The 139,898-nt window shown below is 34.0% G+C and overlaps 4 protein-coding genes and 1 long non-coding RNA gene across 13 annotated transcripts; 2 read left to right on the top strand and 3 right to left on the bottom strand.

Annotated features, from left to right (window-relative positions):
* The first annotated feature begins 30,827 nt into the window (after nt 1-30,827).
* LOC105318030 (kinesin-II 95 kDa subunit) lies at nt 30,828-46,495 on the top strand. The gene is made up of 24 exons (XM_034480212.2): nt 30,828-30,916; nt 31,413-31,457; nt 32,288-32,382; nt 32,583-32,690; nt 33,155-33,279; nt 33,366-33,490; nt 33,891-33,974; nt 35,088-35,167; nt 35,336-35,405; nt 35,623-35,715; nt 36,098-36,230; nt 36,494-36,581; nt 36,767-36,862; nt 37,099-37,184; nt 38,886-39,034; nt 40,037-40,129; nt 40,235-40,339; nt 40,489-40,608; nt 40,787-40,905; nt 44,031-44,144; nt 44,469-44,574; nt 44,710-44,849; nt 44,973-45,029; nt 45,151-46,495. The coding sequence occupies exons 2-24, from the start codon at nt 31,455-31,457 to the stop codon at nt 45,215-45,217; spliced, it is 2,256 nt and encodes a 751-aa protein (XP_034336103.2). The 5' UTR covers nt 30,828-30,916; nt 31,413-31,454; the 3' UTR covers nt 45,218-46,495.
* An 11,375-nt stretch (nt 46,496-57,870) lies between these two features.
* LOC105318038 (uncharacterized) lies at nt 57,871-62,306 on the bottom strand. 4 transcript variants are annotated; one of them, XM_034480191.2, is made up of 5 exons: nt 62,160-62,178; nt 61,673-61,711; nt 59,424-59,551; nt 59,037-59,171; nt 57,871-58,938 (listed from the first exon to the last, which is right to left on the bottom strand). In XM_034480191.2, the coding sequence occupies exons 3-5, from the start codon at nt 59,470-59,472 to the stop codon at nt 58,550-58,552; spliced, it is 573 nt and encodes a 190-aa protein (XP_034336082.2). In that variant the 5' UTR covers nt 59,473-59,551; nt 61,673-61,711; nt 62,160-62,178; the 3' UTR covers nt 57,871-58,549. The 4 variants fall into 4 exon arrangements, with proteins under 4 accessions (XP_034336082.2, XP_034336078.2, XP_034336087.2 ...); XM_034480187.2 differs by lacking the exon at nt 61,673-61,711 and having other exon boundaries at nt 62,160-62,306; XM_034480196.2 differs by lacking the exon at nt 62,160-62,178 and having other exon boundaries at nt 61,596-61,859.
* Nucleotides 62,307-77,983: 15,677 nt separating this feature from the next.
* LOC117692417 (A disintegrin and metalloproteinase with thrombospondin motifs adt-1-like) lies at nt 77,984-124,017 on the bottom strand. 3 transcript variants are annotated; one of them, XM_066083509.1, is made up of 11 exons: nt 123,924-124,017; nt 123,279-123,434; nt 123,092-123,190; nt 121,851-122,006; nt 121,664-121,762; nt 120,423-120,587; nt 120,236-120,334; nt 118,995-119,150; nt 118,808-118,906; nt 78,473-78,631; nt 77,984-78,244 (listed from the first exon to the last, which is right to left on the bottom strand). In XM_066083509.1, exons 1-11 carry the CDS (start codon nt 123,973-123,975, stop codon nt 78,204-78,206), a joined length of 1,281 nt encoding a protein of 426 aa, XP_065939581.1. In that variant the 5' UTR covers nt 123,976-124,017; the 3' UTR covers nt 77,984-78,203. The 3 variants fall into 3 exon arrangements, 2 of the variants coding, with proteins under 2 accessions (XP_065939581.1, XP_065939582.1); XM_066083510.1 differs by having other exon boundaries at nt 120,423-120,578; XR_010713752.1 differs by lacking the exons at nt 78,473-78,631; nt 118,808-118,906; nt 118,995-119,150; ... (5 more) ...; nt 123,279-123,434; nt 123,924-124,017 and adding exons at nt 79,061-79,159; nt 79,253-79,408; nt 79,833-79,989.
* Nucleotides 82,066-96,518, bottom strand: LOC136275236 (uncharacterized). Of its 4 annotated transcripts, none has more exons than XR_010713755.1 (6): nt 95,761-96,518; nt 95,515-95,542; nt 95,087-95,201; nt 88,210-88,372; nt 87,508-87,963; nt 82,066-83,119 (listed from the first exon to the last, which is right to left on the bottom strand). It is a non-coding gene; the product is annotated as an uncharacterized lncRNA (long non-coding RNA). The 4 variants fall into 4 exon arrangements; XR_010713756.1 differs by having other exon boundaries at nt 87,508-87,691; nt 87,809-87,963; nt 95,515-96,517; XR_010713753.1 differs by having other exon boundaries at nt 95,515-96,518.
* Nucleotides 113,544-116,577, top strand: LOC105341568 (uncharacterized). Its single transcript, XM_066086405.1, has 4 exons — nt 113,544-114,958; nt 115,267-115,446; nt 115,607-115,792; nt 115,950-116,577. Exons 1-4 carry the CDS (start codon nt 114,551-114,553, stop codon nt 116,289-116,291), a joined length of 1,116 nt encoding a protein of 371 aa, XP_065942477.1. The 5' UTR covers nt 113,544-114,550; the 3' UTR covers nt 116,292-116,577.
* Nucleotides 124,018-139,898: the final 15,881 nt, after the last annotated feature.

Below are 139,898 nucleotides of genomic sequence, written 5' to 3'. Positions count from 1 at the left end.
GGATCCCCGTGTCTCGATTTGCTGACAGCGGGGGTAGTGCTGACAACATAGGCCAGTAGTTCTGACGGGTGCGGGTCGATGAACCTCCATCACAAACTAACTAGCTTCTAATTGCATTTTAATGTAAACCTCTTTGTTTACACAGTTGTGTCATCTCTATTTATTTAAGTTATTGAAATTTGCAGAAGATTAAAATGAAATATTAGACTTGTAAATCAATTTCGCAGTTTACTTTACCGGTAACTTTTTATAATTTCTGTTTGAAAGAGATCCTTTTTGCTGAGGATTAACGAGATAGTAAAGTGTTTTTCCCTTACCTTGTAAACAGTTAATCTCTCCGGGTATACAACATAATACTTTTCAAAAAGAAATGTGTGTCAGACATAACCAAGTCATCTCTGGAAGAAATCTAAAAGTATCCCAAAACTTTCATAAGGCTCGAAAAATCACCAATACTTATTGAAGTCATCTGATAAACTGTGTATTAAAATCACATTTGCCGGTATTTTATAAAGATAAATGATTGTAAGTTCAATTTGAAATTGACGCATGCGTGATTGTTGAATTTCCTTTTTTCTCTTACTTGTGGGTGTGTCCTCAGGCAAATAGAAGCTGAGCGTTATTTTGGGAGCTGACAAATATAAAATCAATAAACAGTATATGAGTAAATGATAATTTTTTCTTTCTTCATCTCCGGAGAGAAGATATGAGAATATTTTTTTCTCGATTTGTCGGCGCTAAATTTCTTTCCTGCCCGCGGATCCCTTTATTTGGTATAATATCACTAGAGCTGCTTTCCGGGCCCCGAAGCTGATTCTACGAAACTGCATATCAGAAAGCTCGCGTTAGTAAAACTAGATATCCGAGGGTTTAAAATTTTTTGTAGAATTAAGGTTTAATTATCGTAGTCTAAGAGCCCTACAACCAGACGCATTGCTCATAATATGCAGAGAGAGAGAGAGAGAGAGAGAGAGAGAGAGCACTGATCCCCGTGCCGTGTTTGGGATTAATGGTGGGAAATAAATGGTTTTTATTCCCTGCAAACTGATAACAAGCAGACTCACTATCATCGTTCAAATCAAGCGGTGTTTGTCTCGCGGGATTCAAATAAAGAGTTGCTACTTTATTATATTCTTTATTGATATAGATTTTTTAAGTTGATGGTATTTTCATAATGAGTATTAAGCCAATTATCTTTTGCAAAGTAAGCCATTTAGCCATCTTTTACATCCGGAGAGGTTATTTGCATAAGGAATGGGGATTTTTTATTTGCATAAATTACGAAAATTTCCCCCAATCGTCTAATCTTGCAATAACCCACTGAATTAAACGTTTACATACTACTTTCATCTTCAAATGTACTTGACCTTCACAACAAATTAAACTTAAGTTTTTAAACTTTATTTTATCAATTAAAACCTAAACGTTCTCAGTTCTAATACAAGGATATGAAAATGATGTCTTCTAAAATCATTCACTTTTTGAAGTGTATTCAATGTATTCGAAAAAATCAATTTTGAAAACTAATCCTTTAAAGAGGTTTTATGCGATATAAATTTAGATTTTGTTTTAATGAAAAGTCAATATTTTGGGTTTTACATGTCTGGGTGTGCCTGTACACTCCATTTTTTGGCGAGTTGTGGGCGGATTTTAGTGTCGTGCAGTGATTCTTGTTTGGAGACTGTAGTTGACAAAGGTCCAAAAGCATTAACCGAATCCAAAAAGCAACCCCAGTACCTAACTGATGTACGAAAATATCAAACGACTGGCGAAGTCAGGGATAGGCAATCGAGAAAATTCAATGATACAGAGGCAGCTGAAAGTCAACGTATAACGGCATGGTGTAAATATTGCATGATCTGTTTATCATCACGTATAAAAATCACATCAGAGGCGACTTTTGATCGCAGTAACCGTATCGTAACAGGATAAAGGTGAAGGAGGAAGGGTGATGGCTCCACATAACCATCAGGAATAATCTCACTGTTTGAATCCCCCAAATTCGTCATCAGCCATTCATAACTGTCCCACGGCCTTCTTGTGAGTCACATATTAGTAGTGTTCGTGTACTTTATCCTTGGGTATAACAAAAACGAGGGGAACTTAACCCACTAATTTTAATAACATCGTGGTCACCAGACGGCCAGAGAAGTGATAGGCTGGGCCACTTACGCTCTTACAGGATTCAACTGTTCCTGGTCACTCAGTCGTTGCGAATCTACAGGCCGCTTACCACACCCGTTACCCACTATAAGCCCCTTAGATCAATCAAACTGCTGTGAACATCCACTTGTGTCTCCTGATCCCCGGAAGCTTGATTAATAATGATAGCCAAAAACTATATAGGCCCTCTACTAAGTACAAAGAATAGGGATAATCTTGTTAGGGGCCTAGTTTGTTTGAATGGACCCCGTAAGCTAATCAGCCTTTCTCCGCCCCATGTCTGCTGTCATTTGCCACGGCGCAGTGTAGGTGATTCAGGGAAGCACTGCGACAGGAATTAGACCACGGTTCATTCAACAGTGCTCAATTTTGTTTAAAAAAGGTTTTATTATAATTCGACGAAAATGGTGAAACATAGAGTACTTCAATTAATGTTGTAAGGCGTATTTGGATCAGCTCATTGATAAATCCGCGAGGGCTGGGAAAAGAGATTAAAAGAATTTGTTCGTCTTGGTCTGATAAGTTTACAATAGATCTCAGAGCGCGCCTCCATTGATAAACATCATACAGGAAATGTTATATACATTATACATGTTAATTATGACTGAATCTTAATTAAATATCTCAGTTGAAAGGCTACGAGATTGTGGAATGTAGTGATGGGAGAGAATAAAAATCCATTAATCAAATTAAATTGAGACTACACATTTCACAATATTGGGGTTTCCTAAAGGACCGCAGATCAGTGATCGAAGGCTACTCACTCTTCTGTTGTTGATTTAACTAGTCATAAATGGCATCGTTAGAAAGAACCAGCGAACCATGAAATTCCCGAACTGGAAACCCTATTCTAGATTTACTATTTTGGTAACATACAGGGTGACTTCATTTATATTACATTAATTTTATTACAACAACTTTAATCAAAATCAAAATATTTTATTTAAGAAATTTAACGCTTTTTGAACAAACAGAGTTAACACATATTTCGATATGTTTGGTGAAACGTTTTATATTCACCATTTTCCGGGTCTTTTTGATTCATAAAAAAGAAATGAAGAGGAAAATAACTGCAACTTCCCATCTCCTCAAAAAGAAGACACCCACAACCTAACAAATGAACCATAATGTCATTTCTCAATTCATGACTTTCAAAGCATTGGAAAGAATAAACTTATCTATCATACAAGACTAAATATAGATATCACGTGACATATTGTCCCAATACGTCATTCTGTTCCAGATAAGAGAGTGTTCATAATAATTTTCCTTGCGTTTTAGATGAAAAAATTTCAATTGATAACATTTCAATGAACAATTAAGAAAAAAAAATGATAAGCTCAGCTTTATGTAGTGAAGTCGATATATACTATGTGTTATAATAGTTAAGTCGATACAGATTCACGAAAACTTGTTTTAACACATCTTTAAAATTCTGGCCGGGAAAAAACATGTTAGGAGACGAAATATCAAATTTATGAATTCCTCTAGTTACATTATTTCTGATTTATCTTTGTATTAAAGCATTCTTTACGTACATGTATAATGTCATTATTCTAAACGTACAATATTAAGAAGGAGATCAAAACAAATAAATCAATGTCGAGATATTATAAGAATTCAGCTAATGTGATTCGAAATATTCCAACCAGGGATTTGATAATGTGAACTCGGTTCTAGTGTCAGACTGAAAAAAATTACAAGTTACATGTGTAAATGATATATTCATATTTAACGGAAATGACGACACGCGACGTTTACAAAACTGATGTTAATGACAATAAGTGATCTAAAGAGTGACAGAGGAGAGCGATGTAAAGGGTGACAGAGGAGAGCGATGTAAAGGGTGGCGGAGGAGAGCGATATAAAGGGTGGCGGAGGAGAGTGATGTAAAGGATGACAGAGGAGAGCAATGTAAAAGGTGACGGAGGAGAGCGATGTAAAAGGTGGCAGAGGAGAGCGATGTAAAGGGTGGCGGAGGAGAGCAATGTAAAGGATGACAAAGGAGAGCGATGTAAAGGATGACAGAGGAGAGCGATGTAGAGGGTGGCGTAGGAGAGCGATGTAAAGGGTAGCGGAGGAGAGCGATGTAAAGGGTAGCGGAGGAGAGCGATGTAAAGGGTGGCGTAGAAGAGCGATGTTAAGGATGACAGAGGAGAGCGATGTAAAGGGTGGCGTAGAAGAGCGATGTTAAGGATAACAGAGGAGAGCGATGTAAAGGGTGGCGTAGAAGAGCGATGTTAAGGATGACAGAGGAGAGCGATGTAAAGGGTGGCGTAGGAGGGCGATGTTAATGATGACAGAGGAGAGCGATGTAAAGGGTAGCGGAGGAGAGCAATGTAAAGGGTGGCGGGGGAGAGCGATGTAAAGGATGACAGAGGAGAGCGAAGTAAAGGGTGAAAGAGGAGAGCGATGTTAAGGATGACAGAGGAGAGCGATGTAAAGGATGACAGAGGAGAGTGATGTTAAGGATGACAGAGGAGAGCGATGTAAAGGGTGGCGTAGGAGAGCGATGTTAGGGATGGCAGAGGAGAGCGATGTAAAGGGTGACAGATGAGAGCGATGTAAAGGGTGGCGAGCAGAACCTACTCTTGTAAGGTGAAGGACAAGACCAATAGCAGCATCATGCTCTAGCTGTGATGACTTTCAGTAACATCCCACTGTTTTTTTGTTTTTTTTGTTTTTTTGTTTTGTTTTTTTTTTATAAATTATGTCTTCTGCATAAAATGCAGTAATCCCTCATAATTGATAAACCGAACCGTTTGCGCATAAAAACACTCTCTTTTTTGTGTTCATTTTCTTGTTATGTTCATATACGAAAGTTGTTCCCTGTAATGCTGAAATCCCCTGAAGGTTTTCTTTCGCACATCATGCAAAAGCCAACCATTTATAAATAGACTTTACATTAAAATGCAATTTTAAGAGTTCTATATACAGCGGCAGATTTTACTAAATTCCATCAATATTCTGATTTGTAGTTTAAAGAATCATTCCATTTATATTTTTTGAATAATAACCGGCTTAAAATAGAACCATTCTATACTTATTCTGACCAGAGGCCTTTAGAGTCCGCGTTGTTACGTATAAATCATGCCTAACATAATTCTATATCAATTTTAAACTAAAGCAAGATGGTCGATTGGGAGAGGGGTAAATATTTGCTGACAAGAAGAAATTATTAAAAGGAACATTAATTTATTAATAAACCATTGGCACAGTTTAACACTTTCGGAAGCATGGCATAGTGTAAGTTCTGGATTTAGAAATATAAGGTAGTTTGTGAATGGTCGGTTAGCCTTGTCTTTTGCTGTGTGTTTGTTTGTTTTTTATTTGGGCTTGATTTGTTTGGTTTTGGATTTCTTTTTTGTCATCGTCACGTTCTTGTACACAAATAAAAGTTTAAAACCATTTCCTTATTCATGTTACGTTTAACTTTGAAAATATTAATGAAGGATTTGAAAGTTCGATTTTTAATTGTTAAAAATACTTAAACCATGTTAATAAACCATGAGGATTTTGTTTACAATGGAGTGTCTACAGAAAGACTCTTGTTTATTGTTATTTGGAATAATATCAATTCTTCATATTCAATGCTGTTTAAAGTAGCATCCGATTTCGCGAAAATATATGTGAAGCTTTTTTTAATAGCAAACGAAACCAAATTAAAAGACGACAGTCATTCAACAAGGTCTTTGTCTCTATTGATGTCCTGATTTGACACATGTAGATTATTGGCAATTTCTAACATTCATCAAGATTAAAAGATCCTAGTGGTCGGCTTTGCGGATAAATGACGTCATCACACGACCACATCAGCAGGATTTTATCTGGTTTATTTTCAATATCAATTAATGTGGAAATCCAAGCAAAACGGTTATTTTTCTGAACATTCGCGTACAGAATTTTTTTTTTTATTTCTTGTTGCTGAAATTTAATATGGATAGGAAGGTTTTGGCGATAAACCATCACTGTTTTCCTTTTTCATTGCATTGATGTTTTTTGCGTTAATAAACAGTTGCCATGAATAGGTCGCTATTCCCCTGGGCGACATGTATGCAGTACGAATGACGACTTAGACTGCCCCAAGCCTCGCGGTGAAACGCTCATCATCGGTACAAGCTGTATATATTTGTTAATACAAATAACGTGCCTATTGTGAATAAGTGAGGGAGGCTGAATAAAAGTATAAAGTGTAAATATTGACTTTGTATCAATCAGCGAACTCACTCAGGTTTTTTTTGGTAAAAAGTAATTATGGTCAATCCTCTTTTCTACATTTTATTTTGCATTGTGTTGGATAGAATCCCATGATAGGGGTTTTTGGCTCTTTCATTCAATGCTTAATGGTATTCAATGCGCAATGATATATAAAACAGAATCCTATAAAACAAACACAAACTTTATTCATGAGGAGCAAACACTATTCGTCTCACTGGGAGGATCGTTTAAAGTGACTGCTGTTGTTATTGACAACCTTTTGTTAAAAAATAAATATTGCGATGTATATGTAACAGATTTTTGCAAAAGAAGATGGGGGATAAGATGGCGCAACTGCCCATTTGGTTTAGTCGTAAAATACAATTTCAAATTTAACATTTTTTTAATTAGATATATTTGAAATGTTATAATACAAGTTTACAAAAGGGTAATTTTTTTTTACTATATTCACTTTGAAATATTTCAAAAAACGATAAGAAAAAAAATACATACTTAAGTTTTGGTGGTATCGATCCCACAACCTAAAAACCCAAGTTCTATAAATTTAGTTAATGTCTGGTGCTCTAACCACTGAGCCATTTCATTCACAACAAATTGCGGTGTTTAAATGCAATATGAGACATTGGCCACGAATTTACGGACTTGTATTATTTTTCTAAAACGTTCAATTGTTGGGCTACAAAATGACATTTTAAAAGTAAAGTGGGTCATCTCTCCACATTTTTGTTGATGGAAATCGGTTTAAATTCCATAAAACCGCATTTAGACTATGACAAAAATATGGAGTTTAGACCCACTCTATAAAAGAAAAGGCATTGAAGTTATAAAAATGACACTATTTGGAGATTTTGACACGCATACGTCAATTTAAATAAACCTATTACATGTATTTAAATCATTTAAGGGTTACAAACCGGTGTTACGTTATATATACACTGTTTTTAATTATTATTGAAAAAAATTATCAGATTTAGTGTTATTTTAATTTTGCAGTATCTAATCATTTCTCATATGGGCATTTTACACGCCTTATTCACCCATCTTCTTTTCAACAACAATTTAAATATTAATTTTCTTATAGACAATATTTTACCAAATAATTTCTAACCCTCAAAAATTTAAATATTAATTATCTTATATATCATTAAATGTTAAGTGCCGGAAAAATGTTGCAAAAAAGCCAAAATGCCAAGCGACAAAATGTTTGCCAACGAAATAAAAAACAAAGAAGCCAAAAAATTAAAAACTATATTAGTATATTCAGTAAATAAAAAAAAGCTGCAACAAACTTTGCAAAATGCAAATGCCATCAATTTGCTATCAATTTTTAAAATATATTTTAGTCAATATTACTGTAATCTGTTGTACGCGTGACTGCTTTTAATTTGTAAAAAAAGAAAACATTTTTGTAAAACCTTACCTTTAATCAAACACTGACCAATCAGTCTCAGACTGGGTTATAATGGGTTATAATGTTGCTGTTTCCCTCATCGTTCAATGGTGTTGGACTTGGTTTACAAGATAATTTCCCCTCTCTTCCTTTTTTTCCCCCGGAGATATATCAATTTGCACAATTTAAATGGTTATGTAACAGTGTTTATTTCAAAGCCCGCTTTTCTTGGCTTCCTAGAGTTGTTTCAGTTTTTTAAATGTTCACTGTGATATTATATGATATTTTTAGGACTTTAGAGTTGTGATAAACCTCATATATACTACTTGTAGTTTATGCAAAGATGAATGGAGTAGATTTGTTTGTAAATATAGTGGACCAGATGAGTCTAAGACCTCATTAAGAATTGGACCACGACATGTAAAATGAAAAGGTTAATCGGATAATGATATAAGGGGCCTATAGGTATTAGTGTCGTGCATTGTTGTTGGGCCACTTATACCACTGAAGATCTTACAAAGGAACATCACCAAACAAAACTATATTGTAGAAAATAGTGATCCTGAATCTCAGACCTCTTATACAGGACACGCTTTCTTGAGTCATCGCTCAGCTGGGCTCTCACAACGACCAGAAAACACCCCAATGTTGTGTCTGCCACAGTCTTATAGGTCATCCTGTAATTATCTGGGTTGTATTTCATGATTTGGGCTCCATGTCTTTGACCTTAAACAAATTATTGGTTCGTTATGTGCTAGAATTTGAACCTGATGCTGAAGAAATCCGAGAAAAATGACACAAACACAAACTGTATTTTTGTGAAGTTTTCCGATTTTTTTTCGGTGGGTTACTTTTGAATGTAAAAATAGGGAGGTTCTTATCCAAACAGCAATTAAAGATATGTACAAGTTGAGAAATATAGAAAAACAACACGATTGTCTTATTTGCAGTACTAGTAGAAAGAACGATTACCAAGTATCCCGAAGCCATTGTAAAGAGCAACTTAAGTATGGTTAGAGGGTTTTAATCAGAAGCATAGGATATATCTATATATTAGATTGAAACTAGTATTACCTATGCATTCAAAATGTGATTATAGCATTAATTGTCTTATATAAAATCCCATTAGTAGTTTAAATTTTCATTAAACCGATTACTTTAAGATTACTTGGAAGAACTGGAATTGTGTTTATGAAAGTGCAAAAATATCTTGCCTTTTTTTTCATTTTTTTTATCCATGTAAATATTTGATGAAAAAGAAATCAAAATTATTTGACACACATGAATAAGCTTCAAAAGTCAACGTAGGCAATACCGGCTAAATTGCCCAATCATCAAAACAGAATCAAAAGCACAAGGAATTCCCAGAACGCCAGGATGAACGGTTATGGGGAGTACCCATAATTCCTCTGTCTCCTGATGACACGCTTCCTGTCAGCGGCTGCCGTTTGATTCTGGGTGTTATAACTGCTGCGGTTGGTATGATAAATGGACCGATAGCATGCCATACTTCAGTGTGGTTTTCAGTCAGTTTTATTTCACTTTTCATTCATTTGTTGAACGCTATGATCTTTCCTGTTTGTTGTCATAAATAAACAAATGAGAATTTCAGTTACCTTTAAAAATTTCAAAGGTTAGGTTGCCAATGCATTTTTACCTTTTTCGGAATCAATGCATGTCTTTTTTTAAAGAAAAAAATTGACCTAATAGCGAGAAGTATTTAAGATGTTTAGAACATAAGCTCTTTTAAAAGAACATAATTATTTGTAATACATTTTCGTCCATTTAGCAATGTATAAATAATGCATAAAGCAATGCTCTTAATTTTTAAGAGATGATTATGATCACAATGACATAAAATTTTCGTCAAATTTTCAATCGATAGCTTTACAAACAAAAACAAAAGGCAAATTGCCAAAAAAAAAAATGACAGAAAGAAAAGAAAAACCATTTGATTGGCGTGTTTAAGGTTAGATTAGCCAATGAACAAGTGGGTTATGTTTTTCGTAGGTTTAGTCTTAGGAAAAATTTAAGTTTTTAAGAAGAGGTTCGGTCGCTTTGCCCCTCCGCGTTTAGATCTTAATCTTTTAGACTTTACTAGGTGTGATGTAACTATAATACTCTTTTATGGTGGCACGTGAGCGATATTTGAGATTATTTAAAGATTTTTTTATAATTCTTATCTGATTGCAATTTTCTTGCATGTCTACATAGTTAAGTTGCAAGTTGACATAATTATCTTGCATGTTAACATATTTATCTTGCATGTCGACATATTTGATAGAAAAATAACTTGCACACAAGGGGCAGAGATATACCACCATAATCCATCTTAAACGTAAAGATTTCGTATGGTAAAACAATCTCTTAATGCAGTATGCCTGATTTTATTGGTATAGTTGCATACACATTAATGACTTTCCTTCCTAATGTCTTTTGAATATTTCCGAATATTGCGCAGTCTGCAAAAGGAAGCATCAGTTCATGGACACCTCATTGTTAGCGAAGCAAGAGAGGCAGCTGATTAAAGTTAAATTCTTGAGGGAGAATTCTGTCTCTGTTTAATCATTCACCCCCTCTCTCCAAGACATACATGCGTTGCTGAGGCTGGTAATGAACTCCTTCAACTAATTATATAATATACCAACCAACTGTCGGGGACATGGAACATTTCAATTGTTACACAATTATCACAAAATTGCCTTAGACCAGTGGAATTCAATTGCATTCTGTAAACAGGCATAGAATGATTCAATACGTTCTTATCAATGAATCTAAATCAGCGTTTTGGCGAGAAGATTGCAGATATACCTTGCTTCGTCCTCGCGTCATCATATAATGCGTTCACCGAGATTGAAAGGAACGCGGGGTCCCTGGGAGGTATAGATCAGGGCATTGTCTTGGTTATAATAATCTCCCGCCAATATCGACGGTTGCTCAGATACATTGAAGTCTCTCGGCTGACACTGATGGTGCCTGATGTATATCAAATGCGGGGGAGTGAGGTTTGAAATGATTGTGATGAAATATTATTTATATCAGTGGTAATAATTTGTCTCGGGAATAGACTCGATTATCCTGTTGCCAATAAAATACTGAATTGCTGTTTTATGAAAGAAAAAAGAGAGTCTGTAAGCTTGCGATGACTCCAAGACGCTAGCGTATCGCTCTGTACAAGTGCATGTAAAATATCGCATGTAAATATATAGAAGGATGTACAGAAGAAGAAGTATCAGACTTCTATTACTTACAAAAGGAAAACGATGATTTAGAATTAAGATAATGCGTGTAGAAATATATATTGGTCGAATGAATAGAAATGCTTACAAATTAAACTACTTGTACTTGACCATTTCAACAAACTCAAAATTACCATTTGTAGTTATCGACAATGATTTATCACGTTTGATCATGTAGAATATAAAGTGGGTGTTTCATTACAGAACCAAAAAAGTCTAAGAAGACAATACAGTTATAGGAAGCAAGAATCGTGACTAGTTACATTTTGAGAGCATCAAGAAAATAGCCTTTTTATGACACTAGGTGGAAACCTGGAGAAAGAAGGATTCATAATTCGTTATCCATTAGCACGGCAAATTGTGCCTCACACAGGTTGAATTGAAAAGATTTAAATAAATTTCAAAGAAAAAATTAACGTAAATCGCAATTAAAATGGAATATTGTAGTTATTTGCTAAATATAAACATGTTTTGTTCTTGATACAATAAAACATTTTAAGACATAATGTAATTTTTCATTGTTTTGAAACATTCACCTTTTTAAATATACACACTTTTTCAGACGTAAAATCTCATCTTTAAATGTCCCAAGACACTGATAGATTGTGCATCCCACCGATTTCTTTTAAGTTTTAGCATAGCCTACTTCTTTAGATAATTGGATTTTAATTTTTATATCAAAAACAAAATAGCATGTGAAAGATCTAGAGAGTCAGAAGAATGACGAATAACAATCAAGATTGTTATTTTTTCTAAAAATATCGGCGACTTATCCGACAAAGACATTGACATGCAGTTAGACACAAACCTGTTTCTGTAACATTTTTGGGAGTTGATTTTAATCAACTCTCCTATGCAGTTATTCTGACAAACCGTAAGTGAAACAGTCTTTGGACCAAAGCAGAAATCATCGCCGCTGACAAGACTTAGTTCTTGAAAATAACTTATAAATTCGATAAAATGTATGCTAAAGCATTGTTTTTCAAGGAAACTTATTTATAAATACATGTACTTTGAAAATAGTCAGATTTTAAATGGTACAAACAATTTAGATATTTTTTGTAGTCGTATGTATTCTTACGCCAGAGTTCAATATAGTCTCGTTCAACTCGACGCTCGGCTGTTTCCGTAAATCTCCGACAAGCAGAGAGTCTCTCTTGCTTGTCGGAGATTGAACGAACTAGAGTTTAATATAACTTTGATCCATAAATTTTCCAGAAATATTTCTATCACTGATACATAGTTTGATTGAATTAATTCTACCTTTAGATATTACTTAACATGATTCATATGGGGTTTTATCATTCTTGTGTCGAAAAAGACCAAAAATTCATATTATAAAATGTGCATAATTCAAATACAGATTAAAAACTACCCGTACTTGTAATGCAAAATGACATATCATTGATTTTAAAACAAATAAACATCTATAAAATCAACTCCCGTCAGTCCTTCGGTACTTTGATTAAAATTGTAAGGCTTTCCAGTTGTGCATCTGATTTTCGGAGTAATGGACAAACGTAGTGAAACACAATTCCCGCCAGTGGCGTAGCGTACTATAAGGCAAAAAGGCAATTGTCTACACATAATTTTGTAAAGCAAAATTTAAAATTTGTGTACAATTTTAAATTTAAAACAAAGTTGACATTAACTTTGATTAGTTAAAAAATCATGAAACAAATCAAAAGCAGTAATTGTCATACTTGCACAGGGTCGGTTCTTTAATTAGCATTAGAATTATTCTTCCGATTTAATTTCTTTTAAACTCGAGGGAAAATGCAAAAAAATAACGATTTTTTTCATCCAAAAACTAAATCCTTGGTGAATGAAACTCAGAGTCAACCAGTTACCCAGAGTGCTGGGCCCTCCGAATCTATCAAGATTACAACCCCATACAAAGACCCGTACTCTCTGAAGCCGTTATCGATGACTGATACAGAGATAGTCGAGTTTCTAACAGCAAAAGAAGTTGATATAGAAATAGTACGGTTGTTGGTTTTGTTTACAAAAACATGCAGAGCATGGTTAATGATACGGTGTATATTTCAATAACGAAACATATGTTTGGTTTGCTTTTATTTCGAAATGAATGTAGTGACTGAGAATAGGAAATAAAATATTTTAAATTTACATAATGTTCCATAAAAACACCCATAACTAATTTGTTGAAACTAATAATTTTTTACTCTCAAAAGTGGTATTTTTGCGTCCTTTTTAAAAAAAATTCAAGGGGGACCCCCTCCCGCACCTACCCCCTTCCGCACTTCGCTCGTCAGTGAAGCCTTTGGCTTCAATTTTTGCCTACACTTATATTTGGGACTCGCTACGCCGCTGCCCGCACTATAAAGAAAACAGTTAATTTTACCATGCACTTTGAAAAAAAAGTTCAGGGTTTAGTGAAAATGGATGATAGTTTTATATACAATAAATGATTGTTTAATCTTGTTTAGCTTGATGTGATATATTTAAACAAGAACTCACTGCATTCTCAGCTAACTTGATAAACAGTTTCTAGATGAGATTTTATTTTCTTTTCTCAAAAGACAATATCGACAATTTAAACAGAAAAATTCGGGATGTTTGAATTATCCAGATATGACATAAACTTCATCGCTTAGCCACTGCATTTTCCTTTTTTGAGGATGCAGCAAATTTACTTCTTATCTAGTATATTGGGCTATGCCCGAACGAATATGATTTATAGATATGAATATTAATAACGGAGATCAATGTATAATATATTTCAACTGGCTTATTGCAAATATGATGTGAAAAAGGATACCTTAGTTCTGTTTATCAAAAACAATATGATCTTTAAGAAGATCAGTGCGAGAAAATTATTGTTCGACCAGCTCATTTTTTCAATATCACTGCATGTACTTATACAGAGCATATTTCTTTTTCCGATCTTAAATGTTTACCCAAAGTTGCTGAACATCATATGTTTTGGAAGGAAAAATGTAATCAATTAAATGATGCACTGGTATTTGACCTGTATCTTTGGTTAACCCATCCCCCCTCCCATTCCCGTACTAAATACGGTAAATTAGATTCACGAGTGTTAAAAAATCATCATACTATCAACAAATTAGAAATTCAGTTCCAGAATTTGTGATATAAAAATATTTTTTCAAAGTACGCTATTTGAAAAAATGTTTCAAAGTGGGTTAACTTGGTCAAAATTAAACGCACTTTGAAATTTTTTTTTTAAACTGCGTTGATTTTGTCCAAAATTTAACGCACTTTGATAAAAAAATTTCAAAGTCCTTTATTTTTTCAAAGTGCGTTGCCACAGTGGGTGTAAATACAAAATTTACAACATGAAAACTTGTCATGTTGTAAATTTTGTATTTACATCCACCCAGTACATTGTAAATTCAAAATTTACAACATGACATATTTATTTATTTATTGAAATTCCATGGGAAAATAGGGGAGATGAATTTCCTACAGGATATCAGATACTAGTACTTTAAAATCTTGTAGCATTTTAGAAACCTACAGGAATTATAATTCTTATATGGGATAAAAGTGATTGCTCTAGGACTTTAATTTAGACATGTAGTTCTCTCATAGGAAATAAAGTTTTTCTATCGAAATCATATGTCTTAGGAATTCTGTTCAAATCCTATTGAAATTGTTTTTTTCTGGCAGGAAATTCAATATATTCTGTCGGAAATTGCCTTTCATACGGGAAAAATATTTTCACGTATAAATTTATTTTTTAAGGTGGATATCTCATATGACAGGTGAAATACACAAAATAACAAAAGTGTACATACACTCTTTTAAGCAATATTCTTTCATATGGCATATTTGAAATTTTTGAAATGTGCGCCATAGACGGGTGCAAAAGTACCACCTTGGTATTGGTATTGTTTGTCATCATCTATATTTTATCATTAAGTTTCCTTTGCGCCGGAAAATATTCATCTCATGTGACTTAATCTGAAAAAAGAGCATTGTAGATCTTTACCTTTTTCAGTTTGTTCAATCTTTTTTTCAGGGCCTGAAACACAATGAGCTTTTTTGTTAATTCATTAAACGGGACGTCTGTGGAGCGCCATCATTCTATATACGTGTCGTCTGGGAAATTTTATGAAACGTTACGAATGCGCGAACAAGGTTTATATCACAGAGTACCTCTCCTGTTTTTCTTGATCAGCTGTGGCCGATCACAGTTGTGTTCAAATGAGGCATCCGGCAACTTTTACTATCTACGCACGCAATGCGCCTTGCACTATTTTATTAACTATGCAATGACAACCTCATTTAAGTCTTTAATTACATGTAGATTACTTAAAACGTTACTCTTATCCGTTTGACTTGAGAGTAAAACATTTTTACAGTTACAAGTATAATGGTTCAAATCACGTATATTCTTCACATATACGTAATAATAGTAATCGGAAGTATAATTTGCCTACTAAAAGTGAAGCTTATTCATGCCTTGCTATTTCAGAAATCAGCAAAACGGTGAGTTACATATTATTTATCATGTTTATTGCATCTAGCATGCATTAACAGAGCTGACCAATGGTATTACATGCCAATCATTCCTTTATTTTGCAGTAAGAATTTTGCTGCGCTGGTAGTTTCGAAATATCGTATTTTATATTATTATACTTTCATGTTAAATACTGAAATCTGAAATCCTCCGCTTCGCGTCGGTTGACAATGGTTTCCTCGGGGTGTCAATTTCAACTGTTACCCTCCCAAACAGGCACTATTTATATATTGTTCATCTTTAACTTATTCCCTACCATACGATGCTATTTTAAAACTAGAACTATTTTAACAAGAGCTTGGACTGCGTCGAACAGCAATGTGACGTAGGCCTGTCTATTTCATTGCTGGTCACTATTTATAACTCTTTGAAATCGACAAAATTAGTCTGGTTTGAGATAAGACTACGCAATCAGTACATATATTTTGTTCGAAATCAGCTACATGTACATTTTCAACTTGTTTCGACACGAGAAATAGATAATTGCGTCCTGCCGAAAGTCCAAGGTCTTGATAAAAGGTTCTATTAATACCTTGAAATAGTTTTATTGTGACGTTTTTTGTAGCGTATGTCCAACGCTTTGGATGCTTTTGTTAATTTGCTTAGCTAAATTGTTCATAAATTGATCATAAATGTTTAGTCTTTTCTCAGTTGGTCTCTGTCTTTTCAAGCCATGATCCGGAATTCGCATAGCTTTCTCCTACCGGCCAGGTGGTAGAGGATCGTACATATTGGCCGTCCCTGGTTTGCAACGATGGAACCTCAGTATGATAAAAGATTGTATTTCGGGTTACGTTATAAGGTTACCAATAGGGTCGAAGCATAATGTGTTATGGTAATTGTTTTGCATCTTTGCAAAGGACCCTAGTTTTGCCTTTGATTATCCACTCTATTTCATGACATGTTTGGTGTGCGTTTGATGGCTTTCATAATATCAACAACGGAATTTTAAAAATTACAAATGGAAGTTTTCAAGGAAGCAGTATGATAGATAATTCTAATGTTTAAAAGTTTATTATAAGCGGCGCGTGTTGTTTTTGGGTTGTTTTTTTTTTTTTTTTTGGTTTTTTTGGTTGTTTTTTGTTGTTGTTTTTTTTTTTGCTTTAAAATAAAAATTAGAGCAATTAAGTAACGGTTTCCGGCTTGTGGTTATAATTCACAAAATAAACTCTAGACCAACGTATGAATGATATAAAATAGTTGTTGTCAGTAATATTTCTAAAAGTTTGTCTATCTATCGAAATAAAAAAAAAAATAACACCTCGGTAAGAACGTTATCATGAAAATGTATTGCCAGCACACGGAGTGCTAATTCCAGACGAAAACTATAGAGGGAGTTCGAACGTTTGGATGTCTGCTTAGTGCTATCTAGAGTCTCTAGGGACCGAATTCCAAACAGAACTTGTAAATGCAGACAATATGTCTAAATTAAGAAATCATTCCGTTTCACAAATAATTCATTTGTACACTTTTTCATTCATAAATTTCTGTAACAACTCTAAGGAGTTGCAGAGTAACTTGAACAATAGTCCCGAGAGACGCTAAATGATGCGTCACTGTTAGATTACGATGAAAAAAGTACATCAAGTCCATAAAGCAGTCAACACGAGGAAGAAAAAGACTGTAAATAGAAACACAGAGCATGTGATTTATTGGCTAGTTTCACTCCTCTCAGCGAGAAAGAGCTTTTCCAAGATAGGATACAATTTCATAAGACAGAGGAATTTCTTATTTAGGAATAAGATCAAGTAAATTGGATTTGACTACTAATTTTTTTGCCTAAATATACATTGTCAAAATAGTGCACGATTTGATATTGTCTGTTAAAAATGCACCTATAACTGATGAGTCATCTTTTTGACACTTGTTGAACCTACTGAGTCCCTATATTTCATTCGAAGGGAGGCCAATATACTAGTGCCCTCTGTTGAGTAGACAGTCTGACTTTAGTTGAATGACACACCAGGGAGAATTCATAAGCTGGAGACAGCCCTGGGCTTACAACTCAGACCGCTATCTGCACACAAACAGAAATGATTTATAAATGTCACAATTTCCTAAATACTGAGCGCGGTCAGTCTGTGCACCACGTGACCTCCACCACTAGGCACCACAATGAACAGAGGGAACGGAGATACGTGCTCCAGCATCACTCAAACGTCAGGCACCAAGGCCATACGATGGCTCTAGATGCAATGATAAAACAGTAAGCTTCCATGTTTGTCGACATATGTAGTGAACATCAACCAAAACTTGCTCATTTCTTAAAAGAACTATTTTTATTGTCACATTTTTATAACTTAATTTACCGAAATAATAATATATTTAACTTTGCTATGTTGTCCTGAAGAAATATGACATACATATAATGATGTATGGTTACGAGTATAATTAAACTAAATGGTTCTCTCGAGGTGTTGTAGGTCAGGTATTTCTCTTTCAATGAAATTAATGGATAAGTGTATCTGTTGTAAAAGCTATTGTGCAATTCAATGAGAAGGATTTTTTATGATCCTTGAATAGCGATTTTGTTGTTTTATCCAACTCGTTATATGTGGGTTTTTTTATACCACGATTTCATGCGATAGTTTAATACTCAGTTTTAATTGAATATTTTATTTCAAAGATTTCATAATAAATATCATATTAAAAAATAAAGACATTCATGTGAGCAGGCTCAATACACATTGTATGAATGTCATTATATAAATAGTGCCTGTTTGGGAGGGTAACAGTTGAAATTGACACCCCGAGAAAACCATTGTCAACCGACGCGAAGCGGAGGTTGACAATGGTTTTCGAGGGGTGACAATTTCAACTGTTATCCTACCAAACAGGCACTATTTATTTTATAATACTGAATGTCTCGAGAATATTTTTACTGCTTTTATATAGAAATGACGTGAATTCTACGGCGAACCATACGCGCATAATTTACGCGCATGTAACAATTCGTTGTGTTACCCGTTGCTAAGTGTGTTGCTAACGCTGAGGGTAATAGAACGGATAATCAATTGCGTCTACGACAATCAGATTTCAGTATTTAACATGAAAGTATAATAATAATCTTCAATATATGTACGTTGGGTTTACATCCGGTTTGTTAATCAATCGGAATTTGTCTTACGAACTATAGGAAATCAAGGGTTTTTTAAAATATTCATCTCAATATTTTTTATCTCGAGCTTTTGCGAGCGAAATCAACAGAGGATAGAGTTAGATTAAGATGATGAATCATATTAAAATCTATTTTTATGTATTCAATATCATAATAAATTCTTAAGTTCGGAAAATTCAAGACGTACAACTATCATTGCAAACCACAGCCAATATAATATATTATACCATCCCCTCCCGTCTGTAAGAGCTATCCGGATTCCGGACCGTGCATGGATTGGGACTATGACTGGGGATCATGCATACATTGAATTTATCAAATACATGTACTCGTAGTTTTTCACCTGACTAAAATTGTTTTTATACCCATAACCAACTATGTATAAAACGTGCATTCTGCTTTAGAAGGATTGCCGAATTTCATGATTACACAGTGACAATCGAAAATTTCAACAATATACATGTAGGCACCCTGAAATTGCTCCCTCCGCATAACTTAAATTTGTGATGGAAAGTTGGGTGCTTTTATATTTGACTGTATATTATTAAAGCATATTTTACTTTGATTTTTCAACAAACTTTTCAAAAGATAAAAATGAAAAAATAAACAGAAGTAAAAAACCATATACTATATAAAGCTACAAAATGTTACATAAGTATTAATGGAGATTAGGATTTCCTATTACCCCGGTGTACTCGGGTCGTTTTGTTCCGTTTAAGGAATGCAGGTCATCCCTTTATCATTTTGCCTCATATCAAAGCGTTAATAAGGCAAATTTTGACAATAATCTGATCATCAATTTGTGAATGGCTTCATTAAGAGTACTCCACATGGATATATAATGGCTTTGATTCGTGTCCCTGTATCAAACAATGGGATCAACGAGGCGTCTACCAACAGTTGATGTCTTCACACACGCAACCAAGAAACTTGGTCAATGCAATATTCCAAAACCCTCGGTGCCAATACGAGGGAGGATCCGGTTGGTGTACGTACACTCATGGTTTTGAATGAATCAATGGGGCACAATGCAACGACGGGAGCGAGACGGTGACAGTGTATAATTGTACAGTGTTGGCGGATGAATGGTAGAACTGAACTCTTTTGAAACAGGTCCCAGGATCATGAAGCAATCTTAGACTTAAGTCAAAACTTGCACACCCTCTTATGTGATCACAAATTTCAAGCGTTATTTCATGATATATTATAACTTAATCAATTATTGAAATTTAAACTTAAGTGTGAAAATGCTTCATAATCCCGAGGCTTGATGTAGATAAGTATTTATTAGACATGGTTTAAAGGTTTATTTGTACAGACTCCCACCCAGAGATTCTGTATAAAAATCTGACGCGTATCAAAGAGATACATGTATACAGTATTTCAAGGCAAGTGAAATGGTATCATGATGTTTCACAACTAAATATTTTTCAAAAGTCTGAAATTTGCTTCTCATTTCCTTGTCTATCGCCGAATTTCTCCTTTGGGTAATTGTCCATATACAGATGACTTCTGTCGTAATAAAGAATGTACAATAATCTTATCTTCTGTTAGTGAATAGTATGATTGCAGCATCTGCTGTGAATGTGCTATATGATATCTAAAATTAGTGTCTTTAGTAGTTCTGTTATATGAATGCATCTAGTTTCAATGTACATATGATTGAAGTATCCGTTTTTAGTTCATAGTCTGATGGTTGCAGTCTCTGGCTGTCTCTTGGCAGTGTAAAAAAAACTCTATGATGACAATATATAATATTATTCGATAATATGCTTCAGTCTGCAGTATGAAAACATTGTTCGCTGACAGTACATGTATAAAGTATAATTAGAGAACCTGTTGTCAATATAAAACATTAAAACGTTGTTTGCTGACAATATAAAGTATGATTAGAGAACCTGCTGTGAATGTAAAACATTAAAACATTGTTTGCTAGCGAGTACATGATCAAGGGTAGGGATGCGCAGCAAATTTTCTAGAAGTATTGCCTATTATTGTGGCAGCGGTACGGGTTTTGTTCACACGGTACACAAAGTGAAATCTCAGACATTGCAGAAATTTTCTATATCGTTTATCTTTACGCATCTCTTCGAATGTCTTTTATATTTTTAATTAAAATGAAAGTACCTGCTAAAAAATTAAGTTTATATTTCTTACTTAAACAAATTTCCATATTTTTGTTTTGTTTTGTTTGTTTTTTATGTTTGATTGTTTTTTGGTTTGTTAGGTTTTGTTGTTGTTGTTGTTGTTGTTGTTTTGAGTATATATACACTTTGGAAGCTGCAAATCTGTTTATTGAACAAATTAAGCACTGCTAGGGCTTTCCCCATTTAGTTAAAAAAATCAATGTAATATAAAATATTAATCAAGTTCAATTCAATTTAATTAAGCTTATTGACATCATCATGTTGGCATACAATAAAAATGAAATCAAATGACAGACAAATGAATATCATAACATAAAGGCTATATCATGTATGACAAATTTATACAATTCTTAATAGTTCCTGGAACTGTTTTCTCTGTATGAAGCATTTATCTAAGTATATACTTAGACTTTTTGTAGTAATATAATCACATGGATTAACAATTTCTTTAATGGGATCAATTTTACAATATGATTTATTATTAAAAATATCACAATATTGAAATCGAAGATTGTCATACACAGGACAGTAAAGTGCAAACTGTTTTTCATTTTCGACTAATTTTTTACAAGCATAGCACATGCGTTTTCCGTTAGGGATAATTGGTTTACAATATCTTCATGTTTCAATATATAAATAGTGAATGCACACTTATTCTTAATCTTGTTAGCTAGGATCTTTCATGATTTTCAAGGGGAAATTTAAGTAATCTTGCAAATTATACTCGGTAGAATTTAATATTTTATTGTAGAAATAAAGTTTACCTGAGTTTCAAGATGACATTTTGTTCAATTGTTCAAAGATCATATCTACAGATTCGAAGTGTTATTAACTTAAACCTCAAATCGTTATGGAAGATGTCTAAAGATGTTAAAGTTTTTGTTGAATATTAAGAATATCCTGCTTTGCCATGAAGTATAACTTTTTCGAAGCTAACTCTTTGTCTTATTTGAAAGCTGATACTAAAAGTCCATTATTATGTGTGGCATTTAATGCCATATTTCTTAGTCAGATATAGTAATTAAACATGTTATCATAACATAAATAGTAAAGTGGATAAGAACTTAGTTCGGCATTGGCTGCTAAATAGGATGCTTTTCTATATAAACCTAGATTGTCTGTGAAAATATGATTTTGAATTTTTTTTCAAATGGAAAACATTCTGAGGATTTTATATCTATTTTCAAGTCTGTGATACATATTTCAGATCTATATGTTATAAATGGTACAATCATTGAATGGTATAGTTTAAGTTACACTTGAACTGAAAGGTTATTATTTCCATGTGAACTTGATTTTCGTGCATAATATGCCATTTTAGCTCGTTCTGAAAGTTGTTAAGAATGCTAGTATGCCTGTGACTCCAACTTCTCAATCTTTCAAACGTACATTACGGAACAATTCTGTTTCCTGCGAAAAAAAAGTGGGGGCTGAACCCTCTATTCTGCTATGTGCCTAATGGTTAGGTCTAACTTAGCAAAAAAAAGTGGGGGGCTAAGCCCCCCCCCCCCCCGGTTCCGACGCCTATGCGTATAATAAAAACCATACATATCTTTCACTGTTGTTTTTTTTTTTCTGGAGAAAATCATTGCATTGGTTTTAACCATATTAACTTGTGTTGGATGGTCACGTGACGAGAAGGTGGAAGGACGCTTTTCTTCTAGCTCCCGTCTTTTTGACAATTTTGGAAGTTTAATAACTTCAAAGGCGTGAAATTTTTCACGGAAGGTGTATATAGTGTGAATTATTGTGCATTATTTATGTGAATTTCAAATTGCAACTTTGTGTTTTGTGAGGGATTTGTTTACGTATTCATACGAACAACTCGGTGAGTATCTACTCACTACCCCTTGCAATTACTATAACAAACTTGAACTTGCAACTGTAATATATATCGATATTACTCTCTCACTGTGACATGGATAAAATGTCGAAACCAGTCTTTCTAAAAGACAGTGAGTTGCCCAAAGACAGTAGTAAAAGAATTACAAATTTTGATTTATTAGATGCTATAACTGTTGCTGTCGGGGACACGGTCAAATGCGTCCAGCTTGACCGTGACCTCTGGCGAATCTATCTGGACGAGAAACAAAGCAGAGATAAACTCATTATTGAAGGATTTGACTTAAACAATCAGCACGTACGAGTATACGACTCCAATCCATACTCAGCAGGCCTTACTGATCCAGAAGATCCGGTCCTTAAAGTAACTATATGCGGCGTTCCACTCTCTGTGGACGATTCGGCCATACATGACATGCTTAAAAAATTAGGAGTACATCCTAAGAGCGAGATCAAATACGAAAAAATTAGAAATCCTACATCCAATAAAATGACCAAGGTATTAATTGGCAACAGATTTCTGTATATAGAACCACTTGAACAAAACAAGGCCTTGCCTAGATTCAGTTACTGCGCAGGTCTCAAATGTAAGATCTTCCATCGCGGACAAAATGTCGAAAAACCACCTAGTACCTGTACCAACTGCTGGGAAACTGGGCACTCTTTCAGGCTATGCCAGAATATTCCGCGTTGTTCTGCTTGTAAGGAAACTGGACACAAGCCCGGCTCCAATCTATGTCCGCAATACATCGAAGATAACTCTAATGAAGTTGAAGCTTTTGATGGTAAAGAAAATGTGCTTTCAAATTTCTTCCCATGTGAGCTTATGGTCTTTGGCGAATATTTTGAATCAGCTGAACAAGCTTTTCAGCTTACGAAGGCTGTTCGAGCGGGAGACCTTTTGGCGGCGGAGAGGATTCGAGCAGCGAAATCTGCGTTGGAATGTAAACAAATCGGAAACTCCGTCCTACCATCCACTTCCTGGCATCAGGACGCGCCTAAGGTTATGGAAGAAATTGTGATAGAAAAAGTGAAACAAATATCTGAAATGAAAAAGAAAATTACGCAAGTGTTTACAGATGAAAAAGTGTTTGCGCACTCAGTATATGACCAGTTTTGGGGAACTGGTCTAAACTCGACGCAAACCGTGCACACAAATCCAAAAGCGTGGCCAGGGCAAAATGTTATGGGCAAACTGCTGCAACGTGTTGCAGAATCCTTTCATGCAAGCTCACAGCGTACAAGTTCCCGGAACAGGAAAACCACAGTTAACAACGCCAGCAAAGCCAACCAGAAAGACCTGGATGGGTATGTTAAAAAATCAAGTAAATCCAGCAAATAAACATGTAGACTATGGCTTGTATTAAGTTTTCATCTCTGAACTGTAGAGGGTTAAATAGTTATGATAAAAGGGTTATTCTATATGATTGGTTAAACAGTCAAAAATGTGATATAATTTTCTTACAAGAAACGCATTTTGTTGATAAAAAACAGAGTATTTATGATTTAAGATGGCATGGTTCTGCTGTTCATAATTTTTCTGAATCTTCACATAGTAAAGGTGTGTCAATATTTTTTCACAAAAATTTTGCCTTTAAAACTCTAAATTTACATAAATCTGCCGATAGTCGAATTTTATTAATGAATATTGAACATGACAACAATATTATTACTTTAGTAAATGTATACGCCCCAAACTTAGAAAATCTAAGAATTAACTTCTTTAAAAAGGTTGCTAAATGGATATCACTATATGCAATGAATGAAGAAAATTTAATATTTGTTGGTGACTTTAACTGTAGCGTACAAAATGAAAAAGATAAAAGTGGGAAAATAGTCAGAGAAATAATACAGAGATTTGATGTATATGATATGTGGTCGGAATTAAAATCCGACAAAAAAGGTCTAACGTGGTGTGATGGCAATGGGACACCAAAAAGTCGAATAGATTATGTAATAGCGAGCGAACACTTTTGTTATACTCCAGAGAACATATTTTTACGCAAGGCTCCCAATGTGAATGATTGCAGACTGAGTGATCACCTGTCAATAGTTTTTAAGTTTAGAATATCGGGTAACACAAGAGGAAAAGGCTTTTGGAAATTAAATGTTTCTGTTTTACACGATGCAAATTATGTTAAAACAATGAATGACTTTTTAAACAACCTACCAGATGAAATAGAAAATGAGATCAATCCGCATATCAAATGGGATTTAATTAAGATACAGATAAGAAATTTAAGTATAAATTTTTGTAAACAAAAAGGTAAAACAATAAGAAATAAAATTCAATCGATTGAAAAGGAAATTGAAAAAATTGAAAGTTCTGATTATGCACAAATTAATGTCAAAAAGAAGAGAGAATTAGAAAACGAGTTAGACGAATTATACAAACATAAAGCGAAAGGCGCACAGATCCGATCGAGAGCAAAGTGGATCGATGAAGGGGAAAGAAATACGTCCTACTTTCTTAGGCTTGAAAATAAACACCAATCTCATAATGTAATCAATAAGGTAGATAATAATGGACATATATACACTAAAACGGATGAAATCTTGAAACAACTTTACATATTTTATGATGATCTCTATTCGAGCAGACGCGTCCCAGATGCGCATATTGAAAACTACTTAAGTGAAATAACTCCTGAAAACAAAATATCAGATAAAGAAAAAGAAATAATTGAAATTTTTCCCACTTTAAAAGAATGTGCCGAGGCAGTTTACAATATGAAACAAAATAAATCTCCAGGCAATGACGGTATACCAGTAGAATTTTATAAAATGTTTTGGAAACACTTAAAAACATATTTTTACAATGCTCTGAAGCATTCTTTCGAAGAATGTGAACTTTCCACAACACAAAAATGCTCAATTTTATCACTTATATATAAAAAGGGTTCTCTAGAAAAAATAGAAAACTACAGACCGATCAGTTTAACTAATATAGACTACAAGATCATAGCTTGTGTCTTTGCTAAAAGACTACAAAAAGTAATGGATAATATAATAAATGAAAACCAAACAGGGTATATCAAAGGTAGATTTATAGGTAATAATTCTAGACTTATATTAGATATTCTAGAGTACTGTGAAAATAATAACAAAGATGGCATATTACTTTTCGCTGATTTTCAAAAAGCCTTCGATTCGGTTGAATGGAACTTCCTATTTAAAACACTACAAAAATTCAATTTCGGGTCGAACTTTATAAAATGGATACAAATACTTTATAAAAACCCATGTTTTTATGTAAAAAATAATGGCTGGCTGTCACGGAAATGTAGAATGGAACGTGGAATAAGACAGGGTTGTCCAGTATCAGCCTTATTATTTTTATTCGTAATGGAAATATTGAATCTAAAAATACAGAATTGTGGAGATATAAAAGGGTTCAAAATTAGTTCGTTAGAAAAAGAAATTAAATGTATACAACATGCTGATGATAGTACATTTACATTGGAAGATCAATTATCATTGGAAAATGCGCTAAACATTTTAAAAAAATTTGGCAAAATGTCGGGCACAAATTTAAATATGACTAAAACGGAATGCATCATTTTAGGACCTCTTAGAGAAAGATTAGATCGCCAAACACACGTATATCAAGTAAGAATAAATAAAGATACTTTAAAATGCTTAGGTATATATGTTGGACTAAACAAAAATATATGTAACGAAAAAAATTGGATATGTAAATTAAAGGAATTTGAAAAGATACTGGATTCGTGGAGATGTCGAAAGCTTACTATCTTCGGTAAATGTCAAATTGTAAACTCGATTATTCTATCAAAAATCATTTTCACTGCAACGGTTTTAGAAAATCCGGGAAATGATTACTTAAAAAAATTAAATAAACTAATTTTTTCATTTTTATGGGGCAATCGTGAACGCATCAAAAGGCACACATTAATTCGCGAGATAAAAGAGGGGGGTATAGGAATAATTGACCCAGAAATCAAAATTAAAGCTACTAAAGCAGCTTGGATTTCAAAACTTACACAAAATAAGAGTAATTTAAGTAAATTTTTAAATGCATGTTTAGCAAATCATAAGATGAAAATCGAATATATTCTAGAATCAAATGTAACAAACACTTCTGATTTTAATAGTCTGAAAGGACTTCCACAATTCTACAAAGAGGTATTTACTGCATTTAATGAATGCAAAACTCCAAAAAGCATTGATACTGTGGAGGAAATATTACGGCAGAATATTTGGTTTAATGTAAACTTTAAATACAAGGGAAAAGTTTTATATTTTCAGAACTGGTTCGAAAGCGGCTTTCGTTATGTGAAAGACCTTGTGAATGATAATGGTTTTAAATCGCTCAATGAAATAGCTACTATATTAAAATCGAAAAGAAATTATCTTTGTGAATATCTAACACTAAAAAACGTTTTTCACTCTAAAATACATAATGATACAAGCAGGAGGAGATATATAAATATCAAAAATGAATTTCATTTTAAATTACAAGGAGAAATAAAAGATATCGGTAAAACGAAATCTGGCTTCTTCTATAAAATACTACTTGATGACAAATCCAAAAAACCTATCATGGAGAGTAAATGGAAAAATGAATTTAGCGACATAAACTCATTGTGTTGGCGAAAAATATATGATGAAAAAATTGTAAAAATTAATGATAAAAGCATTGCTGAATTTAATTTTAAATTATTGCACAATCTGTTGCCAAATAATCTATACCTTAGCAAATGGAATAAAAATATTGATAAATTTTGTACGTATTGTCGAGAAATTGAAAATACAAAACATATGGTTTTCGACTGTATACTTGTAAAAAACATCTGGAAAAAGGTTTCTGCTATACTTAAAATTAATATTGCTTGGAAACATCTTGTTTTGGGTTTCATTTATAATGGAAACCAAAGCAATGTGGTTTTAAACAATGTAATATCCTTCATTGCATGTAAAAATTTTAAATACAAAATGAAATGTAAATTGATAGAAGACAATGTCACAAATGAAGGCCTAATTTTATTTTTAAGGTCATCGCTTGCAAGCTTTTTCCTTGTAAATCAGCAAGCACAAACTGTCAATTTTGATTACTGTATACTTAGAACTCTTTCTGAAATGCTGTAAATTGTAAAATATGAAATAGTAATAACAATAATGTTGTATTATTAGTAATAGAATATAATGAACTAGAGGGCGACCTGGCTCTCGTACTTTTATGCGGTATAGGACAAAAAGAACTGTGACTGTAGAAGCAAGTCCTACCGCATAGTAACGCATTTTATATTCTCTATATTCACAATTGTCAATTCCTATTACATGTTTATTCGTAAATTGTATTAAATTATGACTTAGAATTGTTTTCATATATATATATATATTTTGTTTTTTTCGATAAATCTTTACATAAGGAAAAAAAAATGATAAATTCGCACTATTAAGTTAGATATGTGTATGATCTACTATGATTATAATTATATTACTTCACTTTATTAACTTTACTTTGTAAAAATATAAATGTATAAGGTATCCTCATTTTTTTTTTTTGCTACATAGTTAACGATCCAGGGGGCCCCTGGCACCCCAGGTAAGGTATACAAAGAGGGCCTCTGCGGAGGTATTACCTCAAGCATTTTGTATGTAATTTCAAATAAAATCATTATTTAAAAAAAAACAAAAAAAAAAAAAAAAAAAAAAAAAAACTTGTGTTAAAAGAGTTTGTAAAAATTACCAAATACATGTAGCTAGCTATCGGTATTGTCAAACAGAGTCATTAACTCGTATTGTTACAAAATCAAGGTAGCCAATTAAATAGCGCTTCATAACTTGAACAAAAATATTAAAGTAACATAGTGACATCCAAAACGCTAGAAATTACAATCGCAAAATCATGTTAAAAATCATGTTATTATTTCCTTGCCAAGCACAAAAACAAGTGAATGCATGGAATTTAAAGCTGCATGAGGTGTGTAGAATATCTAAGGTATATCCCCGTAATTTACTTTATTGTATACATGTATCAAACAGTGAAAGGAAAGACAACTTTCTATAACAATACTAAATAGGAAATTGTGTGTCATTTCATACTTTCGGGGGATATATCTATTTGGAAATCAAAAGAAATACTCTAAAGCAGTACTGTACTAGACTAAGTACAATCGTATGTAATAGTTCATACTGTCTGTCTGTCCGTCCATCGATTTTTTAAGTCCTTTATTTTTCGATGTTTTTTTTTTATAAATCATTAATATATCCATTTCTATGTACTTTCCATTCTAAACATTTGTAAATTAACTTTATACTTGGTAAGAACCCTGTAAGTTGTTAGAACTTGTGTTCGAACCATTTAAGTATGTTTATGCAATAAGATATGTTCAAACCAAATCATGCGTATGTAATATTTCCTATACTGTCTGTCTGTCCGTCCATCTTTTTTTCGTCCTTGATTTTTCGATATTTTTTCTGTATGGTCCCTACTCGAGTGAAGTCATTGCTAATAGTTCAGTTTAGGTTTGAACATATTCTATTGTAAAGATGGTATATACAACAGTATCGGGAACAAGTTCTGTAAACTTAAACCATCCTCTACCTTGAAATTGTTGGCACAAAATTTACATTAAAACGGAAAATTCCAATATCAAAGGTCATAATAAAATACCATAATTAAAGGTGCATGTACTTAAGCAGATAAACAAAATTATAGTAAATTAAATCAAATAGACAATATTTAAGCCGTCCAGATCTCTTAAAAATGTTAAAAAATAAATTTTCATAGTTCTGTAAGCACTGTATTAAAAATACATTGTATGTTATTTTCATTACTGATTAGGCACAGAACTACTATATAGACCTTGAGTTAGAGAGTGCATTAGCAGCAGACCAATAGTATACTAGTATATAATTTATCTTTTTGCATAATCGGTATTTTTTTTTTTTATTAAACTCCTTTATATAGGCTTCGAAATACATGTATTGTATTTGTACTTGCATGGTATATATGTTCTAAAGTTGTAGAAGGACAATAAGCATGTACTATAATATTTTTAAATTTTTTTTTAGCTTTCCAAGTGGAACGGATATAAATCTAAAACCCCAAAGAAAAAATAATTAAGCTAGTTAGCCATCAAATTACAAAAATATGTATATAGATATTTCAATTTTTGCAATAATGTTTATTTTCTTAATTGTTTAAATTACTACTATTTGGCTTATTTGCTTTCTCTAAAAAAATGTTGTTTTTTTTACTTTGAAAAATGGAAATTTGGCTGGAAATAGAAATGGAATTAAGGGTTAACATATTGTGGGTATTCTGTAGCTGCAGGTCTGTAGCTCCCGGTCTGAAAAAAATCGGACGACCTCGGAGCTACAGTGCCTCCCGTTGTAAAAATCTGCAATTTACGGCGCCCCCCGCCCCCCCCCCCCCCCCAAAAAAAAATGCGCTAGTTCTGGACTAATTAACCTTATTAACACACGAATTCTGTGGAAAAAAATAGTACCAATAAACTCTTCAGTCAATTTCCTACTGTCTTATATCGGTACTTTACTGCCTGAAACTTTCTCTTAACCACGCTAACTGACCTCGGAAATTGAAGTATGTTAAATTCACGTCGAGATTTTACATGTAAACAAACTGCACCACTTCAATTTACAGGGCTGGTGATGGTGTTTAAAAGAACACCAGAGGGAAGTTTAGAGATGGTATCAACAGTGAAATGTCCTAGATTTTTTTTGGAATCAAATATTTGTATAAAATTTCTTCGAAAATAAAGTTAATCAATCCAAAACTAGCACATTTTTTGTGAGCCGTAAATTGCAGATTTTTACAATGGTAGACACTGTTGCTCTCAGGTCGTCCATCCGAATTTTTTCAGACATCCAAATTTTTGGGAGCTACAAACCTGCTGCTAGATATTCTGGTAAGAAAAATAATGAGTTTTTTAAAATTTTATTCTTTAATTACATAAGGTGTCAAACTACTAGATATTCTGGTAGGAAAAATAATGAGTTTTTTTAAATTTTATTCTTTAATTACATAAGGTGTCAAACTAATAATTTAAAGAGGGAAAAAACTTTGCTGAGTCTCTCTTTCTTTCTTTCTTTCTTTCGTATGGAATGGGAATTAAACAAGAAAACAACTATTACGATAAAAAAATGTGAGTGCTCCGTTGAGTCTCTTTTTTCCCATCGGGTATGATGATCAATTTTATAGATGGCGCTCTTTAATCAATGTGCGCATGCGTTACATATTTTGACAGCGATGGCGGACTGCTAACCAAACAGTGCATGATAAAACTAAACATTGCGTGAAAATAAGTATGTATTCATGATTAAGGATGAAGTGTTTACTTTCTACGTAATGAAATTACTTTTTAAAGCATTTTATGTTTTAAATGTTCTTAATCTACATTTTTTTAACTAGTAGAAACCTTTTTTAGATGAAAATTCCCAAATTTTGAATGATATTCTAGTAGTTGGAGCTATTTGGACCGTGGAGTTTGGTCTGGGTAGCTCAGTGATAGAGATCCTGACTTGAGTTGCAGGGGTCCTGTGTTTGATCCCGGTCCAGTGACAAGCTCATTCTTCCTTTCCTATTACAGCAATTCTATACATGTACTTGTTAAAAAGTAGATAGATCTTGATAATCAAATTTTTTGACACTTTGTTCTTTAAACACACTTTATTGACCGTGATATATGAAAGACTTCCTAGAAAGATGCACAATAAGCTGTTTTCATTGGCTGATATATATTTTGATAGATTTACTTTGTGGTCAGCTGTACATGTAATCCAGTTCTTGTCTTTTTTTCAGCCTGTATTTAAAAGACAGAAGAAAACTACATTATTAAGCAAAATGGTAGGCATTTTATCATTTATAACATAAAGAAAAATGTTATAATCATGTCCTGCTTAGGGATGGGACAATGCACCGGTGCATCACAGTATTTATTTTGACGATATTTGGATCGATACATTTACCATTAATACAACGATACCTAAGCGAACATTATTTCATTTTCCAAAACTATCCGAGCTTCATTAATCAGCTATTTTTAGTCTGTGTGCCTAATATGAAAGTACAAAGATGGTGGAATACCTCATAAAGTTGTCAAAACTGTTAGGAAGCTAAATCTGGAGTGTGGAAAACTTTTGGATTACTTGTTTATGAAAAAGTAGTGAATACGAGACTAAAGTAATTTGTGAATTGTGCAAAGCTCATTTTAGATAAAATAAAATAACTTTGGACATGCGGTAATAAATGGACCGATTGAATAAAATTAATTTTAAACTCTTATTCAAGTTTTCATTTAGTTGCAATGTATCGTGATATGTACTGAATCGGCTATGTATAGTATTGTCCCAGCCCTAGTTCTGCTATGGCCTTGTTTCCTCATTTAGCTGTTTCTGGCTTATGACTGTTTGATTTAGTAAAGCTTCTGAATAATAATTTTAGTATTAGTTTTGTTGTTATTGGACTTGAAACTCAATGGTCGATCACAAGCTATGATTTACTTCTATTAAACTGTGAGACATTCGCTTCTCATTCAACCATGTTTAGATGGAAAAGGATCATAGATATCTGTTGATATTTGTGACTTTTAATGTGACAGTTTTCATTTTCTGTGTTTTTATTGATTGAAAACAATCACAGGTTGTTTCTATCTATCAATTTTTTTTATTTTTAAGCCAAAATTGAAGCCAAGCACTAGTGCTGAGTGTGTGAAGGTTGTGGTTAGGTGTCGACCTCTAGATGAAAAGGAAATAAGAGATGGACATGAGAGGTATTGCTATTACTAACATGTTTGTCCATGCCTATAAAATGAATGTTCATATCACTAACCAAACATACTGTTGCATAGAATTTTAGAACGATATATATCAATGTGGTCCAAAATTAAAAACATTGTATTAATTGTACCATTCAAAATTTATTCATAATTTTTTAATTGATAATAATTGACAAACATTTTATTTTTATCAGAATTGTGGATATTGATGTTAACAAAGGGTGTATTACCATACATAATCCAAAAGGTTCCAACACTGAACCCCCTCGGAACTTTACATTTGATGCTGTTTATGACTGGAAGTAAGAAATTACATACAAAGCTTTTATCACACATATTTTTAATCCGGCATATAGTGTTTAAAAACATGTGAAGATGCTTGCCATCATCAAAAATCATTGTCAATGATGAGCATAAAGCTCTCTCTTGTATGTGGCTGCAGGATCATTCATTTCAAACTGTATGTTTATCGCATGCCACTAATGAGTGTATTCAGTAACAAACAAAATTACATGTACTCTGTGATCGGACATTCATGAGAGTTTTCATGAACAGTCAATCTCGAAATGGTTTACTTTTTTGGTCAACATTGTAATGAGCTATTCTTCTGATTCAGCCATGGCCAGATGGGAGAGGATTGGTACATATTGACAGTAGTTTTGACAGTTATATATAATTCAAACTGTACAGGCTACACTTAGATTTACTAAAATAATATGAAATAGTTTGTGTTGTTCATGCATCATGTGTTGACTTATTTTCACAGTTCCAAACAGAGAGATTTATACGATGAGACATTCCGAGATCTTGTTCAGTCAGTTATTGAGGGATTTAATGGGACGATCTTTGCTTATGGACAAACAGGCACAGGAAAAACGTTCACAATGCAAGGTATGAAAGTCAGATAAGATATTGTGGTGAGAGTGACAAACAACCTCAGATATTGGAAACTATACAGGGATATAAATACTTTCTAGGTCCCAAGAATGACCCTGAATTACGAGGTGTGATACCCAACTCTTTTGAGCACATATTTCAACACATAGCCAGGACAGAAAATCAACAGTACCTCATTCGAGCCTCGTATCTGGAGATTTACCAAGTAAGGCCCTTACTATAATACCTTTAATTTATGTTGAATGAATATTACTGGGGTTAGATTTCCCGCATAAAATAACTTGGGAAGTAATTGAATTGACTGTTGCTTTGATGTGTATGTGTTTAAAGAATAGGAATGGTTAAAGGGGAACCTAATGCATATTTCATTCTATGAATAAGGTTAAAAGCAAAACCAGTTTTTATGTACATGTACCTATTTGCATGATTTCCTAGTTTCAACCTTACTGATTTATTTTCGGACGTCTTCATTGATTTTACAACTTTTTGTAATAAGGGGCATAGAAATGAATGGGGCTTTTACATGTAATAGCTTATTAACTTCATGACATGTAAATTAGAAATTAGATAAGTGCAGTGCTTAGGACTGAGAACTATTTTTGTAGGAAGAGATCAGAGATTTGCTAGCCAAGGACCACACAAAACGCCTGGAACTCAAGGAGAGGCCAGACACAGGGGTATATGTGAAGGTCAGTGTTACTTGATTTAGGTTATTAGAGCCTTGCTCTGCGGGTGCCCTATTGGTTCAGTCTGTCTGTCAGTTCATCCTTCCATCAGTCTGTCCGAGATCTTTTGTCCAGGGCATATCTTCTCTCCCCTTGGCCCAGTCTGGCTCATACTTAACTACAGTGCCTTTGGGTTAAAGGTGTGCATTGACCTTTAACCAAGTTTTTAGGTCAATGGTTTTGGTCAAAGCAGAATAATCTTTATAAATCCTTGTTCCAGATAATATAGAACCATTTTAAGAAGACCTTGGACTTTCATTAGGGCATAGCTATCTATTCCTTGTGTCAAAACAAGTTAAAAATGACACGGTATCAAGCGAAATATGCACTGATTGCGTAGTCTTAGCTCAAAAGCCAAACAAATCTTGTTCATTTCAAAGAGCCATGGCTGAGTGGCTAAAAATGAAATAGCAGGCCTATGTCACATTGCTGTTTTACACAACTACCCAAAATACCAGGCTCTTGTTAAAATAGTTCTATTTTCTCCCCTTGGTCCAAACTGGCTCATACTTCACCTACAGAGTGCCTTTGGTCAAAGAGTGTGTAGTCACCTTGATTAATGTTTCTGGGTCAAGGTCATATCAGACCACACCAATCCCCCCCCCCCCCCCAAAAAAAAAAAATTGGAGCATGTTTACTCTCCCCTTTGCCCTATCTGTCTCATACTTTACATAAACAGGGCTTTTAGGTAAAGGGTGTGCAGCGACCTTAACAAAGTTTTAAGGTCAAATGTGAAGTTCATAGAAGATCTCTTTAAAATCCTGTATTAAACCATAAATTATTTCCCATTGACTTAATCTTGCTCATATTAATCCCCCAGAAAGCCTGTTGGTAAGGTGTAATCAGTTTGACTTGAAGTTCTATGCCAACCAAAAAATTTCTAAGTCATAGGTCAATGTCAAAGCAAAATCCTCTGAAATGCTTTTATCCTGTTTTTCATTATTTAAGTGGGGCACTTTGTGATGGTCACCATCTCAATGATGCCTGGTTGTAATTGGCGTGGAGTTTGCGGGCAAGTAGCTCAAGCATCGTACCACCTTAGAAAAGTTTTGATAATGTTTCTATTATCTTTGACAGGACTTGTCCTCATTTGTGACCAAGAGTGTGAAAGAAATAGAGCATGTTATGAATGTAGGAAACCAGAACCGAGCTGTTGGGTCAGTATATATAGTAAGCTGTCTGGAGTAACAGTGTAATATTAGCGGTATTTTATTTAAAAATGCAGCTTATATATATATAACTCTTATGTTTGTTTCAAAAATAATAATATTAAGGATTTTTATAGTGAGTTGAACATATCTTGAGTTCAGTCATTGTGATTACAGGGCCACTGACATGAATGAACACAGTTCTCGCTCACACGCTATCTTTATCATCACCATCGAGTGCAGCACGGTAAGGCAGCTTAACATTAAATCCTCATCATAGATAGCTATTTCAAGAACAGGTCTTCATTTAAAACTTGTGGCGGTGACCTTATAACTTGTACCTAAGAAACATCTATCAAAACTTTATTAAGAAATTCCTTGTTCAGTCAATCAGATTTGAACATCATCTTTCAGGTGTAAAAACAACATGTTCATTTTGATGTTTGATGAAATCTGTTTTCTAGGAGGATGATGAAGGAGAGAATCATATTCGTGTTGGACGACTGAATTTAGTTGATCTTGCAGGAAGTGAAAGACAGTCTAAAACCGGAGCAACAGTAAGTGAGGATTGTAAATGGGGTTTATGGTTGTTTATCTTTTTGTATGTGCATATTACTTATAACTCAACTTTGACTGATTGTGGACAGACTTCAGTGGTATTGTATTGCACGAAAATTATAAATACTGTAAACCAACTTTTGTTTGTGACGACTTTCTTTTTCAATATAATTTCGATTAACTGGTTCACGACAACTTATGTTCCAGACCCATGTTGTTATTTTAATCTTAAGACAATGATTGGTTTGCTGTGATAAATAGTCACACAATGAGGTGCTCGCTAATTTTGCAAAAATTGCTTGCTTGCGAATAAAAGTTGGTGTACAGTAGTTTTGTGTTGAGACAGAATGTGGTGCATTACTGATTTACTGTGTTGTACAGGGAACTCGTCTAAAGGAAGCTACCAAGATCAACCTTTCACTGTCCGCTTTATGCAATGTCATCTCAGCCCTAGTGGATGGTAAAAGTACCCACATTCCATACCGAGACGCCAAGCTGACTCGGCTTCTACAAGGTAGAAAACACAATGAACCCCATAGAAACTTCTCATGTATTTCATTAGGTGTATACAAGTAGTTTTGGTCTCATGAATTACTGTTGAATTTTGTCGTGCCAGTGATTTACGCAAAGTAATTTCTTAGTAAGAAAATCTTTGTATACAGATGTTAATGCAATATTAATGGGTGTAAAGATTGGTAGATTAATAGTATCAACAAAATTCCAGAGCGTTGAGCCACATTACATGATTGAGTGAAGAAACATTTGTACATTTTTCAGATTCCTTGGGCGGAAATGCTAAAACTGTTATGGTGGCCAACATAGGCCCAGCTAGCTATAATTATGATGAGTCCCTTAGTACTTTAAGGTAGGTCATTAACTGAGATGAAGAGAACACAATATGAAATGTTATAAGGTAATTGTAAAAGCCCGAAACTACAACCCCAATCTAGACTTTATGAATCAAATAATTTCTAGTAAAGTACTATAAATACAACAAATAAACTAGTGAAGAAATTTCAGTTTCACATGTACCTGTTTCTGATTCTTCAGATATGCAAATCGAGCGAAAGCCATTAAGAACAAGCCAAAGATTAATGAGGATCCTAAAGATGCTCTGCTACGTGAATTCCAGGAGGAGATCGCAAGGTAAGAAAGTTGATTTGAATACTTTCAGAAAGAGAGAGAGAATATGAGAGAGAGAGAGAGAGAGAGAGGAGAGAGAGAGAGAGAGGTGTCATGTATTTTCATTTGAGAAGAGGTAAATGTAAATACCACTCATTCTAAAATAGTGAAATTTAAAAAAAAGATTATAACAATATTATAATCTTTATTTTTTGTAAACAATTAGAACTTCTTTGTAAAAGCACATTTTTGTTATATAGGCTAAAGGCTCACTTACAAAAGAAAGGTGGTCCCAAGAAATCCAAGGGAGGTAAAAAGAAGCGACGACATCGACAGACAGCTGATGGTAATTGGATTTAAATTTAAAACCAGGTCTTAACTGTTTACCAACTTTTATTAGCATGCAAGGAATTTTAAAAAGTTTTGGGAGAGCTTCGTCGTCATGAGTTTTTCTCTCCTCAAACCGGTCCACAAAGGTCTCTAACTTGTATCCTATTATCCATATGATCCACATTTTGATTGCGAATATAAGTCACTATTAATAAAAGTTGATTTACTGTATATTGATAGACGTGTACAGGGTTCTCCTTTAGAGCCAGCACCCGGCGATTTCTCACCCCTACTTGTAGCGAATTCGCCGCCTACTACAACTATAACTAAAACAAAGTTTTTAACACTTAACATCATCTTTTAATAATTATTTAGTACATGAACAATATTCCACAGAATGTTGACAGATTCCATCTGTCGTAGTGTTACTTTTTTAAGAACATCGATTTCGATCCTGTGCTACATAACCAATAAACACATCAAAGAGGATAAACCAAGCAGAGTCTTTTCACGGGTTGGCTCTCTCTTGACTTATCATACGTTTTCGGAATATCTTAGAGATTATATGGAGAATTTACGTCACTCAAAGGTAAACTTCCGTTGCTTTCAATAAGTTTGGCGATCGAGTATCTTGTACATATCGACACATTTTGATGTGTTAATTATGCAGCTCACAGATTTAGTCTCATGGAAGAGATAAGTCATTTGATCATTTTTCAATCTAGATCTCGCCTAAAAACATTGGAGAAATATTGAAAAACTTGGGAGTCTTGGTTAAAATGGGTAGGAAAAACACAGGCCGGGGCAAAATAAAAGCTGGGTCAGATCTAGATTTTTCAATTTATGTCTATAATAATTAACCAATATCATTGAAATATTTAGGTTATGTTATGGACCGGTATTTTTGTATTTGCTGCAGATATTGCTGCACAACAATGCGTATTTGGGAATTCATTGACGATTGTTGATTTTCAAGTTGGTAAAATGGGTAGACAAACCTGGGTCGACATTTTATTTGTGGGCTTTTTTAAAGAGAAACTTTAATATTTCATATTTAATTCTGTTAAAATATATGGAATACTAGTCAGAAGTTGACATTAATTGAACATTTATTTAACAAATATCTTGAACCGAGGACCTCCTATAAATACAAGATGGGTTAAGTGATTGTTTTTATTGCAGTGAACAGAAAAATACATAAGAATACCAATTATACATGTAATCTGTTTTGTCTCCGGAAACAAATGATGAAGAATTAATATAGCTTCACTATCTGACAACCGACCCCATCATGTCCATGTTGCGTGAACTTTTGAAAAAAGAAATCAAAAACCTAATAAATACTCTGGAAGACTGAAGCAAGATTTTATTGAATTAATTCTTTGCACTGTGGAGTAAAAAGGGTTAAGATAATATCCCCGAGCCCTTTAGAAAAAATATTAGATTTTAAAGAAAAGTTCTTGTAGAATAAATCACATCAAGAGTTGTAACATCTTTGTATCCTGAGCAAAGAATGGACTTTGATTTGATACCTCCATTTATAGTTGACACACCATCATTTTATATAATTTATGCACCCATTTGAGGTTCATCCTACATAAATATGACATATATTTTCGTATATTTCTGGTCATATGTTGCATTTTAGTTTATGTTAAAACATTTTCTAAGTAGGGGACATTACATTAATTAGAGATAATTTGTTAATTTTATATAGGGGAGATAATCAGCGAATCTGAGGATGAGTCTGGGGATGATGATGAAGAAGGAGACGTAAACGATGAAGAGGCGTACATGAATGAACAGCAGCAGAAGCTGGAGCAACAGAAGGAGGCCATTCTGAGTAACCAGTCCATGCTGCAGGAGGTAGGTCTCAGTGAAGTCAGGAGTTTAAAAGTAACCAGTCCATGCTGCAGGAGGTAGGTGATGGTGAAGTCAGGAGTGTACAAGTAACCAGTCCATGCTGCAGGAGGTAGGTGATGGTGAAGTCAAGAGTGTACAAGTATCCAGTCCATGCTGCAGGAGGTAGGTGATGGTGAAGTCAGGAGTGTACAAGTAACCAGTCCATGCCGCAGGACGTAAGTCTCAGTGAAGTCAAGAGTGTACAAGTAACCAGTCCATGCTGCAGGAGGTAGGTGATGGTGAAGTCAAGAGTGTACAAGTAACTTGTCCATGCTGCAGGAGGTAGGTCTCAGTGAAGTCAGGAGTTTAAAAGTAACCAGTCCATGCCGCAGGACGTAAGTCTCAGTGAAGTCAAGAGTGTACAAGTAACCAGTCCATGCTGCAGGAGGTAGGTGATGGTGAAGTCAGGAGTATACAAGTAACCAGTCCATGCTGCAGGAGGTAGGTGATGGTGAAGTCAAGAGTGTACAAGTATCCAGTCCATGCTGCAGGAGGTAGGTGATGGTGAAGTCAGGAGTACTAGTATACAAGTAACCAGTCCATGCTGCAGGAGGTAGGTGATGGTGAAGTCAGGAGTGTACAAGTAACCAGTCCATGCTGCAGGAGGTAGGTGATTGTGAAGTCAGGAGTATACAAGTATCCAGTCCATGCTGCAGGAGGTAGGTGATGGTGAAGTCAGGTGTGTACTAGTATGTAATGTACCTATATTGTAGTAAATGTTTAGCCTATGTCCAAATTAAAGCCAATTATTTGTATGTATGACAAAACCAACATGTTTGTAATTGATATACATGTATCTTAGTACATTTTTAAATAAAAAAATGTTAAAATTTATGTTGAAAAATGTTTAACCTGTGCAATGAATCCACAAAGTATTAAACTTGATGTTGAATATCCTTTCCATGAACAATACCTTAGTGTATACGATTGTACAAGTATATCAATCAAATCTAATTTTAAATTTAGGAGAAGGATCGCTTGTTAGAAGAAGTTCGTGACAGAGAAAACAAACTTCAGAGTGAAAAAGAAGCAAAGGAAGCTCTTGCATCCAAAATCAAGGTCTGTAGACGCATTGGAATTCGTCAGTGGTGGATCTGGGAACTTTCCCAATTTTTCTCAGTTTATCAAAATGATATTGATGATTTTAATTTTTGTTCAATGCAGGCAATGGAAAGCAAACTGTTGGTTGGAGGAAAAAACATTGTTGACCACACTAATGAACAACAGAGAGCACTAGAACAGAGACGAAGGGAGATCTCGGACCAAAAGGTAGGGGGAAATCATTTTCTAAAACCTAAAACATTTCTTTCATTTGAACAGTAGATAGAATTCAGTTGTATTTGACTGAAATCGTTAACTTAGGATCACAACTTTATCCTTAACTTAGTATAACAGCATTTTGAATTGACTCATGATAGAGAAGAGAAAGAGAGATTCAACAGAAGTTAGAGGAGAAGGAAGAAAAAGCTGTTGAAATGGAGGAAGGGTTTCAGTCCCTGCAACAAGAAGTTGATATCAAAACCAAGAAGTTAAAAAAGGTAGGCAAAGGTAGACACATAGGAACCATTTTCTGGAAATGTGATTCTATGGTACTTTTATGTTAATACTTCTCTCAGAGCATGACTAAATTCCACCTTTTTTTTTTAAATTTCATTAAATTTTTGATGGTGCACATAAATGTTTGGTCATTCTTTTAAAATTTATTTTTTCTCCTAGTTGTTTGCAAAATTACAAGCCACAAAGCAAGAGATAGCAGATATACAGGAAGAGCACTCTAAAGAGAGACAAGAACTCGAGCAAACTCAGATGGAGCTAACCAGGGACCTCAAACTCAAGTAAGATAATTTTACCTACACACACTCACGTAAGAATATTGAAAACTCAGCTTCATGAACTTAAGTACAAACAACTGGAAACTTACCAATATACTCAAGTAAGAATTACAGGGGATCTCGTCCACACACACTCAAGTAAGAATAATAGAGAACTTAACTATACTCTGATGAAAGAACAAAGGGGAACTCATTTACAGAATCAAACTCGAGGAAGAATAACGGGGGACCTTACATTACCTACACAAACTCACTGCACACTAACAAAGGGAACTCGAGATAAAATAATGGGGGACCTTACATCATCTACACAAACTCATTACAAACTAACAAAGGGAACTCAAGATAAAATATAGTGAACTATGTAGAAGCATTTTATAGGTGTTAAAAGTTTCTACGTAATGTTTTGACTGACCTTTGTCCAATAAGATGGTAGCTGGGCAGAGTTAAGACATTGAATTGAATGAGAGAGAGAGAAATTGATTTGAGTAAATTATAGTTGATGCCGATGAAGAAATCAACATAAGTTATAAACTGGCAAACAAATTTAATTAAGATCTAATATACCCGGATATTACATGTGTATCCTTTATTGGTGTAACTTTAAAGCGTTTTTTAAAGAACGATTGTGAAAATTTCTTTGACCATTGACAACAGTGTCCTCATACATGTACATGTATAAGAAAGACGTAATTAACCAACTTAATTATATTACATATATTTAATTATATTAAATATTTTGAAATGCAAACGAATGATCAGTTATGAATAGAGGTATAGTGAAACGGAAAGGCAACACAGGCCTTATTCGTCCTTAGGTCAAAAATGTTTCACACTGAGTAATCATGAAGAAAGTTTTTATACAAAGTAATATTACAACCTATGTCTAATTTCAGGATGATTCAGCATACTTTGATTAGAATACTACCAGTAATACTTAACATGAAAAGCATTTTCTTAAATATTCGCACAATTTTCGATGTTTTACATCACTTCAGGTAGCTAAACACAGTTTCGTATAAAATCCAGGGGGTTTTTCTCTGGGGAAAAGCATGATGGGTAGGGATTTTCCTGCTATTTTTATGCGGTATACATGAAAATTAATTTTTTAAATTCTCAGTTGCACAATATAGTGGAGTATCTTTTGAATACATGACAAAAGTATGTAGAAAAATTGTAAAAAATAAATTTTGTGAGACTCTAAAATAAAGGGAGGTAACTCCAAAAACATCCGGATTTTACACAGGCAGAATTTCATGAATTTTTTAGCGGGTAACATAGCTCTTTAAAAAGCTGGCGAATGTACCCTGAAAATATTATGAAATCATGCCTAAGGACTTGTTCTTGAAAATGTTCAGAAATTAAAATGGCTGATTTGGTTGCATTCTGCTTTTAGGGGGAGCCTAATATGCATGGGTGTACTGCATTTAGAGGCATCCTTTTGTCTATTTTCTGCATGATTTGAGTGCAAAATAAATTCTAGCATTAAGTTACATGTGCATTATTTTTTAATATATAAAAAATTCACGATTTTATCTTTCTATTGATATATAGATATATACCGGTATGTAACATGTTTTTACAATTTATTTTTATAGGGGTCAGTTTTGCTTGCCCCTCATCTCAAAACGTCCTTATAACGTTACATATTAAACTGTGTTTTGCACCCTCATCCCAATATCAATATATAGACATCGTTGTTCCCCGATGAAAGAATTTCGAAACTCAAAACATAAATTTATAGGATATACTAGACTGTGATTTGTCACTTTATAACCATTGATAGATAGTTTGCTCATTTGCGTCATCTATAATTTACTCTATTAACTCTCTCTCTATCAAATTACAGCCTACTCCGGATATATTGAAAATTCGGGGGACCATGCAAATTATTTCAATATATCCGTATTTCAATATAAGGGAAATTGACTGACGTGAAGCCGCCATTTTTGAAAGTTCAATCCTGATGTAAGCATAGAAAACCAAACCCAAACAAATTATTTGGTCATCATTTATCTATTACATTGAACAGATTACATGGAACATTAGTCCTTGAAAGTTTGATTAAAATTATATCCGAAAGTTTTGTAAGTTTCATTTTGTTACTATCTTAAACCTCATCATAATCTCCGATCGCATTCTTTACCGTTTTAGAGAAAAATAACCCGACTCAAACGCTTCAAGTATCCTGAACGCTTCTTGTATACCATCGTAAGTGTACACGCGATAATCTCAAAATCCTTAGCTAGTTCCAATTTAGGCATTGTCCTTTCATCAATAGCCATAACTAGTTTGTATTTAGCGTCCGGAGATAAGATATTTCTTTTCTGTGGGGTTTCCATATTATGTCTAGCCTCAATACATCCGTATTCGTAAAAACAAAAAAATCAACAGTGAATAAAAACTTTTTAATAGAAGTATAAAAACACACATGATGAGAACTTTATTCACACCTTTGTATATCAACCGGTCAGTCTGGCATGATTACTGTCACCAACCGTGACGACAGCCGCCAGGGAGTACTTCAATATAACCGTTATAAAAACAACTAATTATCACCTTTAAGGACCGATCAGGGGCTTCAATATAAGCGATATTTCAAAATATCCGATTTCATTATATCCGTTAAATCAGTGCAAAGAATATGAGAGGCAAAAACTGGGGATTTATTTCTATTTCAAAAAAAGCGGAATTTCAAAATAAGCGATTTCAATATAAGTGGAGTAAGCTGTAAGTCACGAGCAGTAATGTCTAAACTTTGCCCTACTTTGATCTGATTGGACAAGAGTCAGTCAAAACATTACATAAAAACTTTTCTGGAGTTAACGCCTATTAAACACTTCTGTGTAGTTCGCTGTAACAGGGGACATTACATCGCCAACACAAACTCATAACAAATTAACAAAGAAAACTCAAGATAAAATAGGGGGGGGGGCTTTTCTTGGCAAACTCAAGTATAGAGGTAAAAAGAAAAAAGCTTTAGCAGAGATGTGTTGTAATTAAATACCTTATCTAAACATCCTTTGTGAAATAAACATCTGATATATTGTTTCTGTAATAGAGCACTTTATATTGATCATAACATATTGACATAATTTGTAATTTCATATATTTTTACTTTTATTTAGGATGCTGATTATTGAAAATTTCATCCCACCAGAGGAGAAAGTAAAGCTGCAGAACCGCGCCCGGTACAACGAGGATGAAGACCAGTGGGAACTGATACCTCTCGCTAACAAAAGGTGGGCAGCAGCAAAGAGCAGCGCCTAGCTACACTTATGTGTTTAAATATTCTTAAACTGATTTACTTTATTTAAACTCAAGATATTTTCTACTAATGGGCATTATACTATATTATTATAATTTTAAATACTAAAGGTGAACATCATTAACTACAATTTGAATGTTTAAGTAACAAGCAGTAGGTCTATGTCTTATTTTAGGTCAACGTTCCTATTTTTTGTTGTGCATAAAAATTACTGGTAATATTGCGATTAGCTATTAAAGCATTTATGTTCATATTACTTATGATAAAGTTTGTCATTCTGTTAACACTTGTCTTGCAGTGCTCAGACAATGGCCAAGCGTCCTGTGTCAGCCCTGGGTAACAAGCGCCCAGTGTCTGAATATGCCAGAGTGGCAGGAGCAATGGGAGGTCACCCAAGGTTCAAGGTCAGCGATAGAGTTTGAAGCTTATCATGCTTAGATTATCCTGCTGTCTAGATAATGCTAATGTTGTGCTGATACTGTGGAAAAAAGATAGGTGTTGAGCAGAATAGTTTTGTTGTATTACATGTGTACTTTTAGGGAGAGAACATCATCTTGATTGACCTTGACATGCCAAATCGCACAACCAGAGATTATGATGGTCCGCAGGTGGCACCCAAAATCCAGGCGGCTCTTGATGCAGCCCTGATGGATGAAGAGGATATCGATATAGAGGGAGGGTAAGCGTGTATATACACTGACATAACATATTTCTTTCTGAATGATTGTTTAAAATGTTTATTTTATTTTGAGTTTACATTCATGAGTATATCGCATTATACATATTGAATGTCTACTTTCAGAACACCATCTGTATTCAGTAATAAAAAGTCAAAGAAAAGAGAGTCAAGAATCGCAAAGTGAGTCTTTAGTAGGACCATCATAAGAATTAAAAACAATCAGTTATCTGCAGTATAATAAAATTCTTGTATTCAGGGTGTAATGTGATGATTTAACCTCACCTCTTTTTTGGAATGGCAGGTTAAAGCAAGGGAAGAGAGAACAGACCCAGATGTACCCCTCTGCCCGAGGTCTCGTCTCCAAGTGACCTGATGACTTGTGAACCTTGACCTACACGTCTTTCTTTTCCTTGAACTCTTGCAAACAGCTGTCTCCAATCGTAGTGAAACAGGACCAGCACTCTGATTGTGAATGACCTTGGAGCGGAAACACTGTCATCAGCAGGCTATGTTTATTGACCTTTGTAATCCCTGGGATGTCTTATCAATTCTATACATGCAAGGGATCAACTTTGTAAACAAGGCATTTATTTATTTTCACGCATGCCACAATTGATTATTTATTGAACTATGGAACATTTGATTCATTGCAATTTATTGTCAACCAGCAGAATGGAAGGTTCCAGAACTCGTATTGTGGTCAGGTATGGTTGTGTCTGACGTTGTACAAAATCAATGGCTTGAGGGCAGCTCATTCTGTGATATTGAAAAGCTTGTGTTTATTTTGTTGAATCAGTGGCCATGGGATCAGTGCTACTAGAGTCCTCTGTAATTGTTCTCACATTGATGCATATCTGTTGGTCCTGTATTTAGATATTTATAATTGTTTACTGTAGGGAGCTCTTTCTTTTTTTAGACTTATCAGTATTCCTGTTACATTACGATGCCGTCCAAAGCTTAGTTTACTTTTGTCTTTACATTGATTCAGTTTTGATTGTCTTTGTGTGTGATATTTTAGCCATGATCTGAGGCCCATAATTTCTCATTGAAAATGGCCTTTTTTTTGGTTATTGTAAATACAAGCTGTATTAATTTTATGCTGAAAAAAATGACTTTTCTAAGATGTGTATTTGAATCTAACTGGTTTTATAAAGCCTTCACTATAGAGATGATGAACATTTATGTTATGATCTTTACCTTTCTGTGTTTACATGAGCTTGTCTTAAAGGATCTCTTAAGACATGGTTTTGGTTTGATTTTTTCTTTTAATGTCAAACAGTTAATATCTGTGAAAAGTTCTTCCATATTTTAAAAAAAGCCTTTGTTTTTTGTTTTTGGTTTTTACGTTATATTTTGAGATACGTAATGTATTGCATGATCATTATTACATGTACCTGTAAAAGTATATATATAAATGAATTGCTAGACTTTACTTGCATAATTCTAAGTAAATATTGTACATCCAAGGAAACTCTATGTGAAAAGATTGTATGAAGGGTAGTTCTATTTCTTAAGTTATTTGTCCAAGAGAAGGGGAAATGGCCATGTACTGAGGCAATCTCTGAAATGGCTTTTAAACAGGGTTCTTGAACAATAAATCAATGCTGGTTGTGAACATTAACGAATAAAATCCATTTGATGAATTGTATCCGTCTATATTTGAAACTTATACACTCAGTATTAGAAGACCTAATTACCAATTATTTGATTTTTTTAAAGATCAGTACATGGAGTCAGTAACAGAGCTTTAGCTTTCTCTCAATAAAGACAGACGATTAGTCTAATGAACTCGAAACACTAAGTACTAAAAGACCTAATTGCCAATTATTTGATTTTTATAGCGAACCACGTAGAAGCGTTTAATAGGCGTTAACTCCAGAAAAGTTTTTACGCAATGTTTTGAATTAATGACCTTTGTCAAATCAGATCGTAGCTGAGTTGAGTTAAGACATTGACTTGAATGAGAGAGAGAGAGAGAGATCAGAGAGAGAGAGAGAGAGAGAGAGAGATTTGAGTAAATTATAGGTGATGCCAATGAAGAAATCATCGTTAGTTATAAATGGCAAAAAAATTACTTAAGATCAGACGATTAGTCTGATAACTCGGAACTAAAGTTCAGTCGCCCTATTGCTAACACATTATCATCACATGCATTCTTGTTTGCTACTCCTGTCTCGCGACAAACGCATTAATTGAAGCTAGATAATCTCGAAAAAAATCCAAGAAATGGTGGTTAACATTAATCAGAATTGATACAAAATTTAATGTACTTTATTTAGAGGATAATGTCGCATTCGTTAAGTGCGCTCTAATGTAACTATGCCTATATAAGACGGAGATGTCATTGAATCTCGAACAGCTGGAAGTATACACTTTAATGTTCCTGCATAAGTGTTCAGTGACAGCTGTAACAGCTGATAAATTGTATTTGAATTATGGAGAAAGTGGCAGAGCTTAAACGCATGGCATTCAAGAAACTTAAATTCAAACAAAGACGATGGTCATTTATTAAGAATCCCCGACACCACGTGACTTCTACTTTTTATGACTAGCGATTTTAGCGCATTGTGAAACTGTATATATTGCCAATGATTCTTGTCTATCTCTGTGGCGCAATGGATGTTGCTTCGGTCTTCCAACCCGCAGATCCCGAGTTCGAAATCTGCAAGGACTTTAGTGTATCATGCAAAACGGTAAAATTAAAAACGTTCATTTTTCCCCAAAGAGTGAAAAAAAAAATTGGGGTCATTTCAAGTCGAGCACATGCTAAAAATCCGTATCTTAAAGTAATTTAGAAGAATGGGTTTGTATATAGAACTGTTCCCTACTGTGTAGAGGACCCTTAATTTATGCGTAACAATTACTAGTATTGCACTCTTACTCCATTTCCGAAAAGGATTTGGGGTTACACCCAATTTTTACTATGAACTCACAGGGGCCAAGTCCGTTTAAACATAGATTAATTAATTAGTTTTAACATAAATGTTAAAACGGGCTTGGACCTTGTGTATGAACTTTGCAATTGATAAACATTAATCTCAACTATTTACTCTTTCCAACCTTACCATATCCAATGTATAGCATCGTGACTTCCTTTCGGTCAAAAAAAATTATTTCCTCCGTACTGTGTGATATCTGTGGTAATTTGTTTACAAGCAAATTCTAACAAGGACCTATAGGTACCTGATTCTACATGGTAAGTAACTATATTTATACTGGAACGGATTACTATTAAAGAGTGTTTCCGCATGCCAAACGGGAAGCGGAAAATTGGTTATCAGGAATATAAATCGGACAGGATTGCACGCAAGTCAGGATTTATTAATGCGAGCTGATTTATTTTTAAGATCACATTTTAGATCACGAGGCATCAGATACAAGTAAACTTTTCTGATCGGAAATTCTCGGTTGTGTGTCGCTTTTCACAGCCAAACCAAGGAAAGGTTTTTAGCTCACCTGAGCTGAAAGCTCAAGTAAGCTTTTCTGATCACATTTAATCTGTCGTCCGTCTGTCCGTAAACTTTTCACATTTTCAGCATCTTCTCAAAAACTATTGGGCCAATTTCAACTAAACTTAGCACAAATTATCCTTAGGCAAAGGGGATTCAAAGTTAGGAAAATGGGTATGCCCTTTGTCAAGGGGAGATAATAAGAAATCAATTGAGAAGTTTTCAAAAATCTTCTCAAGAACCGTTAAGCCAGGAAAGCTGAAATTTGTGTGGAAGCATCCTCAGGTAGTGTAGATTCATAGTTCTGAAAATCATGACCCCCGGGGGTAGGGTGGGGCCACAATGGGATGTCGAAGTTTAACATAGGAATATATAGTCTAAGAGTAAATCTTTAAAAAAAACTTCTTCTCATAAACTCATGAGCCAGGAAAACTTAAACTTGTTTGGAAGCATCCTCAGGTAGTGTAGACACAAAGTTCTGAAAATCATGACTACCAGGGGTAGGATGGGTCCCACAATGGGTGGGGGGGGGGGGGCCGAGGTTTTACCTAGGAATATAGAGAGTAAATCTTTAAAAATCTTCCTCTCATAAACTCATGAGCCAGGAAAGCTGAAACTTGTGTGGACACATCCTCAGGTAGTGTAGATTCAAAGTTCTGAAAATAATGACTCCCGGGGATAGGGTGGGGCCACAATGGGGTGTCGAAGTTTTACAGAGGAATATATTGAGTAAATCTTTAAAAATCCTCTCAGAAACTAATCAGCTAGGAAAGCTGAAACTTGTGTGGAAGCATCCTTAGGTAGTGTAGACTCAAAGTTGTGAAAATAATGACACCCTCGGGAGTAGGGTGGGGCCACAATGAGGGTGGGGGAATCGAAGTTTTCCATAGGAATATATAGAGTAAATCTTAAAACTTTTCTGCTCAAAAACTAATTAGCCAGGAAAGCTGAAACTTGTGTGGAAGTATCCTCAGGTAATGTAGATACAAAGTTGTGAAAATAATGACACCCTCGGGAGTAGAGTTGAGCCACAATGATTTTTACATAAGAATATGTAGAGTAAATCTTTAAAAATCTTCTTCTCAGAAACTAATCAGCAAGATGATTCTTTATAATTGTTAAGACTTTGGCCCCAAGACAATTCTTCGGCCTCACAAGAAGGTTCAGAGTTTGATGTAGGTTTATATCCCATATATAAACAATTGTTAAGGATCATTTTGAGAACTGCAATACTCAACATGAGATATGACTACAAAATCATCCTGTTAGAAAGGGGACTAATGATTATAAACATAAGAATATCCAGGGGGGAAATGGATTTTATATATACAGGATCTACATGTACGAGGGTTGTTCCAAAATAGCGTAGACAAGTGGCGTTATTCAGTTAATCGAAGACAAAGGAAGATGAAATTTGTGCCACAAAGGGTTCAAGAAATTTGCATTCAAATAATGTTTTAAAATCGAATATTTTTTGAGATTAAATTAGTGAAATGAAAGCATGTTAGATCAGAAATTCTACAAGCGGCGCAATGTCAAAAACAAAAAGTTAAAATCAACATAATGAATTGAAAATTGGGCGGAAAAGTACTTTTCGAAAGAAAAAATTCAAATAAAACATACACCGATATTTGATAATAATTCTATTATTTACTCAGAAAATGTTTTGGCTATAACAAAACTTTTAAATATTTTATAGCGCGTTTTGTGACAAGTTGAAAAGTTAAGTGGTAATAAAATGATGTTTTCAGCGTTTAAGGCGGCGCAGCAGTAACTGATACAATTTTGTAAAAACCATCAAATAAATCCTAAGCGGCTTTGGAAGTAAATGAAGTTAACAAAATCGATGAGAAATGCGTTTTGTGAATAAGTAGTTAAACAATGTTGAAAATATTTGAACAAGTATGATGACAATAAGTGGAAAAAAGAAACCCCCGAACGATATCAATGGACGTCAAAATGTTGAACGACACATTTCGGTAAGACGGACGTTAGACAACAAGTAATACAGGGCAAGTTTGGAGCCGACAGATCGTTTGTACTTAGAAAATATTTAAAAACAAAACAAAACTAGAAATATATATTGAATGTGCACGCAGAGTACATGTTCAAAGATAATATTTTTTCTAAGACATTTTCGGAAATAAAACGTAAATGTTATCGTGAACGATGTGGAGGGTTTAGCAACAACGTAAAACTGGAAATTTTTGACGTCGCACATTGCGCCGCCTGACAAAACTTGTTACTAATTATTCATTTTCTCGAGAAATAAATAAAGTACAGATTTGAACTTTTCAGCATTGTTTGCCAAAGGGTAATTGAAGAAAACATAGAAGTCTAATGAAATTGCAGTGAACGGATTATAAATTATGTGTCCTGTCTACATTATTTTGGGACAACCCTCGTATAATTGTACACTGTCCAGATAGTTTATATTATGACTCCATTAAGCTGATTTTATCATACCTATTGTTCTTCAGGTGAGCGATGTGGCCCATGGGCCTCTTGTTTTTCCAAGGGAAGATAATTTAGATATCTGACCATTAGTTAAATGTCTTTAAAGAACAAACAGACCAGTAACATGAACACTTTTTAAAACCCATTTTATATAAGATAGTTCTATGGATTTTTTTTCAAACTAAAATCCACGTGAAGGGGGGTGGGGGGGGGGGGGGGGGGCGGGGGTCAAGTAGCGACGTCTTTATGGAAATAATAGGGATTTAAACAAGAGGCCCATGGGCCACATCGCTCACCTGAGCAACAATAGGCATGATAAAATCAGCTTCATGGAGTCATAACACAAAATATCTGGACAATGTGATATAATACATGTAGATCCTGTATACAAAAAAAGTTCCTTTCCCCTGGATTTCCTTATATTTATAATCAAGTCACTGATATTATAGTCATATAACATTCAGCATTGCAGTTCTCAAAAATACCCTACACAATTAGACGCAGTTGATGATCAGTTCTATTACCCTGAGCGTTAGCAACACACTTGGCAACGGGTAACACATGCAACGAATTGTTACATGCGCGTAAATTATGCGCGTACGGTTCGTTGTAGAATTCAAGTCATTTCAACTAAAAAGCAGTAAATATTTCTCTAAAATTAAGACATTCAGTATAATAAAAAAAATATTGCCAGTTTGAGAGGGTCACAGTTGAAATTGACACCCCTCGAAAACCATTGTCAACCTAGGCCTCCGCTTGGCAAACTGTCAACGTCGGTTGACAATGGTTTTATCGGGGTGTCAATTTCAACTGTTACCCTCCCAAACAGGCACTTTTTATATAATGTTCAGGATATACACCTACATCAAACTCTAAACCCCTTGTGAGGCCCAATAATCGCACAGGGGCCAAAGTTTAGATATAATAAAGAAATATTATTAAAAATTATATATAAAATTTCACGCATATATGTGAAAGCATATATTAAATAACATTCTGTTTTTGTGAATAATTAAAATGTTTTTTTTTATTTATGCTTTTATTCATGACTTTCACAGATTTCTTACATACTACATTTCCTTTGGAATCTCAGCATTTTTTTTTTACATACAATATACATGCAAGAATAGGTATATGATAATTCACATTGGTGTGAAAGTTTGTTTTTATGTATTTTAGTGGGGGTGAGAAAGGACAAAACACATTGAATGAAGTAATATGCATATAAACACGAACAAAAAATGAAAAGCAAATAGAAAATATAACATGCACACTAATTTATAAATTGACAGGTCTAAATTTAAAGATTTCCCAAAATGTGATTATATTATACACAAACAACAGCATGAACATAATATTTAGCACGTACATATTTTTATTTATGAGAGAGAAGAAGGCGGAGAGAAAAAAGCTGACGGGGCAATGGTTGCTTTGCGGCATAACTGTTTATCAGGGTTTGCTTATTTAAAAGATTTATTTAAATATTTTAAAAAGCATCATACATTCTGTTAACAAATAGTTGGGGATATAGTAAAGACTTCCTAAATTCTTTCAATAATATTCTCTAAGTGTCTCGAATTTTTCAAATTCACAATTCTTTAAAAGTAAATATTTTCCCACAAGAAGCCTGTTTTCAATTTTTCTTTTGAGTTCCAACACATTTAAAGTTGGGTATGTTTTAAGTCTACAGGTGAAAATAATTCTACTGTTTTACACTGTAACAATAATAATTAAAATGTTTTCCTTTTCACAACTGGATCCCAAATGTGGCCCAACCCTACTCCTAAAGATTGCGAGAAGAAGTTTTTTAAAGAATTGCTCTATATATTTTTATGTTAAAATTCGACCACCCATTGTGGCCCCCACCCTACCCATGAGGGTCATGATTTTTACAACTTTGAATCTACACTACACGACGATGCTTCCACCCAAGTTTCAGCTTTCCTGGCCAAGTTTGGTTGAAATTAGCCCAGCGGTTCTTGAGAAGATGTTGAAAATTCGAAAATGGACGACAGACAAAATGTGATCAGAATAGCTCACTTTAGTATTCAGCTCAGGTGAGCTAAAAACACACCCTGAAAGAATAAACCTTGTAAATTGTAATGGAAGCAAAACCTGAAATTAAGAACCCGGTAAAAGGGGTACATTCACAGCAAGTTATACGAACTATAGAACTTTTAACCATACTTGGGGGTCGTAGAGAGGTATCAATTAGGAAGAATTGAAGTGAATACTTATAAATGAAACGTTATATTTAACATGAAAGTTAAGATTTGTTTAAAGGAAAATCGAGGTTGTTTTTTGTTTATAATGATGCAAACTAATCTAAAAGTTTTGGAGTGTATTAATACATTCCAAAAAGGAAGAGACAGAAAAAGATAGATAGACAGAGGGTGGTCGCAATTTGAGGGGAAGGAACCTTAATATTTAGATAAAAATACTTAATAATTTTTTATAGGAAAATGAAAACTGTCAATTTTTAGAATTCGTATAGAAGAGAGCTAATTTGAAGAAATTTCATGTTTATAAATGCAATTGTAACATGTCCCTTTTGGTAAGAGGGAGTCCAAATTAATAAATTGTGTTTAATTTTACACAAACGCATTTTTAGTTTCATTGTAAATAAATGATACCGAAACCCTTGTACTGATTTCAGTTACATTGGCTCGTTTATTCTAAGAATAATAAAGAAAACATATAAGTACAAACACGCTCACTAACAGATACATAGTTCATACACAACATCGCCCAATAATTTACACCATTTGAATAAATGTTTGTAATAAATGTTTAATTGCATAAAGAATTACATGCTTTTCAATAAAAGAAAATGGAAGGGTACGAGAATAGTGTCACTTTATATGTTGAAATTCATTTCTATTGTGAATCTTTTGTAGAATACTTAATGACTTTTTAGCTTACCTTAACCAAAGGTTCTGATCAAAATTCGCTCAACGTTCATCCGTTTGTCAGTCATTTTACTTTTCTAACTTTTGACTTCTTAAAAACCGCTAGGAAAAATTTAACAAAACTTGGTACATAAGGGAGATAGGGATTTAAGTTCCTTAATAAAGGACCAACCCTTTTTCATAGAAGAATAACAACAATAACAACAAGAATGTGGAAAAATGATGTATGAATAGGTACAATCGCCAATATTTAAGGTAAAGCTTTAAAGTAAAACGTATATTCTAAATTCTTCAAACTATTACCCCATAACCACAAACTGGCAATGGTGCCTCAAGAGGGATTCAAAGTTGTGCATTGATGTATATAGGGACACTTCTTTAAAAATGTTCTAAAAAACTGCAACATTATATACATAGTGCCTGTTTGGGAGGGTAACAGTTGAAATTGACACCCCGAGGGAACCATTGTCAACGCGACGCGAAGCGGAGGTTAACAATGGTTTTAGAGGGGTGTCAATTTGAACTGTTATTCTCCAAAACAGGCACAATTTATTTTATTATACTGAATGTCTTAATTTTAGAGAATATTTTTACTGCTTTTATATAGAAATGACGTGAATTCTACGGCGAACCGTACGCGCATAATTTACGCGCATGTAATGTTGTTTTACCCGTTGCTAAGTTAGTTGCTAACGCTGAGGGTAATAGAACGGATTATCAACTGCGTCTAAACCAATCAGATTTCAGTATTTAACATGAAAGTATAATAATATATAAATATATAGTTTTATTTTATTATACTGAATGTCTTAATTTCAAGAAAACTTTACTGCTTTTATATAGGAATTACATGAATTTTATGGCGAACCGTACGCGCGTAAATCATAATTTACGCGCATGTTACAATTCGTTTTGTTATACTTTCATGTTAAATACTGAAATCTGATTGGTTAAGACGCAGTTAATAATTTTTAGCTCACCTGAACCGAAGGTTCAAGTGAGCTTTTCTGATCACCCGTTGTCCGTCGTCCGTCCGTCCGTCCGTCTGTCTGTCCGTCCGTCTGTAAACTTTTCACATTTTCAAATTCTTCTCAAAAACCACTGGGCCAAATTTAACCAAATTTGGTACAAAGCATCCTTATGGAAAGGGGGTTATAAATTGTAAAATTAAAGGGCACAGCCCTTTTCAAAAGGGAGATAATTGCGAAACAGTAAGTATAGGGTGCATGTCTTTAAAAATCTTCTTCTCAAGAACCACTGCACCAGAAATGCCAATATTTACACAAAAACTTGTATATATAGTGAAGATTCTAAATTGTAAAAATCGTGACTCTCGAACCAAAACTGGGGCCCCAGGCGGGGTTCAAAGTTTAACATAGAAATACATAGGAAAATGTTTAAAAAATCTTCTTCTCAAGAACCACTGCACCAGAAATGCCAATATTTACACATAAGCTTGTATACATAGTGAAGATTCTAAATTGTAAAAATCGTGACCCTCGGACCAAAACTGGGGCCTCAGGCGGGGTTCAAATTTAACATAGATATACCTTAGGAAAATGTTTAAAAAATCTTCTTCTCAAGAACCACTGCACCAGAAATGCCAATATTTACACAAAAGCTTGTATATATAGTGAAGATTCTAAATTGTAACAATCGTGACCCTCGGACCAAAACTGGGGCCCCAGGCGGGGTTCAAAGTTTAACATAGATATACCTTAGGAAAATGTTTAAAAAATCTTCTTCTCAAGAACCACTGCACCAGAAATGCCAATATTTACACAAAAGCTTGTATGTATAATGAAGATTCTAAATTGTAGAAATCGTGACCCTCAAATCAAAACTGCAGCCCCAGGCGGGGTTCAAAGTTTAACATAGAACTACATAGGAAAAATGTTTAAAAATTTTCTTCTCAAAAACCACTTCACCAAAAATGCCAATACATACACAAACGGTTGTATATATAGTGAAGATTGTAAAAATCGTGACCGAACAAAAAGTGGGGCCTCAGTAGGGGTTTAGATTTTAAAATATATAGGAAAATGTTTTAAAATCTTCTTCTCAAGAACTATAGTGCAACTGTTTGGGATATTACTATGCATACATGTACATCCTTAAATAATGTAGATTCAAAAAATTGTAACTCCCGGACAATTGATGGGCACCAAGAGGGGTTCAAAATTTAAACATTTTAAAAAACATAAAGGAAAAGTTTAAAAATTTTCTTCTCAAGAACTACAATGTTTTAGTTTGTGGAATTTCTATGCCTTCGCTCATGTAGATTCCTAATTGGTAAAATCGTGACCCCCGGACCAATACTGGGGCCCCAAGATGGGGTCAAAGTTTATTATAGAAATATAAAGGTAACGTTAAAATATCTTCTTCTCGAGAACTACAATGCCTCAATTTGTGAGATTACTATCATGCATACAACCTTGGATAATGAAGGTTCGACAGTTTTCAAATAGTGACCCCTGGACTAATACTAGGGACCCAAGATGGGTTTAAAGTTAAATGTAGAAGTACCGGTATATATGGAAAATGTTTAAAAATCTTCTTTTCGAGAACTACAATGCATCAATTTGTCAGATAACTACGTAAGCACCCTCAAATAGTGTTGATTCGAAATTATAAAAGCTGTGACCTCAATCTAATACTGGGGCCCCAAGAGGTGTTCAAAGTTTAGCATAGAAATATAGAGGGAAAATGTTGAAAAATCTTTTTCTAGGGAACTATAATGCTTCAGCTTGTGAGATAACTATGCAAGCATCCTTAAATAATGTAGATTCCAAATAATTAAAACTTTAGCCCTGGACTAATACTGTAGCCCCAAGAGGGGTTCAAAGTTTAACATAGAAAGATATATTGAAAATGTTTTTAAAAAGTTTTTTTTGAGAACTTTAATGCTACAGTTTGTGAGATTATTATGCAAGGATCCTCAAATTGTGTAAACTCTAATGTAGTGGAACCAAGAGTTATCTTTCTTGATGTTCATTCCTATGTTACTGTTTATGTTGTTCAAGCCAACCATAAACCTCGGACCATAACTGGGTCCCCAGAAAGGGGTTCAATGTTTAAAATAGAAAAAGCATATGCTACGAAATGTAATGTTACAAGGAACTGCTGTTCAGGTGAGCGATGTGGCCCATGGGCCTCTTGTTTCTATTACCCTCAGCGTTAGTAACGCACTTAGCAACAGGTAACATTAAAAAATGTTACATGCGCGAAAATTATGCGCGTACGGTTCGCTGTAGAATTCACGTTATTCCTATATAAAAGCAGTAAAATTTTCTTAAAAATTAAGACATTCAGTATAACAAAATAAAAAGTGCCTGTTTGGGAGGATATCAGTTGAAATTGACACCCCTCGAAAACCATTGTCAACCTCCGCTTCGCGTCGGTTGACAATGGTTTTATCGGGGTGTCAATTTCAACTGTTACCCTCCCAAACAGGCACTATTTATATAGTGTTACCCGTTGCCAAGTGTGTTGCTAACGTTGAGGCCTATAAAATAAATTTGTGTGTTTAGGGTAACACTGATGAAAAAATAGGTAGGTAGGGATTTTTTTAAATTTTATCATATTTTTTCTGCATTAATCTTAAGACTGTTTGTTTGTGTCATATTTAAAAACGGATTTTTTAAAAGAAATAATATAAAATTCACAATCGGATAAAAAAGAGACATCTAAAAATGGTAGGATAGGGGCATTTTTGTAGGTTAGGTCGGGTTACCCTAAACACACAACTTTTTTTTAGGCCTGTGGGTAATAGAACGGATTATCAACTGTGTCTAAACCAATCAGATTTCAGTATTTAACATAAAAGTATAATAATACAATTTGCGACATTACTAGGGACACATCTTGATATAGTTTAGAATCTAGCCTGTTCAAATCAGGATTCCGTACAAATGATCGGGGCCGCCCAGGAAGGGTTAATATTCAACATAGGAAAATATATGAAATGGGGGAAAACTCTATAAAACTCTAGATTATTATGTTACAATTTGTGCCGATACATGTAATTATTATGCTAGAATCCTTGAGATGTGTTGATTCAGTTTTGTTATGATATTTTAAAACATCTGAATCAACAGTTGGGCTTGAAAAAGGGGTTCAGCGTTTCACCTAGGAATATATTGATGTGCTCAATTGGGGAGATATTTCGAAAAATTTTTTTAACTACTTAATAACTATTAATTAGTAACTAAATTGACGTCATTAACTAAGAATGGCGATAGAAATACAAAATCGAATAGGGAACGAGTAACAAACAGATATCAATATTTATAAATATCGACAAGCGGACGAAGTTCAAGATCAAAATTCTAGTCATTAATCAAAAAGGATGGTCCTAAGATTCGGTAGTAAAGGTCGCAGTCCAAATATCAAGATGAACCGAATATCAGTTATGGGGTATAAAGCAGAGAACTTGCACACTGAACATGAGTATTCTCAGAGGCCATGCATGCCTTAGATTTTCTTCTAATAAACCGGTCGAATGATCGATGATCTATATCTACGAAAACGTGTTTTATTCAAAAACATATTTACATAATGTAAATTATAGAATAACCAATTCAGTGTTATCATTACGAACAACGTCGAGGCGATATTGTTGTTTCTCAAAATAGGTATCACAATGCAATATTGACGGCTAAATAACATCGGATTTCATCGACCATATCACAAATGTTCCCGGACCGACGTTATAGAAAGACTATGACTAGATCCAGAAATTGATTAAGGTTCAGATATTCACATTATACTCCTCGGGGGTGGATTATCTTTTTGGCGTGTTCCTTTTAAGAGTCCTGTTGTAAAGGCTTTAAAAGTTGATGATGGTTTAATTTTTACACACTTTTCCAATCGATTATTCGGCACATCACAGCATGAACACGGCAGGCGATCGCGATTCTGACGACACGTCAGATATTTCTATAACCGGAAGTCGTGGTGTATTCTCTTCCGTTATAGACTGAAGTCTACTGTTATGTCTTACAGGAGATATGGTTCTCGGTTCCTCTGTCACGGGTATTGCTAATTGCGACCCATTGGCTGATAATGATGGAACCGTCAGTGACGTTTCATTTTGGTCCTTTCGGATACCTTCGGGTCTGTTCGTAGTCTCCTCAGCCTGTCCACCCGACAAGGAGGACATTTGGAGGGCAGAGTTATAGGAAGGGAGATAATTGATGTTCGTTCGGGACATCTTCCCTGGGTAAGGAGGGGGGTCGTCTGCGTATGTCTGATCGGATCCACCGCCAGCAGTACCTACAACACACGGTACATACAAATGTAGTTCATATATATATACCGACACTATTACACGTGCTCATAAATAAATGACGATCCAAGTAACCATGCCTTACCTGTACCTCCATGTTGACTCCTGTACCACAGTTTGACTTTGTAGACACTACACACGATGAAGATGACCACTAGAGCAGACACGAACACCAACACAAACACAAGCACGTCATCAAAGGACGGGTTCCTCGTGGTCTCTAGAAATCAAAGGTCAAGGTAAGGCAATGGTCATACAAATAATTTCAGCATAGTAATGAGACATGGTAAAAGAAGAGATGTACTAAAGATAGATGCAGATAGTATTGCATTATTGGTTACATGGTCTGTATAGTTGACTTAATTTGGTTTCTACGTGGTCAGTAAATTTGAAATGCATTTCTAAAGCATTGCAATTTTAAAAAATGACCAAAATCATGACCATGGCATTTAACCTGTTATCATATTCTCACCTGGTACGGAGGTTACAAATGATGTCCCATTGTTCCATTTGAACTGCATGTTGTTAAAGAAGCCAGTGTCTGGTGCTGCATGTCGACCTGTGGCCCAGGGGAGACTGCATCCTCACAGCGATGCCGTCCTGACCAATGCAGACATGTTATTAGTGTTCTAATATACAGACTTAAACGCAGTTTATTTCTCTTGATAGATACCAGGCTTTATTAATGTGATGACTGATGGAAATGTCATTTGTCAAGTAGCAAAGTTTATCGATGTTTTAAGCACGCCGTTTTATACATTGTGCTATTATATATATTAATTCTTGCAAAATTACTGGTGATAAAAAGATGAAGTAATACCCTCATCAATTCTCATTATTTAAAACTAAGATCAATTAAGTAAATCAAATATTATGAAGTGTCTTTTGTGATAGATTTAACAAACATCAGTTTGCATTAAACAATGGAATGCTTTAATTGGTGGTCTGTTTGATATGAACATATTTTAACATGTTCATTTAACATGTTCATTTAACATTTTACAAAATTTTTATTAGATTAGGCAGCAAACATTGCCTTATAGGCCCTATTTTGGTGGTTCATGCAGACATAAAAACAGAGAGAATTGCAACAAAAAACAAATAACATAAACACAAAATACCCATATTGTTGTAGCATGTTATGTAAATGTTTTCAGTTGATTCAGCTATTATACTCTAATATTGGATTTGAGAATCACCATTCAAATTTTCATCATTTATAATTTAAAAGAATACGTATATTTTTTTTTTAATAAAAGACTTCAATTACTATATCTAATTTTGCAAAACTGGCCTACTGGTTCTAGAGAAAGAAATTCAGATGTAAAACAACAAACAAGAGGCCCATGGGCCACATCACTTTTAAGTTTACAGATGCATCAACTCAACATACTAACTATGACCTAATTCTGTATAAAATGGTTGTATGATATACCCGACTTACAAACTAAGATTGGCTTAATTTTCTCCAGTATATTTCTATGTTGAACTTTGAACCGATTGGTCCGGGTTAAAACAATTTACAATCTTCACTATGCATCGAAGCTTTTATGTAAATATTTGCATTTCTGGTAACATTGGTTCTTGAGAAGAGGATTTTCTAAAGCCACAAATCTTATTTTCATTGTTTCTTGATATTCTCCACTTTTAAAAAAGTTTGACCCTTTATTTAATAAATAAGATTCCCCTTCCAATAAAGATGCTTTAAAAATTGTGCCAAGTTTGGTTAAATCTGGCTTAGTGGTTCTAGAGAAGAAGTAATAACTGTTAACAGATTACAGACAGACGGGTGGACTCACGGACAGACGGACAGACTCACGGGCAGACGGATGGACGACGTGCAGCAAGTGATCAGAAAAGCTCACATGAACCTTAGGTTCTAATGAGTTAAAACTGGTAAGTACAAAATGGGGACAATTTCGTTAAAAAAAAACGCAGTTAGCCATTGGGTCGTGTGGGTAATGTTTATTGGGATTGTTTCCAACGAGATATATGTGAAATTTTCTTAACATTACATCAAGGCCAGAACCTCGGCCAACAAATAAACAACGGCGCAATAGAATAATCTCTAGACAATCAACTGGGATACCCCGGAATCTAGAGAGAGAGAGAGAGAGAGAGAGAGAGAGAGAGAGAGAGAGAGAGAGAGAGAGAGAGAGAGAGAGAGTCATAGTCATCTAACGATAACGTAACACGAGGATTTAATGTTAGTTAGTGATCATAAACCGTAAATCATAAAACTCGTCTTACAATTATCCACGCGACACAGGTATGCACAAAACGTCTAAAAACAGTAAACACCAAACCAGTTTATACATAATATTAAAAATATACTTAAACAACAAAAATAGGCTAGATATGGAAAGATCTCTTCTTAATGGTTTAACTGATAATATTTACCACACGTGGATGTTAAACGTATAAGGTCATACTTACATGTACATATACACAACATCCACTGTTATAAGTTCCAGAACACACATAGAATGATTCAAATTTTTCAATTTACTTTCACGTATTTATGTTTACGACGATTCATATTTATTTACAAATGGTTTGATCAATGAGAGAGAGAGAGAGAGAGAGAGAGAGACCTACTTTTAATTTGCCTGTTTATAATGATTGTAACGGCATAAATACATACCGGTACGCGTTTCTATGTATACCTCAGTACAGTAGTTACGAAACCTGGCGTGATATCCAAGAAATATTTCAACTTACATGAGAATAATACGGGCCATGAATGTCACCATCGGATCCCTGGTAAATAAATGGGCTAGATATCAGAGGAATGTCGATCGATGCTGCGTAGGACACGTAGAAAAAAGTAAGATCATTAAATTTACTGCACGGCCAGATTACTGTCAATGGTAGGGAGACCCCAAGGGGCATGATTACGACCCGTTCCTCTTGTGTCTGGTCAAGGTCAAAGGGATATACTGATTATTACCCCCCCCCCCCCCTTCCCACTCTATGTTTCTTCTAAAGACGACTGTCTAACACCTCCACACAAGTGGCTGCGCGACGTCATATACACGAAAATAATTTCTTTGTGGGTGAGAGAGAGAGAGAGAGAGAGAGAGAGAGAGAGAGAGAGAGAATCACGTGTTTTCACTTTGTTGTTTACATGTCTTAATTTCTGCCTGACACACAATACTCGGGTAAAAAATCGTCAACAGAACTAAAACCATACTGTGATGGCACTCACTTGGTTGCCGGATGATTCTAGCCTAAAGCCTGGAAATAAATTCCGCCTGAAAAGTTTCTTATCCACGGCCCTAAAATGAACGTTTTGAGGCTTATTTAAAACACTTAAAAACATCCGGTTTAGTGTTTAACAAATCTTGCCGGATACAAGGTGTGGGCTTTAGATGGATTTGCTTCGAAAAAAATAAACTGCAGCTTTATAATGCAACCAGTTATGTTCAAATCAATAAAAAATATGCAGGAATATTACTCAATACAGAGTAAAATGCGTAAATAAAGCATACGTATGTCGCAATAAGACGCAGTATATACCGTGTGAGTCAAAGAATTCGATTTAACCTTGATTTTTACATATACGTTATTTAAGATTATGTTAACTGACACAATTTTAGACTTCAGAATCTAAGTAATTAGTTAGTTTTTCCTTTTAATATAAATTTTCTATATTCATACAATGAATATTCTTTCAATTTTGAATTCAGAAATAAACGTGTCGCTTTATTTTATTTACTTACGGTGCTTCTGTAATGTAGTTCCATGTTATATGTATTAGATTTAGTTTTTATGTCAACACCCCACTCCCACCCCACTCCCAACACTTACAGATTTTACAGTACGGACAATTTCTTGTAAAGCTACTTTAGAGCAATACGAGCTGTATTTTTTAGAATTTTATTTTGCTGCAAAAATCTGCTAGTATGCTAAGTCTGCATGTAACTTAAACTTTTATGGTAAATAAAGTTTGAAAAATTCATTAATATTTGTCAGAAGAAAGATTTCTATAGCAAATCAATTTTTGTACAGGACGAGAATAATTCAATTTTGCTCCAACAAAGGCTTCTTAACGGCCTTTCCCACACAAATACAGCTTACAGATGTTTAAAACCATGATTTTTTGTCTTTTAAAAGAAAAACACATTTTCGTAAAAAAATAATTCCTTTATTCCTTTAAAGTATAAACGTCCACCCCTTATCTAGGAAAAGTTATCTTGTCAGATCCGCGCCTGAGGTGGAAAAATGACCGAGTCGATATTTTGGTCCTATGTTAGTAAATATAGAATCAAATGATCGACTAGAATGACTTTGTAAAGTAATCTATTTGATCAAGTCTTTACTTATTGGTTGATATAAATCTCAAATATTTTCCTTTTCAACAACTTTGCTCTTTTCAAATCAAACGGAATATGTTTTCATCAATATTAGTTAATACATTTCAATAAATTTTTAAATCGGTTTTAATGAGAGACAGAAACATGAGAGAAAAACTTTATTGGATATTGGATAAATAAATTACACAAACGCTCATTTAGTTAAAGTAAACGGATAAAATTTAGATGACTGTAAGTAAACAAATAAAAGAACAAGATTTATATAATTTCATAGAAAAAAATTAAACTTTTTAAATTTCTTATGTGCGACTTCTTTCAACTTAAAATTCATTTATGATAGTTTTATCATTTCATTATACCTCAATATGATTATTCCATATATATATATAACGCGTCATCTGATAACAATCAATTGCAGGGCAATAAAACTTCATATTTCCCTGTCAAATTCCACCCCTTCTAAAGAAACGTGATTTTTTATTTCATGCATAAAAAATCCAAGGATGAGCATACGATGTCATCAAACAATTAATTAAAAAAAAAAATATCGGCATTTTAAATCCGGTTTGTATCAGAAAACTAGCATAGAGAGAAACCGATAAAGAGTTCACTTCAAAGAGACCATGTCTTTGTCTACATACTGGCTACTACTCATACATGTAGTTCAGTCGTCGGTCACTGGAATCGATTTATCAAACACGTAACTGTATATTACAGTCTAACTAACTGTGAATATTGTGATGATTATTGTTAACTGACAGTATCCAGAAATTGTGAAATCCTTGATCGTGATTTGATTTGTGAATTTTTCATTTACGAGTGCTTTTACAATGGCCGACAAAAACAATTAAAGCTGTAAACAATACCGATAACAAACGCCATCTCAGTGATACATCCAGGTCTTTTTCGGATGTGGTAAGAACGCCAAAGAAAAAAGGGAAACATCTAGCTCCTCACTACCTAGTCCTGAAATCAACCCCGAGGCTGATCAATCTATGATCTCAAAGCTACCAATAAATAGTTCTACCCCTGCAAACCCCACAAACCATGAAAATCATATACACTACTCAGATAATACTACCTTTCACCCCCTTTTGCCAAGTGCTCAATTGGAACTGGGGGACGAAGACATTATACGTATAGCAAGAGCTGTCAAAGCAACATTGAGAGAGGAGATTGAAGAGCTTGTAGCTAGAGAGGTCGCTAAAGCTGTCGAGCCTCTCAAAACCAAAATAAGCAAATTAGAAAGGAAAATGGAACATTATTTCTCCAGATTGACGAGTTAGAACAGTACGGTCGCGTCGACAACTTGTCCGTGTGAGCGGAATCCCCGAGACCAATGGAGAGGACACTACGCGGATGATATTTGACGCGTCCAACAAAGCCGGAGTCCGACTTCAGCCCGGCCGACGACGTTATCGTTTCTCACAGGGTCGGTCGTCCCCATAACCGATCAACTCCGAGACAAATTATAGCAAGGCTAAAAAGTGTAGACGTCATGTTCCGACTCGTGGAAAAACTTCAAAAAATTCTAGGAGAATCCTGACACTAGAAACATTACGATCAATGAGGATCTCACCAAATACTGAGATCGGCTGATGTTCCTTTGTAGAAAACTGTGTCGCGCAAACCAACTCAAGAAAGTTTGGTCGACAAATGGAAAAATTCTTATTCGTGATCTTCGCGAACGAACACATGCTATCCGTCAAGAATCTGACCTTGTTCGATTTGGGCATGTCATTCAGTCCTCTGACTGACAGTGTTGTCCAGTGCGTGTGTTTCTCAGTGTTGTCTGTTGACATATATTAACCTAGTATTTATGGTATTAAACGAATAATTAATTAATTACATAAACCAAAAATGAATTCACCCTATGATCACACCTCAGCTCTGCATAGCGTTTTTTATGTATGTTGCTTTGTTCTGTATAGTCTTTATTTTTTCTTTGTTTCGTCCCCATTTTTTATGGATGAACTATCAACTTGCACCCAAGTTGTTCAGCCTGTTCTGTACATATTTCTTTTGTCATGTTTGTAAAACACCACCAGTTTGTTTGATTTTGTTTTTTTTTTGTATTTTTTTTTCTTATTAATCATTGTACAATTAATACGCAATTGTCACCTTTAAGTTATATGCTCAACGCTTTCTGACTGGTTTATATTATCACCCCCCACCCCCAATTTTTCACCCGATTGCGGTAACTCTTGTAAACACTTCATTATGAATAATTTTATGTACGACAATGGGTAACACACTAGAACAATACCGAGCCGCAATCGGTACTTATTATTTCTCAAATGGTTGTGTTATTAAACAATTGTTTTTCATTGTTCTATTTTTGAACACATATTTATTTTGCCAATGTTAACATTTAAAGCATTCGAATACTGTTTATCTTATGTCAACAGTTTTTCACTTTATTTGAATTTTTATTGCCAAATTTCCATGTTTCTTTTACTACTTTGCGGTGATTTTGAGGGCAACCAGGACCTATTATGGCCAATGTCCTTGACATTTTACATTTGAACATTCGCAGTACAAGGTAGCTCATCTCAATACATTAGTTCATTAGTTCATGACTTTAATTGATATACTTTGTTTTACGGAAGCACATCTCGATTGTATTGTTACTAATGAAAGCTTGATGTTAGATGGTTTTAAAACTATTTATCATAAGGACAGAAATTGTTTTGGGGGAGGGGTATTGATATATTTATCAGATTTATTACGAGCAATAAGGCGTCCTAAATTCGAAACAACACGTAATGAAAGCATATGGATGGAAATTGAAAGCCATACCTGTAGTTATTTTCTCTGTTGTGTATATCGACCCCCAAAGTCCGATAGAAATTTTTGGACCAGTCTCTCTTGAAACATTGAAAAGGTCGGGGAACTCACAGACAATATCATTATAATGGGCGATTTAAATGTAGACTTGTTTAGTATTCCACAATCACTTGTATATGGCACGCCAAATTCACAAAAATGAGCTAAACATAGTTTCACAGTCGATAAACTAGGTTTATCGACTGTTAACTATAGTTTACGGATCGTAAACTATAGTTACCGACGTTAATCTATATTTCACATCTGTAAACTATAATTAACGCGATAATCTATGTTTCACATCTGTTAACTATAGTTAACACTGAAAACAATCAGTTGCGGTTGTTAAACATATGAATAGGGTTTTATGATCAGTAAACTACGGTTTACAAATCTAAAGGACACCAAATTCACATAAATTAGCAAAACACAGTTTCACAGTTGATAAACTAGATTTATGGGCTGTTAACTATAGTTAAGGGATCCTAAACTATAGTTACCGACGTTAATCTATATTTCAAATCTGTAGACTATAGTTTAGGAATTCAAATCTATGTTTTTCTGTCTGGAAATACACGTTAACAATAGATTTTGCTGACAAATATAAATTCACATCTGTAAACTAGTTTACATTCGTAAACAATAGTTTAGTGTTGATAAATATAGTTTAACGATTGTGAAACTATTTTTATCAGATAAACTATGTACAATTTGTATTCGTAAACTATAGTTTAGAGTTGATAATCATAGTTTCACAATGGTGAAACTATATTTATCAGATAAACTATGTTCAACAATCGCAAATGATTGTTTTGAGTGTTAACTATAGTTAACAGATGTAAACTATAGTTAACGAATAACTATATTTTAGGATCAGTTAACTATAGTTAACAGCTGATAAACCTAGTTTATCGACTGTTAACTATATTTAGCTCATTTTTGTGAATTTGTCTGATAAATGTAGTTCCACGATATGTGAAACTATAATTAACAACTCTTAACTATAGTTTACGATTGTAAATTATAATTAACAAATGTGAATCTATATTTATCAGCAAAATCTATTGTTCACGTTTTTTACAGATAGATAAACTATGATTATCATTCGTAAACTATAGTTTACATTCGTGAAATATAGTTTCACAGATGTAAACTATAGTTAACGAATAACTATAGTTTAGGATCAGTAAACTATAGTTAACAGCTGATAAACCTAGTTTTTCGACTGTGAAACTATGTTTAGCTCATTTTTGTGAATTGGGCGTGCCATACATGTAATCCACGATATCATATCCAACGGAAACCTTGTTAACAGTATCAATGAACCCAAACACAAACACTTCGAGCACACTCATTGACCTGTTTTTGTCAACACCGGCTTTAAGGTACACGACTCCGGCGTACTTAACATAGATTCGTCTGTTAGCGACCACAAGGCTATTTACATTTCCCTTTCCATCGATATTGAACTTAGCCGTGCATACGAGCGTAACATTTGGGTATATAAGGACGCAGATTTTGAAAAATTAAATTCTCTTATCTACATCTGCGATTGGGATAGTATAATCAATAGCGCTCCAAATATCGATGCGGCAGTTGCACAATTTACTTCAACATTTATGTCATATATTTGTGAATGTGTACCCGAAAAAACTATAACTATACGCCCTTGTGATAAACCGTGGTACGAAAATTAGCTTTCTCTGATATTGATAAAATAGAAACTTTGAATAAATATTTTTCATCAATTTCAAATATTGAATCTGCGAATCGTACATTACCTAGTTTATACTATATGTGTAATAAAAATATTTCAGACATTCACATAGAAGTTCAAGAAGTTTTGGACATTATATCAATCTTGATTGTGAATAAGGCTATTGGCCCTGATAATATAAGCCCTAGAATGTTGAAATATACAAAATTTTCCATTTCAAAACCTTTATGTATGGTTTTTAACAAATCACTTTTAGAAAATTCATTTCCAAATGATTGGAAAATAGCCCATGTATTGCTGCTCTTTGAAAAAGATGATCCATCTGTTGCAGGTAACTGCAGATCGGTGTCCCTGCTAAGCTGTGTCAGCAAAATTATGGAAAGGATAATTTTTAAACATGTTTACAAATTTTTTCATGAAAATAATTTATTCTTTAAATACCAGGCATGTTTTTTGCCTGGCCATTCCCAGGCATTTCAACTATTAGACACATATCATAGCATTGTCAAAAGTATAGAAGATGGGAAAATGTGTTGTAATTGATTTTTTGTGATTTGTCGAAACCTTTTGACAGGGTGTGGCATGAAGCTTTAATTTTTAAACTTCAAACGTATGGTATAAGTGGACATCTTTTACAATGGTTTAACAGTTATTTAAGAAATAGAACACAAAGAGCCATGTACAAAAACAAGTTGTCATCAAACTTATGTATTAATGCTGGTGTTCCTCAAGGGTCAGTATTAGGACCACTGACATTAATAATGTAGCAACGAATATGTTATCATTATGTAGACTTTATGCTGATGATAATTCATTACAGCATTGTGATTTATATACTAAAAACATTGAAATTGTATTGAACCATGATCTGAAAATTCTCAGCGACTGGTCTGACAAGTGGTTATTGAAATTTAATCTGTCCAAAACAATGAAATATTATTGTTAAATAATATGTTTTATGGCATCATTGTATCTTGACCATCTATTTTTGTCACATACTCTATTTTTAGAATCTGTTTTTTATAGTTATTTTTAACCTGAGGGTCCATTATATCTATTTTTAGAATATTTGTGCTTGTATCTTGTCAACAACCAATGAAATTGCAGGACTGTAATCACGTGAAAGCCACTTTTGTTATTACCCTGGTATTTGATGGACGTTTTTATGTAAACAGAGAGTTTATTTGTGTGAACATTAACCCTCCTCCATCCCCATTACACACTACTTAATGTTTTGTTTATGCTACTGTAAATTTTACATTGTTTTGGTTTTCAAAATGTTTTGTATATGCCCCCTTAATTTTTACGTTGTTTTGGTTTTTCACATGACAGGGAGATCCCTCTGCCATTGTTGTAGACTAGTTTGGATATATGTTATCTTGGGATTTCCCATCTTCTAAATGTGTATTCATCAATGATAATTATGTCTTTTTAGTCTTTAGGGAGATCCCACTGCCTGTCTGAAATTAGGTGCTTAATAAGTCTTTTTATGTTTATCTGGGATCTCCCTAGTAGTTAAGGTAGTTTATTTGTAGTTAGTTGTTTATCTTCGTCATTAATAAATGACAATATTCATCAAATCATGACTTGTAGTGTTTAAAGGAGTAAAAATTAACAAAGCTGCAGAACCAAGATGGAACTGGTTTCCACACATTTTAGCATAAAATAAATGGAGGACATAAAAGCTTTTTTTTCACAAAGAAAAATGTAGAAGAATTTCCAAGGTTACTTTTTCAAGGGTGTCAACTGGACTATGTTTCAACCCACAGACATCTTGGATTACTATTTTATAATGACTTAAGTTGGTCTCAGTATATTAATAGTATAGTAAATAGTGCATATAAAAAATTAGGACTTTTAAAAAAGCTAAAGTTTACTCTAGGTAGAAGAAATTTATCGAAAATGTATATCACATTTATTAGACCAGTTCGTGAATATGCTTCTGTAGTATGGGACGGTTGTAATATGTTTGACATGGAGAGCTTAGAAAAAGTTCAATTAAGTACTGCAAGGATTGTTACAGGTTTACCCATTTTAGCATCTACAGAATCTCTCTACACAGAAACTGGCTGGGAACCTCTTGTCAGTCGACATAATAAGGCTAAATTAATAAACGTGTTTAAAATTCATACAAATCAAGTACCTGAGAACTTGAGCAACATTATTCCTCCTGTATTCAAAATGTTTCAAAATATCACACAAGAATTAAAGAAAATTATACTGTTCCAATCAGCCGATTAGAACTTTATAAAAAATCGTTTGTACCCGACACTATTTTGGAAATGGAATTCTCTCAATTTAGAAGTTAGGGAAGCAACGTCTTTCAACATATTCAAGAAAAATATTTCTCAACCGAAAGTAATACTGAAAGTATTTCTCAACCTCCGAAATATTTTTCGATCAGTAAACGCACTATCAATATTTTGCATACCAAACTGAGGCACAGTTGTATTTTAAATTATGATATGTACAGAAGAAACATTATTTAATCACCTTATTGTATTTGTGGTCAAAAGGAGGATGTTTATCATTTTTTCTTTGTGTGCAAGAATTGAGTCAATGCTAGAAACAATCTATTTGAACTACAATGTTAATAGGCTTGATGAAAAAATCTTAATTAATTCACATTTGCTTCTTTGGGGTAGTGACAATCTGTCTTATAATACGAACTGCTTTATTTTTTCAGCAGTTCAAAACTTTATTAAAATAACTAATATTTCTTGTTTATGTTACTTTATATTTTATGTCAACACTATTTTTTATATATTTGCAAATACTTTGTAAATGCATATTTATGAATATTACTATTATAAAACTAATAACTATAAGTAACATGTTACAAAAATGATAATTGTGTACATTGTATGTATTCACGTAAACACGTAACAGAGGAACACGTAAGTAAGAACTTGTTTCCAATCCTCTTGTGTAATTACACAATAAAATATGTTCAAATCAACCGATAAACATTAACTATGTTTTTGCGTTACAAGAGGTGAATAACAATACTAACCCGATGCATTCTTTATAATCATCAGTCGTTCGGTAAAATTTCATGAACGTTCGGGAGATTTGACGATTTATTCCCCAGAAATATCAAAATCATATTTTCCTTCGGGCGTTCCCCTTGAGAAATATGATTTTTCTTAAGAGTCTCTTTAAAATCTTTTGAAATTTCCGTTATCCATCAAATTGAAAAGCTGGCACTTTCATTGATTGAAAATCTTAATTGGTTTCAATATGCGGTGCTGTATGCGATCAATTTTTGCATGCAAAAAATCAATTATCTCTCCGTACTAAAAGTTATTAAACTCAATGATTTTATGAGAAGGGAAAAGTAATAATTTGTGGTATTAGCTGAGATCGTTCATTTTAATTAAATAGTAATTTGATTAGTATATACATTGATTATGACATATATAGAGCTGCTATCGTTAGTGATGCACTAAGTTCTTTACTAATGATCATTTTGCTTCTTAGCAAAGTAGAAAGAAAAAAATGGTCGTGCTCTTCTTGCCCATATGTATACATATATGATATTTTGTATTCATATTACAACAAATAGTGTAATATCCTCCGAAAGTAAATGTCCTTGTTTTTGAAAACATTGAAAATCGGTCCATTGTTTCCAACACAACGACGTCCTCTTTTGTCTACCATACAAGAAAAACCGAAAAAGTCGGCCAAGGCCACATATGCGGCAGTCAGATTGACTTCTATTACATAAATGAAATGAATGTTGAATGACTCTATCTTAAATGCCAGACCTTTTAAATAGAGGAATTAAAAACAATCGAAATATTGAAATTGTTCAGAAAGGTAGTAGAAACGTAATATAAAGAAACCCTGCGAAATAAATATGCCAGAAATAATCGTAGAAGAGTCGAAAAAGTTATGCTGGGTACTCAAGACAGTGTCAAAACTCCAAACAATTCGATCTGCCGGAAATATATATAACTTAAATAAATGAAAACACAAAGAACGAGTAAAAGCGCTTCCATTTTTTCCAGATGTTTTACAATATTGTTTACATTAGTGTTGTAAAACATTCTGAAGAAAATGGATGCGCTTATGTTTTACTCGTTCTTTTTGTGTTTTCATTTATCTAAGTTTTATATATATATATTTCACCGACCACTGAGGGTTTTCTTGGAGATCTCTTAATAGAGCTCTCTCTCTCTCTCTCTCTCTCTCTCTCTCTCTCTCTCTCTCTCTCTCTCTCTCTCTCTCTCTCTCTCTCTCTCTCTCACACGTTTATTTTGTACAACTATATGTAGTTAGGTTCGATACATCCGGGAGTGTTTAAAAATTCCAAAACAATAAAAGCTTTTTTCATATAAAAGTCGAGTTAAATGTCATTTGATTTAATGTTTCGCTCAGGTTAAATCGCTGTTTGATCAGATTGAACGAAATTGAAAGTTTTGGATATTCAACAATCATTTCACACCAATCATTTTAAAATAGAAATTAGAATTAACTTTTTGATGCAAACATATGAGTTTTGAATTCGCTTGTACTCTTTATTGGTTTAACAAAATGATGTTAAGATCAGAAAAAGCATGAATGATTAAAAGAGATCGTGCACTTTTCATGCAGAAGATTACAGTACCCGCAACGTTATTTTTTACAAGATAAACGATAGGATAGGATTCACGCACGATAGGATAAACGAACGCACGATAGAACAGTATACACGCACGAAAGGATAGGATTAACGCACGATAGAACAGTATACACGCACGATATCATAGGATTGATACACGATAGGAAAGGATAAACGATGTTCATGTCATTGTTAAACGTATGATCGCTTTAAACGATATTTACGAACAAACTAATGGCAGCATTTGAGAGAGAACATGTACAAATAAAGATTTACGTGGAATTTCTTTTTAGTAACAATTCCCGAGTTGTTAATCATCGCTGCATCATCTACAGAATGTATAAAAATTACCAGTTCATTTTTTTTCAACTAAAATTATGAGCTTTAATGATCAATAAATTTTCTGTTTTGTTAAAATAGTTTTCATTACCGAACACCCTAGCCGATCGCCGCGAATATTTCAGCCCGAGATTAAATTACTCGGAAAATAGCGGGTTTAATTATATAAATCCAACTCTTGCATAAAGTAAATATAAAATCTATCATAAGTACATTTCTTTCTGTATAAGAAAAGGATGCATTAAAAACGAAATATTACAGACAAGTTAAATAGTGATGTATGTACAACCAGGCACAATCAACAAACAGCAATTTCTTTTGTCACCAAAACGATTTACTAAACACCATCTGACTTATATGTGTGCATTATTGATTCTAAATTCATATGATTGTCATCCAAACCCAGGCCCCAGAACACCGAAATTCCCATGTGGAGAGTGTGGTAAGGCAGTCAAATGGTCAAAAACTGTACTATCTGTTGCCTGTACCGAGTGTGAGACTTGGTATCATAAGGACTGCCTTGGCATGAATACAGAGATTTACTTGCCCCTTGAGAAGAACCCAGATCTAAGCTGGTACTGCTGTCAGTGTGGCCTTCCTAATTTCCACACCAGTCTTTTTGAAGATTTCAATTTATCTTTAAGTAGTGACACTATATCATCAACACCATCAAGTGTACATACCCCACCAAACACTTTATTTTTTGGTGATCCTATTCTCGCATCTTCTCCAAAAAAAAGCCAATTCAAAAAGCCACTAGAAAGTAACAAGGCAAGAATATTATCTATAAACTTTCAGAGTATTAGACCCAAACGTGAGGCGTTCTGGAGCATGCTGGAGAACACTGACCCTGACATCATCTTGGCCAGTGAGACATGGCTCAACTCAACCATCTACGAGAGAGAGGTCCTGCCAGATAACTATGTTTTTGCTGCTAGGAAAGACCGTCCACACAGCTCTCATGGTGGAGTAGCCATCATTACCAAGGCTAATATAGATGCCTCAGAGATTGTGTTAGATACACCCACAGAAATGGTTGCTGCGTCAATCCCTTCTAAGGATAACAGCAAACCCATCATTGTGTGCAGCATCTACAGACCCACAAACAATGATGTGGACTACACAAACAAAATGCGCGCCACACTAAGGGAGTTGCACCGAAATCATCTGGATCACACATTATGGATTGGCGGTGATGCAAATCTTCCCGATATCAACTGGGCATGTGATTCAGTTGAGGGACATAACTACCCAACTACCATCAGTCAACAGTTTATAGACATATTTAGTGATCTTGGATGTCAGCAAGTCATCGACTTCCCAACACGTGGTAGTAACATCCTTGACATCTTTGCCACAAATAGACCAGCCCTTCTTAATAAGGCAAGACCACTTCCAGGACTTAGCGATCATGACATTGTATTAATTGACATCAACACTACGCCACATCGACGCCGTCCAGTTAGGACACTTGTATATATTTGGGCCAAAGCAGACACTGAGGCTATTAGTTCTGATCTGGCGGAGAATCTGGCCAAATTTCAACAACATACCAACAACAATGCACCAGTAGATGTGATGTGGAATGACTTCAAGAAGATCTGCACTCATTCCATTAATGCACACGTACCATCAAAGTTCACTTCATGTCGATTCAGCCAACCATGGTGTGATAGAAACATTCGGAGACTCAGTAGAAGGAAACGTCGTGCACATAGGAGGGCCCGCATAACAAACACCCAGAATGATTGGAGAAAATATCGGGAGGCCCAGAGTACCAACAGAAAAGAGTGTAGAAAGTCATACCTCAAATATATTAACAACATGTTAGGCGAGGAGGGCCATTCAAACAAGAAGCTATACTCGTACATCAAGAGTAAGCGCTGTGACAGTTCAGGTGTCTCCCCCTTGCGGAATGAGGGTTTGCTTCACTCCAGTCCAAAGGAAAAGGCAGAGATTTTGAATCAACAGTTTTCATCTGTCTTCCATACGGAGTCACTTAGTAACCTGCCGGACCTTGGCCAATCAACCTATCCAGGGGTAAATAACATCAAAGTCACAGAAAAAGGTGTCCTCAAACTATTGCAAAGCCTGAACCCAAACAAGGCTAGTGGACCAGACAACATATCAGCCAGATTTTTGAAAGCAATGGCAACATCAGTGTCTCCTATACTAACCATCATATTCCAATCATCATTAGACCAAGGGAAAGTCCCAGATGATTGGAAAACTGCATATGTCACACCATTATTCAAGAAAGGAGACAAATCCAGAGCATCTAACTACCGTCCAGTGTCTCTCACATCTATATGCTGTAAGACCTTAGAGCATATTGTCCATAGCCATGTCATCAATCACCTGGAGAGAAATAACATCCTCTCAGACCAGCAACATGGTTTTAGGAAGAGACGATCATGTGAAAGTCAACTGATAACAACTATCCATGATCTAGCAAGTAGCCTCGACCAACGCCAACAGGTAGATGCAGTCTTACTTGACTTCAGCAAAGCCTTTGATAAAGTCCCCCACCATCGACTAGCCCTCAAACTGGAGCACTATGGAGTGAGAGGACAGACCCTGGAGTGGATCAGTAGCTTCTTATCTGACAGAAGCCAACAAGTGGTTGTTGATGGAGAGATGTCATCAGCTGCTCCTGTAACATCTGGAGTACCCCAGGGCACAGTGCTTGGTCCACTACTGTTCCTGGTATACATCAATGACCTACCATCCCGAGTCAAATCAACAGCAAGGCTCTTTGCTGATGACTGCTTGCTGTACCGCAGGATAGTTAATGAGGAGGACACAATCACTCTTCAAGAAGACTTAAACCAACTACAAGTATGGGAGTCTGAGTGGCTGATAAGCTTCAACCCAGAGAAATGTGAAGTAATGCGCATCACCAACAAAAGGCGTATAATGGAGGCCAATTATTCCATCCATGGCCAAACTTTGCAGTTTACCACCAAAGCAAAGTACCTGGGTGTTACCATCGACAACAAGCTCAACTGGGGACCACATATTAACAACATTACCAGGAAAGCCAACAACACCACTGCTTTCCTGAGTCGTAACCTATCTGGTTGCCCACGGTCCATCAAGGCAACCAGCTATAAGACCCTAGTGAGACCTCAGGTGGAATATGCCTCTACAGTATGGGATCATACCAACAAGACCCACATCAATATGATAGAGGCGGTACAACGAAGAGCTGCACAATACATCATGGGCAACTATAGCAGGGAGAGCAGCGTAACATCCATGCTCAATCATCTCCATCTTGATACCCTGCAGTCCAGGCGGATAACATCACGAGCTACCATGATGTACAGGATTGTGAATGGATACATCGACATACCATTTAATCATTTACATCCTGTAAACATCTGTAATACTAGAGGACATACTATGAGGTTCCTACAACCATTTTGCCACTTAAAATGTTATCAGGACTCCTTCTTTCCAGCCGGAGTAGTAATCTGGAACTCACTTTCACCAGCCATAGTGACAGCTGATTCACTCGAGGCCTTCAAAGCCCGAATCAGCCCCAGATCCTATCCATTGTAATAATTGAAGATTTTAACCAGATTTTAACGAGGCCTTCCTCAGCATGATTTTAACCTTTTAATCATGTGCGATAATGCCCAACCTTGGTGCCAGGCACATTACTGGAAGAAGAAGAAGAAGAAATAGATATTTACGCAGATACACATTCCGCGTACGATTTGTTAACATTGTCTTCATTACCACACACCCTAGCTGATTACCGAGAACATTTTAGCCTGAACTCAAATATAACACGGAAAATAAACGGGTTCAAAATACAACTCGGGTTTTAATTAAATATGAATTATATCAGTAATAATTTTGTTTCTGTATAATATGATGCAACAAAATCATATTGCATGAAAGTTAATGTTTACGCAGGTATACACTCTGCGTACGATTTAATATATTCGATGTACAGGTAAATATGTTACCTTGTTCCTAAGAACTTTGTTTTTTTCATTTCCAATGTAAACAGATATGATTTACATATACGTTTGGTTAATTTTGATTTTAAAAAATTTAAAAATTAGTATCCTGACGGAATGTTGGATAGGATTTTACAATTCTTGTTTGATAAATACTCGAAAACGGCACACCGAACGAGTTGCAACTTAGTAATAAATTTACTTGCTTATGAAAAGGCACGAAACCATGAACACGATAGGATAAACGAAAGAATTGTTGAAATTAAACGATAAACCTGATAGGATTAACGCACGATAGGATATGATTAACGCACGATAGAACAGTATACACGCACGATAGGATAGAATTAACGCACGATAGAACAGTATACACGCACGATACGATAGGATTGATACACGATACGATAGGATAGGATTGTAAAAAATAACGTTGCGGGTACTGTATTGCAAATGATTACCAGATTCGGTTGTGAGGCCAATGAATGCATGTATAAATGAATGAATGTAAATGAATGTTTATTAAAAGTCAGAGTGCAATTATGTTTGAACTACGGGAAGTCAGAAAGCTTATTTGAACTCAAAACTCAAAACGGAAATAAACATTTTCCAGGAAATAAAATTCATCTGTCTAAAACTTTTGGTACAAGGACATTTTCATGGCTCATTACGTATCAGGGCGGCATCATTGATGCGAAATATTTCCTGATTAATGTCGTTTTGTGATATTTTAGCGTGTACAATGAGGATCTAGCATGACAAATTTAATCGATGCATTTTACCATTTTACTGCAAAATTTGATTTCAACCTTAAAATAACGTACACATGCGTGTCCGTATGATTTTAATTTTCATAAATACACCGCTGTTAAAATTACCTTTGATTTTAAAGAAATTTTTTTTAACTATGTTCAAATATTAATCATTGTTTTTTATATTTTACATGTTGTATATAATTTATAAATATGATAAAGTTTATTGTCATTTTGTTATATAATGACCAATTTCGATTCAACTATGTGTTTTAGTCCATCATTGTAAAATCAAACAAAGCAAAAACAGTGAAAAAGAGTGAAGAGTTGACAAAAAAAGTTTCTTGCAAAATAACCCTCTGAACCTTTACTCTTATGATGCAATGATTTTTTTGCATTGAGTGAAACTGGGGTTTATATTCGAAAATAGTTATAGAATTTTGGACATATTTAACATCTCAGCTGATTTCGAAATTTTGGTTTCACGTCGAGATGTAGTTCTGAGAAGGCCTTTATAATGTACACAGAATTTATTCTTGCCACATGTTTTACATTCGATATATTTAATACTAAATCAGTTAAAAAGTTTTAGATACACATTGCGGGGTCACGTCGTAATGGTAGATCTGCTAATCACGTAGAAACAATGTCCTGGTACACATTCTTTAATCATCACATTGCATTTTTTTCTGTCATTTTCGCAAGTGATGTTTCACACGAGGCAGTGATGTTCAAATCATATACCAGAAAAGAACAATCGCTATCAGATAATCTAAAAATAAATAGATAAATAAAAGAAAACATTACTCAGAGTTTTAAATTGAGCTGAAATAATATTCAAAGAAAAAAGAAATCGTTAATACAACATTTATTTACATTGTATGCAAGCTTTTTAATTTATCGTAGTTGAAATAATTTTTGATTTCTAAGACGGTGATTTTACATGTAGTTTTAAGATAGTTCGTGCAGGCAATGACTTCAAGCAACCAAAGAGACGTACTCAAATGCAGAGGAGTGGATCCAGATTTAGTGTTATGTTTTGTCGCCATTGTTGTTGTTGTGGTGGTGGTGGTTGTGGAAGAAGTGGTGGTGGATCTGACATTTTGTGGCGCGGGCTTGGTTAGCAAAGTCGTTAGTTCGGAAGACTTCTCTTGCACATCTGTCAATATAAAGAAAACCATCATTGTAGAGGTCGGTAGAGCCCCATTATACATGCCGCCGTTATTCATGCATTACAAGAGAAATACTTCCACACTTATATCAGTATGATATTTTTAGTTTAATGTAATTTAAAGTAATTTGTCGAGTTAAATGTCATTTGATTTAATGTTTCGCTCAGGTTAAATCGCTGTTTGATCAGATTGAACGAAATTGAAAGCTTTGGATATTCAACAATCATTTCACACCAATCATTTTAAAAAAGAAATTAGAATTAACTTTTTGATGCAAACATATGAGTTTTGAATTCGCTTGTACTCTTTATTGGTTTAACGAAATGATGTTAAGATCAGAACAAGCATGGATGATTAAAAGAGAGGCAATAAAGTATCGTCCACTTTTCATGCAGAAGATTATTGCAAATGATTACCAGATTCGGTTGTGAGGCCAGCAAGCGAGCTGAGGGGAAGGGTCATCAATGGGAAGGTCGGGGGAGGAGCCGTCTTTGAAGAAGTAGAAGTCAACATCGCTAAAATAAGCATAAAGTAATATTTAAAGTTAACACTGTTCTTTTGTGAACTGAGGTTGCTGTGAAGGTTCATAAAGACAACCAATGTCTTACTTGTCATGTTGCAGCTGAATACATTGCATTTACGAGTATTTATTGCACTGCAGCTGGAGTCCCCGGGGGGACAGTCACGGGCTCGAGACTGAATCCCTGTGTCACACGCTTTGTCACAAGGCGTCCAACTGGACCACGGAGTCTGACCATGTACGCCTGGATAAAATGAAAAACGTTAATTTGCTGTAGTTACCTTTTTAATTCGTTTTTGCATAAACAGATAAAACCATGCCTAAATAATAAACTCTAACCCAAAAAACAAAAACAAAACAATTCAGTAAAAGTTTAAAAATAAATAAATCAAAGAAAAATTAATTGATAAGAATTAAAGTAAAACTTTTAAAAAACATGTACATAATGAAAAGAATCAATAAAAAACTAATTAGGAATAACTTTATCAAAATATGTATAGGAACCTGGGAAATAATAAGATTAATGATTTTATATTTCAATTGAAAATTCTACTTCCTGGCATAACGTTAACATAAGCGATTACATTCACCAAGTTAAGTTGGCAAAAAGAGATTATTTCTTTTATGGGGAAATCATTTTTGATTTAATAGTATTAAATTATTCAAACCTTTTCCAGCGAAAAATAAAATAAAACACAGTAAAGTAAATTTGCTCTCCATCACATTCTAGTCATATCAAAACTATGCTAAAACTATGTGAGGATAACAAGTCAATGATGGCGCTTTTCGGAAATGGTTCAATGGTGAGTCGCAAGTACTTCCTGAAGAGAGAGAACTATCAGAATCGATGAAGACCGGCGCGCCGTCCGTCATTTCCCGTTGTTGTTATTGTTCTTAATCTTTTTTTTTCTATAGTGAAATGTTCATAATAAATGAACTAGAATTTTTTATACAGAATATTTTTAGATTGATAATAAAAAAAAATATATATATATATATAATAGATTGTAGATGTATGGATTAATTTGTATGTTCTGAACGCGCTATATTTTGGCTTATGAAATAAAAATAAAATTCTCATCCTTTTTCTGACGTTAATGACGGCATTTAAATGCACATGAGGTCAAGTTTGAATTTTATGTTACAGAGATTCAATAGCTTCAAAATGTGTACCCTTTAAAATTGTATTTTTTATAATCGTTTGGCGGACTGTAAAGAGTTAACTGTCAAACTCAGTTTATATTCGCTAAAACTCTGTAGTTTTTAAAAGCATTACTTTTATGAATAACTCATTCTTTCAAAGGGCATATGAAAATGAGATTGTATTTAGTTAAAATACATGTAGCATCTAGCATCAAACCGTTGATAAGTTTAATATATATAAATATATTTGTACATAACTGCCTAAAGAGCCAGGAATGGCGAAAACGTTTGCGGTTAATAGGATCAATTTGTGATTTTATTCTGGATATTTATTATTTTTAAATGATATATATATATATATATATATATATATATATATATATATATATATATATATATATATATATATATATATATATATATATACTAAGCGGAAAAAAGAAACTGTGCATTATAAAATTTAGTATAATTTTTCTATATCTATTGTTTGTATTTATAAAATTTAAACAATCGATAATGGTAATGTTTTTGACAATACCGGATGGTAACCGTCCGGGTGCACGGACTTTTTCCTGGTTAGTAAGCACCTGTTGTTTATTGAAGAATTTGTACGTACGAGTTTTACGGGCTAATACTGTTTGGAATAAGAACTGTAAAGGATTTGTTTAAACTTTTTTTGTTAAGGAAATCACTTTAGTTTCAACAAAATTTACCCTATGTCATGCAACGACAGAACGAAAACCAACGTAATCGTGCTGCGACGATGCTGCAAGCTGGAATGGCTTAAATATATATATATATTATTTCCAGTAATTTTTGTGTGTATATATATATATATATATATATATATATATATATATATATATATATATATATATATATATATATATGTATATATATTCTGAAAGGGAACATCTTCAAATTTCTGAAAATGATAAAAAATATATTTTTAGAGTAACATTGGCAACAATCTATGATCAAATCAAAGGAAATCTTTTTGACTTTTTGGTTCTTCAATGTAAATAAGAAATATAATTTGATTTTAAAACATGATTCCATTTTCTAATGCAGGTGTTTTCATCCCATTTTTTTTTTTTGTCAATTTTATTGACCATAAAATAATTGTTATTATGATCAAATGCATGTAAATAGATGCAGATATCACCGGGGAAATTAAGGTGTTTCTATATATCCGGCGACAATAAAACTAAAATGCTTTAGATGGTAAAAAGCACTTTATTTGAACTTTAGGTCGGTATGGGTTATTTCTGGGAATCCAAAAACTACACCCGAACAATCCGAAACCCAATCCCTCTCTCTCGACAATGGTGTATAACACAATATAAATAAGAATTGAAAACAATAGAAATTAGCACTTAAGCACGAGTGACATATGTCATAGAGTAAAACCTCAATATGAGTGAGTCAATTAAATCAAAGGTGAGGTGTAAGAGTTAATAATGTAATTAAGCAATTATAACTGAAGTGAATTATTGTCTTGTACAAAGGGAAAGGTATATTTATGAATAGATAACAGTTACTCAAATTTCACTCCATGATACAGATATCAAAGGAGAAATTTCATTTTTCTTTTTTTCTATGACCATCATTTGTAACATATCAATACACCGATAGCAATATACAATGTTTTTATTGTTTATAATTTGGTAAAATATCTAAATATCACCTGTTGCAATGGCAACCTTATTCAACTCCATTATCATGTGTATAGAATTGAAACAAAAGAAAATCCTCTGATGAACATTTTCAAATTAAATATGGCGGGCTTGTAATTAAGAATTACCTTGAAATAAAGTGAATGACTGAACACAAACTAAAAATACTTTACAACTTTTTTAATACATAAAACATATTTTGGTCTCATGTTCAAATAGGGTCTGAAAAAAGATATTACTCCAAAAATGGATGTCAAAATGACCCAAACGATGCATAAATTACTTTGTCACTATGGCAAAGGATTCAAATAACATACTCTAGAAAATCAATAAACCTTGAAATTTCAAATCATAGCAGGCTACACATTTTTCAAATCCAAAATGAAAAACAAAGTACCCTGCATTTCATATTCAGCTTATGACCTTGAATGACATAGGGCCCTTGTCAAGAACATGACAAACTTTTGTTTGATTATAATTTACCTTTCAAATAACAGTTTCAAAATTTAAGTTCAAGATGACCTAAATATGCATGAAAAGTTATCTGCAAAAGACAGGATGTGTCCCTGACATGGAGATATTTTTTATGATATACCTCAGTTTTTGCTGTGTTTATAAATGTATAAACATAGCAATCAGGAGAACTAAATACCTAGTAAAAATAGTTCCTAACCTGCTTCCAAAGTTGGCACCAACTAAATCAATGCTAGTGTCTGTTTATGTACACAGAAATGACACCTGAATCTGACAAAATGTACATATTATGTTCACAATACGAGATGTACAACATTGAACTACATGTTCTAACATGTTTTCTCTCATGTGAAACAAAGTTCTCTTATAAGTTGATACCTAAATGAAATGTCCTGAAACATTTTTCACTACACAGATGTTTATTACAATTTTTGAAACCATGTACAGTCTCCTTTCTTTTCCTATCAACATGCTTTGTACATCATTTGCAAGTTGATCTGGGTCGTTCCAACTTGCAGAAAATATGGGGTATGTCTAAAGCTTCCTGTGCTGCATGACCACGCTTTCTATCTCTGTAGCCTCCAATCAGCTGATGGGCCACTTCCATCCTGAAATCCAGCAGGTCATATCTTGTTTTCAGTCGAATGTCTTTATTAGGTGTTCTGTTCAAAATTTCAAAGGCATTTACAAGACACACTTCCATAATAAAGTAAAAGAAAAACATCCAGTATTTTTTGGATGGTCTGCCGACAGGATTCTTAGCACGGTGTTGCATACATCTGTCTACTCCACTCATGTATTTTTGGTAGGCAGCTACTGGCCATGGTGGAGGACACATGACTTCAACAAAATTTCTACCCCTAGTGCGACGAACAACTGGACCATCTCCGAATGGAGAAACATTTGTACTTAGAACATGCACCTATAAAAAAAAATATGAAAGTATAAACATACAAATCAGAATGTCCCAATATACAGACATATGGATGGACAGACAGATGTACAAACAAACAGGGACAATCCATTTTAGCTCACCTGAGCTGAAAGCTCAGTTGAGTTTTCTGATCATCTTTTTTATTTTTCTTATTTTTTCTTGACTTCTCCTCCAAAACCACTTGGCCAATATCAACCAAACTTGGCTTAATACATTACTGGGAAAGGGAATTCGAGTTTGTAAAATGAAGGACCAAAATCTCTCATCTTATAATGAGGGAACAAATTTCCCATTGGCAAATTTAAAAATCTTCTTTGCAAGTTCTTTAATGCTGTAATTTATGATATTAATTCTATTCAAGTATCTTGAGAAATTGTTTCTCAATGTTCACTAATGAAACCCCTACTCTGATGTGAGTATACAAAATTTCATCCATATACGTGATGAATAGTTGAATCCCATCATATGACATGCCTAAACAAAGAGTGTGTTAATATTTCAACCACATGTGATTAAAAGTTGCTGAAAAAAATGTGACAGAAATTTGTTACAGAAAGGCAGACACACAAAGGTAAAACAGTAAACGCCCCCTTAGGGTATCGTTTTGATTGTCAAACTAAATACCGAGGTCTCTGGAGAGGTAAAGAAATCTCTACTGGTTATCTTTGTATTGTTGCTTGAGTGATTATGTTGAATTGTAACTGTTTATCTTAGCTTGAGCTTAGCAGTTGTGATATGGCATTGTTTTACTATTGTTTTACATTGTTTTACTAAATGACCGCCGTCATGAGAAAAGGGCCCTTATCTTTTGACGTCACAATGCTCAGAAAACGACGTCAAAGTTGCAGCATTTTAAACGCATTTTTTTTTAATTTCTGTTTCTGTTTTTTTTTTTCTGCGTCTGTGTTGTGTTTTCTGAATAACTTGAGTCTGGCCTTGTTTTTATACCGCGTTTAATATTTTTGTCAGTCAAATAACACGTTTATTTAAAAAATAAACATTTGATAAATGAAATATACACATGTATCGTCAATATCTACACATTTCGAACGCGTAATATTGCATACAAATTGATGCTGAGATGTCGTAAAATTGCTGATTTTGCATCTGCTATGATACTAAAACACCACATTTTACATTCTAGTGTGTGATGAAAATATGCTCTAATTGGAAATCACTTTTTTATTTATAAATCATTGTTAGAAACCAAAGACCCGTCTCCGCATACGCGTATAATTAAATGCGAGACTGGTCGTGGATTTTCGTTGTTGATAAGAGGGGTTGAAGGCTGAGACAAACCAAGTCGTTGCAGAGCAGTATTGTTCAAATCTAACAGTTTTCTGAGCAGTAATTACTGTGAAACAATACAAGTCAAATATTTCAAATCATAAGTTTGGAAGTTCACCTCACGGGAGACGATTCTACAATTTTTAAATTAGTCGGAAGGAACACGAGAGAAGCGGTTATGTCTCTATCTCTATTATAGTGCTACTGCCAACATACAAAATGAATTCTCGCATATTCTTTTACAATTTTAGAATTCGCGATCAAATTTTGAAATTATTTAACGAATTAAAAAGCTATAACTAACAGATAAGAAGAGTTTGAGAAATGTTTTGACAGCTTAAAAATCTTCTCTGATATATTGCATTTGATTTCATGGAAAAATCTGATTCTTAATGAAACAACATAAAAGTATATATCGGTACGGATGAAAAACTTGTTTATAGTTTGAGCGCAACATACGGTATTTTGTTTTCTTTTGCAATTTAACAACCCAAATCCACATGCTGTGTGTACTTTTTGAGCTAACTTACATAAAAAAATCAGTCATATCATGCTGAAAACTCACCACATTTTGATGGATTTTTAGCATTTTATATGATTATATTCATCTCAAATCAGTTACGTACATGATTCAAGATTCCTTAAATTAACAGGTTTGTAAACACAATAATTATACTACTATACGTTTGATATCAAGTCGATAAAATTGCCATTTTATAAATCAATTCATGTTTATCGATAAATATAAACACTACAAGTGTGACATTTACAATTAATAACATGCATGGCCGTACAATTCACCTTCATAGATGCTGGTTTCTCATCTTTTCTTTTTATACAAGAAACAAATTTCGATGATACTGAAGTCAATGTTTATGTGTGTTTGTTACAATGTACAGCAATGAAAAAAAAATCGGAGAATCGCACTATTTCTTAAAACTTCGGAATACCGTATGCAGCTTTATGCACTCTGTAAACGTCTATCATTTAATTTGTCATTTTGTTTAAAATTGATAATCAATTGGCCGATATTTGTATTCAATGAGAGAGAGAGAGAGAGAGAGAGAGAGAGAGAGAGAGAGAGAGAGAGAGAGAGAGAGAGAGATATTTATTCATTCATCGTGTAATATTGATAATAAGAAAATTGAATTTATTCGACATGTTACTTCTCTCTGAGTAGCTACGTCTATCGGCACGTGCACTGTACTACCAATTAGCTCAAAAAATGGACATTATTAATGCAGAAGTCTTATTGAAATTTATTTGCAATCTTGCATTTTGAAAAAAGTAAATAATGCTTATATATAATTAATTATTTCAACGATGCGATTAAGGTTTATCAAAATCGTATCACAAAAATACAACGGTACGCGTGAACTTACAAAGCGATTGAATTGAAATGTAGATTCAACACGTGGGGTGGCGTTTGTGTTTTTTTGGTCTGTCGTATTTGATACAGTTAATTAGGGGTGCACGAGTATATATAAACATAAACAAAAAGTAGTGATCAATACCGAAAAAATTAACGTAACCCGAGTTCTGTAATGTGGCTATCTTTATAGCCCGCATGTATCACCGAAGAAAGCATTTTTTTTGTTTATATTCACATCTTTAATTCAATAAATAAATTGAATTGATCGTAAAAAGTAAGTAAAATTAGATTATTGTTAATGTACACCAGTACGTTAGATAAAAGCTGTAGCCAAAGGGTCTGATATGGGATTTTGAGTTTGGCATCATCATGCAATCCGTGATTTTTCATAGGTTGCTGAAGATTTTGACCAGTCTGCATTATTAGAACTGGACCGAATAGACTTCAGTTCTGTCTGTTTCTATACAGCTGTGAATTACAATTAATTTTCGTAAGAAATAGAGGGAATCATACTTAGTGGATGTAAATTTTAATCTAGAAATATAAGATGCCATTTTTGTTAAAATCTTTTTAATTACTTTTCAGTGAGACAGTCAAAGCCGATTTTTTCCATCGGTAGTTTTATAAGAATTAAGTGTTGATAACGTATAAAAGAGAAGAAAAATCATGACAATAATTCAACACCATAACATCCGAGTTTCAAAAACAGCTATAATTGATTTTAAACTTGCATCAGAATTATGAAAGTACTTAAAAAGTAGAATCAGTAAATATGCGATAAAATTTCCGGGCAAAAGGTTAATAAAAAAGAGTAAATATTTCTCTTTTCGAAAATAAATTCGTGTATGCAAATTGACAATGCCCCGAAATTGTGGAAACATAGGATTCGAATTCGACCATCTTTATGTCTGTTACATGTTTGATTATTTAATTTGCTTCTCGGCAGCTTAAATAACCTTGATTTATTTAAAGGTTGGGGATAAGTTTGATATTTGTTTTCCTTATATATCCTTTAATGATCTATCTTATGTTCGGGAGGGGGGGGGGGGGTATTGGATGTGGAGTCATCAGAAGGGTGCCAAACATTAACTATATCTGGATATTTAAAATGTTTTGATCTCTTTTGTTAAAATTGTAAAAAAAAATTGTAGAAAATTTTACTTTACTTCAAACAATTAGACGATGAAAGGAAGTATAGAAGAAAGAAATTAATGCAAAAAAAAATTGACGTTCGTGACGTCGTGACGTTTTTGACTAGCTACGTCAAAGTCGTGTTAACATCTTTTACTAAAATTGTCATTAAATGCTTAAAATACACAAGATCTTCGATATCTTAGTATATTTGTATTTAGAAATACTTGACTAATCAGAATTGACAAAAAAGTGAGTTTGTGAAATTTTGACCTTAAGGGCCCTTTTCTCATGACGACATATAATAATAATATTAATATATTGACCATTTTCTTGTCTTTCCAAGCTGTTGCCAGTAGTTGGTCATGTTGCATCTGTAAGGTCTCCCCTCTTCTGAGATCAGGATTTCTTAACTCTGGCCGAACGCCTTCCGAGTCACACTTTATGGTCCCACAGCTGAATATACCATTGTGAAGAAGAGTTCCAACCAAGGAAATGGATGTAAAGAATCTAAAATTGTGCAAGAAATATGATATATGATGTAACACACACACAATTAACATTAAATGCTCAGGAAAGGAATATATCTCTATCTTTGTCAGTCAAATTATTGTTTTCATCTCAAACCTGTCAAAAAACACATGATGGCATTTGTATATCAGGGGTCAACATAGATGTTTGACAACTTTTTCTCCTATTGACCTTCCATGAAACAAGTCATGATTCCCCATGTTTGGCCAGTAGTCATATCAATACCCTTCTGCTTCACACCTCATAAATATCTGAAAAAAATACATTGAATATCTAAAAAATTATCTTTTTCATGACTTTTGTTGGCTTATACAGCAGAGACATTCCTGGTGAAAGTTGTGTAGTTGTAAAATTTTGTCCATAAAGGTCATGCAAAGCAAATGAAATTCAAGTGCATATCTTTACAAAATAAGAATGTAAAAATTCCTCTATAGTAACAGACAAACATATACAAAAATGAAAATGTTGCTTATTTTTATTCCAATATTGTTGCATACCCTGAGACCTATCTTGACAGATTTATTTGGCATATATTGTCTTGCAAAATATCTTCCCTTGTATTTAACCATTCCCTCATCAATGCTTTGGTGCTTAGGTGGATTCATCTGTCCTCTGAATGTCCTTCTTGTCTCTTCAAGGATTGGTCTTATCTTTGGTAGTCTATTTGAGGGAAGCACAAAAAAATTAATCAGACATTCACCATTAAAATATTTAATTTCACTGAACATTTTTGAAGAGTAATTACAGAATGAAACTAAATGCTGTCATTAGACAGTAATACCCGCACCATGTGTTTGCCCCTAAATAACACTGTTTTGTACCATTTTAATTAAAAATGAAGGCTTCATGCAAGCTCCAGTAATACAATTAAAATTTATAATTTTCATAACTGAAGGATGAGATCCCTTCCCATATGATAATACACATCGTGACATGAGCAGCACTTTATGTGCAATTTGGGGTAGAACTATTTGCAGTGAATTTTCAGTTAATCAATAATCTTAACATTTTATGTCATAGAAAGTATAATGGTCTATATAATTATTACAAACAAAATTAAAAATTAAATTATACCCCCTCCCCGTGGCGGTTGCCGGTTTTAGATTTGCTTCTGTGTGCCTACATGAACATCATCGTATGCACAGATTTAGAGAAGGGGTGGGAGTGAGGGGTCCAACCCCCCCCCCCCCGCCCCATGAAAATTCATTTATATCAATTACCAAAAATACACCTTGGACCCCAGTGCTCTTACAGACATGTAAACGCTCTAACCCATTGCGCTTCAATGTTAGGTAACATTATTTGGGGGGTAAATATTTAATTAATATTTAATATACTTTGTTTATCTCAATAGAAAGTTTACATGTACATCACAATATGCAGGTGTCCTGCACCACCTTAAAGCTGTTATTTACCTAATAAAATAGTGCAAGTGGATTTGAAGAATAGGTCATAAAAATACATGCATGTTACAAATGAATGATCTTTGTCTGAAGTTACGTACACAACACAGGTCTGCATGTCTCATTAGCGGGTACTAGTTTTACCCAGCTCTTCGATTAGATGGGTTCACGTGTATACATACATGGATGTTGCTAAAACGCGGAACGGAAAACGGAATGGAAAGCGGAACGGAAGGGAAAACGGAAAATCTTATCTAATGTTATTTACCTCATAGATTTGTTAATCATGCTAAAACGATATACTTTATGTACCTTTTTAATTTTTTTTGAAAGATTAGCAATATTAGATTATTTATTCAAGAATATTTATTTCCGCAAAATAAACAGTACATGCATTGACCACTATATTATGTCCCAAAATATCCTCGATTCACTTTTTGCTGTATATTTATTAATACCTCAGGGTTCAAGCGATTCTCTTTTAGAAGCATTAAACATTCTCATTATTCTTTCTTTAAAACGTCCTCTCTAGTTATCAGCTGGTATAAATGCACGGCTAAAAATAAAGAAGTCTACGGAGTTTTGCATTTCAACAGACCCGGATGATAGTGTTGAAAAATTGTGCAAGGTCTTTTGAGTGACTTCCAAATGGAGAAAAGATGTCAACATTTTCCTTTATAAATCGTCCAAATGTGCTGCATGAATATTTTGGGATTGACAGACTATAGTCCCAATATATAATCGGAAAATCAAACCAGGCAACGTCTAGAGCTCTCTATTCGGATCATATGTATATAACTGCTGGAATAAAGAACTGCTTAGTAATGCAAACGTAAACAAAATTGCATTGCTAAAAATACTAGTTTCACAAATTACTAGTTTCACAAATTACCGGGTATTTTAATGTTTACTGTATTTTAATTGTTAATGTCGTCAGTCCTACTGGGTTTTTTTTCTTCCATCTCTATGATACTGTATCATCTGTATGACAAAAGATCGTCTAGAACACCGAAAATTCAATTTTGATGTAAGTATATACATGTACATCGTATTTGAAATATCAAATTACTCAAAACACACATTAAACGCTTTCACTAACTGCGTACATTAAGCTGATATGCCACCCATACCATATAAGAAAAATAAGTAAAAAGTTATAGATAATTTGCTCGTTTAATCATGTTTATGTTTCACAATTCGTATACATTTGATTTTTCCGTTTCGTACTCAACTAAAGCCGAATGAATACAATGCTATAAATGATAGACATTCATATGAATATTAATAAGATAACAACATGTTGAAAATCATTCATAAAAGATACAAAGTAAATCGTTTCTGGCCAGTCTATACCCTTTTTAAGCTACAAACGTGATGATATTTTCAATTCCGTTCCGCTTTCCGTTCCGTTTTCCGTTCCGCGTTTTAGCAACACCCATACATACACTGTCTGTGTTTTCCGTGTGCAGAAAAGGATTAGTTAAGATCAGCTAAAGGAATTCATTATTGTGTTTTAATTGGATTATCATTATGATGTTGACCAACATATGTAAGCATAATACATGTAGTAGCAGTAGCAGAATATAATGAGATGCCAGCATATATATATAAGTTCTACTTTCACTTTCTTAATGTGATTTCCCTTTGACAGCATACTGTATCATCATCTTTTAATATTTAAATAAGCTTATCATCGTTACCTATCCTATCGCATTTGTAAAGTTTCTGTCATTTTAGTTGCAAAAGTTAATTTTTTCATTTGTCAGACAGCATGCACTATTGAGTTGACCCCATATTGACCCTGTATAAACAATTTCTTATTAAATTTGTGTATTACATGTAAGTAGGTGTAGACACTTATCATTTTTATATGAGTTATAATAGGAAGGAAGGAGTATTTCTTTCTTAATGTATTATAATGCATCAAATACAATGTAGGTCATGGCCTTATGGGACTGTTCTGACCCCACGAAACAGGAAAATACAAAATATCTTCTAATGTCATTATGATGCATCAAATGGTGTAAAGTACATTAATGACCCCCAGGTGTTGTCTTTAACCCCCCCCCCCCCCCTGCCTTTATGAAATAGAAAATGATATGATGCACTGTATATTTTGTTAACCTCTGAGATCTCTCAGATCCTCATCCCTAAACCATATAATTTATTTTTGCTCTTTGTGTCATTGCGCGTAAAATTGTATATAGATTATGCCCCCCTTGGAGACACCCTGACATTTTAGAACTAGAAATGATAATGTATTTTATCTTATTCATATGTTATACAGTAGTGTTTGATCCATGTGGGTATTTCCTAGCCTAATGATGTCACTGCTTTGTTTAGGAGACTTTACAATTGCCCCTAATAGGCGAATACACATGGAAGTGATGCATATAACATTTTGTTTATAAATCGTAAAAATTGTATTAACGAGTATGGGTCTAATTAGTTGTGCCCTAGATTTTTGAATGTAATTTTTTACATGAATTTCTACTGATATTATTATCATTATGAAATAAAAAAAATAAGACATTTACCTCACCGTTTGTTTAAGGGGTCATCTCAAAGTTTGTTAATTTTTAACATAAGACCCTATGGGATTTTGCTTAAAATGTATCAATTTTGCACATTTTTTCAATTTTTTTAAACTTCTGCCCTAGGGATTTTCTTGACTGTTCTACATATTAAAGTTATAGCTAAAAGGCATCAAATGGTCAAATAAAAAACCCTTTTACCTCCTGGTTTTTTCCAGGGGTCTTTTCAAAGTTGTTTTTTGTATGCCCAATTTCCCCGTTTGTCAGATAATGGCTATTTTTTATTTGACAAAGACGGAAATGGTGATCTTTATAGTGTTATTAAAACATTCAGACATATTTAAGTAATAAATAAATATATAACATCACATATTAAGGGTCATTTAAATAAAATACATGGTTATTGTCTTGAAAAATATGAATTTAGCTATATTTAGGCAGGTAAAAAAAAGTGACAGAGGGCTAGGCTTGCTGAACCCTCTTCACGTTTTCGACCCGAGCCCAAATATAGCTTATACTTTGAAACATTTATGTTTATTCCACAATATAATATCAATTTTACGCATCGAACGAGATATTTTCCACAAATTTCGTTGAATATCTGCAATTGAAACTATCACGCCACGGCGTCAACAAAGCAAAAAGATGACGTCACAATACAAATGAAACGCTGCGCGAAAGCGTGCGTACTCGTTCTGTACTCGGCCTCGTTAAGCAATTTCCAAAATGTTAATGTGAATCACGAGAGAAAAAGCAATCAAGAAATGATTTAAAATTTGCGACTGTACAAATGTAAGAATGTATTAAGAAGACTGAATCTTTATAACCAGGTTAGATTGAGGGGGAGGGGGGTGAATGTGGAGTATAAACATTTATAATTTGAATCATTTATTGTTATTAATTTTAACTTGTCAATGAATACTTATATACTTACTAATCCCAAGGTAGAAATATGACCTCTGATCATATCTCAATAGATCATTTGTCAATTATGCAAGGTGTAATATAATTTTTTCTAAGAATAACATTTTTTACCAGTTTATAAAAGTTTTTAGACACCCAAATCATATTTTGATTTTAATAGATCATTTGACAAGTAAGGGGGGGGGGGGGGCAGTTTATATTTCAGTTTGTTTGGGAGTGGGGGTTCAAAGTCATATATTTGACAATTTTTTAATGTAATTTAAATTAAGACTAAGCCATACTACAGTCATGAACATGAATAGTATAGAACAAAACACAAACTAATACATGTACATGTATATATACATAGGAAGTATTACAAAACAGATGATTGATCTATATCTGGGTTCTTAAATTGAATCATATATCATGTACATATTATATTATTGTTTCTTTGTTCAAAGCATTTAAGATTGTATGTATAGGTCATGATCCCAAGTGCTCTTCCTGAAATTATTAAATATCATAAAAACCATTGAGATCCCCACCTTAATCCAAAGATATTATTCCTCCTTAGGTCATGCAGGCGCATCAGATCATTATGGCATTTAAGTCATGACCCTAAGGGGTCATCCTGACCCCCTTAGATTCAGAAATTGGCAATTATCTTTAATTATTGATGTTTGATGATCCTATCTCTATTTAATCTTTATTATTAAGTCTCCCGAATGAAATTTGGAGACTTATTGTTTTTGTACGGTTTTTAATACATGTATTATTATTCTTCATCTTCTTTTTCTTCTTTCCTGCTCTGAACTTGTTTCCCAGAGATGGCTGAACAGAATTGTACAAAACTCTAGGATATGATAGGCCCGCATATCTAGTTGTGCACCCTGGTTTGATTTTTCTCATTTTGGGTTAGACAACCACTTTTCGGGGGAGGGGGGGGGGTGTCAAAAGGGTGTGGGGTCTAACATTGAACCTTGTAGGAAGAATCGTAGACTCTATTGTAAATGGCAACTTGAAAACGGACAAAGATAATAATAGGGTTTTCATAATCATATATTGGCTGTTACTGGCAATATATAGGGTTTATTAGATCTGACCCCTGGGGTCATCCCCGCCCCCCAGGAATTTGAAATTACCATATATCTCAGAAACTGTTATAATCATGACCCCTAAACCATATATATTCATGTTTCTGATGTCAAGGGGCATCAAATGTTATGTAGGTCATAGGTCCTGTGGGTGGTCCTGACCCCCTCAAACAGCAAGTCCCTTAATATCTTCAAAACAGTTGAGATCACCACCCTTAAACCATATATATTCTTGTTCCTTGTGTCAAGGGGCATCAAACGGTATGTAGGAGGTCATGGGCCCCGGGGGTTGTCATGACCCCCCTTGAACAGGAAGTGCACAAATATCTCGAAAACGGTTGAGATCCCCACCCCTTAACCATATATATTCTTGATCTTTAAAGGGCATCAAAAGGTATGTACCGGTAGGGGCCTCAGGGTTAAATTTGATTTTTCAAAACCGTAATGCACATCTATGGAACAGTTCCTATCATATCCCAAGATATGATGTGTCTATCCATTAAATCATAAAAGGAGTTCTAGGATTTATGTTTTTTTTTAAGTGATAAACGTCAATTTTTTGCTACTTTTTGACTCCCTGGATGAAATTCAAATTTTTAAAACCTTACTGCACATCTATAGAACAGTCCCTATCATATCCCAAGATATGATTGTCTATCCATTAAATCATAAGAGGAGCTCTTGGATCAATGTTTTTTTTTTTTAGTGATAAACGTCAATTTTCTGCTACTATTTGACTCCCTGGATGAAATTTAATTTTTTAAAACCTTATTGCACATCTATAGGACAGCCCCAATTATATCCCAAGAGATGACGTAGCTACTCCAAAAGTTGTAAGAGGAGTTCTGGGAACCATATTTTTTTTGCCAAAAAACGTCATTTTTTGTTGCCCACTGATCTTTGCCCTTAATAAAAAAAAAATTCTGGAACCAGATCACGCCTCAATATGACACCCCCAATCATATTCTAGAAGATTATTTGGCTACTGCCAAAAAAAAAACGTTTTTGAAACCAGTTTTTTTTGGAATTGTTCATTTTTCAGCCATTAAATGACCCCCAGGACAAAATTGAAAATTCCGAAACTTTATTGCGCATCTATAGGATACCCTAAAATATATTCCAAAAGATGATTTGTCTTCTGTTGAAAATGTAGGAGGAGTTCGAGGAAAAAGGTTTTTTGTGAAAAAACGTCATTTTTCACCAATTATTTCACCCCCAGGACTATCAGAGAATTTTTGAAACCTTTTTACAAAACAACATTATACCCCAAATCAAACTCCAAGAGTTGAGTTTGCTGGTTTATAAAATGTAAGAGCAGTTTGAGAAAGTAAAACGTGACAGACGGACGGACAGACAGACAGACGGACGGACGGACGGAACAGGGTAACAACAATATACCCAAACTTTCTTTAGAAAGTGCGGGTATAATAATTTTACCTATCAAATTCTATTGTCCCTCTGGGTCCTTGAGTTTGGTTGTCATTAAGATGAAAATAACGACTAAGCTTTTCAAATCTCTTCAAACTCATCGTCTCTTGAAAACCAACATTTCCTGAAAATAATTTGAATTTCAATTATCATAATTATAATTTTAAAAAATTGCTTTAGGAATGAATTCAACTTTTTTAATTGTAACAACATAAATACTGAAATGCATGCAACATGAAGAGAACAACCTTCATTAAAATTCCACAATAACACTGGCAGTTATCAGTTGTCGGATATATATGAATATATTCCGCAACCTTATCATTGACTGTGAGCGGACACTGTGTTGTGGCTTTGGAAAAGCTTGAGTTCTCAAAATATTAAAAAACTAGATTTTCAAAATAAATGTTTTAGTACAATAATAAAACAAAACAAACCTGAGAGCCATGACTGTTTCCAGCAATTCTAGAAAAAAAATGCATGAATGCGCAAAATTGTGACATAAGTCTAATATGTAAATTTTATTTTACACCATACACATTTTTAAACACAATACCATATCCATGGTCAATTTTTAATGTTTTGAAACTGAAAACGGAAATGACTGACTAATATCTTTCAATGAAAACAATGAACAGAAAATACTGAATAAAAACAACACTTGTAATACTGGTATAACTTACCCATAAACTTGTTTGATGACCAATACATAGTATATCTAGGCAGCTGAATAATTCCCATCAGAATCTGTAATCCAAGGAACGCTTTCATCTCGTCGATAGTTGTATCTACCCATCCCTGATCTACGCTCTGAGCGGCATACAAGTTAGTGTTGTCGACAATAATCTGTACTAAAGCAAGGGGAAATATTACCATGAAAAACTGCAAGGGATTCGCATCGAAAGGCAGCTGGTATGTCGGTCCTGAAGATTCAACAAACTCCGGAACGTCAATGTCTTCCACAACCTCGCTCCAAAAATCGGCATCCTTGATGTCGCTTGCCTGGCTGTCAAGGTCAAACAATGTTGACTAGGTATCCTGATCATCATCGCTGTCCGTATCACTTCCAAAGGAATGATCACAATCAGAGTCATCCTGATCAAAGTCTGACCCAGAATCAGAAGACTCGCTATCAAATTCTCTGCCAGAATCACTTTCGGAAGATGAGTAAATATCGCCCGATCCCGATTGAGTTTGTAATTATCGTAATAGGATTTTGATGTAAATTAGTGCAAATTTTCTATGAAAACCGATATTTTAAGCATAAATAATTAAAAATCGAATGACATACATACATATTCGAAGCAGTTTGTTTTCTTTGACAGAGGTCTCAACATTTTTCATCCACATAGTTTGACGAACGTAACATGTTAGGAATCTGTCAATTTTAAATGGTATTTTCTTCCAATATAAAACGTGATTATTTTCTCTTTAAAACAATAATTAATTTTTTTAATATCTGGTTGGATTATTCCTGTAGTTTCAAATTTTTTAAAGGCTGTTTTAAATTGTTGTGTTTTGAAAACAAAACATGTGTTACCTCCGCGTGGATTTCGATCACGCTAAAAATCGCTTAAAAAAGTTGACGAAATTCAACTCACGATACCAAAAATTTGATGATTCAATTTAGTACCAATTTTTTTTTGCCAGAATTCCCTCTTTTTATCGATGCAAAGTTTATTTCGATATTCTTAGGATTAAAAAAGGTATGAGACTTTGTTTACACTATATCCGTTTTATACGCTAGACGCGTAGAAACGCGCATATGCCATGAAAGGAGTTAAGGTACAGAAACAAAAGGACTACTGGGGCCTGTTTCTCAAATAGGCCTAAATTTGGGCCAAAGTTAAGTCCGACTAACAAAGTTACGCCAATGTTTAGTCGGGTCTAAGTTGCGTTTCTGAAAGAGGCTTAAGTTGCAGTTAAAGAGGCTTAAGGGTTTAAATGTCGAAGAACTTAGACTTCTCCGCTGAGTACTAAGGTAGCAAGGGACAGTTTCGAATAAAGTACCCATCAATATTTTTGAAAAATTGAGAGTTGCTGTACTTGAAGGCTTATGAGTGTTGCTAAAATTCATGAAATGATTTTTAATGATTATCATTAGTTAGAGGGGTGTCTGTTGTTGAAATTGATATGCAATATGTAGGCCCCTTATGTTAGGTACATGAGAATCAGAAGTAAAATGCGAAACCTGCGGCTATGACTGCTGTACTGACTTTACACAGTGAAATAGCAAGTTAGAGACGGGAGGTAGAATAACACGAAAAGTAGGTGGATGGGACATTGTAAACTATACACCGGTAAGTTTCTGACATGTGATAGTGCAACATGCACGCGGTACGGAAGGTCAACCCTCTGCAGGGAATTAGCTGGGGGAGGTCTAAAAAGCTGGAAAATCATGAAAAATTAGCAAAATATGAAAGGGTCAAAATCTCATAAAAACCAGTATACAGAGAATTTTACAGGTTTTGACTAATAATTTTCTTCAGAAAATGGTGATTGGCCTTATAAAGAGTGAATTAAAGGTATTTGTGCTGAATGGGAACTGAGGAAATTCTAGTTACAGAGTTCCGAAGACATGCATCCCTTGGCTACAATGAATGGTATCAAAAAAACTGTCCCCTGCCACCTAAGCATGCGCATATCCTATTTTGTTTTGCTTTGAGCCTATGATTATATGTGGTGGATCAATTTTCCAATTCATAGTACATGTACTCGAAAGTACACATGTTATACTATACCACTGAATGAGCATGGTTCAAGTTGTTCATATCAGTGTGTGTATATATATATATATATATATATATATATATATATATATATATATATATATATATATATATATATATATATATATATATTTATATATATATCAGGCTTGGGGCGAATTACATTGTAAAGTAATGCATTACATTACCATTACTTCATGAATTTGGGCATTAAATTACCATTACCATTACTTAATTTTTTTGAAGTAATGCATTACATTACCATTACATGAGTAACGTAATGCATTACCATTACCATTACTTTGTGAAAAATCAATAAGTTTTTAAAAAGTGATTAAAAAGCTGAATTTTTTTTGGGAAAACGTTTCATATCTAAAACATGATTAAACGTATTTATAGGTGCATGTTCTGTTCACTATCACGTTCGAATTTAAAGACTTAATATACAAGTTTGCTGTTGCGCTTTATGATCATCAAAGTGTCAAGGGTTCATCTTTTAACTGCATAATGTCGGGTTTGAAAATCTAAGATATAAGTGTTATGGCAATAATAGAAAAAATACATGAATCTTTTATTTTCTATCAGTCCAAACTATTGTACTTATATAAAACACAGATATTGAGAGAGAGAGAGAGAGAGAGAGAGAGAGAGAGAGAGAGAGAGAGAGAGAAATTATTTTCAAATGGGTTATAATACTAGAAGTAAGTTTTAAGCTTATAGAGATCATGGTTGGACACTGCATTCTCTTAAGTGTAATTTTATTTGCTTTTAATGGTGTATGCAACTATATGTTCTCTATTCTAATGGAACACAGCCCTGAGAAGGGTGGAGGATTGGGGTGTTAAGCACCTCTTAAAACAATAGATTGTTTTGATACTTAGATTATCCTTGGGGCATTGTGTGTTGTTGACACATTCTTCAAAGTAAAGAATTTATTAAATGCACAACTAATTGGATTAAATGTTTCTAATGATATAATATGCTTAATAACAACACTCTTAAAATGTTATGAAATTTTGTTGTTATATGCAGTTATATTGACAATTTAAGAATGGATTTTTAATTTTAATTTTAAAAACTATTTAGTTGTGTGATTAAAAAAATCATACAACTTAATATTTTTATCTCAAGAATTATTTTTCTTCTTGAAAACAATTTTTAATCAAATACAATTTAAGTTATTCAATTAATCACAATTTTATGAACATGAGCATGCATAAAAAAGCATAGTAATGCAAAGTAATGCCATGTAATGCCAGCATTACACTAGATTTTGGAAAGTAATGCGTTACATTACCATTACTTGTAATGCTAAATTTGTGGCATTACACATTACTAGCATTACTTTGAAAACATGTAATGCATTGCAATGCATTACCATTACATTTAGCATTACCCCAAGCCTGATATATATATATATATATATATATATATATATATATATATATATATATATATATATATATATATATATATATATATATATATATATATTACAGTAGAAGAAATGTCTAAACACTTCTTCACATAATGAAATTTTAGAGAAATACAGTTGATATGAAAGAGGCAGACTTAAGGGTTTGCATAAACCAAACATATAGCAATTGAATGTATTGTAGATGATATTGAGGCACAATTGTACATATTAATTGAACGAAACTATGTATAGAAATTAACTCCAATATTTGTGTAAAATTCAAATATTTATAGAATACAGGGGCAGAGTACTGTAGATATGCCAGCATACGTCTGCAGAATGATTATCATGCTTCATATAGATACATAGACACTTTCGGATGCTGGAATTAGGCTTTATTCTTTTTTATCAATTCACTAAATTATTTATAGAAAATAATATGACCAAGAGTTAAGCAGCAACAGACTGAATTTGAAAATATGTACTGAAAATAATATGACCATGATTTAAGCAGCAACCAACTGATATCGAAAATATGTACTGTGTAGATAACATGTACATGGACCTTGCCCATGTCTACGAAAGGAAGAAAAGTTCCATCCTCTGGTAAAATGTTGAAAAAATGTAGACAATGACTTGGAAACGATCTTGGTTTTCTGGGGCCCGTTTCTCAAAAAGGCGTACATTTGGGCCTAAGTTAGTCCGACTAACAAAGTTACGCCAATATTTAGTCGGGTCTAAGTTGCGTTTCTGAAAGAGGCGTAATTTAGGGTTTAGATGTTCGAATACTTAGACATCTCCGCTGAGTACTAAGCATGCGCATATCGTATTTTGTTTTGCTTTGAGGCTATGATTATATGTGGTGGATCAATTTTCCAACTCATAGTGAATGTACTTGAAAGTACGCATGTTATACTTTACCACTGAATGTGCAAAGTTCAAGTTGTTCATAACATTTTATATTAATGAAAGTAGAACAAATGCTTATACACTTCTTAACATAATGAAACTATAGAGAAAAACAGTTGATATGAAAGCGGCATATTATATAAGAGGTTTCAGAAAAACCAAATGTATGACAATTAAATGCAATGTAGATGATTGAGGCACAATCGTACATATTAATTGAACGAAACAATACGTAGCAATTAACTCCAATGTTCGTGTAAACTTCAAATATTTATAGAATACAGGGACAGAGTACAGTAGATATGCCCGCATACGTCTGCAGATTTAATGATAAGTATGCTTCATATAGATATTTTAACACTTTCAAATGCTGGGATAAAGCTTGATTCTTTTTTATCAATTCACTATAGTATTTATAGAAAATAAAATGACTATGAGTTTAACAGCAACCAACTGATATCGAAAATATCTACTGTATAAATAACATGACATGAACCTTGTCCACGTCTACAGAAGGAAGAAAAGTTCCATTCTCTGTTCCGATATTTAAAGAATGTAGACAATGACATAGAAACGAGTCTTGATTTTCTGCAATTCAAATGATAATAGTTTTGAAAGATATTGTCAACAATTAACAAGACAGGAATTATCAACATTTGAGGCCGGGATCTCCCCAACTCCCTTTTCTGTTTTTGGTTTAATCGATTGAGATTGATTGTTTTGTTTTGGGTTTTTTCGGGGGGGGGGGGATGTTAAATTTATATATACTATATACAGGGAACAATTCGCCCCCGTTTAATTTTCAATCATTTCACCCTCGTTTTCAGCGGGCGAATTTAAGACTTGTTGATTTTCAATCTCTATAATATGAAATAACTTAAGTAACAACTGTGACTGGGCGAATTCGCGACATATCGAAACTATTTGCAAGTGTAGAAGGGCGGAAATTACACGGGACGAAAATAACCCTGTATACAGTATCTTGATTAAAATAAAAATATAAAAGAAAGTTTTATAAATAAAAGGTTTTTAAAAGTTTAATGGAAAATGCATCCAACCCCCCCCCCCCCCCCCGATAAGACATTTTGCATCTTTGCAGTTTGAACAAGTGCGTTTGAGTTTTACTTTTTTCCCTTTCTGCTTTAGGTTATTGGGGTGGGGTGTATACAATAATTGGTTATCTATTAAGTATGACAAATGCAAGCTAGTCAAATTGGTAAATAATGCACTCTGTTGTAAATCTGCTAAAACAACGCTTTTGTATTGCAAGTCGACAACTTCGAAATAAAAAAAAAACATCCCTTGATATGCATACATCTTAAATATGATGAAACAAAACTATCATGAATTCAAGTAATTTAAGATCAATAAAGTTAAATGAGTACAAATAAACAACATATATGCATATGCACGAAGATCATTGATAGTATATGTAAACCATACATATTTTAAAAGAATTACGATCGGTGTTAAATATGAACGCAATTGATCATTTCATCCTAGAATTAATAAGATTCATGAATTTGTTTTCCAAAAATTCAAGGAGGTGTGCATGTGAAATTTTAGAATCTTCAAGAACCTTGACAAACGCTTGTCAATAAATCTAAAATTGATGCACAATCTGCACGCTTCTAAAACATATTTTTAAGTAATATTTTAACAAACAAAAATTGATTATATCTAAATGCGAGTTCATAAACATTCCAAAATACATATAGCTTTCATACGGTCTTGTAAATATACTAGGAGTCAAAAATGAAAATGAGAATGCATACGTGTTGTAAAGTTTTCAGTAATACATGTATAGGTAAAGAACAAACAACCACACACAAGGACAAAATACAAATGTAAACGTTTTGAGATGCTCCTATTCATAATTTTGAAATCAGTTTCGTTTCACAGGTTCAAATTTGATTAGAAACATTAAATTCTAGTTCATACTTACTGAGTATCAATTTAAAAAATCAATAATCTATTCGTACTTATATACATCTATCTTGTTGGGAATACATGTTTAATTTAGAAATTAAGCATCTTTTTAAATATTGTGTTTATATCGTTTATCGGGGTATTCTCATTCTTCACACATTAGGTAAATTTCATTACGAGTAGTAATGTATATTACATACGTTTAATAAGTTAAACTCATTATTTATCAAATTGATTTAATCTTAATTTATTTAGAAATAGGAACAGTTATCGAACAATAGGTATTTTTTAAAGTTATATGTACATGTGCAAATATTTAAATAAATGTGAATGTTTTCTTTAATAACACATAAAACAAACCAAATAATAAAATTCTCTGTATATTTTGCCGTAGAATCAAAACACTCGGCAGTTTTGTGCACAGACTAAGTTTCTGCCTTTTTGTGAAACGCAATTTAGTCTGGTTTTGAGGTTTAGTCCCTGATTTAGTCCGGACTAGGCTTACGCCTGGACGTAGGCCTTTTTGAGAAACGGGCCCCCTGGGGCCCGTTTCTCAAAAAGGCGTAAATTTGGGCCTAAGTTAGTCTGACTAACAAAGTTACGCCAATATTTAGTCGGGTCTAAGTTGCGTTTCACAAAAAGGCGTAAGTTAGGGTTTAAATGTCAAAGAACTTAGGTTTCTCCGCTGAGTACTAAGCATGCGCATATCGTATTTTGTTTTGCTTTGGGGCTATGATTATATGTGGTGGATCAATTTTCCAATTCTTAGTTCATGTTCTCGAAAGTACACGTTATACATTTTGTACTATACCACTGAATGGGCATAGTTCAGGTTGTTCATAACAGTGTATATTAATGAAAGTAGAACAAATGCCTACACACTTCTTAACATAATGAAATTTTAGAGAAACTGTTGATATGAAAGAGGCAGATTTAAGAGGTTTCAGAAACCAAATATATGACAATTTAATGCATTGTAGACGATATTGAGGCACACTCGTACATATTAATTGAACGAAATTAATTCCAATATTCGTGTAAAATTCAAATATTTATAGAATGCAGGGGCAGGGTACATTATATACATGCCCGCATACGTCTGCCGAATGATAAGTATGCTTCAGGGATAAGGCTCGATTCTTTTTTATCATATCACTGAATCATTTATATAAAATAATCTGACCATGAGTTAAACAGCAACCAACTGAAATCGAAAAAATCTACTATGTAAATCACATATACATGAACCTTATCCATGTCTACAGAAGGAAGAAAAGTTCCATCCTCTTTTCCAACATTGAAAGAATGTAGACAATGACATGGAAACGATTCTTGATTTTCTGCGATTCAAATGATAATAGTTTTGAAATATATTGTCAACAAATAACAACACAGGAATTATCAACATTTGAGGCCGGGGTCTCTCTAACTTCCTTTCCTGTTTTTGGTTTAAGTTGTTTTGTCTTGGGTTTTTTTTCGGGGGGGGGGATTAAAAGTAATATACATTGTATACCGTATGCAGAGAATTATTCGGCTCCATTTAATTTTCAACCATTTCACCCTCGTTGTCAATGGGTGAATTTAAGACTTGTCCATTTTCAATGTATACGTAATATTAAGTAACTTGAGTAACAACTGTGACAGGGCGAATTCACGACAGAGCGAAAATGTTTGCAAGTGTAGAAGGGCGGAAATTACATGGGACGAAAATAACCCTGTATACAATATCTTGACTAAAATATAGATATAAAAGCAGTCATCTAAGAACCCCTAACCTATTTGAAACAGTTTTATAAATAAAAGGTTTATAAAAGTTTAATGGAAAAGGCACCTTAAAAATCCCCTCCGGATTAATACATTTTGCATCTTTGCGGTTTTAACAAGTACATTTGAGTATTACTTCCCCCCCCCCCTATCTGCTTTGGGTTATTGGGGTGGGGGTGTTTACAATTGTTTATATAATAAAAATGACAAATGCAAGCTAGTTAATTGTGTAAATAATACACACTATTGTAAAACTGCTAAAATAACGTCTTTTGTATCGCAAGTCGACAACTTCGAAATATAAAAAAAATTCCCTTGATATACATACATCTTAAATATGATGAAACAAAACTAATATGAATTCAAGTACACTAATTAAAGATCAGTTCAATTAAATGAGTACAAATAAACAACACATATGCATATGCACGAAGATCATTGATAGTAAGCCATACCTATTTTTAAAGAATTAAATCGATGTTCAATATCAAGGCAATTGATCACTTAAACCTAGCATTTATAAGATAAATGAATTTAATTTCCGAAAATTCAAGGAGGCGTGCATGTGAAATTTAAGAATCTTCAAGGTTCTTAACAAACGCTTGACAATAGATCTAAAATTTTATACACACTCTGCATTCTAAAACATATTTTTAAATATTTCAACATAAAAAAATTAATTGTATCTAAATGCGAGTTCATAAACATTCAAAATATCAGGTAGCTTTCATACGGTTTTGTAAAGATAATAGGAGTATTGTAAGAAATGAGAATGCATACGCTTACAAAAATTGTAAATAACATAGGTAAGGAACATACAACCACACACAAGGACAAATTACAACTGTAAACGTTTTGAGGAGTATTTCAATATTTTGTTTGATATGTTATAATTTGATAAGAAACATTAAATTCGAGTCTATGCTTACTGAGTATTAATTTAAAAATCAATAATCTACTCGTACTTATATAATATACATCTATCTTGTTGGGAAATACATGTTTAATTTAGAATTATAGAATCTTTTTAATTATTGTTGTTATATCATTTATCGGGGTATATCCATCTTTAATTCTTCATACTTTAGTAGGTAAATTTCATTAACGAGTAGTAATGTATATTACATACGTTTAATAAGTTAAACTCATTATTTATCAAATTGATTTAATCTTAATTTATTTAGAAATAGGAACAGTTATCGAACAATAGGTATTTTTTTAGTTATACGTACATATGTACATGTACAAATATTTTAACAAATGTGAATGTTTTCGTTAATAACACGAAAAACAAACCTAAAGTTAAAATTCTCTGTTTATTTTGCCTTAGAAACAAAACACTCGCCAATTTTGTGCACAGACTAAGGACTTACGCCTACCTATTAGCAGGCGTATATTTAAACCCTAATGTAGTCCCGACTAAGTTTCCGCCTTTTTGTGAAACGCAACTTAGTCTGGTTTTGAGGTTTAGTCCTTGATTTAGTCCGGACTAAGCTTACGCCTGGACGTAGGCCTTTTTGAGAAACGGGCCCCTGAGGTTTATGTATAAATCCCTTTGTTTTCCTTTTTTGCACTTCGCGCCTAAATTGCCATCAGTATGCTCTAGAAAATACTGATCAAGTCACCAAAGCTAGAACTTCATAAGAAAATAGACAAACATCTGCAAAATTGTTTGAATTGCGTTATATGGTTTGTTATTAGAGTTTAGAGTGTCGATTCAGAGCATGCCATGATAGTCTTTAATCTGTTACAGCTATTTATTTAGTAATAATTATTTACAATCACACCAGACCACCCATATTCTTCCACCTCAGAGGGTGCGCTCACAACAGTCATCCCGCACCAATCAAAACATATCTGATGTCTTTCCCTCGAGTGTGCAAGAGATCAGAGAAGTTTATAATGAAGTAAACGGTAATAGAATTATTGGCTTATGCAATCTCTCTGTTTTATACATAAATGAAAAAAAAAGCCTGGTTTAAAACCTTGTTTACTGGACACCAGTTTTTAATGACGATTAAATAGTTTAAGGCAAAATGTCATAATGTGGTACTGTTATTCAAATATAAAAAATTAATGCAAATTTAAAATTTATGTCGTATTTTAGAAAGATAGTAACTCAGAATTAAAATCTTCTCTGCTACTTCTTAAATTATCTTTAAATATTTCACATTTGTTTTTATCACTAGTATTTAAATTTTATGTATAAAACCTTCGTTTGAGATATTTTCTGTCTGTGTCTATCAACAAGTAAGTTCCGTCCATCATTAATCAAATTATCAACAACAAAAACATATTTCCAAAATATATGTTAATAAGTTTATTATACCCGCACTTTCTAAAGAAAGTTCGGGTACATTGTTGTTACGCTGTTCCGTCCATCCGTCCGTCTGTCACGTTTTACTTTCTCAAAATGCTCTTACATCTTACAAACCAGCAAACTCAACTCTTGGAGTTTGATTTGGGGTATCATGTTGTTTTGTAAAAAGGTTTTAAAAATTCTCTGTTAGTCCTGGGGGTCAAATAATTGGTAAAAAATGACACAAACACCTTCTTCCTCGAACTCCTCCTACATTTTCAACAGTAGACAAATCATCTCTTGGAATATGTTTTAGGGTATCCTATAGATGCGCAATAAGGTTTCGGAATTTTCAATTTTGTCCTGGGGGTCATTTAATGGCTTAAAAATGACATTTTTAACCAAAAAAAACTGGTTTTAAAAACGTCATTTTTTTTTATCAGTAGCCAAATGATCTTCTAGAATATGATTGGGGGTGTCATATTGAAGTGTGATCAGGTTCCAGAATTGTTTTTTTTATTAAGGGGATCAGTGGGCAACAAAAAAAGTCGTATTTTTGCAAAAAAAGTATGGTTCCCAGAACTCCTCTTACAACTTTTGGAGTAGCTACGTTATCTCTTAGGATATAATTGAGGCTGTCCTATAGATGTGCAATAAGGTTTTAAAAAGTTAAATTTCATCCAGGGAGTCAACAAGTAGCAGAAAATTAATGTTTATCACTTCAAAAAAACATAGATCCTAGAACTCCTTTTATGATTTAATGGATAGACACATCATATCTTGGGATATGATAGGGACTGTTCAATAGATGTGCATTACAGTTTTGAAAAATTAAATTTAACCCTGAGGCTGGCCCATTACCTACATACCTTTTGATGCCCTTTAAGGATCAAGAATATATATGGTTAAGGGGTGGGGATCTCAACCGTTTTCGAGATATTCGTGCACTTCCTGTTCGAGGGGGGTCATGACCACCCCGGGGCCCTTGACCTACATACCGTGTGATGCCCCTTGACACAAGAAACAAGAATATATATGGTTTAAGGGTGGGGATCTCAACTGTTTTGAAGATATTAAGGGACTTGCTGTTTGAGGGGGTCAGGACCACCCACAGGGCCCATGACCTACATAACATTTGATGCCCCTTGACATCAGAAACATGAATATATATGGTTTAGGGGTCATGATTATAACAGTTTCTGAGATATATGGTAATTTCAAATTCCTGGGGGGTGGGGATGACCCCAGGGGTCGGATCTAATAAACCCTATATATTGCCAGTAACAGTCAATATATAATTATAAAAACCCTATATTATTATCTATGTCCGTTTTCAAGTTACCATTTACAATAGAGTCTACGATTCTTCCTACAAGGTTCAATGTTAACCCCCCCCCCCCCCCCCCGAAAAGTTGTTGTCTAACCCAAAATGAGAACAATCAAACCAGGTTGTACAACTATATATGCAGGCCTATCATATCCTAGAGTTTTGTACAGTTTTGTTCAGCCATCTCTGAGAAACAAGTTCAGAGCGGGAAAGAAGAAAAAGAAGAAGACGAAGAATAATAATATATGTATTAAGAACCGTACAAAAACAATAAGTCTCCAAATTTCATTCTGGAAACTTAATAATAAAGATTAAATAGAGATAGGATCATCAAACATCAATAATTTAAAGACAATTGACAATTTCTGATTCTAAGGGGGTCAGGATGACTCCTTAGGGTCATGACTTACATGCCATAATGATCTGATGCGACATGACCTGAGGAGGAATAATATCTTTGGATTAAGATGGGGATCTAAATGGTTTTTATGATATTTGTTAATTTCAGGAGGAGCACTTGTGATCATGACCTACTGTCATCTGAAATGTCTTGAACAAAGAAACAATAATATAATATGTACATGATATATGATTCAATTTAAGAACCCAGATATAGATCAATCATCTATGTTTTGTAATACTTCCTATGTATATATACATGTATTAGTTTGTGTTTTGTTCTATACTATTCATGTTCATGACTGTAGTATGGCTTAGTCTTATTTTAGATTACATTAAAAAATTGTCAAATATATGACTTTGAACCTCCACCCCCAAACTAACTCAAAATTAAAACTGTTCTCCCCCCCCCCTTACTTGTCGAATGATCTATTAAAATCAAAATATAATTTGGGTGTCTAAAAACTTTTATAAACTTTTAAAAAATGGTATTCTTAAAAAAAATTACATTACACCTTGCATAATTGACAAATGATCTATTGAGATATGATTAGAGGTCATATTTCTTCCTTGGGATCAATAACTAGTATTCATTGACAAGTTAAAATTAATAACAATAAATGATTCAAATTATAAATGTTTATACTCCACATTCACCCCCCCCCCCCCAATCTAACCTGGTTCTAAAGATTCAGTCTTCTTATTCTTACATGTGTACAGTAGCAAATTTTAAATCATTTCTTGATTGCTTTTTCTCTGCTGATGCACATTAACATTTTGGAAATTGCTTAATTCAATTTTTAAGATTTATAAACAAAATGTTATATGCATGTGTATTCGCCTATTTGGGGCAATTGTAAAGTGGCCTAAACAAAGTCGTGTCATCATTAGGCTAGGAGTTACCCACATGGATCAAACACTACATAATGAATAAGATAAAATACTTTATTATTTATAGTTCTAGAATGTCAGAGTGTCTCTATTAGGGGGCATACTCTATATACAATTTGACACGCAATGACATAAAGAGCAAGAATATATTATATAATTTAGGGATGAGGATCTCAGATCTCAGAAGTTAACAAAATATGCAGTGCATCTTCATTTCCTTTTTCATAAAGGCGGTGGGGGGGGGGGGGTTAAAGACAACACCTGGTGGTCATTAATATAGCATTGAATCATGATTTTTTGAAGTAAACACTCTCATAACTGCAGCGGTGTGTGCATACAAATTGAGTAACGCGCGTTAGCGCGTTATGAAAATTTGTATGCACACACCGCTGCAGTTATGAGAGTGTATACTTCAAAAAATCATGATTTAATGCTGATATTTACATATTTTTAACTTCTTGCCTTGTCTGCAAATGTGATTCATATCTTAAAATTCCTATCTTATCCTTAGGGTAAGTTAATATTAATGGAAGAGCCACAGTAACAGCCACAAGCGTTCAACGTTTGTGACGTCATAATAAAGCTCGTCAATTTGACCTTTGACTACTTGTTGCATTTAGAGGCATTTGAAGATCATAGAATTTAATGGAAAAACACAGTAGAATGTAAATCTTGTACTTTACACCGTATGATGCATCATAATGACATTACAAGATATTTTGTATTTTCCTGTTTCGTGATGTCAGAACAGTCCCATAAGGTCATGACCAACATTGTATTTGATGCATTATAATACATTAAGAAAGAAATACTCCTTCCTTCCTATTATAACTCATATAAAAATGATAAGTGTCTACACTTTCTTACTGTAATATACAAATTTAATACGAAATTGTTTATACAGGGTCAATATGGGGTCAACTCAATAGTGCAAGTCTGACATTTAAATGAAAAAAAATAACTTTTGCAATTAAAATGACAGAAACTTTACAAATGCGATAGGATAGGTAACGATGAAAAGCTTATTTAAATATTAAAAGATGATGATACAGTATGCTGTCAAAGGGAGATCACATTTAAAAAGTGAAAGTAGAACTTATGTATGCTGGCATCCCATTATATTGTGCTACTGCTACTACATGTATAATGCTTACCTATATTGGTCAACATCATAATGATAATCCAATTAAAACACAATAATGAATTCCTTTAGCTGATTTTAACTAATCCTTTTCTGCATATGGAAAACACATACATGTATGTATACACGTGAACCGGCCATCTAATCGAAGAGCTGGGTAAAACTAGTACCCGCTAATGAGACATGCAGACCTGTGTTGTGTACGTAACTTCAGACAAAGATCAGTTATTTATAACATGCATGTATTTTTATGACCTATTCTTCAAATCCACTTGCACCATTTTATCAGGTAAATAACAGCGTTAAGGTGGTGCAGGACACCTGCATATTGTGATGTATACTTCCTACTGAGATAAACAATAAAGTATATTAAATATTAATTAAATATTTACCCCCCAAATAATGTTACCTAACATTGAAGCGCAGTGGGTTAGAGCGTTTACATGTCTGTAAGAGCATTGGGGTTCAAGGTGTATTTTTGGTATTTTTACTATTGATGTAAATGAATTTTCATGGGGCGGGGGAAAGGGGGGTTGGACCCCTCACTCCCACCCCTTCTCTAAATCTGTGCACACGATGATGTACATGTAGGCACACAGAAGCAAATCTAAAACCAGCAACCGCCATGGGGAGGGGGCATAATTTAATTTTTAATTTTGTTTGTAATAATTTTATACACCATTATATTTTCTATGACATGAAATGTTAAGATTATTGATTAACTGGAAATTCACTGCAAACACTTCAACCCCAAATTGCACATAAAGTGCTGCTCATATTATCATTTGGGAAAGGATCTCATCCTTCAGTTATGAAAATTATAATTTTTAAATGTATTACCAGAGCTTGCATGTGGCCTTCATTTTTAATTAAACTGGTACAAAACAGTGTTATTTAGGGGCAAACACTTGGTGCGGGTATTACTGTCTAATGACAGCATCTAGCTAATGATTGTATTTGTGTGTGTACGACATGTATAGGATTTCAAAAAAGATTCTTTAGTTTTAATTATCAATTAACTGTTTAGCTCATTCAAATGAAAAAAATAACAATGCTAAATATATTGAGTTTTTCAATCAAGTTTTTTTCTATCTGGAAGTGTCTTCAAATATTTAACAGAAAGGTGTGTTTTATATTACGTCTTGTTGCGTTTTATTTCATACTTTAACTTTGCGCAAAATTAAAGTTTCCGCCATATCAATACTAGCTCAGCAAGGTCTTAGGCGCTGAACATACATGTATGTAAAAGTCAGCAAAATTGTTAAACTACGGATTGCGTTTAGGAATTAAGTATTACGTGTAGAGCCGGCGTTGATATATTCACCGTAATTTACTGCAGCTACTTATTAAGCAATCAAGAGATTAACACCAGACTATTTGCACCATTTACCCAATGTTGTTTTTCAGATCTTAAAAACAAACCGTGCATATGTGAATATCATACAAAAAGATAAGAACTCCGATGCAGTCCGATGGAATATAGACATGCTTTATTTTGTCTGGCAAGTCAGATTATTTTGACCAATCATTAACACAATCAGAAAGGTTAAACACAGTACGATTTAAACGTACACTTTTCCCGAACTATTGGAACTAATTAATTAGATTAAATTTAACATGAATTTGATGCAATTTTGAGTGTTAAACCTAATAATAAAAAACTAATGCATCCAACATAACTGAGTTTAAACTGTGAATATGAGAAAAAATCGGAAATTTGCAACAGAATAAAATGTTATTGATTTTTTTTTACATTTGTAAAATATTAATGGATTGTATGTAACAGTCACTTTCTAAAGTCCAAATGTCAAACAGTGATTATAATATTTCATTAAGTCTAGTTTAAATTCAAAGTCCGTCTTGCATAGAAAAACGATTTCAGAATTGTTATAACTCGAGTTTAAATGTTATATGTTAATTATAAAAATACATCGTTATCTGTTAAATAAGTTGCTATGATTCTCTTCAATCTTAAGAAAAGAAGATTAAATTAATTAAGTCCCAACGATAAATCGAAAAATATCTGTAAACTTGTCCTTCATCGTCTTGTGTGTTTTTGTCTTTTAAAACCTGTAGAGTATTTAATTTTATTAAAAATCATTCTGTGACTTTTCGGAAAAACAAAACATTTATCTCATTTGTATAAAGAATGATAAATAAAAATGTTAAGTAAGGCCACACCAATTTGATTTCTTGGTCGCCGGATCCGCGCGCACGTTCCTTATGGCTTTTTAAAAAATAATATTAAAAAATAAATCCCGCATCCGGAAATTTTCGTTCCGTTTTCCGCTCCATTTTTCGGTTTTTACTTTTATATTTTTTTATTTAGTCATGATTGCGCTTGAAATCAAAGCATTTTTATACTGCGTGTGAAAGTCTCGATTTACATTGAACATTTCTTCGAAGTTTCGCGGTGGTTTACAAACGTTCAAGAGTTAAAAAATGCCTGTACTTGTGGTCAGAATAAGTGATCAGGAAGGTACTGACTTATTGGCAAATACAGTCACCAACTTTTCGGGGGGTAAATTCTACGAGTTGTTTGAAAAGTGTGTGGAATCGAAAAACATTATCTTGTCTGTTGATTCGATTGTGGAAGTTCGTCTGCGTGAAGGACAAAATGCCCAATTCATCATCGCAGATAATGCTGATATGGACGTTTCAGAAGTAACCTCTACACTTAATTGTAAGTTTGTACAATTTATTATTGCACAGCAACTAGCATTAACCAGCTCCTCAGCATGTAAAGAACCTAACCCTGCTTCATGTAGTACTAGCACCAAAAACGCATTTGCTTTACTAATGCATGGTAGCAAAAATATCATACTACCACCTAAACCAAAACCTGAAGATGGCAAAAAGTTAAATGGTCCCCAAAGACTTCAGTGTGATATAATAGACTGGATGGCCTCAAAGGGTTATGGGTGGACACAAAGTTCTAGGGATACAGCTGACTTTGTTGTCAAGATCTTGAGAAATTCTCTATGGTATATAGATCATGCCCATGAAAAATTCAAGGAAAGTGGTTGTCCAATTCCTAACTGTTTCTGTACATTTCATGGATACAATGAATTTAAGAAATTGCACCACAGAATACCACAGATAACATCAGAAAGACTTAATGAACTCTCGATGGATCTGACAAAAGCATTATCTTTTCCATCAATGTCCTTTTCTAGAAACAAGCAACCCTCCTCTGACATGGAATCACTTCTTGCCACCTTAAGTCAATACAAAACAAGATTAGACAAAGACAATGCTCGTCATAAAAATTCACGAAAATCTTGTTCCCCTCCACGCTCACTTGAGTCGGACACATCCCTAAAGTATATACCAGGGAAACCTCAAAATGAAAATTGTTTAGATGATTCCAGCGTATACAAGACTCTAGAGGAAGATGTGAAATGTGTAAAAAGTTTTCAGTTCATAGATCTAGATAATTACACGCCTGAAAACAGACTAAAACGAAGGAAATACATTAATAGTTTGGAATTAGATGTGCCAGTGATGCTGTATAGAATGGCATTCGGTGGTTCTATTGGTACCTTGAACTTTATTTGGAAAGTACCTGGAGATGACAGCAATGATCCAGAGGTTTCAAAAAATATCAAAATTGTTAACAAAATCAATAAATCACTTCCAAAGTTTTCAAGGTCCATGAGAAAGCAGTTCATAAACCGCTATTTTAAGAATGTCAAGACTACGAAGTCTGTGCTGAGAAACATATTCTTTGATCTTACTGGCTGTGAACCTTCATGGGAATCTAGTGAACAAGCTGAAATTGATGAGCGTGTAGCATCTATATTACTTAATGGTGATGATCCCTCTCTTCTACTTGATTACAGATCTTTAAATGGAAAGGATATTGATTCCAAATACGGAGTTTTCTTTGAGGAAATGGGTAAATACTTTGATGAACAGTTAATGCCAGTTAATGAAAGGCGACATGGGGAAGAACTTTACTTACCTATGGCAATATCAATTGAAGATTTGAGGAATCAAGTTTCAAAGAGATTACCAAATGGCACACCAATTCCATGCAGTGAAACTGTTCGCTTACAGTTTCAACCAAACAGTACGTTTCAAAAGACTGCTTTAAAGTATTCTGGTAGATTTAATGTGAAATTTCGTGTGCAAACTCGACTTGCAAGAGTAAACCATGTTGACGCAAGGTATGTAGCTACCTCATTTAGATATCTGAAGGAGTTCTGCGTTAGTAATCGGGATGATGTTACACTAGTATGTTTAGATGACAAAGCAATTGTTCCCGTTGGGGAGCCAGGAATACCTATCAGTACTGGTGTTAGAGGGCATAATAAAGTGCTGACTCCTTCAGATGGTCCAAAACTAGTATGTACCGACCATGATTTTCACATAGCAGGTCTAGTGCCATCTGTAGCCTTTGTATCTAGGATACCTCGAAACAGTAATGACAGTTTCTTTAAAGGAAATGTTTACATTACAACGAAGGATAAGGTCTTTCAGCCATCAACACCCCACCGTCATGCATCTGAACTTACCAAGATATTACGTGAATAGTATTCTGAAAACAGTGTTGATTTGAAGACTCCGATTCTTTGCTTGGTGACAGATGGTGGGCCAGACCACAGAGTGACATTTGAAACTGTCAAGTTATCCCTTGTTCAACTGTTTATTCAACTTGACCTTGACATGCTAGTTGCTCTAAGAACTGCACCAAACCACAGCTGGATGAATCCAGCAGAAAGGTGCATGTCAATTTTAAATTTAGCACTGCAACATGTTGCTCTTGCAAGAAAAGAAATGGAACCCACATATGAAAATGCTGTCAAACACAAATCTACACTTGGTGCTGTGCGTAATTTGGCTAACATTAAGACTGGTTTCAAAGATGCTTTTGCTGAATCTGTTGGGAGTGTCATTGAACTTGTTAACTCTCGTTTCAAGAGAATGAAACTGAAAGATGAACATTTAAAAGTATACACAGGCATTCCAGATGAAGAAATTCAAGCCTCTCTTGATGTTGTTGGTCAGGTCCTTAATTCCAATCTCACTGTTGACATGTCTACGGGAGATTTACGTAAGGTTAAGAACTTGCAGGTAAATAAGACCATGGTCAATTTACTGAACTCTTCAGGATTTATTTTGTACAGTATCATGTATTCACCATTAATAAAAAAATATAAAAATACATCATAAATAGTGTAATTATAGTAATATATTAAGAAAAATTTCAAAACCATTACCATGGAATTCTTTATAGTACTTTGATATTTGAAAAATAGCTATCAATGAGTAGAGAAAAAATCCATGGAGAAGTCTAACACTAATATCATCATATTATTTGCAACACAGTTATTATAGAGATAAATTATTATATACCAGTAACACCTGCATTATAATTTCAGACCTTCTTGGCTGACCATGGAAAGAGTAGTCACTACATGTTCCAGTTGAAAAAGTGCAATAACTGTGCCTATTGCACAGTTATTAACCCTCCAAGGCTTCCTGTTGCTGAATTCCAGAGTTTGCATTTTCTGCCTGACCCTGTTCCTGGAGGAGATGGCCATTATCAAACCTTTGAGGAGGTAGGCATAATTTTTCATTCAAAGGATTCCGAAACATATTAAGATCAGATAAAATGAAAAAGAACATTAAAATCGTTCATGTTAATAAGGCATTGAATTAATTTCATGTACTTTGTTTATGGGTTATAATATATGATTCTAAAACTATCAAATTTATTAGGTGTATGGACAAGTAACAGGCGATACATACAGGCCGAGTGCTCAAGTACAGGATGATCCTGCCACTGCCAACGACAGGCGTAACCGAGATACATTTAAGACCCAAAAAGTTCGTGATGTTATTGTATGTGGAGAGTGCTCAAAACCAAGATGTGTCTACAGTGATAAAAAGCTTACCCGTGAACAAGTAAGTTATTAGTATTGTATGTTATTGGTGGCTTCACTGTCTCATTAAGCAAGCTTAAGAGGCCTTCAGTACCTGCAGTTTTTAACTACGCTAAATTTAAGTTGATATTAAAGTAGATTTGTGAAACTTTTTTTTTCATGATGTCATGTTATTGTAGGAGGAACTGTTGCTGCGTTTAAAGGAGGATCATGTTTACACTTGTGGAGACCCCATGGTAGCAGAGGATGTGGAAGATCCAGGCATGGTTGTTCGTGAGGCCATAAACTGCACAACAGAAGTGGAAACAAGTTATTTCTCAACCTCCTTAAAGCACTACTTACCTCCAGTTTGTGTTCACTGCGGAAGTGTTGACAGTCTTTTAGATGATACAGACCCTTACATTTCTAGCTTATTTGAGCAATATTCTATTGTTAGACCCATATGCCAGATTTGTAAAAATAATGGCAAAGATGCAAGAACATGGGGAAAAAAATTTCTGCCTAAGAAGTGCAGAAGATAAACTGTTGAATGTTGTTCATGATGAAGTGAAATTGTAACAAATAGAACAGTGTGCATTCTTTGCTAACAATTTATTTCATTATTTTGTACGAAGGTAAAAGCTGTTCATATTGTATACATGTGCCCAAAATACATAATTTGCACCATTATTGTTAATATATAATTCCAGTTTTGACTAATAGGGTGTGAGACATTGCACAGTGGTTTTAGTACAGTGAAATAATGATTTTTACATGTATTTCAAAGAAAATAATGATATTTTAAAATAAAATGTAATCGCTCGCCTCTATCTTTTTTATGTCGCTCCTAAATTTTCAAATTTCAGTATTTTAATTTTAAAATTATTAAATCGCTCGCTCGCCCCAATATTTTTTTGACTAAAATCCGAAGACCAAGAAATCAAATTGGTGTGGCCTAAAAGAGATGTCCTTGTTTATTCAGATTGTTTTGGATTTATAAAATTAACGAAATGAATATGTTATTCGAATCTTTTCGTCTTTTTAGCTTCAAGCGCGACTCGGCGTTGGCTCGGATTTTACTTTTATCGTTTCGATGTAAATTTCTCTCATTCAGCTGGCAAATAACAAAAGCTACAAACAGGATGTAGATTCTTTGGAGCATATTTTTCAAATCCCTTCTTTCAGCATGCTGGACATATTGTACTAAACATGTTATCAATAAAATGACGTCAGTGCAATTCATCAACTGCATCAATATCAGTGTGAGTACTACAGTCGTTTTACCGGTAACGAATCAGTATGCGGGTTCGTCGTGCATGCGACTGTTATTATCGAAATTCCAAATGTATTTTTTTTTGTTTAAATCACGGTTCTTTGTCCTTTTAAAATGTAGTATCCAGATTCCGAAAATGTAAAGGATGAATTACGGAGATAAGAATTTCAACACCCACTTCTTACAAATAATATGATCATACTGATATAAGTGTGGAAGTATTTATCTTGTAATGCATGAATATCAGCGGCATGTATGTTAGGGTTCTACCGACTTCTACATTGATGGTTTTCTTTATATTGACAGATGTACAAGAGAAGTTTTCCGAACTGACGACTTTGCTAACCAAGCCCGCGCCACAAAATGTCAGATCCACCACCACTTCTTCCACCACCACAACAACAATGACGACAAAACATAACACTAAATCTGGATCCACTCCTCTGCATTTGAGTACGTCTCTTTGGTTGCTTGAAGTCATTGCCTGCACGAACTATCTTTAAACTACATGTATAGTCACCGTCTTAGATATCAAAAATTATTTCAACTGTGATAAATTTAAAAGCTGACATAGTTGGATCAAGAAATACGTAAACGCATACTTGCTATAAGATTTTATTACAATTTGCGCCGTTGTCAAAAGAATATATTGAGAGTAAGAGAGAAAGCATCTTTCTTAAGACATACTTATTAATAATTTATAGATAAATCCAGGCCACTGATAAACAAAGATGAAGTTACGTAAACATCTTAGATGATAAATTGTAACAAAATTAATCAATTCAAGCTCCCAACACATACAATGTAAAGAAATAAAATTTTACAATTTGAAATGCAAAGATTAGACGTATAATCTAAAATGTATTAATATTTGCATTGTACACTTTATTATTCCTTGGCCAGCTATCAGATTAATAAAAACTATAGATAACCATGGAATATAAATACCAAAAAAACTTGCTTTGAATGATTATCTAGTACAGTCGTTTTACCGGAAACGAATATTTGCCAGTATCGAATAACTTTTAGAAAAATTATTGGTGAAAAACGAAGTTAAGGTTTTAAAAAATCCAAGCTAGGTAATTATATAACAGAAATAAATATTCTATCAGTGTGTAGAGTTGTTTTATATTTGACCCAGATATGAACTGCCGGAAGTGCAATGCGGAAAATCGAAAGTGTGAAAACAATTAACCTAAACCTAACTTTGAAAATGAGTTTCTTATGAAACCCTTTTTACTGGATAATTAATAATTATAATTATCATAATGAGATTATGCCTCATATCAAATAATAATAGAGCTTTGAATGAAATTACGACTTCAAATAGAACCACATGTAGTTCTCCTAGTGTCGGTTCATTGCGGCAAATTTGGCTGGATATATTATTTAAACAATATTTCAGTATGTAAAAAGATATTACATAATAGGATTGGGCAGCAGGCAATCCACACTTATATCAGTATGATATTTTTAGTTTAATGTAATTTAAAGCAACTTGTCGAGTTGAATGTTATTTAATTTAATGTTTCGCTAAGGTTAAAGGGCTGTTTGATAAGATTGAACGAAAATGAAAGTTTTAGATATTCATGAACATTCATCATTATATTAAAAAAAGGACTTAATTTTTCTGATGTCAATAGCAAACATATGAGTCTTGAATTCGCTTTTACTCTTTAGTGGTTTAACGAGATGATGTTAAGATAAGAACAAGCATGAGCGATTAAAAGAGAGGAAATAAAGTATCGTGCACTTTTCATGCAGAAGATTATTGCAAATGATTACCAGACTCGGTTGTGAGGCCAGCAAGCGAGCTGAGGGGAAGGGTCATCAATGGGAGGGTCGGGGGAGGAGCCGTCTTTGAAGAAGTAGATGTCAACATCGCTAAAATTAGCATAAAGTAATGCTTATAGTTAACACTGAAGTGAACTGAGGTTGCTGTGAAGGTTCATACAGACGACCAATGTCTTACTTGTCATAATGCAGCTGAATACATTGCATTTACGAGTCTCTATTACAGCGCAGCTGGAGTCCCCCTCAGGACATTCACGGGCTCGAGACTGAAGCCCTGTGTCACACGCCCTGTCACAAGGCGTCCAACTGGACCACTGAGTCTGCCCATGTACACCTGGATGATATGAAAAATGTTAATTTGCCATAGTTACCTTTTTAATTCGTTTGTTGCAAAGACAGATAAAACGATGCCTAAATAATAAACGCTAACCGAAACAAAAACAAAAATAAAAAACAAAAACAAAACAAGAGCGAGAGAATGGAAAACCACCTTATAAAATTTTTTAACAGTTCTTATCCAACTCAGGGAAAGTTTAAAAAAAATTAAAGAAAAATTAATTGATTAGAAAGTTATACTTTCAAAATATATGTACATATTGAAAAGAATTAATAAAAAGCTTATAAGGAATAATTTATCAAAATATGTATGGGAACCCGGGGAATATTAAGATTAATGATTTTATATTTTCATAGAAAATTCTACTTGCTGACATAACGTTAACATTAACAATAATATATATTCACCAAGTTCAGTTGGCAAAAAGATATTATTTCTTTCATGGGAAAAATTATTTTTGATTTAAAGTTATTATATAGTTCAACCCTTTTCCAGCGAAAAATAAAACAAAACACAGTAATGTAAATTTGCTCTCCATCACATTCTAGTCATATCAAATTTCATAATGAGATTACGCCTCATATCAAATAATAATAGAGCTTTGAATGAAATTACGACTTTAAATAGAATCACATGTAGTTTTCCTAGTGTCGGTTCATTGCGGCAAATTTGGCTGGATATATTATTTAAACAATATTTCAGTATGTAAAAAGATATTACATAATAGGATTGGGCAGCAGGCAATCCACACTTATATCAGTATGATATTTTTAGTTTAGTGTAATTTAAAGCAACTTGTCGAGTTGAATGTTATTTAATTTAATGTTTCGCTTAGGTTAAAGGGTTGTTTGATAAGATTGAACGAAATTGAAAGTTTTGGATATTCATCAACATTCATCATTATATTAAAAAAAGGAATTAATTTTTCTGATGTCAATAGCAAACATATGAGTTTTGAATTCGCTTTTACTCTTTAGTGGTTTAACGAGATGATGTTAAGATAAGAACAAGCATGAGCGATTAAAAGAGAGGAAATAAAGTATCGTGCACTTTTCATGCAGAAGATTATTGCAAATGATTACCAGACTCGGTTGTGAGGCCAGCAAGCGAGCTGAGGGGACGGGTCATCAATGGGAGGGTCGGGGGAGGAGCCGTCTTTGAAGAAGTAGATGTCAACATCGCTAAAATTAGCATAAAGTAATGCTTATAGTTAACACTGAAGTGAACTGAGGTTGCTGTGAAGGTTCATACAGACGACCAATGTCTTACTTGTCATAATGCAGCTGAATACATTGCATTTACGAGTCTCTATTACAGCGCAGCTGGAGTCCCCCTCGGGACATTCACGGGCTCGAGACTTAGTCCCTGTGTCACACTCCTTGTCACAAGGCGTCCAACTGGACCACTGAGTCTGCCCATGTACGCCTGGATGATCTGAAAAATGTTAATTTGCCATAGTTACTTTTTTAATTCGTTTGTTGCATAGACAGATAAAACGATGCCTAAATAATGAACGCTAACCGAAACGAAAACAAAAATAAAAAACAAAAACAAAACAAGAGCGAGAGAATGGAAAACCACCTTATAAAATTTTTTAACAGTTCTTATCCAACTCAGGGAAATTTTAAAAAAAATCAAAGAAAAATTAATTGATTAGAAAATTATACTTTCAAAATATATGTACATATTGAAAAGAATTAATAAAAAGCTTATAAGGAATAATTTATCAAAATATGTATGGGAACCCGGGGAATATTAAGATTAATGATTTTATATTTTCATAGAAAATTCTACTTGCTGACATAACGTTAACATTAACAATAATTTATATTCACCAAGTTCAGTTGGCAAAAAGATATTATTTCTTTCATGGAAAAATTATTTTTGATTTAAAGTTATTATATAGTTCAACCCTTTTCCAGCGAAAAATAAAACAAAACACAGTAATGTAAATTTGCTCTCCATCACATTCTAGTCATATCAAATTTCATAATGAGATTACGCCTCATATCAAATAATAATAGAGCTTTGAATGAAATTACGACTTTAAATAGAATCACATGTAGTTTTCCTAGTGTCGGTTCATTGCGGCAAATTTGGCTGGATATATTATTTAAACAATATTTCAGTATGTAAAAAGATATTACATAATAGGATTGGGCAGCAGGCAATCCACACTTATATCAGTATGATATTTTTAGTTTAGTGTAATTTAAAGCAACTTGTCGAGTTGAATGTTATTTAATTTAATGTTTCGCTAAGGTTAAAGGGTTGTTTGATAAGATTGAACGAAATTGAAAGTTTTGGATATTCATGAACATTCATCATTATATTAAAAAAAAGGAATTAATTTTTCTGATGTCAATAGCAAACATATGAGTTTTGAATTCGCTTTTACTCTTTAGTGGTTTAACGAGATGATGTTAAGATAAGAACAAGCATGAGCGATTAAAAGAGAGGAAATAAAGTATCGTGCACTTTTCATGCAGAAGATTATTGCAAATGATTACCAGACTCGGTTGTGAGGCCAGCAAGCGAGCTGAGGGGAAGGGTCATCAATGGGAGGGTCGGGGGAGGAGCCGTCTTTGAAGAAGTAGATGTCAACATCGCTAAAATTAGCATAAAGTAATGCTTATAGTTAACACTGAAGTGAACTGAGGTTGCTGTGGAGGTTCATACAGACGACCAATGTCTTACTTGTCATAATGCAGCTGAATACATTGCATTTACGAGTCTCTATTACAGCGCAGCTGGAGTCCCCCTCAGGACATTCACGGGCTCGAGACTGAAGCCCTGTGTCACACGCCCTGTCACAAGGCGTCCAACTGGACCACTGAGTCTGCCCATGTACACCTGGATGATATGAAAAATGTTAATTTGCCATAGTTACCTTTTTAATTCGTTTGTTGCATAGACAGATAAAACGATGCCTAAAAAATGAACGCTAACCGAAACGAAAACAAAAATAAAAAACAAAAACAAAACAAGAGCGAGAGAATGGAAAACCACCTTATAAAAATTTTTAACAGTTCTTATCCAACTCAGGGAAAGTTTAAAAAAAATCAAAGAAAAATTAATTGATTAGAAAGTTATACTTTCAAAATATATGTACATATTGAAAAGAATTAATAAAAAGCTTATGAGGAATAATTTATCAAAATATGTATGGGAACCCGGGGAATATTAAGATTAATGATTTTATATTTTCATAGAAAATTCTACTTGCTGACATAACGTTAACATTAACAATAATATATATTCACCAAGTTCAGTTGGCAAAAAGATATTATTTCTTTCATGGGAAAAATTATTTTTGATTTAAAGTTATTATATAGTTCAACCCTTTTCCAGCGAAAAATAAAACAAAACACAGTAATGTAAATTTGCTCTCCATCACATTCTAGTCATATCAAAACTCATAATGAGATTACGCCTCATATCAAATAATAATAGAGCTTTGAATGAAATTACGACTTTAAATAGAACCACATGTAGTTTTCCTAGTGTCGGTTCATTGCGGCAAATTTGGCTGGATACATTATTTAAACAATATTTCAGTATGTAAAAAGATATTACATAATAGGATTGGGCAGCAGGCAATCCACACTTATATCAGTATGATATTTTTAGTTTAGTGTAATTTAAAGCAACTTGTCGAGTTGAATGTTATTTGATTTAATGTTTCGCTAAGGTTAAAGGGTTGTTTGATAAGATTGAACGAAATTGAAAGGTTTAGATATTCATCAACATTCATCATCATATTAAAAAAAGGAATTATTTTTTCTGATGTCAATAGCATACATATGAGTTTTGAATTCGCTTGTACTCTTTAGTGGTTTAACGAGATGATGTTAAGATAAGAACAAGTATGAGCCATTAAAAGAGAGGAAATAAAGTATCGTGCACTTTTCATGCAGAAGATTATTGCTAATGATTACCAGACTCGGTTGTGAGGCCAGCAAGCGAACTGACAGGAAGGGTCATCAATGGGAGGGTCGGGGGAGGAGCCGTCTTTGAAGAAGTAGATGTCAACATCGCTAAAATTAGCATAAAGTAGTGCTTTTAGTTAACACTGAAGTGAACTGAGGTTGCTGTGAAGGTTCATACAGACGACCAATGTCTTACTTGTCATGATGCAGCTGAATACATTGCATTTACGAGTCTCTATTACAGCGCAGCTGGAGTCCCCCTCGGGACATTCACGGGCTCGAGACTGAAGCCCTGTGTCACACGCCCTGTCACAAGGCGTCCAACTGGACCACTGAGTCTGCCCATGTACGCCTGGATGATATGAAAAATGTTAATTTGCCATAGTTACCTTTTTAATTCGATTGTTGCATAGACAGATAAAATGATGCCTAAATAATAAACGCTAACCGAAACAAAAACAAAAATAAAATACAAAAACAAAACAAGAGCGAGAGAATCAAAAACCACCTTATAAAAAAGTTAAACAGTTTTTATCCAACTCAGGGAAAGTTTTAAAAAAAATCAAAAAAAATTAATTGATAAGAAAGTTAAACTTTTAAAATATATGTACATAATGAAAAGAATTAATAAAAAGCTAATAAGGAATAATTTATCAAAATATGTATGGGAACCCGGGGAATATTAAGATTAATGATTTTATATTTTCATAGAAAATTCTACTTGCTGACATAACGTTAACATAAAGAATTATATATATTCACCAAGTTCAGTTGGCAAAAAGATATTATTTCTTTCATGGGAAAATATATTTTTGATTTAAAGTTATTATATAGTTCAAACCTTTTCCAGCGAAAAATAAAACAAAAAACAGTAATGTAAATTTGCTCTCCATCACATTCTAGTCATTTCATAACTATACTGAAACTATGTGCAGTACTTCCTGAAAACTATCAGATTAGATGAAGACCGGCGCGCCATCCACCATTTCCCTTTGTTGTTATTCCTAATCTTTTTTCTATAAGGAAATGTTCATAACAAATGAAATAGAATTTTTTATACAGATTATTTTCAGACTGATTATGAAATTAAAAAAATCTATAAAAAGATTGTAGAGTTATACATTAATTTGTATGTTCTGATCGCGCTATATCATTGGCTTATGAAATAAAAAATCACTCATCATTTTGCTGGCGTTAAATTCATTCCTTTTCTGAAAAACTTATTCTTTAAGAAGGCACATGAAGATGAGATGTACATTTAAAGCCATAACACAAATGTTGTCCAGTTGTCCAGATGTAACATAAAAAAAAAGAAATGTATTGCTTTATTTGATGAAATAAGTTATAAATGAGGATACAGATTGTACAACTCTTAATTTGGTTAGTGAGAACTAAACCATATATTATCATGGACAGGGCAATTCATATAAAATACATGGCTACTGTCTTGAAATGTAAGCTATATTTATATATAGCTTATATATCAAGACAGATAACATGCATTTTGTTTATCCTGCAGCATTTGAGCAATTTTGAAAGTGCCTTTGATTTTTTTTGACTGCCTGAATGATCATTAATATGTTGCGCCGAGCCCGCATCGCCGTTATTTAGATATATTTATCCTGTCTCAGAACAAATTGCGTCCTTTTTGTTTTTGTAATCAAACAAATTTTAAAGTACAAAACACTCCTTATGAATAAATTTTTGTTTATTATATTAATATTCATAAGACTATATACATTAATAAACAATTATCAACAAATCGTAAAAAAGTAATCTAAACAAATGACGTAGGCTAAAAGTTTACTACAACAGTGTCAAAACAGCATCAATACTAACTGGGGAAAGTTTTAATTCAGGGAGCTTATGATTGAGTTCCAGTATAAATGTTTAAATTCTGGATGTGAAGAGTCGCTCTCTAAAAACAACCTCTTTGTTAAATGAAGATGCTTCTGAACTTTCAGTAGAAGCATTCTGTACAATTTGTTATTTTATCGTTGGCATGGAGCTTGACCTCGGATGATTAAAGACAGGATTATTGCTGCTGAAAATTTTCGAGCAATATTTACTGATCTTCCGACTGGACACGTTTTTGTCCGCTTATTTTGCATAATGTCTCTTTGTGGGGCATTTCCATTACGGAGTTTCTTAACGAGGTGTTTTCTTGCGCTTTGGTTTGTAAGTGTTTTTCATGACAGTGAAGTTTGCTTTTGTAGACATCTCTCTAATAAATAAAGCAAGTTTTTTCTCTCCAACTTTTGTTTGAAAAACCATTTATCGCTACGGGGGTCGTTAAAAGGAATGGTTCTTTTTGGCAAGTAGAAGGGGTCCTCATTTGACAAACAGCTTAGAGGTCTTTCGGCTGCAAATAGTTTGTGAAGATCAATCGGATCTCTTGCATTCCTAGTTGAAAACATTTTGGGTTTGATTAGGCGAATGTCCACAATATTTCCCCCTTTTTTTGTTTTGTTTTTTCGTCTGTCATTATATTCTAGAAATTCCGTGCTGTCAACAGTTTTTTCTAAATTTCATGTCCCCAATATAAAATTTTAATATTTTGTAACTCTTCTTAAACCAAATAACTGCTATTATACAAACTAGAGAGTGTACAAAAGTGCTACAGGAGTACAATGTATCAGTGCAAAGGATTTTTTTTCGTACAATATGTGAATTTCTTCGTCTGTTATAGCTTTGCTTGGCCTATTTCGACAGTTATGTACCCCATTGTTAGCAAACCTATTTTTGTATTCTTAGGAAGCAGAAATTATTCAGATACTTGGACGTGAAAAAAAAATCACTTGCTGTGGCCTTCAACTCAACATTCAGGTATACCGATCGCGACGACGTATTATCAATATAAATTGTTATTTCCATATTTATGTCGACTCGATATATCCCAGGAAACTTGAAATAAAGTTTGCATCATCTGTTTCATATTTGAATATTTTACTGGAAATGGACATTGAGAGTAACCTAACAACAAAAGTTATTGATAAACGCGATGACTTCAATTTTCCTATCGTCAACTTTCCTAAATTATGTAGCAATATACTTTAATCACTTGCATATGGTGTTTTTGTCTCTCAGTTAATATGATACACAAGGGCATGCTCTTCGTATGAACAGTTTCTCAAGGCAAGCTATTGACAAACAAGTTGATAAAACAGGACTATCAACATTCTCGTTTGAAATCATCTTTTCGTAAGTTCTACGGTCGATACAACGACCTTGTCAGCAAATACAATCTTCCACTGAATTGCATGCTGACTGACGTTTTTAATACTAATTGGTAGCCCATAATTAATCACCTAATTGTCTACGGACTTTTCCGTTTTTTTTCTCGATTACGACAAAGAGCACTCCTCAAAGGCACTTGATCCCACCTATATCTTTTTGGGGGTCCATGTTGCTCTGCTTCGAATTTGGATTTCGTTTTATGGACTTTTGAGACGGTTGACAGTTTTTATTGTCATGTTTCATTACAAACATAATGATTCAAATCACGTCTTTCATCACATATGCGTAAGAATACTTATCGGAAGTATAATTCGCCCACTTATGCATGCCTTTCGGAGATCAATAAAAACGGTGCTCTATATAGTTTACTGCCTGTATCGTAATGCTTAGCATTGCATTAACAGAGTGGACCAATGACATTACAAGTCATTTTCCGTTAAAAGGAATGCTTGTGGGGTTTTTTGCTTGGTTTTTTTTTTTTGGTTTTTGTTGTTGTTTTGTTTTGCTTTTAGGGCATCGCGAGTTGAACGAAATCATCTTCATTGTCCATTATTTTGTGTCAGTATTTTTACCTACCTTGTTTTCTTTCTAAGCTACTAAAGAATAAGCAGAAAGGACTCGGTTCATACTGATACAGCTGATCTAATTCGTCACAAGGAATTTCATGCACGTCACGGTGTTCATTTTTCATTAATTTTTGAAACTTTCAAACCAGGTTTACATCTCTGAGGGTCTTCTTAATTGCGTTTGAGTTTTCTTAATTTGTAATGAAAGTTTCAACATCATCAAATTTTACGTCAATAAACTAAGGGCCAGAGTTTTGCAGAGGGTTCTGTTTGTGCCAGAACAGATTCCGAAATTGCTGCAGACGAATTTTGCGCGAGTTCATTCAAGACTTCATATAAATTTTCATCGATAGAAATATCAAGGAATTCATTCAGAAGGTCATTCAGGAGGGGCCAAACCTTTGCCATGCGTATTTTTTTCGCTCATAGTTCTATTTAGATCAACTCTACATCAAACTTGAGATCAAATTTGGCGTCCATCCTTTTACTATAGTCATGCTGGATTTTTTATAATTGGTGACGTAAATATATTAAATAATGATGACCTTAAATCACTTATTCTTACCGGTCAACATTTAGGGATCTCCGATCTTTCAATGGCATTATAATTTGTTACATATTATGAATTCCTTAAAGGAATACGCCAGACAATAGGTCAAACACGAAAACGGAGACCATGACACTTAAATAAACTTAAAGTGTTCGATGTTAGAATCTAGGAACATTGTTCCACCACATTTAAATTGTTCGGTGTTAGAATCTTGGAGTATTGTTCCACCACATTGTCAGAATGAACCTAGAGTGTTCGATGTTAGAATCTTGGAGTATTGTTCCCCCTACCAATATCTTCAGGGAGGTGATGGTTTGTAGTTCTATATTTATCAAATAAGTTTCTTAATTTTCATTGAAGTAGTAAATAGTTATCTCAACAAAACTTGGTTTCAAATATTATATATATTGCACACTTTGAGGAACTATCTATTTTTTTTTTTCAATTTTAGGACATTTTGATTTTTAAGATTTTGTTTGACAATATTCTCTAACCATTTTATCTCCTCCTAGGCACCTGATCCTACCTCTAATCTTGTACAGGTCCGTGTTTTCTCTGCTTCTGTTTTGTATTGTTCCTTTGGAATTTTGATTTTGATCAATGTTCGTCATCATCACATGTCATTGCTAATTACTACAAGTTTTGACAGCAGGTTCATGTAGTTTTTACTTGTAACCCATCTGTACAAGACATTAAGAACGTGAGCTTTTTGGTTTTCTAAACCTCTCTAAAAGTTGTATTTTAAAGCTGCTTGGTCCGATTTTTTCGTTTTTACAGTATTAGATATTTTCCATACAAACTAATTATCTTAGAAAGTTATAGACTTTTGTCTATTTACACCACCAGAATTGGTCTACTTTCAAAACATATATTCAAATGAATAAAATAATTTCTTTTTGGGCAAAAAAACCCCCTAAAACTCATCATGGGACTATTTAGAAAAGGGGACGGTTTGTCTTGTATCGACATGTTATGCATCGATTTTAAGCGAAGTAAACTTCAGAAATATTAGTGAACTAAACGTACAGAGGTTTATTTTTGATTTGCCAAAACAATATGACCTTTGTTTAAAGCGATATCAAAGTCGTAATACAATCATAGCTTCCTTGACGTCAGAGGCAAATTTTAATACGAGGCGAAATAACGCAATACCCTATTGTGTTGTTTGTTTTTAAAACAAATATTGTACATCATGTTTTTTTTTTTAAATATGGCTTGATTTACAGGTAAAACAAATGAAATGTCTTTTGTTATACACATACTTTGCAGAACCATCGTTTAAAAACGGTTAAAAATTTGATGTGAAATCGGACCAAGCAGCTTTAAACATGTTGATTAGATAATCACAGTGCACTTATTCATTTAATTTAAGAAATGTTAGAATTAACCATGATGGTGTTATCATACCTAGCTTACTAAAGTGAAACCCATCAATGATTTGCCGCAATAGAAATTTACTTTAACCTTTGATGTCAATTTCGACCCCGGGGCTATAAAACTTAGATGAGCTCCTTTTTGATCTTAGTCTCACATTTCTGCTATATATTCCTTCTGTAAAAGTAAGAATAAGATCAAAACTGATCTCGTCTAAGTTTTATGGCCCCAGGGCCTGATGCTGTAGATACTGAATTTCCCAAAGTAGTGTAGCGGCTTAAGTCAATATTTCAGCACGATAGTTCACTTGTGGAGGCGACAAGCATCAAATTTTGCATGAAGGTTCCTTGAACATTACTTGAGTAAAAAATATCGTTGGCCATTCAAGTTTTGATCATTTTCAAGATAACCGCCTCTTATTTCAAAATGGCGTCTTTTTCATAAAGTTTTCATGATATTTTAAATATTTCTGGGTAATATTTTTATTTTCTGTGAAATTATGAAGAAGAATTTGATGTAAGATATAATTTGATATTTATTCCATATATGAACACTCTGCGCATGCGTTTAAAACATTCTGCAGCTCAATTTTGAATGTACATAATCTAATCGTCTAAGCAGTTGCACTGCAAAGAACAGGGCAAAATAATTCGGACTTGAAACATTTGCATTCCCTAGAACAACTAATATTACATCAACATTTCAGTAGTTTTTGACATGAAGCCGCCGTTGATGGTAAGGATGTCCCGTGTGAAACCGATAAACCGCAATCTTATCACAACCCTATCTGGAAGGGAATGCTGTGCTTTTTTACTTATATAGTAACTGACCCAATGTATGTTTAGCTTGCAATACAGATATTAATATGCTATACAAGAGCAGCTCTTGAGAGATTGAGGGATGCCATTGTATGGAAGCTGCTTACAAGCAAAGAGGCCAAGGCGCATGTCATTTACTCTATTGGAAGTGTTAGACCGAACGCACATAATGACTACACATTCTTCTAGTTAATTAATTATATGTTCTGTCGCACTGTCACAAGGAGAACTTAAGAATCTGAGTACCTCTGTTACGTTCTCAAACACATTACAGCCTGCCATTCTGTCATTTTACCTGTCTCAACAAGTGGAACTCTGTATCCCAGTCAGTTAATGCATGAAAGAAGGACAGTGCTTTGATCTTGGACCCAGTGATATAACAATGACATGAACTGGTATCCATCGCAAATCCTTGCCCTTTCCAAATGTCACCCATAACTCATCAACTTTCAAATCATCAAAAATACCTACACTAATAACAACACCAATCTGTATCTAAACTTACTACGATGATTAAATTGATACTACCCAAGGCTGCATGTTTTGCATTGATTTGCATTTTCTCCTTTGTTACAACTATAGTAGTTTCTGTCGTAATAGTTGCAGATACGATTTGGTCTGCTTAAATCCAGATGGTCTTGTTTTGTTCTCGTTACACCGAAGAAAAGTGTTTCAAGAGTTTGGCGGTCTAGTGTTTCTAGTTATCTTCCGTTTAGATCTTATGCCTCGTTTTCTTCTACTTTCACCTTTATGACTATCATCTTTGTAAACATCGAGGACAATATCTACTCTCCAATGGCCTTGCGCAAGCAAAGTGATGTGCGTTAAGATAATGTCATTGGCATAGTTATCAACGGTTTGACATTGTTCGGTTGTTTTGAATTGACTAATGATGGACGGTCAATAACAAGTGAGGGAACTGTTGGTACACTGTTTGACAATACTTGACTAGCTTCCAAAATAGGCATCGACTGAGATTTCACACCAGTATTAAAAAAAAACATTTTGAGAAAGCGGGGGGGGGGGGGGATTTCTGATTTTCATATTTCAAAAATTCTTGTAAATCACATTGCTCTGACAGGAAATAAGAGTCTAGAAAACAGGCTACAGTCATCTTCTGAATTTGCTAACTATGTCTTTGAAGAATCAGCTTTTTGTTTGGAAACTTTACCATTAGAAAAACAGAATCACTGAAGTTTTCAAGCATAGCCATTGCACAAGCCCATGAGCAGAACAGTGCAATTGTAAAAGGCGATGATGGTGCGATATTGCTAACTGTCAAAGAATCTAAAGGATAGGTAACTGAAAACACTAGACTTGGAACTTAAAAAAACTAAACTATTGGGGTTTAACCTCTGCAACTATAACGACAGAAACTACTATAGTTGTAACAAAGGAAAAAATGGTGCCAGTAACAGAGCTATAGATACAGACTTTGTATCATCTTGAAACCATGAAGAAGCTGACACATGCAGCCTTGGGTAGTATCAATTCAAGTTCGGATACAGATTGTTATTGTTATTAGTGTGGGTGTTTTTGATGATTTGAAAGTTGATGAGTTATGGGTGAAAGGGCAGGAATTTGCGATGGATACCAATTCATGATAATGTTTAATCAGTGGGTCCAAGATCAAAAGCACTTTAATTCTTTCATGCATTCACGGATTGTGATACAGAGTCCGTATTTGATGGGACAGGTAAAATGACAGCATGACAGGCTGAAATGCGTTTGAGAGCGTTACAGAGGTTTTCTGATTCTTAAGTTCTCCTTGTGTCAGTGTGACAGAACATATAAATTATTTGTACATTTGTACGTTCGGCCTAGCACTGCCAATAGAGTAAATGACACGCGCCTTGACCTCTTTGCTCGTACAGCGTCCGTACAATGGCATCCCTCGATCCCTCAAGAGCTGCTCTTGTAGAGCAAATTAAGAGATCTGTATTGCAAGCTAAAGATATGTTTGGTCAGTTACTATACATGTGACAAAACTTACTATCCCCTTCCAGATGGGGTTGGGATAAAGATTACGGTTTTCGTATTTCCCACTGGACATCCTTACCACCAATGGCGGCTTCATGTTAAAAACTACTGAAATGTTGATATAATAAAAGTTGTTCTGGGGAATGCAAATGTTTCAAGTCCAAATTTTTTTGCACTGCTCTTTGCAGTGCAACTGCTTAGACGATTAGATCATGTACATTCAAAAATGAGCTGCAACATTTTTTTAAACGCATGCGCAGAGTGTTCATATATGAAATGAACAAATTATATCATACAACAAATTCTTCTTCATAAATTTACAGAAAATAAAAACTTTACCAAGAAATATCTAAAATATCATGAAAACATTATGAAAAAAGACGCCATTTTCAAATAAGAGGCGGCCATCTTGAAAATGACCAAAACTTGAATGACCAACGATATTTTTTGATCAAGTAATGTTCAAGGAACCTTCATGCAGAATTTGGTGCTTGTCTCCACAAGTGAAATATTTCATCCACTATCCGCTACACTAAAGAGTCGAACAGACAACAGAAGAGGACAATCAGACGTCAAACGGTGTTTGCAGAATCAGAGTCAACTACATCTGATTCAAGTGAGGATGATGGTGATTCAGAGATTACCTAAATGGTAAAGAAAAGATCAGGTAAGAAAAATATACCCAATGGTACGCCCAATACTTCACGTATTCATCATGGCAATGATTCCAGTGAAGCTTTCGGTGTAACGGGCAATAATTATTTCGGTATATCAGGCGCTGATGATATCGACGTTGGTCGTGGAAACTCGGTAACAACACAGTTTGATTATTCTACTGTAGAATCAGATCATGGATGTCCTATCCATTTTATTGATTAATTCAGATCTGGTGTGTCACATAATTCTAATTTGTCTTAACCAAATATAAATGATAATGTGTTGCCAGATACTAATGTTTTCATTCCACAGGTCTTTTAGAGAGAGAAATAAACCTGACAGATACGGAGAATGGGTTAAAGGGTCCTAGCCAGTTAATGTTTGGTATGTCTGACATAAGGAGAATGTCACAGAAAATGTATAGTTTTATGTTTATTATTTTTAGTTGTTGCTATATAGTTTTCAGAATTGATGTCCATATTGATATGAAGCAAAATGTCAGCAGACATTTTTTGTCCGGACAGGGGAGAATGTCACAGGACTAATATTTTAGTTAATCATTCATCATAATTGCGTTCATTCATTTCAATATTTCATGTTTTCATTTCCCATTGTTCATTTGTTTCAATTCACACCACTTCATTCATTCATACAATCATTCACAGTATGAGGGTAGTACGAGAGGTCACGTGGTTATGTTTGGCTGGTGGATAAATGGGTATGTTAGACTGGTTTTTCGGGTTATAGTAAGTGTGCATGTCCATTTTTATAATCAAAATTTTAGCACGAAGTTTGAGATTTAATATTACAACGCCACCCAAGACAGACGGTTAATGACGCGGATTCATAGCTTGTCAACCCGACTTATTATCCATTAGTTTATATTGCTGTTATACTTGGTGAGTTATTTTAATCAAATAAATGTAATTTAAATATCATTAAAGGAAGTGAACATGAAAACATTAATTTTGCTTAATAAATTTTAAAAGCCTTTTGAAACTTACAAATGAGGTATGTTACCTTTTTGTTTATTTCTATCAAGAGATTTTATCAATTTAACACTGTCAGTGAGAGGTTTATGGAGATAATCCATTATTCCCCAGACTGCATCTGTTCTCTGAAGTAGATAAGCCACATTGCTGCTGGTGACTGGGTCAATGTTGGAACTAGGCCAGTGTTTATGTACAGAGTTGATTGTTTTTATCTTTGTTGATAGATAAGATCTTGATGATATATGTACGCCGGTTCTGTTTATGCTGTCAGAAGAATAACAGGACTAAGACACTTTTTAAAAGTCGGGATGCTGAGCAATGCACCTTGTGTGCTCATTTATGTAGCACACATAATGTTCAAACTCATAAACAAGAAATTCCTGAGTGCAAGAAAAAATAAGTCACAATAACACTGATCCACGGACATTCCATTCTAGTTACATGTCATATTAACTGCTGGTGGGAATGCATCATTCTGAGATCCAAAATTTTCCTCCATAAACACGGTTTAAAAATGACAACTCTTTACATCCATTGCAAGTTTCAATTTACATTTTGATGATGGCATTTTATCTCTGTTACTACACGTGTGTAAAAATGCAATGTGACTCACTGACGTCAGCATCAGTGCTGCCCTCTCCTAGATGCTTAGAGATAACCAAGCAGGGAGGTAATGATTTTAACAATATGGCAGCGCTCATGGATTGCAAGAATTAGTTATTCTGAGTGGTATATCTTCTTACAGAGGAAAGCTCTGTCTAAACGGTTTTTAGATATCATTAAACACATCAAACAGACAAATTTGAGCCCTTAGTAATTTTTTCATGTTCACTTCCTTTAAACTAAAGATAAATAAATGAGTGATTATAGGTCACCTGTGGAAACCATTTATTCATTATTGCTCTAAGAACCACAATAAATAGCGTCATTCCACAAAAGGCCCTGGGGATCTGTTTCCCAATATACCTGGGAAAATATTGTTTCAACAGAACAGAATAACAAACACGTCTGTTGGCAGTTTTTTGTCATAACTTTACTTTAGTAGTATAATAAATGGCAAAGAATACAATATATAGAATAAGACTTCAATGAACAATGAATTGAGGTATCAATGCGTAAACAACGGTCACAACAAAAATGATCAATAAAGTTATATAAATGTTCAATATGGTTAAATGACAAGAATTCAATGTCAATCAATGTATTATGCACAATGGTATACGCCGACTTTTTCAATAGTATATGACGTAGAAAAACAATGACAATGACAAAATGACGGAAGCCCATATTATTGGCCAGAGACACTGGAAATAAACAGAATCTGCGGCGGGGCTTCACGCAAAATTCAGCCATATGTACGAACGCATCAAGATGACTTGTTTGATGGTTGAGGAAATACGCCACAAGCGGTCAAATGTTGCCAATGCCATGACAAAAACTGCTTCATGAATGTAAAGGAGGAAAAGTGGCAAGGTTTTCAAGCAATATTTTGTACAAGCCCGATTGAATACCGTTCAAAAATAAAGTTTGAGCACAATCAGAGAGATGAGTGCCATCAGGGTATAAATTTGAGTTGCATTTTTGTAAATCTGGGTAACTGATATAGCCCCCATTTCTAGCAATGACGAAGTTTGACATGGAACTGTTGATCCTAATGTGTGCTATGTACGAGAACATATGACGGTTATATGTTCTTGGCAAGATCTGTGACCAAATAATTTGTGGTATCCAGACCAATGAATTTTATTGTTATGTGTAGGAATGAAGTAAACTGATATGATGTTAGGGGATTGGCATTCAAGTGGCAGAAGCATGGGCCTGAAACATTAGGTCTTATTGATAGGTATTTATTCAAATGAGTAAATAATGTTGTTGTTTTTGTGTTTAGAGGTATTTGGATTGGGGCACCCTTGCCCAGTTGGTCAGTTTTAGAGCCCATAATCTGAACCATGATTTCAGAGTCTAATAAATGAATGTCAGTCTCAAGTAACACCACTGCATTCCTACTCGACACAGTAAATTCACTCACTCTCAGCAATGCAAAGAAGGCTAGTTCAATTGCGGTTGCAAACAGTGTAGTTTCATAAGACAAACTGAAGACAATGCAGTAACAAGTTGGCCTAACAGGGGAAAAGTTATTGGTGCTGTAATATCTTTGGATGGCTAGCGATGCATTCCCTCAAGCATTTTTTTGACGATAATCGTTTTTGTATGGTCAGTGTGGCCTTGCAATTGGAGCTGATAGCTTATACCGCTAATATAACATCTTGCAGTTGAATATGAAATGGAGTTTGATGCTAAATATGCAATATAATTAACTAAATGGTGGACTGTTGGTGGCCAAAGTAGCTGCAAGGAAAATTTGTTACGAAATGTGCCAAATGACTCGAGACCGCGCTGATATGTATCAGCTGTGTTTATTTTGCTATGGCAGCAGATAAAATAACATCTACGTGGGGTCTAAGAGGTTGAATAATTCCGTCGGGATCTGTGTAGGCTGAATGTCTGCATTCGGAACAAGTTTAAATGAAAACCAGTACGGAAACCAAGTGATAAGTATTCAGCAGTATCTTTGTTAGGGTAATTATCCAAATAACTTTGCATAATTTGAATCTTAACTGGAGTTGAACCTAGGTCCCATAAACCTTTGTCTGGCTTGAAATGTTTGGCGTGGGCGGAGGGGTAGCTGGTGCAAGTTGGGACGAAAGATAAAGTTGTTTTGTTTCTTTATTTGAGTGGGGGTATATCGTGTGCTAAATGATTGCGATGACCAGCAATGTATGCGAGGATGATTTTTATGGCAGTACATGCACAAATGATGGTAGAGACATGATTGTCTGCTACAAGAGCCTTTGAAATTATAGTCGTAACATTTTAAGTTAGATTGAGTGTTATGGACTACAGCTGGATTGGACATATAGATAAGCCATAGCTCAGCGTCTACCGAACCCCAAGTGATAGATGTGTTGGTAGAGATTTTTAGCCTAAACTGTTTATCATACTCCAACCAACTTGCATTGGGATTTCTGCTAGCCCCTAACCTGATAGTTTGAATGTATTTAGGATGCCCTGAATGTCTGCAGGGTATCTCAACAAATAAATGCTGGAAAAAATTATAAATGCATCAGTCCAAGAATCAACTGTTGTGATTTTCTTGCGATTTGTTTTTGAAGACATAAGTAACTGACCGTCGACAATTGAAATTTTTTGGTCTGGCTTGTCAGTATCAAAGTCGGTGTGCAAAATTTGGCTAGATCAATATAATCTTTGGACCAAATGTTTTCGTTAATGGGTTTGGGAACAAAATTACCAAGATTGTCTGAAACGCTGATAAGGGGTGTTGGTTTGTAGCAATAGCATATGACAACATGCTGCTTGTGGGTAAAACAGTACCTGAAGTTGCAGGTACTGGAATTTGCTTATTGGCTGGCGTGGAGATGGTGACATCTGGCACCGGCATTTCCACTGGTTGCACAGGAGCCTCAGGGGTGGACAAAGCAGGTTGGGGTTGCGGCTGAGTTCCCGAATCACGTCCTAGTCTTGAGGCCGCTGGATTGGATGCCGCATATGGGGAGGATGAATTCCTCTTAGACTTACTTGCACGCAACATTTTAAGGCGGAAAGAAACCTTAAGAGTATAGGCAGTAATAAGAAAAAATTTTAAGAAACCTCATAGGGGTCTCAATAACAATAATAGAACTTGGAGTAAATATCTACTGTTAAACAATTAAAGTTATAAAAGATCAACATGGGCAAATCAGAAATAGTTTGGTATTTAGATTTGATAATATGATTTATGATTTAAAGCCATCGAACAAGCATGTCGTGGTTCTTATAATGATTTCCTGATTTTACATAAATGCACCCTAGACACCACTAGTAGCGAGGATAAATGGAAAAGAACACTCACCGTTATGTTTCCTACAAAATTAACTTACGAACTAAAAATTTGTTGGTATTTGGCAATATTTAATGAGTGATGGATCCTGATTGTTGGAGATTGGGAATGAACGTCTACCGCTTGAAGGCGGGAAGCTGACTGTTGCGCATGAACGATTGTGCGATGAACTTAGAACGATTACTCTAAATTATACATGTGAAACCAATAGAGGTAAATGAGATTTATCTTTCTTGGATCAGCTACTTTTCTATTCGTTTCAATAACTGGACTTAACTCATATTGAGTTAAGTCTGATTATACATCAGATACCCCTTAACGCTGATTTTAATATCTTCTGGTTATCAGCCGATTAAAAAAAGCGTAAGAGCAACATGACTGTGATAATTTATAGAACTCTGTAAATGTGAAAAAAGTAACACCCAATACATGTAATTCTAAACATATTCTAATATGATTTTTATTTATATCTATGTAGATCTGATAAAAGCAGTTCATTGTTTATTTGAAATATTTTTAAGTGATATCCAGTTTTATAATGTAGAAGATACAACATTGATACTCATTAAAGCTAGGTTGAATAATTTATATCTTATTAACCGTGAAGTGGAACTTTAGTTGTTCCAAGCCATTTTATATGAGTATAGATTCTGAAGCATGTGAATCTATTACTTATAATTTTTTTCTCTAAAAGGATACATATATTCGACAAATACTACCTGTAAAAAGCAATTCATTGCATCAATTCATTTTAATCGCAACGTCTCATGTATGGATACATTTCAGGACGCAATCCCTTGAGACATCAATAATAAGTGTACAAATGTAAACGTTTTTATAAAGGCAATGAACGAGCATCATGAAACAGTGTATAAAAGTTCAATAAACTTTTAAAGAGATATGGAAGTATTTCATTTATTGACATTATTTACCAGGAAGAATGTTTGAGACACCAACACAAAAGGGAAATGGTGGATCGCTAGGCAGTCTTCGTCACATTAGATAGTTTTCTCTTTTAAGGAAGTACTTGAGAGTAACTTTTGAACCTTTTAGATTAGCTCCATCCTAAACTTATTTCCCTAATAAGTTGCAGCATTGTCATTTAATAGGATGTGATATATGATTTTATTTAATACGTTTTGTTTTCATTTTGTTTATAAATGTAGGGTTTTGTTTAGGCATTAAATCATAAAAGTATTTTGACATAGTTCCAAACATGATAACAAAAAGATTTTTATGCTTCAAGCTTAACTGGGTGATCACGATGCTTTGTTATTAACTAAAAAGTAATTTGAAAAATAAATTAAAAACGTTAAACTTGTGCATTTTGATGTATAATTGATTGCGTTTTAGCTTTATATTTTTGTTGATTTCATTGTAATACAATTCTTTTTTTATCATATTTCATTGGATATTTTATCTTTGGAATTTTATTATTATTATTATTATTAATTTTTAGGGGGTGGGGTGGAAAAGAGAGGGCCTGATACTGTGTTGCTTTGAAAACCTTTCGATTCCTTGATTTTAGTTTGTTGTTTACGTTTATTTTAAATAAAGTAAGTAATTGAACAAGTTTACTACGGCTTACTGCTCATAATAATCAACCATTTATAATCTCTAGGCGTCCTTGCGCAATCTGAGTGGTCGACGTGGACGGTCTGTGACTCAGGGATCCAGTCCAGAGTTCGAGGACTCCAGCCGCTCTGTTGTAGAAAGTCGTAGGGGTAATGAATTCAGCTGCAACATGAAAAGAAGGATATTAATTTTCTTTATGAACCTTCACAGCAAATTCAATTCACAAAAGAACTTTAGTGTTAACTTTTAGTACTACTTTATGGTAATTTTAACGATGTTGACCTCTACTTCCTCAAAGATTGCTCGTTCCCCGTCCCTCCCATTGATGACCCTTCCCCTCAGCTCGCTTGTTGGCCACACAACCACGTCTGGTACTTTTGTCATCCATCATCTTTTACATGAAATGTGCATAGTGCCTCTTTTTTTCTTTTTTGAAATCTTCATCATGGAAAAGTACAAAGGAATGACAATTTTTTTTTATTTAATTAAACTGAGTGGTCGACTTGGACGGTCTGTGATCGGACCTGTGTCACAGGGATCCAGTCCAGGGCCGGAAATGTCCTCCGAGGGACACAAGCTATTTCGAATATGTAATAGAAAGTCGTAAATTTAATGAATTCAGCTGCAACATCACAAGTAAAACATTGGCTTTTGCTATTCTTCACAGTAAGTTCAATTCTAAAAAAAAATCATCATTAACTATAACGTATTATTTTTTTTGTATAATCAAAATTTGCTTTATAAGTGTCTCAATTATTAGTTTAAGATCAAGGCACACATTGAACAATATCATATATTTGAAGATTTACAAATGCCCGTTAAGAATGATAGATGAAAGACAGTATGGAATGCTAAAATAAAAAATGACATATTTTTTAAATCTGAATTTTGAAGACGGGGAAACGATAATAACTTTTTAAAACTTTTATGATTTCGTTGAAGTGAGCGAGAAACGTTAACCATGTCGTCCATCTCCGTGATAGCAATATCTTAAACGGTCTTTACTCATACGTGCGGGAGAATTATTTTTGGTGAAAAGTTTGTAAATATTGAAAGAAGATACAAGCGGAAAACTTTCGATGGTATAGAATCCAGAACAAAATCGATCTTTTCAACAAAAATTTATCCTGATCACTTAGAGAGATATCAAAGTTGGGAACCAAAATAAA

The sequence above is a fragment of the Magallana gigas genome, chromosome 5 (assembly GCF_963853765.1).
Source record: "Magallana gigas chromosome 5, xbMagGiga1.1, whole genome shotgun sequence".
NCBI lineage: Eukaryota > Metazoa > Mollusca > Bivalvia > Ostreida > Ostreidae > Magallana > Magallana gigas.
Note: the sequence above shows the minus strand (reverse complement) of the source record. Positions and strands in the feature narration are given on the sequence as shown.

Coding starts and splice junctions, on each gene's coding strand:
- LOC105318030 (XM_034480212.2), top strand. Junction 36,231..36,493: donor GCTGACTCGGCTTCTACAAG/GTAGAAAACACA, acceptor TACATTTTTCAG/ATTCCTTGGGCGGAAATGCT. Junction 36,582..36,766: donor GAGTCCCTTAGTACTTTAAG/GTAGGTCATTAA, acceptor CTGATTCTTCAG/ATATGCAAATCGAGCGAAAG.
- LOC105318038 (XM_034480187.2), bottom strand. CDS start 59,472: ATGCAGTTCAAATGGAACAATGGGACATCATTTGTAACCTCCGTACCA. Junction 59,172..59,423: donor ATTTGTAACCTCCGTACCAG/GTGAGAATATGA, acceptor TTTGATTTCTAG/AGACCACGAGGAACCCGTCC. Junction 58,939..59,036: donor GAGTCAACATGGAGGTACAG/GTAAGGCATGGT, acceptor CGTGTGTTGTAG/GTACTGCTGGCGGTGGATCC.
- LOC105341568 (XM_066086405.1), top strand. CDS start 114,551: ATGCTAGTTGCTCTAAGAACTGCACCAAACCACAGCTGGATGAATCCA. Junction 114,959..115,266: donor GTAAGGTTAAGAACTTGCAG/GTAAATAAGACC, acceptor TTATAATTTCAG/ACCTTCTTGGCTGACCATGG. Junction 115,793..115,949: donor AAAAGCTTACCCGTGAACAA/GTAAGTTATTAG, acceptor ATGTTATTGTAG/GAGGAACTGTTGCTGCGTTT.
- LOC117692417 (XM_066083509.1), bottom strand. CDS start 123,975: ATGGAGAGCAAATTTACATTACTGTTTTTTGTTTTATTTTTCGCTGGA. Junction 120,588..121,663: donor TGGCCTCACAACCGAGTCTG/GTAATCATTTGC, acceptor AACATTTTTCAG/ATCATCCAGGCGTACATGGG. Junction 118,907..118,994: donor ATTCAGCTGCATTATGACAA/GTAAGACATTGG, acceptor TGCTAATTTTAG/CGATGTTGACATCTACTTCT.